The 144,179-nt window shown below is 41.5% G+C and overlaps 1 protein-coding gene across 1 annotated transcript; it reads left to right on the top strand.

Annotated features, from left to right (window-relative positions):
• Positions 1-42,684: 42,684 nt before the first annotated feature.
• On the top strand, positions 42,685-126,888 carry nkd1 (NKD inhibitor of WNT signaling pathway 1). The gene is made up of 10 exons (XM_060911244.1): positions 42,685-42,820; positions 43,026-43,058; positions 43,279-43,421; positions 104,140-104,197; positions 109,998-110,101; positions 113,765-113,860; positions 118,877-119,030; positions 120,198-120,279; positions 124,266-124,393; positions 124,597-126,888. The coding sequence occupies exons 1-10, from the start codon at positions 42,796-42,798 to the stop codon at positions 125,148-125,150; spliced, it is 1,377 nt and encodes a 458-aa protein (XP_060767227.1). The 5' UTR covers positions 42,685-42,795; the 3' UTR covers positions 125,151-126,888.
• The last annotated feature ends 17,291 nt before the right edge of the window (positions 126,889-144,179 follow it).

Genomic DNA, 144,179 nt, shown 5'->3' with positions numbered 1-144,179 from the left:
TTGTGGGATATAGTGAATTTTTTTATAGATATGATATACAAGCCATGTTCTGGCGAATTATTTTTTCTTGCTGACCCGAACACAGACCCTTCTGCAAGTTTGAGCAGAACTGTCCCATGAGCCTTGTTAGGATTCAGATAGTCTGGAAAGAGAATGCAGCTTCAACTAGAGGTTGTAACTCGGAATTTCCATCCTCCAACCAGCGACGAGAATGTGCTCTTTATTTGAAATTCCTACTCAGGAAATCGAGATGGTCTCTTCAAATCCAAGTTCAGCAAGTAACGACAAATCAACAATAAACAAAGTAGCACCTTTTATATTATACTGCAGACACGAGCTTTAGCTCAAACTGTTTGCTGGCTAGCTTGTTGCTAAAAATAAAGTCAAACAACAACAAAGCATCCATTTTGTTTTCACAGTAAGGGCAAAAATGATGACGCCTACCTCCGAGGTTAGTCAAACGCAGCATTAAAATAGCTCACTTGCTAACGTAGCTAGTTACAGAAATGTGTGGTGTTTGCAGGCTGGTAAAATGGGTGAGCAAAAAGGGGCGGGGTTACAACTCTTACTTACATAATGACGTATGAGATTTCATTGCATTCTTGCCAAATTTTAGGAGCAATTTTGAAATATGCTCCTGGATTGATTCATTTTTCTAGAGAATTCCACTGGTGACAGGAATAATTAACAGTTACTCCATTAAATCGTGAGCCATACATGTCAACCTATACGGAATGTCCGTATTTTATATGGATTTGATTCTATAAACGTAGTATACAGGCGTACAAATAAAGTTATACGGATTCTTTAAAAAAACTTCAATATTTATTTAGAGCTATAATCAATTCCCATGATGATAAAAGAGCGCATAACATTTACTGTACACCACAGACAGCCAGTAAAGAGTCTTATGAAATCGCGCGTTATCATGTGGTAGCGAGACTACGTTCCACTTTTGATCATGCGCACACCGCATTGCGAGAATCCCGCCAACCGGGAAGTAACATTTTGTTTGAAACGCGTATTTCCACCTGAGCGACTTTCACTAGCGACTGAAAAGATTCTGAATGGGCACTCCGGCAAGATCAACACAGACACTTGCTGTGACGTGCAGCCTCGTGAGGTATTGGTGCAGAGCGCTAAAAAAAGCTGTCATGGAGTACAGTTCAGAACATTAGAGTGACACTTTGTGTTTTTGTCGAACATTGGAGCTTTGTATTCATTCTGAAGGTTTATTGTTATTAATATTGAATAAAAAATAACTTGGATATATCATTGTTAATTATCATTCAAATTTTAGGTAAATTATTTTAATTTGCTTCTTATACGGATTTTATAAGGGAAATACGGATTTTGGAGGTTGGTTATACAGGTTTGATTGACCAAAGGTTGACATGTATGATGAGCTGATAGCCGACGAGACGCGTAGCACCGAGTTGGCTATATACGCCATGTACGACGAGATTGAGTGGAATAACTGTTTTACTCTACCCACATTCACTGGATTTTGAGAAAAGGAGCATTTTTATTTTTATTTTTTGCAAATTCGATAAATAAAAACTTTATACAAAACATCTGACAAAATTGTTTCCGCTCAGAATGTAAACAAACCGGCGAAATGACGGGAGCAATTAGTGAAAAGTGCGATAATAATAATTCCTGAAAAATAAAAAAAAGATACATTCTTATCATCAAATACTTTCATTCCATATTTTTTTGTATTTTGGGGGTTTTGTTTTCGAGTAGAGTTTTTATTTCATCCTCGGTTCGTTCAGCAACACGCTCTGCCATTTTGTTTTTCTCTACTCACAGTATATGAGCTGATATCCTAGTAGTAGTGTAGCCAATCAGAATGCGTGATTGCTCATATCCAGTGAATGTGAATAGAATAATATCCCACATTCGAGCAGAGCGTGCAGAACACAAATCCACTCGTAAGAGCAGATTAAGAGTGTTAGAGCCGAAGGCTGTAATTGCTTGTACTTAAAACTTCCTAAGGGCCTCAATTGGTGTGTTTTTTAATGTGTGTTTGTGTGTGTGGGCAGGGAGGGGTATTCGGAGACCTCCAGAGAGGTGTGTGGTTACAGTTTCTGTGTAACATCTGCAGAGTGTATGAGGTTTTCTGTTATTTCTCAGCATCTCAGAGATAAGCGTTTCCACCTTAAGAGACCGCGAGAGCCGTGGCCTGCTCGAGCGCTGGAGGAGAGAGCGAGAGAGAAGGAAAAGGGAAAAGAATGAGAGAGAAAGATAAAATAGAAGGAAAAAGCAATGAATCCAACGGACACAGAGATAATCAACAAAGCCAGGAGATGAAGCTGAGAGAGAGAGAGAGTGAGAGAAAGCGATAGAGAGAGCAGCACATAGTGAAAGAGAGAGAGAGAGAGGGCTGTCTATCAGACATTCCCAGCCGCCACGCATTTCCCCTTTAACCGCAGCCCACCAGAGCTGACATCACCGTGGAAACACGCAGAGGCCACGGGCCCCTCTGCATCTGCTCCCATTTACGTTCACACACGCGCACACTCACACTCACACACTGCATCACATGCCTTTCTATACATGATGTTCACATGGCTCTAGAAGGTCACACGTTGGATACGCTCGAGAATCGACAATTCCAATAATCTGTAGATTTCCATCCCTTTCATATAGAAAGTTTTCAGACTTTCCATATGAAACGGTGTGTTATTTATCCACACGTTTCATTCTATTTCCTCACATGCGAGTATGAGGAAAAAAAGCAACCACAATAGAGTCCACATTTTTAACTATGAGCTCCACATCTTATGAAAACAAATCAGTGTATCTCCAGTGTGTGTGTATTTTTATCAACTGATTCGTGAGCTAGGGGCGGCACAGTGGTGTAGTGGTTAGCGCTGTCGCCTCACAGCAAGAAGGTCTGGGTTCGAGAGCCTTTCTGTGCGGAGTCTGCATGTTCTCCCCGTGTCCGTGTGGGTTTCCTCCGGGTGCTCCGGTTTCCTCCACAGTCCAAAGACATGCAGGTTAGGTTAACTGGTGACTCTAAATTGAGCGTAGGTGTGAATGTGAGTGTGAATGGTTGTCTGTGTCTATGTGTCAGCCCTGTGATGACCTGGCGACTTGTCCAGGGTGTACCCCGCCTTTCACCCGTAGTCAGCTGGGATAGGCTCCAGCTTGCCTGTGACCCTGTAGAACAGGACAAAGCGGCTAGAGATAATGAGATGAGATGAGATGAGATGAGATTCGTGAGCTGTACATTGTGATCCAATTTGAATTGAATTAGATTTAAGATAGATATGCTACACAATGAGGCCTACTTATTTAAAGGTAGATGCCTTTCAGATTTTTCAAGTGTAGGTCATTAAAAGAATTTTCCCCGACACCTGATTATTTTTGTTTAGTGGACCAAATTCGAATCACAGACTTCCAATTTTATTTTATTTTTAAAAAATAAAACAATTAATGAATTTAGAGCCATATGGCCCTAAATTCTCAGCTATTTTTTCCTGCGGGCGGCACGGTGGTGTAGTGGTTAGCGCTGTCGCCTCACAGCAAGAAGGTCCTGGGTTCGAGTCCCGGGGCCGGCGAGGGCCTTTCTGTGTGGAGTTTGCATGTTCTCCCCGTGTCCGCGTGGGTTTCCTCCGGGTGCTCCGGTTTCCCCCACAGTCCAAAGACATGCAGGTTAGGTTAACTGGTGACTCTAAATTGACCGTAGGTGTGAATGTGAGTGTGAATGGTTGTCTGTGTCTATGTGTCAGCCCTGTGATGACCTGGTGACTTGTCCAGGGTGTACCCCGCCTTTCGCCCGTAGTCAGCTGGGATAGGCTCCAGCTTGCCTGCGACCCTGTAGAAGGATAAAGCGGCTAGAGATAATGAGATGAGATGAGATTTTTTCCTGCTTCATCATGACCTAATTCAAGATACTACGTCACGCATCACGTGGTGGGCTTTCATACGTCTGTCGGTCCGTCCATCCGTCCTTCTGTCGGTCCATCCGTCCGTCGGTCAAGTAAAGAAAGTAAGTGCTGTTAGTGGAAATAATAACCTTCAGGTTGGTGACAGTAACTCTGCTTCATCACATTACCTGATCTTTGATTATTTTCCTGTACCAGCAGACTCCAAAGGGTTTTATTATTGATAAATATAAAAAAAATATCTTACAGTTTCATTTTGGATAATCCCTACTAATGCATATTAATAATAGAGAACATGTGAAAAGGCTTAAAGTCAATATACACCTGCTTTGCTTTTTACCTGGAGTATCATTAGATACAGTAGTGCATTTGCTGCACATTTTATTGCATAGTAATAAAGCACAGATTCATGCACATGGACATTGCATCAGATGCCTTTTTATCATGATCTGGATAAAAATATGATTTTCAGGCAGCTACAATGCCTGACTGTAATTTTCTCTATACTGTCTGGGTCTACAGCTGAAATGAGACAACACAGAAAGCTTTCCGAGTACGTCATCTTTCACCAAATGGATTGTGTCACATCAGGACAACTTTCGAATTACAAAGCGCAGAAACAAAGATATGAACTCCAAATCAGACTCAAAGCGGTGAAAAATTCCTTTCAATCTTCTGTTTATGTTTTTCTTTTGAGTTTTAAGCATGCTTTACAGCCTTTTAAGCATTATTATTATTATTATTATTATTATTATTATTCCACTCGACTGGATGTCATCCATTTTCCTTTTGGACGCGGGCGCTATTTTAAAAAGCATTCCTAAGATTAAAGATAGGACAAATTCTGAACAGAAAGCATATCAGATCACTCATCTGGAATTAAAGAGCTGTTAATGTGAAAGGGGCTAAGTTTGGTCGTGTATAAAAGAGAGGGATTAAGCATGCTGATAAGAAGTGACAGAAGTGTTACATAAATCTTCATGAAGGTCAACTTCAATAGAAATTACAATTGTTTATTATTATAGTCATAAAAGGCTGCAAATTTCAAGGAGCAGGAAAAGAGTTCAGTTCAGCATGTGAGATTTAAAGGCAATATCTCACAAGTAAACAAATTGAGCTAAAAGTCCGTCTTTATGTCTGTCGTTTACAAAATAAAGCTGCATGTTGAATTTGTTCTTCATGATACACTATATTGCCAAAAGTATTTGCTCACCCATCCAAATTATCGGAATCAGGTGTTCCAATCACTTCCATGGCCACAGGTGTATAAAATCAAGCACCTAGGCATGCAGACTGTTTTTACAGTTTGGAGCTGGCCCCTTCCTCTTCCAACATGACTGTGCACCAGTGCACAAAGCAAGGTCCATAAAGACATGGATGACAGAGTCTGGTGTGGATGAACATGACTGGCCTGCACAGAGTCCTGACCTCAACCCGATAGAACACCTTTGGGATGAATTAGAGCGGAGACTGAGAGCCAGGCCTTCTCGTCCAACATCAGTGTATGACCTCACAAATGCGCTTCTGGAAGAATGGTCAAAAATTCCCATAAACACACTCCTAAACCTTGTGGACAGCCTTCCCAGAAGAGTTGAAGCTGTTCTAGCTGCAAAGGGTGGACCGACGTCATATTGAACCCTATGGATTAGGAATGGGATGTCACTTAAGCTCATATGTGAGTCAAGGCAGGTGAGCGAATACTTTTGGCAATATAGTGTATAACCACTACAGTGATGAAAATAGACGGGACTATATTTTGTCAGCGAGGCCGCCATAACTCCATCGTGCGTGATGTTATTTTCCGCGAGCACAGCGGAGGTGTACAAGTGCATGCTGTACTAGACTATAGTATAATATTATGGTCTAGCGTGACTTCTCGGTCGAGTTGTTTGCATTTCTCGACAACAATTATAGCAATGCAGGATTAGAAAAGGAATCAAAATAAAGTAGTGGCTATTTTTTTGCCTGTTTATTATATATGCTGTCAGTGTTTTGTGGTGAAACAAAGTCAGGATCGCCTCTGGCTTCAGTTGTCGTTTCTGCCTCGTGTCTCGCTTCTTCCCAGTGAGTTTTTCATCCAAGTCCTCCACAAATCCACAATCTTCTGTAAAATGTTCGCTGCACAATTTGCAGCTTTTTCCAGGAGTAAAGTTTTCTTGCTTTATTTGATGAAGCCACTCGGACAAACGTCTTGGATCCAGGACGGAATGAAGAAGACGTGCAGAATCCTACGTCACCCAGCACCACCCTCGTTTTCATCTCCTAATACATCCGTACACTGTATCTGGCTAATCCAGTACGGCCACGCCCGGGGAAATGGCCCAACGGACTGGTGTTACAACTTTGACATGTTTTTTAAGTGAAAGTCTGCTTACTTTTTTTCATCTCGAAAATCTTATATTAATGCATAATGATGACATTTCAAAACCTCGTAATTTCAAAATTTCCTGGTTAATCGTTAAGGTTTGGAGAAATTTAAAATCTTTAAGTTTAGCATTTGCATCCAGAACCTCAAAACTTTAAAACATCAACAACAAAAAAATAGCAATTTATGCACATTAGTGGGGCGGCTTGTATCCATGGGGTAATGGAGCTAAGCCCTACCCCACCCCTCTACCCCCCATCTGTCTTTCAAAGGTAAAAGAAAAATCAATATAAAGTTTCATATTTTAGGCATCCACATCATCTTATCTGATATTAACAAACATTGTAAAGAGGATTATTTGTGATTTTTTTAAACGAGTGTAACAGCCCCAGTAGCAGTCATACAAAAAAAAAAAAAAACAGAATGAGATGAAGCGAGGCTGTGGGCTAACCGTCTAACTGTAACGAGCCCAGTGCTGTCGGTTCATACAGCCAATCAGTGACAGTTGTGTCATGTGGTTACACAGTGTGACACGCCCACCTTTCCATAATACATCGCTAGTAGGCATATTCTGGTCTCAGTCACAGGTGTAATGAATGTGAATGAAGTGGATTATTTACTCTATCATTATTTTTTCACTAAAATATGTTTGGAGGACAAACTGAAAGTTGATCGACTGAGCACACACTGTCTAATCAAAGTACAAATCACACAAAAAGACAGATGACAAAACTATAAGTTTACTGTTTTTTTGATTGAAACAAAAGTTGTACAGCTTTCCTGTGTACCGTGTTCAGATGAAATGCAGTTCAGATTCAAATATACACTGATCAGCCATCACATTAAATCCACTGACAGGTGAAGTGAATATAAGCAATCATGCATTCTGATTGACTACTCTACTACTAGGATATCAGCTCATATACCGTGAGTAGAGCAAAACAAAATGTTGGACCGTGTTGCTGAACCAACCGAGGATGAAATATAAACTCTACTCGAAAACAAAACCCCAAAAATACCAAAGAAAAGCAACAAAATATGGAATGAAAGTATTTGATGGTAAGAACGCATCTTTTTTATTTTTCAAGAACTATTATTATTATTGTTGCATTTTTTGCAAATTGCTCCTGTCATTTCGCCGGATTGTTTACATTCTAAGCGGAAACGATTTTGCTGGATGTTTTGAATAAAGTTTTTATTTATCAGATTTGCAAAACATAAAAATAAAAATGCTCCGTTTCTCAAAATCCACTGAACGTGGATAGAATAAAACAGTTATTCCACTCAATCTCGTCATACATGGCTTATAGACAACTGGGTGCTACGCGCCTCGTTGGCTATCAGCTCATGTACGACTTGATTTCGTAGAATAACTGTTAAAAATCATTACAGTGGCACCTGTGAAGAGGTGGGATATATTAGTATTAGACAGCAAGAGAACAGTCAGTGCTCGAAGTTGATGTGATGGAAGTAGGAAAAATGGGCAAGTGTAAATAATCTCATTCATCTCATTACCTGTAGCCGCTTTATCCTTCTACAGGGTCGCAGGCAAGCTGGAGCCTATCCCAGCTGACTACGGGCAAGAGGCGGGGTACACCCTGGACAAGTCGCCAGGTCATCACAGGGCTGACACATAGACACAGACAACCATTCACACTCACATTCACACCTACGGTCAATTTAGAGTCACCAGTTAACCTAACCTGCATGTCTTTGGACTGTGGGGGAAACCGGAGCACCCGGAGGAAACCCACGCGGACACGGGGAGAACATGCAAACTCCACACAGAAAGGCCCTCGCCGGCCACGGGGCTTGAATCCAGAACCTTCTTGCTGTGAGGCGACAGCGCTAACCACTACACCACCGTGCCGCCCCGTTAACGCGAACTGTACAAAATAAATCAATCAATCAACCCACAGTGAATGTCTGAATGAAACGAAGATTCACCACAGATATTCACTCCACTGAGGTACCCGATCTCCATTTCTCCGATCCCGATGAAGTCCAACAATCCACAATTACAGTCAAGCCAGAAAGTCCGCACACCCCCTTCACCCCCTCCATGTTCCACCACGCCACAGACCCACTCCACAACAGATCGAGTCCACCTTTCCGTCACAAAATTCTACACGAAACGGTCCACAATGACAAAACGAAAGCAGGCCTCCAGAAAATATGCAATTTTACTTTACTGACAAAAATAGGTTATTTAGATAATAATAATAATAATAATAATAATAATAATAATAATAATAATAAGTTAAATTTATATAGTGCCTTTATCATACCCAAGGTCGCTTTACCATTATAGGGAAAAAAAAACCAAAAAGTCCACCAAAAGAATGTCAGGATGTCATTACAATGGTGTAGCAGCCACAGTCTCACCAAAAGGCGCATGAAAACAAGTCCCATACCGCCTGCACAGCTGCCACGACACCACCAGGAAACAACGCTCGGAACATCATGCCATGGATCCACAAAGTGAGCACAGAAGCACTGCCATGCAGAGCACTGGTACATCCCAAACCACCTGCACAGCCGCCATGATGCCACCAAGCAACATCGCTCAGAACACTGTGCCAAGCACAAAAGGAACATAAAATGTTCAGAGCGTTGCTGCCTGGTGGTGTCATGGCAGCTGTGCAGGTAGTATGAGACTTATTTTCATGCACCTTTTGGTGGGACTGTGGCTGCTACACCATTGTAATGACATCCTGACCTTGTCTAGCCCAGAGCGCTAGACAACCCCGATGTTAAAGGGGTACCAAATATAATATATACAGTTGCTGATGTGACAAAGTAACGTATTCTTAAGTATTCTATCAAATTTATATACTAGAAAACAACGAAATATCTTGGTAATTGTAAATATAATAGTCGATACGCTAAACGGCACAAGAGTCGCCATTTTTAAAAGACCGTGACGTCAGCCCTACCCACTGCACTAGGACAGAAGCGTGTAATCATGGCGTCGGGCGCATCAAGTGAAAGCGACAGCTCTGTCGAATCATACGAAGAGATCCCGCAAGACACACTGCAAGCAGGCTATGGCTTAGAAGGGTACCAGTTTGAACCTAGGAGAGGTACTCTCGACTCCGGTGATGACGAAAGAAGAGAAGAAAGCTCGAACTCGCTTGGTGTTTTTCAGCGGAAACGAGTGAAAAGACACGTCTGGAGGATCGTTATGCTTTCCATCGGTCCTGTTATTACACCCGAAAGCAACACACTGTGGCATTGTGTAGCCGATCACTTACAATTCATCCTACTTTCCGATTCACACGTGCTCTTCCCAACCTCAATGAGCCAACACAACTGGGCACATACATACGTCATGAGTGTTACGCAGAGAAAATGAATGTGCATTCTGACTGGATAAAATTAATATCATGGCGGGCTGTTCAAACTGCGGAAATAGTTTGCTCGAGCTACTTTCAAAACACTATAACTTTCCAACCTTAGAACAAAAAACTTTTGTAAGTCTTGAATAAGGTTCGTTAATGTGTGTTTTATTGTTATATTTACTCTATATATTGCCCTCTGTTCCCCTTTAAGAAGAGCAACAAGCTCACTGCAGTCCATAGCGAGGAGCACAGGCATCACCCATGGCGAACCAAGGCCTGGAGGGAACTGACGCCCAAAACTGAGTCCGGAGCTACACCACAACCGGTGGACAAAACACTCCAACAGAAACAAAAAACAGACTACACAAACACAAAAAAGAAAAACAAAAGGGAAAATAAAATAAAATAAAATAAAAAGCTCCGGTCGGGCGGCACGGTGGTGTAGTGGTTAGCGCTGTTGCCTCACAGCAAGAAGGTCCTGGGTTCGAGCCCCGGGGCCGGCGAGGGCCTTTCTGTGTGGAGTTTGCATGTTCTCCCCGTGTCCGCGTGGGTTTCCTCCGGGTGCTCCGGTTTCCCCCACAGTCCAAAGACATGCAGGTTAGGTTAACTGGTGACTCTAAATTGACCGTAGGTGTGAATGTGAGTGTGAATGGTTGTCTGTGTCTATGTGTCAGCCCTGCGATGACCTGGCGACTTGTCCAGGGTGTACCCCGCCTTTCGCCCGTAGTCAGCTGGGATAGGCTCCAGCTTGCCTGCGACCCTGTAGAAGGATAAAGCGGCTAGAGATAATGAGATGAGATGAGATGAAAAAGCTCCGGTGAGAAGCAGCAGCCAGAATGCTCACAGTGTACTCTCAACCGGAAACAAAGCAGACAATATTTATCAATGAAATGATAATGAGTGACTTTGACAAGAGCCAAACTGTGATGGCAAGATGACTGGGTCTGAGCATCTCCAAAATGGCACATCTTGTGGGGTGTTCCTGATGTGTAGTGGTTAGTACCTAGCAAAAGTGGTCCAAGGAAGGACAACCGGTGAACCAGTGAAAGGGTCATGGGTGTCGAAGGCTCATTGATACAAAGGCTAGCGCATATGGTCCAATCCCACAGAAGAGCTCCTGGAACACAAACTGCTGAAAAGGTTAATACTGGCTAAAACAGAAAGGTGTCAGCATGAACATTTTCAGCAGTTTGGTAACACGATCATACATGAGTGTAAGATTGCTGATTGGGCTACAGCCCTGGGAGATAGTCTGGTGTTGAGGAGAACGGTTCATGATGGCATTAAGACCTTTGAAACCAGCACATGGACAGCTGAGGAAGAAAGATGAAAGGCTGCCGAGGTCTCAAACTGGGGCAGCCTGCTGGGCAGATGCCTGAATAAACTTCATTTGAAGCACCATGGTTGAGTCACGTGGCAGTGAAGATTGTCAGAGCTGCTTTTCTAGAACAACTTCTGACCAATCAGAATTGAGCATTCAGCAGCAGTGTGGTATAAAGTGGTAAAAATTAACACCGATATAAATTTTCTGATAATTTATGTTCACTATGTTTGACCTACAGAAATTCAAGAGACATTTTTAAGAAGTATGAAGGATTTAAGAGTTGATTTTTTTCTCAGAATTATTGAAATTATGTTAAATATAATTTCAGTTGGATTTTTTTTTAGCACTGTACCAACACCTCTGAGAGAAATGTTGATCGTACAATTTTAACTGCTTATAGGCTACATTCTAGCTTGATAAATCCCAAGCCTTGGTTGTGACCTAATTTATGTTTAGTTTCTACGGGGTTATGAAATCTCATCATTATACATTAATACAAGATGTTCTAGATTAAAAAAAATTAAGCAGACTTTAGCTTAAAAAAACATGTTAAAGTTGTAACATCAGTCCGTTAGGACATTTCCCCGGATGTGGCCGTACTGGATTAGCCAGATACATGGATGTATTAGGAGATGAAAACAAGGGTGGCGCTGGGTGACGTAGGATTCTGTACGCCTTCTTCATTCCGTCCTGGATCCAAGACGTTTGTCCGAGTGGGTTCATCAGGTAAAGCGAGAAAAATTTACTCCTGGAAAAAGCTGCAAATTGTGCTGTGATCATTTTAGAATAGAATAGAATAGAAAGCCTTTATTGTCATCACACAGAGTATAATGAAATTCAGAGCTGCTCCATAAAGTGCACACACACATAGAATAAAAAGAAAAGGTATATTCAAAATACAAAAACTACTATTGAACTACTAGTTACTATATACAGTCACATTTGTATAGGTCCTGCATGGAGAATACACACAAGACAAAGCACAGTAGATAAGACCTTAAGGGCAAGTAAAGTGGCTGATAGTAGCAGCATCCAGTGGTGTGCAACCATGTGTAACATAATTACAGTTCAAGTATATTGGCATTGTAATAACAGTATATACATACACACACATGCATACATACATATATATACACACACACACACACACACACACACACACACACACACATACACACACACACACACACATATATATATATATATATATATATATATATATATATATATATATATATATATATATATATATATATATACACATATACACACACCCACACAGCTCAAGTATATTGGCATAATGTGCATAACTGGCATTATAATAACAGTGTATACCTACACATATACACATACATACATACACACACATACATACATTTTATATATATATATATATATATATATATATATATATATATATATATATATACACATATATATACATATATACATATATATATATATATATATATATATATATATACACATACATATACATATACACACATATATACATATACATACATACACACATATACATACACACATACATTGAGCTCAAGTATATTGGCATTGTTGGCATAATTGGCATATTGTGCATAATTGGCATTATAATAACAGTATATACATATATATATATATATATATACATACATACATACATACATATTTTACAGATTTTACAGAAGATCGTGGATTTGTGGAGGACTTGGATGAAAAACTCACTGGGAAGAAGCGAGACACGAGGCAGAAACGACAACTGAAGCCAGACGCGATCCTGACTTTGTTTCGCCACAAAACCCCGACAGCACACCGTATCACGCATCAAACGGATGGAAGATAAGCAGGTAAATATATATTTTTTCAATAAACAGGCAAAAACTAGCCACTACTTTATTTCGATTCCTTTTCTAATCCTGCTTTGCTATAATTTTTGTCGAGAAATGCAAACAAATTGACCAAGAAGTCACGCTAGACCATAATATTATACTATAGTCTAGTACAGCATGCATTTGTACACCTCCGCTGTGCTCGCGGAAAATAACATCACGCACAATGGAGTTAAGGCGGCCTCCCTGACAAAAAATAGTCCCGTCTATTTTCATCACTTTATTGGTTATATCATTAACCTCCTAGGGCTTAGCAGTCACATGCGTGGACAGCACTTTTTAGAAATTCGGAACAAGAATCCACATATGTGGACATACTTTTTCTCTAAAAGTACATCTTATCAAAGATGATGCTTAGTTTTTATTCTAATCAGGTTCTAATAAGCCCAAATAGCAAAGAGAAATAAAAAATGCATGTAAAAAAACAGCTTGGGCCTTAGGAGGTTAAGAACAAATTCAACATGCAGCTTTTCTAAAAAAAAAAAATGTATAAAGGACAGACATAAAGACCGACTTTTAGCTCAATTTGTTTATGCGTGAGATATTTCCTTTAAGGATTTAAACTTGGACAAAACCTGTGTGTGTGTGTGTGTGTGTGTGTGTGTGTGTGTGTGTGTGTGTGTGTGTGTGTGTGTTTTCCTGAGGTTTAATTCATGAGTTTTATTTCAAGCCAGTTTCTAAAGTAGTGAACATAAAGTGAGTTAGGAGATTAGGACGAGAGGACCGACAATAGGTCTTTGTTTCACGGTAATTAATTCTGTGTGTTGCTTTGAGTGGAAATGATACTGAATAAAGAAGAGGAAAAGAAACAGATAGATGGAAAAAAATTAAGAAATTACGGAATTTTAGAAAAAGAAACAAAAAGCAGAAAAGTATAATCTATAAAGGAGAGCCGAGACAGAGTGGGAGACGGGATTCAGTTTAAGCTGAGCCATACGTTTTCCAGATGTTCTCCACAAAGTTTTTTTTTTTTTTTGGGGGGGGGGGGGGGGAGGGGAGAAGAGGAGGAGAAGTCTACTAACCCGATGTTCTCTCCATGAAAACAGAGCTGGTTAGCATCACATTTGAGTCGAGCCAGACTGCACATTCTTCTTGTGCTTTTCATGTAGTTTAATACGTTATAGTCTAAATGTTATGTGGAAGACTTTCTTCGCTGGATTATATCATCAGTGTCCTGCAAACAAATGCATGACTTATCAGGACATAATAATAAACAAACATGATGCTACTGAAGAAGGAATATACAGCAGACTGGCGACAATGTGTGCTAGAGGCAGTGGGATGTGTGACGTAATTGTACTTCTGTTGTTCTTTCTCTAACAGGGTTTTTGAGACATGATTGTAATTAGCTCAGTGCCGTAGCGAGAACATATCGAAGAGTGACCCTTTTGTCAGTGCGTGGAATCGCAGCTTTGTGTCATTCACGTACATAGAACATTAATGATCTCCTGAAGTCCAGGATCCTCTACAAGTGCCTCCAGTCAATTATTAGACATTACAGGGCTCAGTGTTGTTGTTGCTCTTCTTCTTCCAAAAAAAATTCAGGCCACCTTCTGGTGTATTATCGAACTTGTACCGTACGTGGTGCAGGTTAATTATCAAAATGTATGTGCAGATTTAAAATCAGCAAATATATACAGATAAAAACATTTAAATTAATTTTACCAGTGTAGGATCATGCTCTACAGCTCATTCTTGCAGGTGTTAACTGAGGTTCAGGCAGTAGTAGATGATGGCAGGTTGTTCTACAGTCGGATTGTATCAGGAAAGAATGAATGCTGATGAATCTGGGTCCGTGTGAATGGTACAAGAAACCATTGATTGTGTCCTCGTGTTGTAGAAGCAGTTGGGATCAGATATATTGTTGGTATAGCTACTTAGTTGTTGACCATCCTATACATCATTATTAACTTGTTTACTGCTCGCTGTTCCTGTAGGATTTGCCACTGAATCTGATGTAGTAAACTAGTGATGCTGGAAGTCTGGTGGTAATCACCAGTCACAAACCTGGCTGTACGGCGTTCTTCTTTTGTAGAGGTGCCATTAATTTTGAAACTGATGCGCTTTGAATTAGTCCGTCCATCCATCATGCATAACCGCTTATCCTGTGCAGGGTCGTGGGCAAGCTGGAGCCTATCCCAACTGACTATGGGGGTACACCCTGGATATGTCGCCAGGTCATCACAGGGCTGAAACACAGAGACAACCATTCACACTCACATTCACACCTACGGTCAATTTAGAGTCACCAGTTAACCTAACCTGCATGTCTTTGGACTGTGGGGGAAACCGGAGCACCCGGAGGAAACCCACGCGGACACGGGGAGAACATGCAAACTCCACACAGAAAGGCCCTCACTGGCTGCTGGGCTCGAACCCGGAACCTTCTTGCTGTGAGGCGACAGTGCTAACCACTACACCACCGTGCCACCTGCTTTGAATTAGTGTATGCCTTAAATCTTGTTCACAAAGTATTAGTTAGGTATGGCTAGATGCAGACCTTATAGAAAACTGTTCTCATTAACCACTCATTTTAATAAAGGGTGCCAAAACTTCTGGAGTTAAGTATAGTACATTTTATATATATATATATATATATATATATATATATATATATATATATATATATAAATATGTGTGTGTTATGTTAGTTGTTAAGTAAATTACACTTCATGGCCTAAACATGAACCCTGTGTGCCTGTTTCGTGAGACACAGTCATGTGTTTATTTCCTGAAGGTCCTTGGAACATTGGAGAGACCCAGTACATGGCCCTGACACACACACCTACACACACACACACACACACACACACACACACACACACACACACACACACACAGAGGACTGTTTACATGATGTGGGTAGGGGAAGCCACACGCAACCTCAGGCTCACACACACACACACACACACACACACACACACACACACACACACACACACACACACACATCTGCAGAAAGTGTCAGGGACACAGAGGGGATTGTGGGTAGAGGTGGCAGATCCTGCCAAGTGTTTGATCTGTTCCTGAAGGAAACAGGAAACTTCCTCTGCTTGAGGTGGAGGACACACGCGTACACACACACACACACACACACACACACACACACACACACACACACACAGAGACACCTGCCTCTCTGAACTAAGGACTAAAATAACTGGAGGGCTCGACCGACATCACCGTAAGCTATTTATGCGATGAATGTAAAAAAAAAAAAAAGTTATTTATTTGGTGAGGAAATAAACTGTATAGTTTTTCATCCACTTTACACCCCTAAAGATTTGCTAATCTTCATCACCCGCTTTGGTTTGTGTATTTTCAAGGTTTCAGAGATGCAATGTTTCCTCTATGCATGCAAGTATCCTGTATAAGTCCAATAGGGGCTGAAGATAATATTATAATTACGTTTAGTGATAAAATAATTAACAGCTTTTTTTTACATTAAAGTATGATAATTGTATCATCTTGATACTGTATAAATACCTAAACAGTCATGAAGATCAAAGAGCTATCAATACAAGTCTGGGACAAAATTATGGAAAAGTAACAACCAGAGTTTGGTTAGAAAATATTTGCCGCACATTTGAACATCTTGTGTGGAAATTTGAAGTCCATTGTTATGCTATAAATGATAGAACACATCACAACTGTGATTCGACCTACAGGAAGCCAAAACAGTTGAAACGATGCTCCCACCACCATGCTTCACTGTTTATAAGGTGTTTTATGGGCCTCTCCAGGAACAACTGAATCATGTGATACTTTAAGAGCACATATTTAGACTCACGTTAGCTAATTATATGACTTCTGATGGCAACTGGTTGCACCAGAGCTAATTTAGGGGTTTCACAGCAACGGGGTGATTAATTACACAATCACAACTTTTTTACGCTTTTTATTTGTAAACAGTTTTATAAACTAAATTGACCCCTCCCTCACCCACGGACTTCAATATTATGGCCTATTTAGTGATATATAATCACAATTATGTGAATTTAACTTCTAGGTTTTAACATTAGAAATTGTGCTAATATTCAAGGGGGGTGAATACTTATGCAAGGTCTATATTTGCACAGATAGTTTTGTGGTATCGGAATAAATATTTTCACAAATTCGTTTATCTTTGGTATGATGCAGAATGGTCTAGGAGACAGAGTACATACTTTCTTTCTTTCTTTCTTTCTTTCTTTCTTTCTTTCTTTCTTTCTTTCTTTCTTTCTCATCTGTCCTTCCTTCCTTTTATTTGTCCTTGCATCTTTCTTTCTTTCTTTCTTTCTTTCTTTCTTTCTTTCTTTCTTTCTTTCTTTCTTTCTTTCTCATTTAGCTACTGTAGTAAATTCTTCTTTCTTTCTTTCTTTCTTTCTTTCTTTCTTTCTTTCTTTCTTTCTTTCTTTCTGTCTCATCTGTCCTTCCTTCCTTTTCTTTGTCCATGCATCTTTCTTTCTTTCTTTCTTTCTTTCTTTCTTTCTTTCTTTCTTTCTTTTCTCATTTAGCTATTGCAGTGAATCTTTCTCATTTAGCTACTGTAGTAAATTCTTTCTTTCTTTCTTTCTTTCTTTCTTTCTTTCTTTCTTTCTTTCTTTCTTTCTTTCTTTCTTTCTTTCATTTACCTATTGTAGTGAATCTTTCTTTTTTCTTTCTTTCTTTCTCATTTAGCTACTGTATTAGTATTTAGCTACTAATATTATATTAGTACTAATATTAGTGATTTCTTTCTTTCTCATTTAGCTACTGTAGTGAATTCTTTCTTTCTTTCTTTCTTTCTTTCTTTCTTTCTTTCTTTCTTTCTTTCTTTTTTCCTGTCTTGCATTGCTGTGGTGTTGTGTTAGTTAAGAATGTAATTGTGTTGTGTAACCTGACCACACCCAGCGTAAACATTCCTTATCGTCATATGTATCTATTGTCTCCTGCTCTGTCCATCTCATTTTTGGAGGATTAAGGGACACGGCGCTTTTGTTTTCACCCTAAATTCTATCTTCCCCCCTCACCACAAAGTAAAGTGCAGAATATTTTTCATTCTTCTTCATTTTGCCAGGACCATGCCGTTATTTCAGTGCTTTATGACGTTGAAAAAGACTTTTAGTAGCTGAACTTTTATGACCTTTGCCTCAGAAAAGCCTTTTCTTTTCTTTTCTTTTCTTTTCTTTTCTTTTCTTTTCTACACAGACAGTGTGTTCAGTGTGTTCAGGACGGACACACACCAACAGAACAACAACTTTTATTGTTGTGATGAAAATCATCGTAAGGCCATGTTTTACAACAGAGCCGGAGGCAAATCGCTGTTTGCCAACAACACGGCCAACAACATGGCTTCAGAAATTCGCATAAAACATTTAAACAAACACATAAAAGCGAAGCTTCACTATTTCTCTGATTAAAAAATGGGAACGTGTTCTGCATCTGTAGTGAACACTTTTTCTTTCTTTCTTTCTTTCTTTCTTTCTTTCTTTCTTTCTTTCTTTCTTTCTTTCTTTCTTTCTTTGTTAGCTATTGTAGTGAATCTTTCTTTCTTTCTTTCTTTCTTTCTTTCTTTCTTTCTTTCTTTCTTTCTTTCTTTCTCTCTCATTTAGCTACTGTAGTGAATTCTTTCTTTCTCATTTAGCTACTATAGTAAATTCTTTCTTTCTTTCTTTCTTTCTTTCTTTCTTTCTTTCTTTCTTTCTTTCTTTCTTTCTTTCTCATTTAGCTACTGTAGTGAATTCTTTCTTTCTCATTTAGCTACTGTAGTAAATTCTTTCTTTCTTTCTTTCTTTCTTTCTTTCTTTCTTTCTTTCTTTCTCATTTAGCTACTGTAGTGAATCTTTCTTTCTTTCTTTCTTTCTTTCTTTCTTTCTTTCTTTCTTTCTTTCTTACTTTCTTTGTGTGTCAGTATCATGATGTCTTAGCGCTCTGATCACTTCCTCTTTGACAACAGGAATGGTATTTATTTATTTATTGATTGATTGACCTAATTAATGATCAAACTTGTACCCTGATATGCAGCTGGCACTTCAAGATAACATTAGATAACATGAAATCGTGTGTGTGTGTGTGTGTGTGTGTGTGTGTGTGTGTGTGTGTGTGTGTGTAGCCAGGGTAAAGCTTTATAGTGCTGTCCCATGGGAGCCTCTTCATCACTTTGAAGCATCTGCCTATTTTGGTGGCTCCTCTTATCTCTAAAGGAAAAATCTCCAGCTTAAATCTCTCTCTCTCTCTCTCTCTCTCTCTCTCTCTCAAAAAAAAGTCTTCAAGACAGCTTTACCTCTGAGCGTTAGAAAGCTCTGACACTGGAGACTCCTTCTACATGCGTCTGCCATGCAAGTCTCTGTGTAAGTTATAGTTACTGTAGAAATTTTAGACCAAGTACCCTATGATTTCTGAACACATTCTGTGCAATCAGAATGGAGAATCCGACAGTGCTAACAGACATCATCCAGCACCGTTATGATTAACTTTGCATCACTGAACCTGCCATTCATTATTTATCCCTCCTTTTGTCCTTGTCTTTCTTCTTGTCCTGTTGGCTTGTTCCTTTTCAGAACTCACACGCCATACACCACCCTTCTGTCTTTCTTCTCTTTCCACCGTCTTCACACAGCATCTTCGTTTTTAACCCCGCCCCCTCCAAGTGTGTTTTGATATCCAAGTGGGTAATTAACAAACATCATAAGCAAGGCTTTGCTTTAGCATTAGCTTTGCATTACTGAACCTGCCAACGCTGTCATTTTGGACAAAAACATGCAGCTCCTCTCGTTTTTTTGATCCTCACTTCAAAGGGGACTCCCTACTGTTTGTGCCTCACTGCACTAATTGTGTCCCCCTTTCTGGATGGGGTGCAAACCCCCAACCGCTTCAAAAAGCAGCCTATCGGAGGCGAAGCTAACACGGAGAAACGTTCAGCCCACAAATTCAGCAGTGCTGTGAGACATCCCTCAGTCTTCCTTCAGCCCTTCTGTTTGCCTTTTAATAGCTGCATTAAGGATTCGATTTTCATGCTATCAAAGCTTATTTGGCTTTTAATGACAGAATGTAGTACAATATGCACTGTTTGTGGGAACATACAAACCAGACATCTGTTTCGTTCTTTTAACAATGTTTTGTATAATCAATGCAAATTTGGGGTGAAATGTCTCACCAAGCATCATATCCGCTAAAGTTGATCCCACATACAGTACGTTGTTTTTTAACTGTATATTACTCTCAGTGGAATAACATCAGGGTTCACCAGTTAATAAACTGTCACTCTGAACAATGAGCATGTTTTCGAACATAAGTAGCTAGTTGTCTTGTACTGTAGCTAGTTAACGTTTTTGTTATACATTTGTCATAATTTTTGGTCACTTGCCAATTTCAATGTTTTTCAAATTACATTTTCAAACCATTGTTCTGGTTGGACTTGAGGCTGCAGTACTCTACATACAGTGGTGCTTGAAAGTTTGTGAACCCTTTAGAATTTTCTATATTTCTACATAAATATGATCTAAAACATCATCAGATTTTCACACAAGTCCTAAAAGTAGATAAAGAGAACCCAGTTAAACAAATGAGACTAAAATATTATACTTGCTCATTTATTTATTGAGGAAAATGATCCAACATTACATGTCTGTGAGTGGCAAAAGTATGTGAACCTTTGCTTTCAGTATCTGGTGTGACCCCCTTGTGCAGCAATAACTGCAACTAAATGTTTCTGGTAACTGTTGATCAGTCCTGCACACCGGCTTAGAGGAATTTTAGCCCATTCCTCCATACAGAACAGCTTCAACTCTGGGATGTTGGTGGGTTTCCTCACATGAACTCTTTGCTTCAGGTCCTTCCACAACATTTCGATTGAATTAACCTCAGGACTTTGACTTGGCCATTCCAAAACATTAACTTTATTCTTCCTTAACCATTCTTTGGTAGAACAACTTGTGTGCTTAGGGTCGTTGTCTTGCTGCATGACCCACCTTCTCTTGAGATTCAGTTCATGGACAGATGTCCTGACATTTTCCTTTAGAATTCACTGGTATAATTCAGAATTCATTGTTCCATCAATGATGGCAAGCTGTCCTGGCCTAGATGCAGCAAAACAGGCCCAAACCATGATACTACCACCATCATGTTTCACAGATGGGATAAGGTTCTTATGCTGGAATGCAGGGTTTTCCTTTCTCCAAACATAACACTTCTCATTTAAACCAAAAAGTTCTATTTTGGCCTCATCTGTCCACAAAACATTTTTCCAGTAGCCTGGCTTGTCCATGTGATCTTTAGCAAACTGCAGATGAGCAGCAATGTTCTTTTTGGAGAGCAGTGGCTTTCTCCTTGCAACCCTGCCATGCACACCATTGTTGTTCAGTGTTCTCCTGATGGTGGACTCATGAACATTAACATTAGCCAATGTGAGAGAGGCCTTCAGTTGCTTAGAAGTTACCCTGGGGTCCTTTGTGACCTCACCGACTATTACACACCTTGCTCTTGGTGTGATCTTTGTTGGTTGACCACTCCTGGGGAGGGTAACAATGGTCTTGAATTTCCTCCATTTGTACACAATCTGTCTGACTGTGGATTGGTGGAGTCCAAACTCTTTAGAGATGGTTTTGTAACCTTTTCCACCCTGATGAGCATCAACAACGCTTTTTCTAAGGTCCTCAGAAATCTCCTTTGTTCGTGCCATGATACACTTCCACAAACATGTGTTGTGAAGATCAGACTTTGATAGATCCCTGTTCTTTAAATAAAACAGAGTGCCCACTCACACCTGATTGTCATCCCACTGATTGAAAACACCTGACTCTAATTTCACCTTCAAATTAACTGCTAATCCTAGAGGTTCACATACTTTTGCCACTCAGCGATATGTAATATTGGATCATTTTCCTCAATAAATAAATGACCAAGTATAATATTTTTGTCTCATTTGTTTAACTGGGTTCTCTTTATCTACTTTTAGGACTTGTATGAAAATCTGATGATGTTTTAGGTCATCTTTATGCAGAAATATAGAAAATTCTAAAGGGTTCACAAACTTTCAAGCACCACTGTACTTTGTGTAGTGATTGTGCAATTTTGTGACTGCTAGGTTCCATGGTACAACATTTATCCCCCTTTTCCACCAAAGCAGTTCCAGGGCCAGGATGGAGCCAATATCTAATCTTGAACTATTTAGACAGCCAAAGAACCGGCTCTCAGCCAAGAAAACAGGTTCGAGAGCAGCACCAAGACCTTGCTGGTTGAGAACCAAGAACTGCTTATGTCAGGGGCTGGGGGTCCATGTCCAACAAAACTATAATGGCATCTGTAGCAATGACAACAAGCAGGACAAGTGCTTTGGACCAGTTATGTTTGGATGCCAATGTAGGCTCACAAAACCAGGAGCAACACTTGTAAATGGATGCTACAGTATAGTCAGCCATTGTTGTTGTACATGGTGCTAGTGTTGCTGGGAAAGCAGAGACATATCCAGATGTAAAAGTTTCGCAAGTTGAACAAACTCTGAGTTTGCATGAGCACCATCCCAGAACTAACACCGAGTTCATGTTGGTGGAAAGGGGGTATTAGAGTGATGTGTCTGGTGATGGTATGGTACAGCCAAGGACTCTGTGGACAGCCAGACTGTGATCAGGTATACTCTTGAAATTAGATCACGTCAGCTTTTGAAGGATTCTTCGGACCAACCTGTTTGAGAGTATAGAGATTTTTTAATACTGTATTAATCCCCAAAGGGAAATTAGGATCTGGTTTAACCCATCTGAAGCAGTGAACATGCACACAAACAAGTGAACACTACCCAGAGCAGTAGGCAGCTACACGGTGGGCAGCACGGTGATGTAGTGGTTAGCACTGTCACCTCACAGTAAGAAGGTTCTGGGTTCGAGCCCAGCGGCCAATAGGGGCCTTTCTGTGTGTTTTCATGTTCTCCCCATGGGTTTCCTCTGGGTACTCCGGTTTCTCCCACAGTTCAAAGACATGTGGTTAGGTTAACATGGGGCAGCCATGGCCTGAGGTTGGCAAGGGCACCTAACCTGCAACTGCTCCCCGGGTGCTGTAGCATACCTGCCCACTGCTCTGGGTATGTGTGTTTGTGCTCATTACTCACTTCTGTGTGTGTGTGTGTGTGTGTGTGCGTTCACTGCTTCAGATGGGTTAAATTTCACTGTGTGCTTGAGTGTACGTGTGACAAATAAAGGCTTCTTGACTTCTTCTTCTCTCTACAGCCTCTAAGGAGCAGTTGGGGGTTAGATGCTTTGCTCAAGGGCACTTCAGCCATGGAGGTAGAAGGAGGGAAAAGCATGGTTCATTCAGTCCCCCAACTCACACATTTTTCCTGTTGGTCCAGGGACTCGAACTGGTGACCTTTTGGTCCCAAAGGTTTGGTCTCAAAGCTGCTTCTCTAACCTTTAGGTCCCATGTTTATATTTATTATTATTATTTCCAGAAGCTAGGCTGACCGCTCATATAACATGCTAGGTAGCCATACTACAGTAATTAGCCCTTTTAGATAAACTATTAGCAGCCTCCAGCCTTTCTCAGTCATGTGTGTTAGTGAGTGACAGCAGGGCATGATGACACTAGTGTCCCAAATACGATGCCAGCTAAAGTTCCTCTTCAGTTAAAATGCGGTCCAATGGCACACATGCAGTCACAGGAAAGTGCCTCCAGGACTGAACACAGCTTGGGTCTATGGCCCTTTGTACACAGATATTCCATAACATTGGCATAAAGAAGCGCATCAATATTCCAGCTTGAGTGATTTACTGTACAGTGAACCAAATAAAACCAGCAGGAAGCCCTGCCAGTGTGTGTATTTTATATTGGGAGTCCATGTTTCGTAACCAGAGGCGTGACGTGTCACAACCTAGGGTGCTGTATCTACACGTCAGAAATACGAATCCCCTGAGCATACCGGTGTTATTTTATAAACGACAGCAGGAGAACTGAGAGTTGAGGTGCTTTTGTTAGTTGTGCACATTTATAACACTCTTCAAACACAAGCAACGTTACTGAGCATCATACGCAACATGTAACAGCCTCGAACGTAGCTATGTGTCCTTCAGCTGGGTCAGCTTTTCATGAAATAAAAATCTCACAGAAAATTACGCTCATAAACAGAGAGAGAGACAGAGAGAACAGAAGAGAGGAGTAGAGTGGAGAGATTCATGCAAGCAACATGTTTATGTGATCAGAGAAAGTGTGTGCTGGAGGAGAAAGTGAAGAAAAGTAGGACGTGATTTGAGGCAGAATGGCTCGCAGATCTTAAACGCCGTAGACAAAGATGTTTGAATTCACACTAGTCGCGGAAAGAAGAATTTCAGGATCAAAAACATCACACCCCCGTCCCACCGTGCCGGCTGTCCCTTTTACACAGACGTCTATTCTGGCTCTGCTACTACCAATCATTCTGGCTCAGAGGTGGGACAACACACACACCCCGTTCAACATTCAGACATTTTATACAGAACGCAAGGCGGAATAAAGATGTAAGAATTCCACCTTGAACAGGCTGTGGATAAAGGGACTTATAGTACTTGACTCTTCCTCTAATGGACATTAGAACTGAGAGTTGTTCGAGAGTTGTACAAACTCAGTTTGTACTTGACTCTTCCTCTAATGGACATTTTTGGTTCCTAAGGCTGTTATACCGGGGGTGGACAGTGAGGATGAGCTCTTCCTTTTCTACAAAATGCTCTGACAGCCATAGTCCAACTCCTGGCGTTCATGTGTGCCATAGCTTCTAAGCTTGGTGGAACCGTTCCAGCCGACAGGAGAAGGGGCGAGGGCGGCTCACTGGTGCCTTAAAACCAATTGCTCTGGGCAGATGGGGCTCGTCAGCCTGGGAAGGCCGCCCATCTAGGGGAAGGAAAACCCTGATTCTAAACCTCCACTGCCTTGCGGTCATACCCATTCCTGGGTAAGGCTTCAGGAGTCAACCCTGAGGAAAAATCCGGAGTCGGAGTCCCTAAGGCAGTTTGATGCTGTATACGGCAATGTCCTGGCAACTCCTTCGACTGCATTGGAACCAATTGTATTGGCTCTTGCCTTTCCAATGGGCCTTTTCAGTGACGTGGAGAGGGGGGACCTGCTGCATGGGTAACAGCTTGCCCTCCATTTTACACTACTGTTCAAAAGTTTGGGGTCACTTTGAAATGTCCTTATTTTTGAAAGAAAAGCACTGTTCTTTTCAATGAAGATCACTTTAAACTAATCAGAAATACACTCTATACATTGCTAATATGGTAAATGACTATTCTAGCTGCAAATGTCTGGTTTTTCTCCATAGGTGTATAGAGGCCCATTTCCAGCAACTCTCACTCCAGTGTTCTAATGGTACAATGTGTTTGCTCATTGCCTCAGAAGGCTAATGGATGATTAGAAAACCCTTGTACAATCATGTTAGCACAGCTGAAAATAGTTGAGCTCTTTAGAGAAGCTATAAAACTGACCTTCCTTTGAGCAGATTGAGTTTCTGGAGCATCACATTTGTGGGGTCGATTAAATGCTCAAAATGGCCAGAAAAATGTCTTGACTATATTTTCTATTCATTTTACAACTTATGGTGGTAAATAAAAGTGTGACTTTTCATGGAAAACACAAAATTGTCTGGGTGACCCCAAACTTTTGAACGGTAGTGTACTTACCCAGGCTTTGCGCACTGGAGAGGACACTCCAGCCTCGCCTTGCAGCATCGATTAGAACAACCCAGAGCGCAACTCCATAGTCTCCCGAGACTGATAGATGCCAAGAGAAGAGAAGAGTAATGGACATTTTTATTTTGATATCTTTTGAAATCTTAAAAAAAAAATTGAAGCTCCTTTTTTTCTACTTCACTGAGCTTTGATAACCTAACAGCTTGCGTTTGTTCACTGAAATGCATGTGAATCCAAGTGGTCCAGACGAGATCAGAGTTCACATCTTTGACTTCAAAGAAATGATCAGACACATCAAATACTGCATGTGCAAAATGAAACAAAGATCAGATTTGACTTGAATCCTGTTGAAGTGTGTGTGTGTGTGTGTGTGTGGGCGCGCGCTTCATTCAATGAAGGAGTAAACACGTTTAACAGTCTCAGGGCCTGAATGCTGGTCGCTGTGTGTGTCTGGCTTCTTAGGACATGAAACAGAATTCTTAAATGAAAATTTTCCTCTCATTTTACAAGCCAATAAACACACGCTAAGCTCCCAGCTAGGAAGCAAGGACTCATCAGGAAAAAGTTTCAAATTCAGAAAACAAACCATGACCTACATTCTTATGACTTTTTAAAATGTTGTTTGTCAGTATTTTATGGAGCAAGATGAATTACTAAACTTTTGGTGTACAACAGAACGGAGTTCAATTAAACATTACACTGTTGATTAAATTTCTATAACAGAACCAATTACAAGTATTATGTTCATGTGCTCATTCCTGTATATCATCGTTTCTATAGTAACAACTCAGTCACAGCGACTAATATGGTGGACATGACATGTAAAAATGTTATTTAATAAAGAAAAACAAATGATTGTTTTTATTCTACCCACATTCACTGGATATACACTGCCATTCAAAAGTTTGGGGTCACCCAGACAATTTTGTGTTTTCCACGAAAAGTCACACTTTTATTTACCACCATAAGTTGTAAAATGAATAGAAAATATAGTCAAGACATTTTTCTGGCCATTTTGAGCATTTAATCGACCCCACAAATGTGATGCTCCAGAAACTCAATCTGCTCAAAGGAAGGTCAGTTTTATAGCTTCTCTAAAGAGCTCAACTGTTTTCAGCTGTGCTAACATGATTGTACAAGGGTTTTCTAATCATCCATTAGCCTTCTGAGGCAATGAGCAAACACATTGTACCATTAGAACACTGGAGTGATAGTTGCTGGAAATGGGCCTCTATACACCTATGGAGATATTGCACCAAAAACCAGACATTTGCAGCTAGAATAGTCATTTACCACATTAGCAATGTATAGAGTGGATTTCTGATTAGTTTAAAGTGATCTTCATTGAAAAGAACAGTGCTTTTCTTTCAAAAATAAGGACATTTCAAAGTGACCCCAAACTTTTGAATGGTAGCGTAGGCAATTGTGTGCTCTGATTGGCTACTCTACTACAAGGATATCAGCTCATATACTGTGAGTAGAGAAAAACAAAATGGCAGAGCGTCTTGCTGAACCAACCGAGAACGAAATAAAAACTTGACTTGAAAACAAAACCCCCCAAAATACAAAAAAAGCAAAAAATTTGGAATAAAAGTATTTAATGGTAAGAATGTAAATTTTTTAACTTTTCAAGAATTATTATTATCATCGCATTTTTCACAAATTGCTCCTGTCATTTCACCGGTTTGTTTACATTCTCAGCGGAAATTATTCTGTCGAACGTTTTGTACCAAATTTTATTTATCGAATTTTCAAAAAATAAAAATGTTCTGTTTCTCAAACTCCAATGAATGTGGATAGAATAAAATAGTTATCCCACTCAATCTCATCGTACATGGCTTATAGACAACTCGGTGCTATGCGCCTCATCGGTTATCAGTTCATGTACGACTTGATTTCGTAGAATGACTTAAAAAGTATAAATACAGACGTGATTATAGGAAATTTCATGCTGATTGGTTGAGAAATTCAGACAATTTCTCAAAAATCACCTTGAGCGACTCGACAAAACGGCGGCCAATTGCTTTGTCACCATAAGCGAGGAAGAATTGCAGATGATGAAAGAAAATGCTGTTCCTAAAAGCACTAAAGATGCTACGAAGGTTGGTCTAAAACTATTCAAAGCTAAGGTGGAATTGTGATTTATTTTATCGATTTCAAAACAAAGTGCTTTCTATGGTATGACTCAGCGTAGATAAGGGACGCAAGTCTTCGCTGCACCTTTTTTACATTTGCATGCTGCTTTTAAAGATTGAAATAAATTATTTTTTATTTATTACGATTTTTGAAATTTAAAGAAAAATAATTACCTGTTTATTTATTCTAAAACAATTATCCGTCTCAGTACTTGTACTTGGTAAGGTCATCTATAGTCTGCCTGCTCGTGCTCAGTTAGAAGGTTCCTCCATTGGATCCTGTTGGAGGCGACTCCCAGAGTGGAACCGATGTCCCAATGTTCACCCAGTAGATGCTTTATGTCGGAAGCAATAGATCGTAAAATGCTCTGACGAGGTCGTCCAACACTTCGGGCACCGTGTGAGGGAGTTCAGTTAAGAAGGTACTTTGGTAGTCGAGATGGTTCCATTCTTGCGACGTGGCCAAAGTATCGTAGCCTATTTAACTGAGCACAGGTACCAAGTTTGATGCAGGAAGATCTTGCGCGGACCTCTTTATTGGGGATGTAATCATCCCAATAAATGATGATCCGACTCAGGCTCAATGAATATTGGTGGATAATAACCTCAAATTTCATCTCATCTCATTATCTCTAGCCGCTTTATCCTGTTCTACAGGGTCGCAGGCAAGCTGGAGCCTATCCCAGCTGACTACGGGCGAAAGGCGGGGTACACCCTGGACAAGTCGCCAGGTCATCACAGGGCTGACACATAGACACAGACAACCATTCACACTCACATTCACACCTACGGTCAATTTAGAGTCACCAGTTAACCTAACCTGCATGTCTTTGGACTGTGGGGGAAACCGGAGCACCCGGAGGAAACCCACGCGGACACGGGGAGAACATGCAAACTCCACACAGAAAGGCCCTCGCCGGCCACAGGGCTCGAACCCGGACCTTCTTGCTGTGAGGCGACAGTGCTAACCGCTCCACCACCGTGCCGCCCAACCTCAAATTTGTCACGGTTATTATTCACTTCACCTTCAGCGAATGATTGTTAAATATTGTAATGTTCTTCTGTAAGAATATTTCTGGAAGGAGTCTCCAGTGTCAGCGCTTTGTAACATTAGTATTTTCTATCACAGGAAAGTCTTCAGGAGAGAGGAGTTTACATTTTCTTGGTAATATGAAGCTGTTTTTAAATTAAATTCAAGAGATGAGGGGAAAAAGAGGCTGTTAAGGGAGGCTTCAAGACATTTTCTCATCAATTATGTATTTCCTGTATCAGTACAGCCCTAAGTGTTTTATTTGTTACTTATTGCATGCTGGTCCATGCAGTAATTTCACCACCACCACTGTGGCTGGGTTTGTTACTGTACTGCAGTTGCCCCTGCCTACTCTCACGCACACACGGCCTGCTTTTGTCCTGCAGGAAGTAAGACAACAGTCACATGCCCAGCAAGCACTTCTGCAGCTGCTCTCTCTTTCTCTCTCTCTCTTTTCCATTGTTACAGGAAAAATAAACAGTCGTGTTCGAGGCAAAACTTGGGGTGTCTAATTTTATCTTTGAATGGCCAGTTTAGCTTCAGGTTTTCATTCTGACCAAACAGAAGCCCAACTGATTCTACTTGTAAAATGAATTAGTCTTGGCCCTCTAAATGATGAGTTGTATCAGGTGTGATTTTGCTTGGTTATAAATTAAAAAAACCTACAGCCACACTCACTCACTCACTCACTCACTGTGTGGATAAGATTGGACACCATGTGCAAAATTAGGAGCAAATTTACCAGAAGATAACTTGTTAGCTTAAAGCTAGACGGCCTTTTGATTTCATAAAATCGGTGAAATTTAGTTCCCTCTGAAATGTGGTCATTGTGATATATGTTTATTTCTGTAATATCTCACAAAATATCAGGCCATTCTGTGGCTGGGAAGTTATTTAATTAATTTAAGGGGATTAAAGCAAATAATGTGCATGAAATCGCTTGCTTTGCGCAGTCAAGCAGACAGAGGAAGTCCGTGTGTGTGCGCATGCGCAGGTTTCCCTTTGAGCGTGCACTGACAGTTCCATCATTCTGTCGCTAAACGAACAGCTGATCACACCGAGGTGCTTGCTGAGCGCCGATATTTATTAGTTTGGTCCTGCGTTTCCTTTCCTTCGTATACAACACAACGTCTTTTCTTCTCACTTTCCGTTACTGTAATCGGTTTTTCACGTTTCATTCGCACACTCACACACGTCCTCCATTTTTCTCTCCTGTTTCAAATTTGTATCCCACAATGCCTTGCGCGAACGGGGAAAGCCCACCACGTGATGCATGATGTAGTACCTTGAATTGGGTCTTGGTGAAGCAGGAAAAAATGGTGGAAAATTTAGGGCCACGTGGAGATCTATTGTTCTATTAAAAAAATAATAAAATTGGAAGTCTGTGATTTGAATTCAGTAGCTTTCGGTCCACTAAACAAAAATAATTGGGTGTCGGGGAAAATTCTTTTTGTGACCTACACTTGAAAAATCTGAAAGGCAGGCTACCTTTAAGAGCAGTATTATTGAGACCAGAGGTTCTAATTGAACAGCAGTTTGGCACAAGTGGGACCATTAGTATGACTGTAATGATTGGGATGGTATATTAGGAACAATGGAGCCATGGGAAGAGCATAGTGGTACTTGTAATACCATCGCCAAAGCATTGTGATACCGTTGAGCCAGGACATTAATACCATAGTTACCAGTGGAGCAGTGGGTTTGAACCATGGCTACACCTGGGGCAAAATATTGTCACCATTGTGGCATTATATTGGGACCATTGGGGCAATATATTGATTCCACTGGCGCAATAGTCCAGAACCATCTCATCTCTCATTATCTCTAGCCGCTTTATCCTGTTCTACAGGGTCACAGGCAAGCTGGAGCCTATCCCAGCTGACTACGGGCAAAAGGCGGGGTACACCCTGGACAAGTCGCCAGGTCATCACAGGGCTGACACATAGACACAGACAACCATTCACACTCACATTCACACCTACGGTCAATTTAGAGTCACCAGTTAACCTAACCTGCATGTCTTTGGACTGTGGGGGAAACCGGCGCACCCAGAGGAAACCCACGCGGACACGGGGAGAACATGCAAACTCCGCATAGAAAGGCCCTCACCGGCCACGGGGCTCGAACCCAGACCTTCTTGCTGTGAGGCAACAGTGCAAACCACTACACCACCATGCCACCCTTAGTCCAGGACCATTCTGAGCATAATATACTGTACTTTGTACCAGGTGGTGTATTATGACCCATGGGGAAGTATATTGGTATGAATGGGGCAGTATATTGGTATGGGTGGGGCAGTGTATTGGTGTGAGTGGGACAGTATATTGGTATGAATGGGGCAGTATATTGGTATGGGTGGGGCAGTGTATTGGTGTGAGTGGGACAGTATATTGGTGTGAGTGGGGCAGTATATTGGTATGGGCGGGGCAGTGTATTGGTGTGAGTGGGACAGTATATTGGTATGAATGGGGCAGTATATTGGTATGGGTGGGGCAGTGTATTGGTGTGAGTGGGGCAGTATATTGGTGTGAGTGGGACAGTATATTGGTGTGAGTGGGGCAGTATATTGGTATGAGTGGGACAGTATATTGGTGTGAGCGGGGCAGTATATTGGTATGGGTGGGGCAGTGTATTGGTGTGAGTGGGACAGTGTATTGGTGTGAGCGGGGCAGTATATTGGTATGGGTGGGGCAGTGTATTGGTGTGAGTGGGGCAGTATATTGGTATGAGTGGGACAGTATATTGGTGTGAGCGGGGCATTATATTGGTGTGAGCGGGGCAGTATATTGGTATGAAAGAGGGTGACAACGTGTGAAATCTGCATATGTTTACTCATTGTTCATCCATCAGATGTAATTAGAGCTAAATTATATCCTTCCTGATTTCTCTTTAACAGTTAAATACGCGTGCATTTCTCTCACCTTCTCATTATGCAGACATCAAAGTGGCTGATGGGAAAAGCCATCTCTCTGCTGCCCGCATCAAAGCACAGGAAGTGTGTCTGAGAGACAGGCTGGCTGTTCCTGGCCTTGGTGTGTATGTAGGGGTACAATAACAAATGTGTGTTAAAGCTGTGTTGTGTTGACATACTGTATGAGCAAGCCATTATGTGTTGACATATGAGTAAGAGGAGGCATAATAACACACTCATCTCGACATGTGTGTTTCTAAGGGGTGGAATGCGTATGTATATTTGTCGTTGTATGATAGAGAGGATGTATAATCACCTGGTTTATACTTCCGCTGCTGCTTACTGTATTTCCAAACACATCAGGAGGTTGTGCACTGATGTATAGGTGCCTTCATAATGTGAGCATGTACCAAATCAGTATTTAGTACAGAGAACCTGCTTCTGCTACTGGTACTGCTGCGAATACACAAGTCATGCTATCTAAACAGAGACAATGATACACCACAGATCACGACACAGGGAGACAGGTACGCTGTGGAATCTCTGCTCACATGTCACCCGCCTCCTTTTTATCAACTCAGGTCTACTGTTCGGAGTGACAGGAGGTCTTAGGTCTGTTGAAGCATGACAGTATGAGACACGCTTGGCTGACTCTTGGCTTCCTCCCAGTTTCTCAGGATGTGTGGGTATAAGTAAGTGTGTGTGTGTATGTATGCGCTGTCACTTATTTGTACTAATCTGCTCAGTTGAATGGAATAAAGCTGGGTTTGTTCTGTATATAATTTCCAGTCTAATTTGCAGTCGTAGACAAAAAAAAAAAACAAACATCATAAAAGAATTGTTTGGCTTTTTGAACTCATAATGCGACAGCCGATTAAGTCTAATTGCGAACCAAACACAGCTGATGACAATTTTTTGGTAGTCTGAGAATTTTTAAATAATAACGAGACCGTCAATGATGGCATAGCTCACTCTGGCCCCGTCTAATCCAGAAGGAATGATCTAAAGTGGGTCACCTTGCGTAATAAATGTTGCAAGCTACAACCCCGATTCCAAAAAAGTTGGGACAAAGTACAAATTGTAAATAAAAACGGAATGCAATAATTTACAAATCTCAAAAACTGATATTGTATTCACAATAGAACATAGACAACATATCAAATGTCAAAAGTGAGACATTTTGAAATTTCATGCCAAATATTGGCTCATTTGAAATTTCATGACAGCAACACATCTCAAAAAGTTGGGACAGGGGCAATAAGAGGCTTGAAAAGTTAAAGGTACAAAAAAGGAACAGCTGGAGGACCAAATTGCAACTCATTAGGTCAATTGGCAATAGGTCATTAACATGACTGGGTATAAAAAGAGCATCTTGGAGTGGCAGCGGCTCTCAGAAGTAAAGATGGGAAGAGGATCACCAATCCCCCTAATTCTGTGCCGACAAATAGTGGAGCAATATCAGAAAGGAGTTCGACAGTGTAAAATTGCAAAGAGTTTGAACATATCATCATCTACAGTGCACAATATCATCAAAAGATTCAGAGAATCTGGAAGAATCTCTGTGCATAAGGGTCAAGGCCGGAAAACCATACTGGGTGCCCGTGATCTTCGGGCCCTTAGACGGCACTGCATCACATACAGGCATGCTTCTGTGTTGGAAATCACAAAATGGGCTCAGGAATATTTCCAGAGAACATTATCTGTGAACACAATCCACCGTGCCATCCGCCGTTGCCAGCTAAAACTCTATAGTTCAAAGAAGAAGCCGTATCTAAACATGATCCAGAAGCGCAGACGTCTTCTCTGGGCCAAGGCTCATTTAAAATGGACTGTGGCAAAGTGGAAAACTGTTCTGTGGTCAGACGAATCAAAATTTGAAGTTTTTTATGGAAATCAGGGACGCTCTTTAGGGACTAAAGAGGAGAAGGACAACCTAAGTTGTTATCAGCACTCAGTTCAGAAGCCTGCATCTCTGATGGTATGGGGTTGCATTAATGCGTGTGGCATGGGCAGCTTACACATCTGGAAAGACACCATCAATGCTGAAAGGTATATCCAGGTTCTAGAGCAACATATGCTCCCATCCAGACGACGTCTCTTTCAGGGAAGACCTTGCATTTTCCAACATGACAATGCCAAACCACATACTGCATCAATTACAGCATCATGGCTGCGTAGAAGAAGGGTCCGGGTACTGAACTGGCCAGCCTGCAGTCCAGATCTTTCACCCATAGAAAACATTTGGCGCATCATAAAACGGAAGATACGACAAAAAAGACCTAAGACAGTTGAGCAACTAGAATCCTACATTAGACAAGAATGGGTTAACATTCCTATCCCTAAACTTGAGCAACTTGTCTCCTCAGTCCCCAGACGTTTACAGACTGTTGTAAAGAGAAAAGGGGATGTCTCACAGTGGTAAACATGGCCTTGTCCCAACTTTTTTGAGATGTGTTGTTGTCATGAAATTTAAAATCACCTAATTTTTCTCTTTAAATGATACATTTTCTCAGTTTAAACATTTGATATGTCATCTATGTTCTATTCTGAATAAAATATGGAATTTTGAAACTTCCACATCATTGCATTCCGTTTTTATTTACAATTTGTACTTTGTCCCAACTTTTTTGGAATCGGGGTTGTATATACACTATATACAAGCTATATATAGAAGCGATATCCACCCTAGGAATACCGACCTATTTGCCAGAAAGAATCCAAAACGGCGAGGAACTGACCGAGAAGAAGCAATTTTTGTTGAACTGCTCATTAAGGCTTAATTAGTCCACAACTTCATTAATAACTGTAATGAAGCAAATCTGGGTAGAAGTTATATGCACCCTAGGTACCCCTACCTTCATGTCAGAAAGAATCAAAATCAGTGAAGAATTGAGGGAGAAGAAGCGATTTGTGTGGAAACTGCTTGTTAGGGCTTAATTACTCCATATCTTCATCATTAAGTGAAATTATGTAAATTTGTGTAGAAGCTATATGCACCCCTGGGAGACCTACCTTCCTGCCAAAAAGAATAAAAATCAGTGAAGAATTAAGAAAGAAGAAGTGATTTTAGTGAAATGTAGATGAGGCTGGATGGACGACGAGTAACACATGATGGCATAAACTCATCACCTGTCAGCCGGATGAGCTAATGAGCTAATAATAATAATAGAAAAAAAATTCAGAGTGTGAGTGCTGCTACAACACGTGTCTAAACACACCAACTGAAGGATTGCATAAGATGATGTGAAACTCATAGGATTGCTACAAATACGTTAGTGGTGAATGGCGTAGCATGAATGAAATGAAACATGCCAATGGATCACTGTGTTTCTCTTCAGCCCTTGTGTCATCTCTACGTAAAGAGAACGATGCGGCAGAGCTTTAATCCTTCGGTCTGTCCAGCTCTCTCGCCTCATCATCTGTAAACTCTGCTCAAACAGATCGGCTTCGAAAACGTCAACTGTCATGCTAATCCTACTGTTAACACAATCACGTTTGTCAACACGTAGGTAGCTAGCTCGCCGGGCCGAGTCTCTGCTGTTACTGAACCGTATAGCTGCATTGCATTCTGGGACTTTGAGTCCAATGTTTGCACCACCATCTCCACGACTTCTAAGTTGGATTTCTTTTTTATTTATTTGTTTCTTTGTCAGCAAAACTTGACGGTTGTCGCTTATGTCTACGAACTTATAAATGTTTTCTTCTTGTGATAAAAACTCACCAGAGCAACATACAACCTCTAACATATCACAGGAAATAATGAAAATACAGCACCAAAATCACTAAACATCACATCACACATATTTTAATCCAAACATATTTTAAATGTTACAGGACAGAGTTTTTCTTTAACGCTTTCATATTTGTACTCTTTCCAACACTTTTTACTTTTAACTGATGAATGAACTGAGCCGCCTCCAACACAGCAAATCTCACACATTCTTTACTTTGTCTTCAAAAATGAGTATTAATTTGATATTTGCTTTGGACTGAGTATGGCACTGCTCTTTTTCAGATACAGAGACTCCAAAAGACTTCGTTCATGCACCGCCTAGGCCCAATAAAACACTTTGGGTAAGCGCCTCCTCTTCTCTCAGAACTGAGACCTGAATGTTGCCAAGTTGAAGATAAGCCCTAATTTCTTGATGTTTATGTTTGTGTGCTGAGCTGGTTCTGATTATCCAGTGCACTCAGTAGTCACTTTTGGTTCAACTTCCATATAGGTGCATTTTGTTGACTACAGCATATCTGTCAACCCCAGTTTACCCCATCCATCATTGGGAAAGAGATGTTTCCAGATGTTGAGTCAGTGCTGGAACGTTCTCAGCACAGTATTGATGTTGAGCTGACATACTAGTGGGTATAGTGCTGCAGTTATCATGGCTTCATGTGGCATGAATTTAGTTTTGTGCTCATCCCAGAATTCTTATCCTGCCTTGGCGTTGCCTTGTAAGTGATCATTTGCAAATTGTAATAACGCCATTTCCAACCTCAGAACATTCGACTTGCCTCTTCGAAAGTGTTTGCTCTGTTAGAGCGCGTAAAGCTCATAAAAATCTACTTCAAGCATGCTTTTACACTGACAGGCCTGAGATGTTATACTACTGGTTCTGCTATACTACAGTAAACTTGGAATATTCATGGACTGAAATTGCAGCACAGCAACAACAGCAGATAATAGCAAATAGCATTATTAATAGCAACAAGCTAGCAGTAGTAGTTGCGTATGTTTTTTTTTTCTCACACCTCCAAATTTACGTTTGTAATCCAATCAATGAAAGTTTGGCCAGCTTGGTGGATCATCCTGTGCCCTCCCACGTACTGCCATGACTGGGCAGCACAACACTCGGTGGTCCATATCTTGTGGGGAAATACCGCATGCTGGGCATGTGGGGGAGTTACGGTAGCTCCAATGGTGCAGGGCGGCTGCTGTTCTGCCATGCTGTGACCCTATCCTGTTGGCTTGTGTCTACTGCTTTCTGGTAAGATGGCTAAAACCGAGCAGTGGTTCAGTGGGGTCAGTGAATAAGTCACCACCTGTAGGGGGGGTGTTCCCTCCATTCTTCTTCTCAGGCCTCTTAACAAGCTAGCTAAGTAATAATAGTGATAACTCTAATGTTGATCTCCACTACCTTGGATCCAACACCCATAATTTCTCTATCTAGGAAGGAAATTAAATGAGTCGATGACTTCAGGTACCCGTGTTCTTTCATAACGGATTCCTTTAAGGATTTTAAGTTCTCTGAGGCACTAGCTTGGACAAAATATGGCGCTCTAACCTTGATAGGAACTTGAAGGAACTTGATAGGAACCTGTTCAGATCAGTCATCCAATCCATTCTTCTTTATGGAACTAAGACCTGGATGTTGACTGTCAAACAGCAATGAATAGATGGAACTTAGACCAACTGACTACATCACGTCCAAACCATCCATTGGTCTGCTCATGCCACCTGAGAAGAGATATATTGGGATCTACGTCTTGTTTCCTTAAGACTCAGGTAAAGAAGAGTGCTCTTCGCTGGGCACTGCTTTTGAAATAAGGTAGAAGCAATATCACATGTACTGCTTACTTGCTTACTGCTTAAGGCAGTCCGTTGTTGCTGACAATGACGTCACTCCTGTGTGTCCGCATGTGTCCTGCTGTGGCTGATTAGACCAATTCTTGATTTGCATGTCCGTCCGCAGACGCCGCATGTGTGTTCACCTATGCTGTTCGGGGGTTGATGTCGCCGTCTTCTTCTCTCCTCGCACTGCTGATTGTAGCCGGATGTGAATGTGGCAGTTCTTGCAGCGCATTCCTGACGCCACCTGCTTCTGTTCGCAGCAATTTCCTCTAGGCGCTGAGGCTGCATGCCACATTTTTTAAGGTTTGCCTTCAGGTTGTCCTTGAAGCATTTGTGCTGCCCCCCAACAGTTCGTCTGCCATTGGAGAGTTCCCCATACAGCATGTGTCTCGGCAGGCGGTTGCTGGGCATGCGGATGATGTGTAATATCACATGTACTACTGTGGAGCCCAAGTAACTGCCCTGTTAGATCAAGGAAGCTCACTTTCCTGGTGATTCTGTTAAAGGAATATGCCACCCCCAAGTGAAATTGAGTCAGTCCCTGCAGTCCCTAGAGTTTGATGAGTGAGCCAAAGCGTTTTGTAGCCGACCCAGCCATTGTCCTGATCTGGAAACGTCCCGGGTGGCTTTAGCTTAGCGTAGTCGCTGTAATCCGCCGTGTCCAGATAGCATTGTCGTTGCAAAAGTGAATCAAATAACTCAAGATTTTTTCTAATTATTTCTCATGACCTGTACATTCACATCGAGTACACATATCAATGCAAATTAACACGAAGGGATTTACTAGACCAATTTATATCTGGAACTATTTTCGGCCACAGCACAGGCAAAGCACCGCTGCAGGCACAAAGACACCACGCAGCACCTGAAAACCCTGGTTTCCCTGGTAACACTGGTGTATTGACGGAAGTTGTGGTGCTGCGTGGTGTCTTTGCGCCTGCAGCGGTGCTTTGCCTGTGCTGTGGCCGAAAATAGTTCCAGATATAAATTGGTCTAGTAAATCCCTTCGTGTTAATTTGCATTGATATGTGTACTCGATGTGAATGTACAGGTCATGAGAAATAATTAGAAAAAATCTTGAGTTATTTGATTCACTTTTGCAACGACAATGCTAGCTGGACACACCGGATTACAGCGACTACGCTAAGCTAAAGCTAACCGGGACGTTTCCAGATCAGGACAATGGCTGGGTCGGCTACAAAACGCTTTGGCTCACTCATCCAACTCTAGGGACTGCAGGGACTGACTCAGTTTCACTTGGGGGTGACGTACTCCTTTAAAGGACACTGGGATTCATGTGCCGGATCTGAATGGTGGACAGAGAGGTGCGGCGAGGGGTTGTTCAAAGAATCTCAGCCAAGGCTGAAGGATGATGATGAACATTAACGAATAGCTTCTCAAAACAGTGATTAGTATGGTTACGATTATAAATTTAACCAAGTACTGTGTCTGTATATTAACTGATCTAAAGCCTAAAGAGAGGAGAAGATGGACTTTACTCTGTTCACAGCGTGAGTGGCCATGTTGATTTGATGTCATTCCATGTCCAGGGAAGGGACTGGGAAATTGACAGGTGTTTTCTGCAGCTTTTACTGGTTGTCGGTGGGGAATTAGACCTTGAACGCAGCATTATTCCTAATACGCATGCTCATTTCAACATAATAGTTGAAGAGTTATGATTTATAATCACACTAGCTTCCCAAATTCAAAAATCATCTCAAATCTCTTCTCTCTCTGTGATCTCTCCTCCTGATATTTCCTCTCCTGATCACTGGCTGTTCTGTTGTTTTGGGGAAGCCATGGCCTAATGGTTAGAGAAGCAGCTTTAGGACCAAAAGGTTGCTGGTTTGATTCCCTGGACCTCAAGGAATGGCTTGAGCAGTGCACCTAACCCCCAATTGCTCTCCAGGCTGCTCTGGGTATATTGTACATTGCTCAGGATAAGAGCATCTGCAAAATGGTGGTAATGCTTTGAGCTAGCCTGTTATCATTATGTTTGTGCAAATTGCTATTTTGTTTTCTGCGTCTCCTACCTTTCATGCTTTCTTTTGGTTGATTTTATTTTCTTTCTATAGTCCCATTACTTTGTAAAGTGTTCTTGGGTTGGTGAAAGGCACAATATAAATTAAACATGCTGTTGTTGTTGTATCTAACCCCAAAGAGGATGGCTTCCCTTTTGAGTCTCAAGGTTTCTTCCTTGTGTAATGTGTAGGAGGTTTTACTCATTTCTCTTGCCTCTGACTTGTTCATTAAGGCTCTAAATCTGCATCTGGATTTCTATATCGCTGCTTTCTTGTTAAAAGTGCTGTACAAATAAAATGGAAATATAATTTCTTTGTTGTTTTCTCATGTACAAGGCTAAAACTGTTTTGCTGTCACTCACAGGTTTGGAGCCGTTTGTTTTCTCAAATGCTTGTTAGCTATTGCTTGCTTTTGTTTGCTGATGGAGTTTAGATGATGCTTTGCACATTGTACATGTTGCACCACACTTTGACCACCATCATGTGGTTCTAGCTAAAGCAACACTTCCATGGTTCGAAATAGTGGTACAGTATGTGTCAGGACAAGGATCCACAAACTGTAGGAGTAGTCACATTTTTTAATGTCTTGTTGGCGGGAGAGGGCCGTCACTGGTAGAAAGAAAGGTCACGTTGATGAACACGGGAGTGTAGTGGATGTGTTTACTACATTCATTCTTTCATCTCCACTCACCGCTTTCCCAGGAACATGGATGGGTCACCAGTCAATTCCATACACCTCAGGGCAATTTAGCACAACTAACCGGCTACCTGCATGTTTTATGGAGGGATAAGGAATCTGACAAACCTGAATGACATGATCTTTCTTTCTCCAGACATGAGCACAGGAGAAACATAATAAACACTAAAGAAAGCAACTTGAGATTGTGATCAAGCCAAACACATACCTTGGAGCTCTGAGGTAACAGCAGTACCACTCATTTCATTCATGAACTATAGGAATTTACATCATCAACCAGTAGTTTTATAAAGACACACAGTTAGCTAACAGTGAATCATGGACACCAGAGGCGTTTCTAGAGTCTGTTGTGGCCCCAAGCAAAAATTTCCAGGGGGCCCTTCTGACCAGTGTTCATCACCAGTATGTTATAAATAATCTGATGCCAATGAAAAATTTATGAAACCAAAGTTTTTTAAATTCCAAATGTGAAAATACAATGGTAAAGAACAATAAAAAACAAAATAAATAAGCCCTTGGGCCCCGACTCTCGGGGGCCCCTGGGCCAGGGGGCCCCAAGCAGTTGCCTGCCTTGCCTGTTCACAAGCTGCGCGTCTGATGGACACAACTTGTCAATGTCTTTAACTGACATTTCTGTCCATTCTGGGGCTTCCATCCATCCTCGGGATTTCGTCCATCCTGGGGCTTCCATTCTGGAACTCCAACATGGAAGCTGTATGCCAGAAGAGGATGAGCAGACTCTACTTCCTGAGGAAGCTGAGATCCTTCAACATGTGCAGCAAGATGTTGGAGATCTTTTATCAGTCTTTTGTGGCCAGTGTGCTTTTCTTTGTGGTGGTTTGTTGGGGAAGCAGCATCGGAGCCAGTGACATAATTGGCTGCAAACGAGACAGTTTTGAAGCTATGGTGGAGAGGAGGACTCTGAACAAACTGTTATCCATTATGGATAATCTTCACCACTTTCTCCACCACACACTGGACAGACAGCAGAACACCTTCTCCAACACACTGTTACAGCTTCGCTGTTGTAGGGATCGATACAGGAAATCTTTCCTGCCCTAAGCCATCATACTGTACTACAACTCACAACTGTCTGATTGAGAGAACTCTGACCTCTCTGCTGTATCGTCCTGTTCATAACCCTGGTCCTCCTGTAACTTTTGCACTGCCAGAGCTATTTGTTTACTGTCATTAGTCACTTTGCCCCATTGGCGTTTATTTGTTTCTATTTCTTTCTTTCTTTCTTTCTTTCTTTCTTTCTTTCTTTCTTTCTTTCTTTCTTTCTTTCTTTCTTTCTTTCTTTCTTTATCTTCCATTCAATATTGCCACTTTTGCACAGTTTTTACCTTCATCTATATAATAAGTGGCAAAGTTTGTTTGTTTGTCTTGAGTTAACGTCGCCATTTCTCAACGGATTTTCACCAAATTTGGCAAGTAGGTCAGGGGATGACCCGGAATTTTGCAGATATAAATAAAATTCATGTACAGGCCCCAGGGAGGTCATGGGGGGGGGGGGGGCACAACATCCACTCACCCCCTCCCTCAATGCCTTTTATGTTACATTTATCAACACAAACTCTCGACAGATCTTCACTAAACTTGGCACGTAGGTACAGTAGATAGCCACAATTTGGCAGAACTCAGAAATTCCATATTTGGGCCCCTGGGTGGTGGATGTTTGGATTTTTGTTTGTCTTGGGTTAACATCATCATTTCTCGATGGATCTTCAACAAATTTGACATGGAAGTCTGGGGGCAACCCAGAATTTTGCAAAACCTGGGCAACGCCGGGTAACCTGCTAGTTTATCATAATTCTTGTTTTTAGCACTATTAATGCACAGTCATGTGTACAAAGCACATATTTAACAGTTATTCCATGAAATCGAGTCATACATGAGCTGATAGCTGACGAGGCATGTAGCACCGAGTTGTCTATATGCCATGTACGACGAGAGTGATTATCCATCCATTGATTATCTGTAGCCCCTTATCCTGTTCTACAGGGTCACAGGCAAGCTGGAGCCTATCCCAGCTGACTATGGGCGAGAGGTGGGGTACACCCTGGACTGAGAGTGATTAGAATAGTTGTTTTATTCTATCCACATTCACTGGATTTTGAGAAACAGAGCATTTTTTATTTTTTATTTTTTGCAAATTCAATAATAAAAACCTTAAACAAACCACAAAATAACAGTAGCAATTTGTGAGAAATGTAATAATAATAATAATAATAATAATAATAATAATAATAATAATAATTCTTGAAAAAAATGTTTTTACCATCAAATACTTTTATTCCATATTTTGTTGCTTTTTTGGCATTTTTGGGGTTTTGTTTTCGAGTACAGTTTTTATTTCATCCTCAGTTGGTTCAGCAACACGTTCCACCATTTTTTTTCTCTATTCACAGTATATGAGTTGATATCCTAGTAGTAGAGTAGCCAATCAGAGCACGTGGTTGCTCATATCCAGGGAATATAGATAGAATTTGTGGATATATATATATTTTTAGCATTACATTTTTATCTGTATATTTTATAGTTGGCTTGTTCTTGGGATTTAAAAAAATATATTTTATATGTTGTACGGTGTGTCTTTTTCTTTTCGCATGTCTGATAACTTGCTGCTGCAAATTTCCCAGCTTGGGATCAATAACGTAAATCTATCTATCTATCTATCTATCTATCTATCTATCTATCTATCTATCTATCTATCTATCTATCTATCTATCTATCTGCTCAGTGTTGGAGTTCAGGGTGGCCCTCTGATCAGGCGGGTGAACAATGAAGTGAATCTGGCAACCGGGGGTGGGGGAAGTGTAGAGGGAGTAGGGGGCGGGGCTGGGAGGGCGAATGCGCGCGTGAGGGGGATCAAAGCTCCACTTGCGCTCTGGTTCTGCGTCGGATGTAACCGCGCGCGCGCTTCGCTCTCACCGGGGACCGAAATCCCGCTTTGGTTTTGTCGGATTACAGCAGATCTCATGTTTTATTCCTGCAGTCTGATGCGGAGAAATGGGTAAACTCCATTCCAAACATGGTAAGGGTTTCATTTTCATGCATTTTATTATTATTATTATTATTATTATTATTATTAATAATAATAATAATAATAATAATAATAATTTATTTTTCTTTCTTTTGATGAATCGTTTTTCTTAGTGTACTTCTATCCACTAACCCCGTTCCACCCCCCCGTTTTTCCCCGTTTCCCCCATTCTCTGGTACCTTTCTCCTGTCAAAAGCTGCGATCTGTAAACCGAGGGAAAGCCCGGAAGGTGAGTGACTTCCGTTTAGTTTCATGAATGTGAAAGAGATTTGATATTAATGCATTAACAGCCTGCAAATGAGCGGCTGGGGGTTTAATAAAGTGCCCACGAGCTTCCTTTGGCGCAAACCGAACCACAAGTTTGGAGACTTTATCCTGATGATGATGATGATGATGATGATGATTGTGCAGTCCTGTGTTAAGTGCAGTTTCCTTGCTGTTGGTGACAGGAGACAGTTTTGTAGTGAATGCCTGCTTGGCCAGAAAGGGACTGGACGACTGGCTGGTGAAACAGAAGTATTACTGCAGCGCGAGCGCGCGGCTGGAGCCGCAGGACGGTCCGCAGAAATCCAACTGCGGGACATCAGCGAGGGTAAGAAGGAAACCTGTCTGCCTGACTCGGGGCGTGCAACATACACCTCTAAAACCGTGCATGGGGTGTTTTTTTGTTTTTTTTTCCCCTACACTTTTTTCATTTTGTATTTGCGTGTTTTGTGCGTCGCTTGTCCGCTTCCCGTGCGTGTGCGTGTGCGCGCGTGCGTGGCCCCGCCGCACTTCACCTTGTGGCCCTGAACCCCAAGATGAGAAAAATGTCCCATGCTATGTCGTAATTTCAACTTAATAAGCCGTTTTCCCAACTTAACGACTCGTTATTTCAACTTAATAACTTGTAATTTCGACTTAATAACCCGTTTTCTTGACCTAATAACTTATTTCGATGTAATAACTTGTTAGACTTAATAACTCGTGATTTTGCCTGAACACATCATTATTTCGACTTAATAACTTGTTATTTCATCATAACGTCTTAGTCTTAATAACTCTATTTTGATTTAAATCATTATTTCGACTTAATATATCACGGCCATTGAATTAATAGCTCATTATTTTGACTTAACACATTTTCCCGACTTAATAACTTGTTATTTTGCCATAATGGCTTGTTAGACTTAATAACTCATCTTTTTAGTACAGGTAATCGTATGGGGCCGAGTAAAATTAGGGATTAATTTCATGAGTGATTTTGAAGTTTTGAAAACTTTGAAATCATGAGCGAAATCGATCCTTAATTTTACGAGGAACCATACAATTACTTGTTTATAATACACTACTGTTCAAAAGTTTGGGGTCACCCAGACAATTTTGTGTTTTCCATGAAAAGTCACACTTTTATTTACCACCATAAGTTGTAAAATGAATAGAAAATATAGTCAAGACATTTTTCTGGCCATTTTGAGCATTTAATCGACCCCACAAATGTGATGCTCCAGAAACTCAATCTGCTCAAAGGAAGGTCAGTTTTATAGCTTCTCTAAAGAGCTCAACTGTTTTCAGCTGTGCTAACATGATTGTACAAGGGTTTTCTAATCATCCATTAGCCTTCTGAGGCAATGAGCAAACACATTGTACCATTAGAACACTGGAGTGAGAGTTGCTGGAAATGGGCCTCTATACACCTATGGAGATATTGCACCAAAAACCAGACATTTGCAGCTAGAATAGTCATTTACCACATTAGCAATGTATAGAGTGGATTTCTGATTAGTTTAAAGTGATCTTCATTGAAAAGAACAGTGCTTTTCTTTCAAAAATAAGGACATTTCAAAGTGACCCCAAACTTTTGAACGGTAGTGTATATAGGGCCAAATTCATACTTCGGAAGCCATTCAAGTTCACAACATTTGTCATTCATATTTTCTGAACCAGTCAGGGTGCGAGACTATCTTGCACGTTTGAATCAGTTTCTAAAGCGTCTTTCATCATGACACGGCGACACGACACGAGGATTTTGAAAGCGGTTTGCAAAATTTTATTGGAACTTCTTTACAAAAGCTGATTTGTTAATTTTGCTAAAATTTGCTAATTTTTGTAACTGTAACCAAGCAACGAACTAGCCAATAGCATTTCAGAAATATGGCCCCATGTTAAGGAAAAAAGCTCTCCTTGATCGACCAATCAGAATTGAGTAATTTGGCCCTATGTATTATAAACTTAATAAAATTATTTTGACTTCATACATCAGGATTTTCTTGTGATATTCTTATGATCTTATAATTCTTAACTGGTTAAACTGGTCACAGGGACGCTAGTGAAGCTTTTCAGGATTGACTCTCTTCTTCACATCTTTTCCCTGTTTTGCTGAGCACTTTCTGATGGAGAGAGAATTCCTTAATCGTTTTTATTGGTGAAGAATTCGTTCACACCACGAAGGTTTACATGATGTGCATTATAAAGAGGAAAAGCTCTTTAGGAAACTAAAAATGGCTTCTCCAAGACATCTTTTATGCTGCTGTTATTTTTGACAGTGTAAGCAATCTGGTGTAAATATTCCTGTTGTAATTCTTAATTGTTTCCCAGCTTTGGCGTTTTCTGTGACTTGGCTGACTTAAAGACCACCCCGATCTTCTCCCCCTTAATGGGTTCCTGAGCTTGGAAAATGATCTTGGCATTGTGTGTTCGATAATTAAGAACAATACTGAGCGTGTATCACACAGCAAACTGGGAACACACAGAAAAAAAAGGCACTTTTTTTTTGTGGCCCAACCCTAACTACAAAAGGCAGAACCATTATGTTGAGCCATGATGGGAGAAGGTTTTTTTTTTTTTAAATCCACACACCCGCTAATGAATGGCTTTTAAAACGCCTGCCAATGGGCTCTCTACATTTGCAAATGCTCCCTTTGAAGCCTGAGGTGAAGCCGGGAACGTTTTTTTTTTTTTTTTAATAATGTTTATTCCTGGGAATGATGATGGGAGGGAAAAATGTCTGGATAAGATATTTTATAAAAGGACCAGAGTGTGTTTGCACCTGACAAGTAGGCTTTTTTTTTGGCTTAAACAGAAGAGATGAGGTGAAATGATCTGACACATTCCTTCCAACAAAAAGTGGTCTAACGCTGTCTAAGACATATGAAACACTGACTGTGGAATATTACAAAGGACCCGAGGATTCACACCTGACAGGAAATAATCATTTTAGGGGTCCAAGCATGAACAGAGCTGGAACCCTATTGTTTTTGTTACAATTTCTATTCTTATTTATTTCTTTTTGACTAAAAGGAGGAGTTGAGAGAAGGAAAAACTTCAGAGTGCGTGAACTTCAGTTTGTTTCTGGCTGCAACAAACGTACGTATTCATGAGAATGATGAGATGTGAGACACTTTGAGTTTTACAAAAGTCCAGAACCTGTTTATTTTGCGTGAAAGTAGTCGGACGTACCCGAGGTATTCTCTGTTTGGGGAAAATGTCTCGGTGTTTCAACGAAAGATGAAGTGAAGTTGTCGTGAAATGATTTTGTTGCTAAGAGGAAGAGATGATGGGAAGAAAAAAAAGAGCTTCACACCAAAGTTAGGGGTGTGTATTTCAAAAATGTTTCACTGCTGCCATGAAAGTAGTCTGACGTATGGTGGGAACGAATGATGGGAAGCATCGAGTTTGGAGTTTTACAAAGGACCAGAGTCTATTTGCACCTGACAGGAAATCTTTCTTTCTTTTTTGGCTAAAAGGAAGCGTCTGGGGGCTGGTGGGATGGGGGGGCTTCACACCAAAGGTTTTTTTATTTTTATTTTATTTATTTATTTTTTTATTGTTGCATGAAAAAAAAACCCAACAGTCAACTATATTCAAGAAAATGATGGGATGTTTAAGAGACTTACAAATGTCCAGTCTGCTTACCTGACAGTCAGTCATTTTTGTGTTATAAAGAAGAAAAAAAGTGCAGGAAAATACTCAGACATACCCAAGGTGTTAGTGTTGGGTAAAATGCCACCATGTTCAGATGAAAAGCGACGTTTACTTTTTTCCCCTGTCAAATGCACGAGGGTGAACCGGTTTATTTAAGCAGATGAACAGAGGAAAGAATGTGTCAAGGTTCAGAACAGACGTGGCGCTCTATGGAAAGCGATGGATCATGGTGGGCTTGAAAGCATGACGGGCTGGTGACAGGGCTGCATTGTGCAACCGAGTAAAGGAGGAGGGGAAGAAAAGGGAGGGCGCGCAAGCCTGTCTGTGATTTGGCATCCTGGTAAACACACAAGAACGTCGCTGTTTGAGAACAGCCGTAATGCTTTGGAAGCACTTCTGAGGAAGCGTAAGCCTCTTTTTGGGTCGCGGGTCCACCATGTCTCAAAAGAGTTTTTGAGAAAGCGAAGGGGGGTTGTGGGGTGGGGTGGGATGGAGTTTGTGGGTGGATTTGGGGGTACCACTCTTAAAAAGTCCACTTGAAAAAGGCAGGCCACTTTGCAGGCTTTTTAAAGACGCATGCAAATATTCTTCCACCTCTTCCTGACAGAAACCACCGAGTGTTTATGAAAGACCTGAACACAGAGTGGATACAGCACGCCACAGTGCTGATAACACACAGGATATTTGTATTATGACACTTTAAAATATCATTATTCTTCCTTATGACCATGTAGTTAGGATTTTTCAGGAACTGAAGGAGCATTTCTTCAAAGCGCCTTTATTTTGAGCAAATTTGAAGGCAGCTTCCTGCTTGGCCAAGACCTTTGTGTAAGTTTGTTCCTGTGAAGGTTTAAAAGACATGGTGGACATAAACGTTGCTCTGAATGTCTCGAAGGCTGTGATTATTCCTGCATGGATAGTAGGTGCACTCATACAACCTTTAAACTGATCTTAGTTTGGTTGTGTGAAGGAAACCCTTGAAAGTTCTGTGTAGTAGCGCTGGGTGATATTATGATTTAATATAAATGCACAGGGGGCGGGACGGTGGTGTAGTGGTTAGCGCTGTCGCCTCACAGCAAGAAGGTCCGGGTTCGAGCCCCGTGGCCGGCGAGGGCCTTTCTGTGCGGAGTTTGCATGTTCTCCCCGTGTCCGCGTGGGTTTCCTCCGGGTGCTCCGGTTTCCCCCACAGTCCAAAGACATGCAGGTTAGGTTAACTGGTGACTCTGAATTGAGCGTAGGTGTGAATGTGAGTGTGAATGGTTGTCTGTGTCTATGTGTCAGCCCTGTGATGACCTGGCGACTTGTCCAGGGTGTACCCCGCCTTTCGCCTGTAGTCAGCTGGGATAGGCTCCAGCTCGCCTGCGACCCTGTAGAACAGGATAAAGCGGCTACAGATAATGAGATGAGATAAATGCACAGGTAATTATAGGAAATCGCACGTGCTGATTGGTCGAAAAATTCAGACTATTTAACAGTTATTCCACGAAATCGACTCCTGTAACTGTTTTATTCTATCCACAATCACTGGATTTTGAGAGAGCATTTTTATTTTTTGCAAATTCAATAAATAAAAACTTTATACAAAACATCCGACAAAATCATTTCCGCTAAGAATGTAAACAAACCGGTGAAATGACAGGAGCAATTTGGGAAAAATGCGATAATAATAATTCTTGAAAAATAAAAAAAGATACATTTTTACCATCAAATACTTTCATTCCATATTTTGTTGCTTTTTTTCTAATTTTTGGGGTTTTGTTTTCGAGTAGAGTTTTTATTTCGTCCTCGGTTCATTCATCAACATGCTCCGCCATTTTGTTTTTCTCTACTCACGATATATGAGCTGATAGCCTAGTAGTAGAGTAGCCAATCAGAGCACACGATTGCTCATATCCATTGAATATGGATAGAATAATTATCGATAATCACCTCGAGCGATTCTGCAAAATGGCGGCCAATCGCTTCGTCACTGTAAGTGAGGAAGAATTAGAAATGATGGAAGAAAACGCTGTTCCTAAAAGCACTAAAGATGCTACGAAGTTTGGTCTAAAGCTATTCAAAGGCAAGGTGGGATTGTGATTTATTTTATCGATTTCAAAGCAAAATATTTTATGTGACTCGGTGTAGATCAGTGAGACAAGTCTGTGCCGTGCCGTTATTACATTAGCATGCTGCTTTTGAAGTTGGAAATAAATTATTTTTCTTAATATGATTTTTAAAAAAATAATCACCCGTGTATTTATACTCAAACAATTATCTGCCTCAGACTCAGTGAATATTGGTGAATAATAACCTCAACTTCGTCTCGATTATTGTTCACTGATATTCACTTCACCTTCAGTGAATAATTGTTGAATAATATTTACGTCATGATAAATTCCGTCACTTTTTCATATTATATTACATTACAGGCATTTAGCAGATACTCTTATCCAGAATGACGTACAACTTACTCAGAGCGACCTGGGGATCAGGTGCCTTGCTCAAGGGCACTTCAGCCATTCCTGCTGGTCCAGGGACTCAAACCAGCAACCTTTTGGTCCCAAAGCTGCTTCTCTAACCATTAGGCCATGGCTTATAGTGTGGTTAATCCAATCTCTTTTTATAAAGATGTTTTATCAATTGCAAAGCATTGGTAAATTGGAAGCAGCTGATGTAAGGTTTGGAATCAGGTCAGGAGACCTGCTGCTACTGGTATCCTGTAATCCAGTGCTACCTGCAGTAGGGTCGGGTAGTCAGCGACTAAACCATCTCCCCCACTGACTCCTTGGAGTATGGTGATGGGGTGGCTGGACACCCTGATGGAATTAAATACAAGATCCATCTAAAGGGCGTCGGCTCTGAAGAGTCAATGACCTCCATCCAACAACTCCTTCGAGTTGATTGTTTAGTGGCGCCCCTTCAACTATTTTAGCCTTTAGTTTTTCAGTGAAGCGCCTATGGCCCTTTAAGCCATGCTGAACCTGAACCTAAAAGGTTAAAGTTTTCTAGTTGTCATTGAAGTCATCAATCTTTACATGCACCGCTGTTTTAATGGCAGTTTGTTAGTAGACCTTCATATCGTGATACCTCTCATGTATCAAAGAAATGTCTTAAGGGGTTTCTTTCTTCTTCTTCTTCTTTTATTTACAAAAGGCAATGATGAGTTTGAACTCAGGGCGGCACAGTGGTGTAGTGGTTAGCGCTGTCGCCTCACAGCAAGAAGGTCCGGGTTCGAGCCCCGTGGCCGGCGAGGGCCTTTCTGTGCGGAGTTTGCATGTTCTCCCTGTGTCTGCATGGGTTTCCTCCAGGTGCTCCGGTTTCCCCCACAGTCCAAAGACATGCAGGTTAGGTTAACTGGTGACTCTAAATTGACCGTAGGTGTGAATGTGAGTGTGAATGGTTGTCTGTGTCTATGTGTCAGCCCTGTGATGATCTGGCGACTTGTCCAGGGTGTACCCCTGCCTTTCGCCCGTAGTCAGCTGGGATAGGCTCCAGCTTGCCTGCGACCCTGTAGAACAGGATAAAGCGGCTAGAGATAATGAGATGAGATGAGTTTGAACTCCTTTAAAAAGCTCCACTGAGAAGCCAGAAGATGGATGTATCCAATGAAAGATGAAATATTTGAAAGATTTGTTGGAATACAGGTCCAAATAAAGGGACTCTTAAACATTTTCCAAAGAAACCTACAATGTAAGAGTTTTCTTTCACAACATCATGTTCCAAGATGATAGAACATCTTTAGAAACCTGTGAAACATGAACCATCATAAGAACCCTTGAGGAACCCTTTTTTAAAGCAATGCATTACTCCCAAGAGAAACCACATTAATGAAAATGGAGATGAATATCCAGGGAAAGATTTGTCCTAATCCAGGTTATTGGTTTTATGTAGAAATCTACAGCTGAGGGTCTTCATTTCACAACAGGTCCCCTTTAGAACCCCTTTTGAAATCTCAAAACATTAACCATTAAAGGAACCCTTGAGGAACCCTACTTCTAACAGTGGGCTACCCCCAAGAGAAGTCCGATTAATGAAAATGGAGATTAATAGCCAGTGTAAGAAGTTTGTCAAAATACATGTTCTTGATTTGTCTTGAAAACCAACTATTAAAGGTTTCATGCCAAAATCTACAATAAAACATCTTCCTTTCACACCATGTTCTAAAGAATTCCTTTAGATAATCTCTAACCTTTATAAGAAACCTTGAGGAGCCTTCTTTCTAACAATGGACTACTCCCAAGAGAACCCCCCAGATTGATGAAAATGGAGGTGAATATCCAATGAAAGAGATTTGCCAAAATATTAGTTTTTGATTTCTCATGCTGGGGGAACTATTAAAGATTCCATATAGAAACCTGGAATGGACAGGTCTTCTTTTCAGACCATGTTCCAAGAGGATGGAACTCCTTTAAAAGGCTTGAACCATTAACCATAGGCCAGACATTTTGGACCAAACTGTTCTTGGGACTTATTGAGAAGAACTACCTGGTTCCAGGTTCGAACCTCACGGCTGATGGGAGCCTTTCTGTGTAGAGTTTGCGTGTTCTTCCTGTGTCTGCATGGGTTTCCCCCCACAGTTCAAAGACATACGTACAGATTAGGTAAAATACCCAGCCACTGGGGTTCCACAAGCCAGTGCGTAATTAGTTCCAGTCCCAAGCCTGGATAGATTGGGTAGGGTTGCGTCAGCAAGGGCATCTGGTGTTAAACCTATGCCAAATCAAATATGTGGAGAAAAGATCCACTTTGGTGACCCCTAAAATGAGCACCTGAAAGAAGAAAAAGAAGAAGATTGAGAAGAACTACTGTATCTACTGGGGAGCTTTTAGATTGAGAAGATAATTTTTCAATGCTAACTTTAAGAGCTGTTGTTTACACGGCTAATGTTTTACACGGTGATGCATTTACTCATGTTTGACCAATCAACATACACTTACATCTGGACCAATCACTGTACACTTACCTCACTCACTCATGGTTCCTCGTGTGCTGGGAGAGAACCTACCCTGAAGTAGGAGCTAAAAGGTCCCTCAAAATGGCATTCTAAAAACTGATTGTTCTCACTTCCTGCAGTGTGGACACAAAAAATGGAGAAGTTCCTCCAATAGTTCAAAGAACTATGAAAAAGTTCTTCCAGTCCGAAAGCATGCGGTCTATCATTATAGAACCCCTAAGGAACCCTTTTAGCAGTGAACTGCTCCCAAGAGGAAGCAGATGGATAAAAACAGAGATGAATATTAAGTGAAAGAGGAAAAGAAAGGCATCGCTGATGTTTCCCAAGTTTTACCATTTTGTTATGGATTTTACGTTGATTCAAGTGATGGCTTCATTGTCTGATTGATGGTCTACACTTGATTTGGCTTGTTTTGAAGATCTAATATTGTGATTTTCACAAGTTACAAAGTAACTATAATCTAAAAAACTAGATACATACTGTGACTAAAGTCACAGTGATTTGTGCTAGCTCTTACAAACCAGGATGTCTGGTCACCGTACCCTATAGATCTAGAACGGTTAAAGACTAGGGGTGTTCACATGGCAACTTTTACTCCGGTGTAGCACCGGGGCTGCCCCGGTAGAGCGTTCACACGGTACAAAGTTATACCGGTGTAGCCCCTGAAAGCTGCTTAAACCGGTGCAAATCTAACCCTGCTCGGGAGGTGGTTTAAGAAATTTACTCCGGAGTAAATGCTAGTTTGCGGGGCAGCACCGGTATAAAATGGGACGTCTGAACGCTACAGGGGTAGACTCGCTACGCGTGAGGAGAGTTGATTACATATGGGCATTGCATAATTTGCATCCTGGTATTTTGCGCTTCCAAAATGGCGAATATCAACAACAACAGAACTGCGTGTCTTCCAGTGTTGCCAGATTGGGCGGTTTTAAGTGCATTTTGGCGGATTTGAACATATTTTGGGCTGGAAAACGTCAGCAGTATCTGGCAACACTGGTGTCTTCATCCACGTTGTTTTCCCGGCGCTTGGTGATGCCATGACAACCGGGAAAAGGAAGTACATTTTCACGCATGCGCATATTTCATTTCCGCATTATTACTATCGTATAGCACGGTCGCAAAAACTGCCGTGTGATCGCAAATGGGGCTGCACCGGTGCTAACACGCTTCTCTCTAGTAAGCAGGTTTGTGACGTGTGAACGCTGCACAAAATTTACACCGGTGTAAGATATATCGCAACAAAATACATCGGTGCAGCATCGATGCAAATATGTGCCGTGTGAACACCCCTACAGAGAATGACGCTTAGTTAGGAAAAATACCTGTTTTCATGGATCATTCCAGTTTGGTGATCCAGATCAACACCAAAAGTCATAGCAATGTAATTCAGCCCAGAGGCGTGTGAAATTTTGAGATGACTGGCTGAAAACCGAGGGAGAAATAGCGTCCTAAAAAATGTTAGGATAATAATAATAATAATAATAATAAGAAGAAGAAAGTCAAAAGATCCTGAGTGAGAGTAACAATTTGCGCCAGCACTGCTAGCGTTGCTAGCGCAAATTAATGAGAAAGGTTAGCAAATCAAAATATAAATCAAAGCAGCGTTGCTATAGTACAGTTCTCCAGTAAAAAGTCATATGAGAGTTGACTGTATCCACCTGAAGCATTGTGACTGCTGGTATGGAAGGTCATTTGATGCCAGCAGAGCTTATTTGGAGTTTCCTCAGCTGGGATGGGAGGAAAAAACAGGCAACTGGACTTCTTGGATATCCAGGAAACAGGAAAGAAAAAAACTGTAGTGAATGTTGACATGATGGTGCAGCCATATCTAAAGCAGACAGATAAAAGTCCCTTGTTATCGTCGTCGCTTTTGGCAGTGTATTGATATAAATGCCGGGATGAAGCCAGCTGTTATAAAACAAAGGTGATAAGTTTTGGCAGCGGAAACTTTATCATATTCGGAGTGATTAGATAACCCTGAAACCTGCTCGTTTCACAGAAAGTCTCACGAACACTTGGATGTCAGGCTTTTATTCCAGCTGTGCTGTGATTTTGAAGGGCATTGTCATAAATTAAACAGACATGGAGAATCATTACTGTGATATGGTTAAAGATTATCCTGAGTTGTTTTCATGTACACTTATTTACCACTGAACACAAAAGTTTGCACACCCTTAGGATAAAATAAACAGAAAGAAACTCCCAAGGTTGCACAGATGTTCCTGTATATGTACGTAAGAACAATATATAGTGTAAGTTAAAGTGCGTATCACGGGTAAATTCAGGAGCGAGATCAATGTAATTCTCCTATTTTATATTAAACTTTGGTCAAATATCAGTCACATTTTGCGCAGTTTTTTTTACGTTGCGCAATACCAGAAAAATTCAGTTGAAATCAAGCCATTTGAGGCGAATTGGTCCGCCTCTGAAAAAACTTGGCATTTGGATTTCCCGGGAAACATTGATTTTCGTGACGTCGCGTGCGGGACGCCTCCCTCTGAATCCTACGTCAGCTCTGGTTTGTTTATGAGAAAACAACCTGGTGGTTTTCTGCAAATGTCTTCAACGTTATCGCGTAATTATTAAAATGGTTAACAGATGTATCTTAGGAGGGTGTAGCAACACCAATCTTGATGGGATTAGTACTCATTGTTTCCCACATTGCGCTCAGGTGACAATTCCATATTTCAATGCAAAATCGCTAGCTGCTAAACTTGGTCTACACAGGCTGTGCACTGAAACCGTGCAAGCTCTCGCAGCCTGCTGGCGCTTCCGCAGGTGACGTCACGAATCTGGCTCCAGACTCCCTTGGGATTTTTCCAGACGCGTTTTGTTATTTTATTTTATTCTGCTGTAGACAGATGGCCTTCTGCAAAATTACCCTTCTGGATGAGTGTGTAAAGGGACATTCTTTCATATAAAAAAAAAAAAAAAAACGAATTTGGTCCAGGATATGCACTTTAAGCTATTAATAGTAAAATGATATCAGATAAAACATTTGTATCTTCCTGTCTAAATGGGCTATAAAGATGTTATGGAGAATGACTTGCATATGTTTAAGGGTGTATTCAGACCAGGATAGTTCGATAGTTCACTTGCTTTGGTCCGAACCAAATGTTTTTTTTATTTTTTCATTTTGGTGCAGTTCGCTTTCACACTGTACATTTTAATAAGCGGACCAAAATCTGTCAACAAAGCCACGCGCCCTGAGGTCGTTCAGCTATAGGTCAGAGACGACACGCGCACAAAGCGTTAAGTTCAAAAGTAGTCATGGAGGCTTTCCGTGCTGTTATTCTTTTTAATGTCATCAAAGCTATATGTTTTTTCCAGTTTTTACTGTTTTCACAATTGTGCGATTACTATGCTGTTGTACAAGTAATTTATCAACGACGACGACAAAGGGCAAGGCGGCTACGGAGGATAGCGCTGATGAGCGTACATCATGTTGTGACAGTTCTGGCTCTTCACGCAATAGATGAATTTCTTTTTTGCATCGCTAGTACCGCCACTTTTTGAAAGAATGTCCCTGATTTTAATGTAGGTCTGACGGAGTTTCTTCACCTTTAGCCAACATTGTTCTGGGGAGCGCGTGAACCCCCTCTCCTTCATTTTCTCACTGAATACAGCAAACACGTCGGCATTTTTGTGTGTTCTCTCCAAAAGCTCAGATATGTGGACATCTGCCCATATATCCACAAGGGTGCGCGTTTCTTCCTCGGCCCACGTTTGCCCCCTACTCATTTTTTGTACTCTGTAGTCGAGCCTACCACTGGTCTGAATGACTGAACGACTGTTGTAAGGTTCCCTTGACAACCGAAACAGTGTTTGCACTTTGCGGTGGAGTGTCAAGACTCTGTTTCCCATAATGCTCGACAAACGACGGAAGCTCCTGAGGTACAAAAAAGCAAAACTGTCAGATTAGGTCCTGTCTGCTTTCACACCTCCAAAAGATCCGCACCAGGGTTCCTTTGGTCCGGACCGAGTCCGACCTTGCAGCTCGGTCTCGGTCCGCTTGTTTGGTCCGGACCAGAGTTCGGTGGTTTGTATTTAGACCAACCCAAAAGGTCCGGACCAAGGGAAATTTGGTTCGTTTGGTCGTTTGGTCCGGACCAAACAACGTAGGTGTGAATACGCCATTATATTCAGTTTTAACTACTTCCAGTTTTTAACCTGTTCTCTGAGGTGTTTCTGGAGCCAATCAGATAGAATCAGCTTACTGTGTTTTGAAAGAGAGACACAGAGGAGATACACACATGCAGAGACAGAGAGAGAGAGAGAGAGAGAGAGAGAGAGAGAGAGATACACACGCAGAAAGAGAGAGAGAGAGACATGGAAAGGGATACACACATGCAGAGAGAGAGATGGAGAGGGATACGTACATAAAGAGACGGAGAGAGAGATACATGCAGAGAGAGAGAGATGGAGAGTGATACACACCTGCAGCGAGAGAGAGAGAGAGAGAGATGGAGAGGGATACACATATGCAGAGACATAGAGAGAGAGATGGAGAGGGATACACACATGCAGAGAGAGAGAGATGGAGGGGAATACATACATGCAGAGAGAAAGAGAGAGACAGACAGGCAGACAGACAGACAGACATGGAGAGAGATACATACAGCGAGAGACATGTCCAGAGAGAGACACACAGAGAGAGACACAGAAGGATACAGAGACAAATAGAGAGAAATTCAGTACATGGGGAGGGAGAGACGCACATCAAGAGGCATGTACAGAGAGACACAAATGTAGAGAAACACACAGATATCAAGAGAGACACAAGCATGCAGACACACACACATAGAGAGAGAGAGAGACACACACACACACATGGAGAGAAACAGATAGAGAAACACACATACACACACACATATAGTGAGACACAGAAAGGGATACACAAAAAGAAAGAGACTTGCATAAAGACATTTTCACACATAGCAAAAGATGCAGAGAGACACATAGAGAGGCGAGTGGACAGAGACATGTATGGAGAGACCCACACATAGAGAGAGAAATATAAAGAATGATACACATTGGGAGAGACACACATGCAGAGAGAGACATATAAAAAGAGACACATGGAGAGTCACACTTAAAGACAGACATGTCATATGGCCTGGCCACATGTATCTGTTGTAACCAGATTTAAATCCAGTCTGGAGACGGGTCGGGGGTCACGGGATGCCCTTTGGTTCTTTTCTGTTGATTTTGTCGCATGTTTCGGATGTTACAGGATGGACCCACATATCCACACTGCATACTGAATTATTTGTGTGGTTCTTTTTCCTGCTAAAACATTTTCTTTTCATTTTTACCCTCAGCACACAATATGACAGTTATTTGTTACTTCTTAAGCTAGTGTTGTAGTGCTTGAGATCAGTCTTCCTCTCGTCTTGGAATCAGCCACAGTTTTACAAGGTCTTGACTCGGTCTTAGACATAGAGGACTCTGGATTTTTATTTCAAGACTGATCAAGACCACAACAACACTGGGGGGGATTTCACTACATTGCCTCTGATTTATTTGTTAACATCATTACTTTGATTGGATGTAGACTTTCCTGCTTCAAATGTGACCAGTAATGTGACTCACTGCTAATTTAAAAATTTTCTTCCTGTTAATGGTGGTCACCCCTCCCGCACCCTCTTCACACCCACTCATCTGGTTCTGGTCTTGACTCGGTCTCGCCCTGCCTTGGTCTTGGTCTTGACTTGATCTCAACCCCTCAAAATCTTGGTCATGTTTTGGTCTTGGTCTTGACTTGATCTCAACCCCTCAATGTCTTTGTCTTGTTTTGGTTTTGACTTGATCTCAACACCTCAAAGTCTTGGTCTTGGTTTTCGTCTTGACTTGATCTCAACCCCTCAAAGTCTTGGTCTTGACTTGAGCTCAACCCTTCAATGTTTTGGTCTTGGTTTTGACTTGATCTCAACACCTCAAAGTCTTGGTCTTGTCTTGGTCTTCGTCTTGACTTGATCTCAACCCCTCAAAGTCTTGGTCTAGACTTGATCTCAACCCCTCTTGGTCTTGACTTGATCTCAACCCCTCAAAGTCTTGGTCTTGACTTGAGCTCAACCCTTCAATGTCTTGGTTGGTCTTGACTTGATCTCAACCCCTCAATGTCTTTGTCTTGTCTTAGTCTTGGTTTTGACTTGATCTCAACACCTCAAAGTCTTGGTCTTGGTCTTGACTTGATCTCAACCCCTCAAAGTCTTGGTCTTGACTTGATCTCAACCCCTCTTGGTCTTGACTTGATTTCAACCCTTCGGTGTCTTGGTCTTGACTTGATCTCAACTCCTCAAAATCTTGTCTTGATTTGATCTCAACCCTTCAATGTCTTGGTCTTGTCTTGGTCTTGACTTGAGCTCAACCCTTCAATGTCTTGGTCTTGACTTGATCTCAACCCCTCAACGTCTTGGTCTTGTCTTGGTCTCGATACACTTTGGACTTGGTCATGACTTGGTCTCGGTTTAGGGCTACAGCATTGTCCCTGGTTATACTCCCTTGCATATGTGCTCAAGGACAACTGCGGACACCACGGACGTGTAGTTGTTCTTATTATACTAAAAAAAGAAGGTGGTGTGTGCAACCGCTCAATGATAACAGGACCAAAGACATGGAGTTGAGCATGTTGGTGCAGTAAATGCATGCAAAGGATGAGGAGAAGCACCATGAGGTTTTCCAGCACATGCACAGTTGGTGCCCTTGTAGCGAAGTGGTGTAAATTGGAGGGTAAATGGACGTCCAAAGTTTATGCTACTCTGAAGTCTGAGAGATTCTACAGGGAACTAAACTTATAAATGTATACATCCTTTACAGCACAGTGGAATAGGACACACCCAATTGTCCAAACCCTCGAGGTAGACTGAAGCGATCTCATTGCCTGGTTCTAATGAGGAGTCTAGAACATTAGGAGAACATTAGATAGGCCTTGAAGAACCCGTGTGAGTTTGCCAGATGGTTTGAAGTGATTTGGCAAAGCTGTGTATGGATCCCTGCTGAAAGACTTGGACTGTTTGAGCAATTTGGACTCAGCAGAGTTTTGTGTGTGTGTGTGTGTGTGTGTTCTCACATAAATTATTAAGTTCTCTGAGCTTAATGGTTTTCACAGTGTTGAGGGAGAAAGAACAAAACGGAGCAAGACGTGCATCTGACCATAAATATTTATTTGGAAGCATTCACTTTGTTTTGAGTTCAACAAAGCGTTTCTAAGACAGATTAATATTTAATTGCATGTTAAAGTTGGAGGCAGCGCTTGCTGACAGTGGCACATGCTTTTTTCCGCCTCCCTCTTTTTCAAGCTCCCTGTTTTCTGGGGCTACTTTGTTTGTTGGCGTTACTGTTTTGTGTTTCGAAACAAGTGCCAAACATATGCAAATGTGTGATTTTTCAGTTCGATATTTCTTGCTGGAAGATGAAGATTCTTGGAGTCAGGTGTTAATTCTTGATTGTGAACACATCCTTTTCTTTTTTTGTGGGGACGTTTGTTTTGCGAATCATATCGTGACTAGTTTTACTTACATACTAATATACTTTCTAAAGAAATATGGTTTTCACCATCTGTTTGCCTGGACTGACAATACCACCAGTTTGGTGTGGTGTGTGTGTGAGGATCTGAAAGGGGGTTGTTGTAAAATGTAGACTATATGGGAAGGACAGTGGGGAGTCAGGGTCAGGAATCTGTTTGATGTTGAGACTCGCTGTGGCTGAGTGCTGAAAGTGTCCTCTCATACTCTGACCCTGCTCATAAAGCACAGCCTTCACACTACAGCAGTGGGATACGACAAAATAATATTCATCTTTGTAAATTAAACCTGTTTAATAAGATTGTTAATTGTCACATTGTAGGAGATAAGCCCAACAAAATCTTGTCTGAATTCCATATTACCCCTTTTCCACCAACAGTTCTGGTTCACGCATAAAATTTTGAACCGTTTGAAGCATTTCGGTCTAAAACAAATTGGTTCGGAAGCTGAAAAGTTGGTTTCCAGCTACAACCAAAAAATAGCTGGTTTTTCCAGCACAAATCATGATGACATCAGTTGACATGCCATTAGTTTGGAGAGGAACCAGAGCAGAGCAATGGAGAACACAATGGGAAAGACCCCATTCCTTATTGGTTGGAAAGCGGATTCAGGGACGTGTTCTCCATGTGCGAACAATAGCTATGTCACCAAACAGTGTGCAGAAAATGGTGTTGCATAAACAACAATTTGGTGTTGCACAAACAAACATTCTTCAAAGCTAGCTTGAGGTAATAATGCATGTATCACTTTGTTAGCATGTTTTGTTTACATTTCCTCATTGATGGGGTCAGCTCCAGCAGTCTTCGTCTGAGGCTTGGGCTCCTATACCTGAGGCCGGCATCCAGATCCAGGTGTTTGCAGTGGTTTGGTGGTTTGTGGTGTGGTGTAGATCCACAACTGCAAGAATCACGGCCCACCAGGTGGAAGGCGCGATAAAGAGGGGCAGGCCCCGCAAGACCTGGAAAGAGCTAGTGATACAGGACTTAAGGGAGTGGGGCCTCACTGCTGAGGATGCCCTGGATTGAAAGTATTGGAGAAGGATGCTACAGTCAAGCCGTGCATCGTCTGACACACCTGTGGTGTAAGAAGACATTAAAACGGATAGCGAGTGTGAGTAATTGCTTCTACTGTATTTGCAGCTATTGCATAATCCATCCAAAAGCTACGGCTATCCTTCTGTTGGTAGCTTTTATATTGTAGAGAAGCATTTAAAATCAAAAATTTCATCACACACTGCCAGAACTTCAGTGGTTTCAATGGTCAATGGATATCTTCCATGGCAACAGCACTAAATCCACCATCACATTACTAAACCTGCCAACCAAGTCACAACCAAGACTCAAGAATTCTTTAATGATGTGAGATTTTTGTCTATAACCTCAAAATCAGTGTTCTTTTTTTCTTCTCCAAGAAAATGTAGATAGAATTAGTGAGCATGAGATAAAAATTTTGGCCTGCAGTAATAACTGTAAGCGAGCCAGATAAAGCCAAGGGCGCCAATAATTTTACACAGAGAAATGTGATCTCTGTGCCGTCAAGTACATTTATTTGAGATTACAGATTCAAATGGCATTCTTCCAGACAGCAGGAGCATTACGTTATACTCTATTGAGTGAGCACATGGAGTGAATAGATAGCTATTTGAGATTTAGTCAGAATTGATAAATTGAAGATGCAGATATTATTACGTGGGCCACAGACAGGACATTTAAAATGGAAATATAGCTGCAAGCAGCGATGAAGGGCCCGAGCACCTCCGGTATACCAAATCTGGCATGAATCCAACAAACTGTCTAGGAGGAGAGCACCAAAATGTAACACGTGTCAAAATGCACAAAACCAAAAATAACTCATTTCCTGTTGAGTATGGCTAATACAATGTATGTTACAATTTTGTTCGTCTTGCGGCACCCCATAGACTTACCAAATTTGACACGGATAGATGAAAGTATATACCGGAGAAATGTCTCAATGATGTGGAGGCGCTATGGAGTCCCCCGGACACACCCAGGGCCAAGCCTCTATCCCTGAGTAGCATTGGCCAGGGCTGATGTGTATACCAAATTTTATGAGATTTCGCCCTTGGGAATCACCTCAAAAATGGCCAAGTCTTGAAGAAAAAGAATAATAATAAGGTGAAGAATAATTATAAGAATCCTTATGAAAATAATAAGGCCTTGCACCTCGGTGCAGCGCCCTCTGGTGGACCTCAGAGGTTGTGCACCTCCAGTGCTCGGGCCTTAACAAAATATTAGATGCATCGAATAGAAATCTCATCTCATCATCTCTAGCCGCTTTATCCTTCTACAGGGTCGCAGGCAAGCCGGAGCCCATCCCAGCTGACTACGGGCAAAAGGCGGGGTACACCCTGGACAAGTCGCCAGGTCATCACAGGGCTGACACATAGACACAGACAACCATTCACACCCACATTCACACCTACGGTCAATTTAGAGTCACCAGTTAACCTAACCTGCATGTCTTTGGACTGTGGGGGAAACCGGAGCACCCGGAGGAAACCCACGGGGACACGGGGAGAACATGCAAACTCCGCACAGAAAGGCCCTCGCCGGCCCCGGGGCTCGAACCCAGGACCTTCTTGCTGTGAGGCGACAGCGCTAACCACTACACCACCGTGCCGCCTCGAATAGAAATATCGGACTAAATCCTTACTTTGAGTGTCAATAAAAAACAAATTTGAATCATTCGATTTAATGATAAGATTGAGATTTTGGAAAAAAAAAGACATATGGCAAAAAACAAGTTTTTTTTAGTGATAGAGTAATAAAGATCTTTGTGCTGTACTGTCTGGAAGAAAAGCCAGTAAGATTCTGCAACGATTGCGAAGATTTTTCCACCCATATGTTCCTGTGCAAAACTATTGGCACCTGGGATTACTGGTGATGACATTTGGGAAGTATAACTTTATCTAGTTTCCACTTATAGGACATGTGCCTGCACTGTATCAGTATAAATCATCACCTCGGCAGCTTATTTTATTATAAGTCTATAAAATGCAAAGCATTTTTTTAAAATCGTGCTTCATCTTTCCAGTCAACAAGGCCAGCGAGTGAGTGGAGTGTGCAGTCGTCTGCTTGCCGATTGGAACATGTGTGAGTGTGTGTATGTGATTGATTAGTGTGCGCTTGGCAGGCAGGTGGAAGATCAGTATTTTTAGTGGGTGTTGGTGTATAAGGTCTCCAGCTGCTCCCTCTGGTCTTCATGGCATGTTTGCATGTGTGTGTGTGTGTGCGTGCACGTGCGTGTATCACATCGGACCCTGAGGTCCCCCCTGAGGATACCCTCACTGCTTTCTCTCTCTCGTCTCTTTGATAAGACAGCAAACTCCCAGTTTTGGATAAACTGAAGATGTCTAATGTACAAATGTTACAGCGATGTATTCGCAAACAAAAAGCTAAATCCTTGGCAAAATCTCAGACTTCAGAGATTTCTCAGACTTGTCTTATGTCGGGCCAGTATTCTGGAGCTATTATAGAATTTTGGAGGAAGATTTATCAGACTTAAATAGTGCCATTATTATTATTGTTTCAGCAGCTTTGTTGTACTTTGTTTTCTCGCTGGCTCGATCGGCGGCTCAGAAATAGACAGTTCCCTTAAAGACACATTAGTTCTGTTTTTTTTTCCTCTTTCTTTTGTCTGTTACTTCTCGAGGTTGTCTTTTTATCACCAGCTTTTCCTCATTTTCCTCTTTTATTTCTTCGCCATTCCCATTCTCGAGGTGACAGAGTTTAGCGTTCGCTTTGCCCGTGTCACCTCTTTGTATGATTTGTGCTTAATTTTTTTCAGTTTTTAGAAAACTTCTTACATAATTATTTTCACACTCCTGACTCTGGACTACTTACTCACTCCCGGCTCATCAGCTTGGAGTGTGTGTGTGCGTGATTGTTCCCCAGTGCTCCCTAGGGACCTGACTGTTGTGTGAGAGAGAGAGATGGAGGGAGAGGGAGAGAGAAAGATGGAGAGAACACGGCTGTTGTTTTCCTTTTGTGAAAGAAGAGAAAGAGAACGCCCCCAGGGAGGAGACCGCAGCACCCGGCTGGAGTTGGGGGCCTCTGAAAAGTTTCTCATGAGAGGGCAGGAGAGGGGAGGAGAGGTGAGGGTTAGGAGGGTACGAGAGAGGGGAGAGGGGAAAATGAATGAGAGACAAGAGAAGAGATCCATGTAGTAGTGTGTGTGTGTGTGCCACTTTCAGACTCTCACCCACTCACCCATAGTGAGGGTCTTTTTAACCCTGTCGTCACCACTCACTTGTTTTTTTTTTAACTCTCTTTTATTCTTATACTCTAAGTACAAATATGAAATATTAAATCATATTACTTTGATTTCATTTTGTGTTTTGTATTTTTTTTTTTTTTTTTTTGCGTGTTAGGAAGACAAACTCAGTACATTTCCTGTTCAGGGTGTTTAAGTTGTGAGAACACTGTTGCTAGGCAACTGGGAATGACTGAAGCTAACATTCGACCTAGCACATAGCCGTCAAATCCCTTTATATTTTCTTTACAAGTAATGTAAAGGTGAAACAACAATAAAAACATGATAGAAATATCAGAAACGCCAACATTTACCTCAGAAATGTTTGTAAAATTTCAATCAAAAGCCCCCATGTGATTTAAATTACACATATTGACGGCTAACAGTTTTCCATACACTTGGAAACATTAACGTTGTACCAGAGCTAGCGAGCTTTGAGCTATCAGTAAATTTTGACTTCTGAGGTTGTAAATGGATGACTAAAAGACAAATAAATGAAATATTGTGTCCCTCTATGAACAGTATCTTCAACATTTGAATAGCTTTAAGCTTCTATAGCTTCCCAGCTCATGAGATGATGGTAAGCAAAATTAGTTCATGACCATTTCACCATTTCTATTACATACATATGAAGGGCTTTAGCAGATATTTTATGCTAACTAGCTGAACCAAAACCATATGAATGGTTTCAAACTCATGAGTGGTATCCTTTCAAACGAACCCCATTAGCAACAGCACACGCTACTTTCCAGTGAACTGTTCAGACTAGCATTATCTTGCGTGCTTGTTTTTGATATTATGTGTTTTCTTACATTAATAGTTGCTTATTTATGAAGAACAACACACTTTGAAGCCTTTCTCCAGCTTACTAAAAAAGACTTTGCAAGTATTCGTAAATATATCCAATGAACATCGTTTACGTTCATCTATCTAAATTATGAGCACAGTGAATGAACGGGAAACACAGAACACGGGAAATAAAATGTACAAGTGTTTGTGCAAGTATTCCATGAGGAAGAGCATTTTTGAATTTGTAATGAAGACAAGCACTTTGTCAAGCGCTCAGTAACATGACAAGCTATCTATTTTTATCTTGTTAGCTAGCTAGCATGGAATGGACGACAAAATTTTCTGATAGCTCATAGTTTGCTCATGCTAATTTGTTTCACAGCTGTTCCATAACATTAAATGTAACTATTAATAGTTAAAAAGCACAATGTGTTGTTCATTAATGCATTAAACATGATGAGTGATAAAGCGCTGATGTATCAGAGGAATAGAACACTTCAGGACGTAAAGATGAGTGATTTTTGTTGGATATTAAGTTTTAATGAGCTGACATTCATTCATTCGATTTGGCTCGAGTCAGATCGGAGTGTGTGTTGATTTGACTATGACTGTGTGTGTGTGTGTGTGTGTGTAAAAATAGTGATCCGGAATGTGTGGTATTGTGGAGTGTGTGTGTGTGTGTGTGGGGGGGGGGGGGGGGGGGGTGATGATGGTGGTGGTGCGGGTGGGGGGTAGGCATAAGAGAGGCCTGGGGAGAGCAGAGGAGTGTGTGTGTGTGTGTGTGTGTGAGTGAGAGACATGATCAACAGCTGAAACACACACACACACACAAATGAACATCCAAAGCTCCCAACCGTTTCTTGAACTGTTATTTCTCCTGATTTTCTCTGTGTTGTGTTCTTTTAGACAAACTCCAAAAAAACACCCTGGTACTTAAACATCATGTCTCATCTCGTCATCTCTTGTCCTTCTACTTGTCTTATTTTGCCTCCTTTCATCCTGCCTCCTCTCCTATTTTTCACGTCTTCTCTGTGTCTTTTTTTCTCGTCTCATTATCCTGTTCTCTCATGTTGTCTTGTTGCATCTCTTTTTTTAATAATTTACTTTTGGTGGCTCCTCCCCTCCTTCCCCTCCTCTTCTCTCCTTTCTCCCCTCTATTCTCTTTTCTTCCTCTCCTCTCTCCTCCTCTCCTCTCATGTCTCCCTCTCCCCTCTCTCTCCTCTCCTCTCCTCTCCTCTCCTCTCCTCTCCTCTCCTCTCCTCTCCCCATCTTCTCTCCTCTCCGCCTCTCCTCCTCTCCTTTCTCCCCTCTATTCTCTTTTCTCCCTCTCCTCTCCCCTCTCTCCTCTATTCTCTTTTCTTCCTCTCCTCTCCTCTCCTCTCCTCTCCTCTCCTTTCTCCCCTATATTCTCTTTTCTCCCTCTCCTCTCCCCTCTCTCCTCTCCCCTCTCTCTCCTCTCCTTTCCCCATCTTCTCTCCTCTCCGCCTCTCCTCCTCTCCTCTCCTTTCTCCCCTCTATTCTCTTTTCTCCCTCTCCTCTCCCCTCTCTCCTCTCCTCTCTCTCTCCTTTCCCCTCTCCTCCTCTCTCCTCTATTCTCTTTTCTTCCTCTCCCCTCCTCTCCCTTCTCCTTTCCTTCTCTCTCCTCTCCTCTCCTCTCCTCTCCTCTCCTCTCCTCTCCTTTCTCCCCTATATTATTTTTTCTCCGTTTCCTCCCCTTCTCCTCTCCTCTCCTCTCCTCTCCTCTCCTCTCCTCTCCTTTCTCCCCTCTATTCTCTTTTCTTCCTCTCCTCTCCTCTCCTCTCCTCTCCTCTCCTCTCCTCTCCTCTCTCCCCTATATTCTCTCTTTTCCTTTCCTCTCCTCTCCCCCTCTCTCCCTCCCCTCCTCTCCTTTCCCCATCTCCTCTCCTCCTTTCCTCTCTTCCTCTCCTCTCCCTCCATTTCCTCTGATCTCGTCTCTTCTCCGTTCCTCTGATGTCCTCCCAACCTTGTGTCCTTCTTCCTTTCCTTTTCACTCATCTCCTCATCTCCATCTCCTCTCCTCCTTTAAAAAGCTGATAGGTTGTCAGTTATACCAGCTGTATCTCAGCATTTAATAAGTGAATGTCTTGTTTTTCTGAATGACGGAGCACAAACACTGATCTTAACCCTAAATCTAAACACACGCTGAACGTCTGCAGCTCAGGAGGCTGAATGTGTGATGTGTTATTTAAGGGTAGGATTTGGCGAGTGTGTTTAGAGAGTGTTAGATGTTCCGTTATTTTGTTCCACCACTCTACAGATGTACAAAACCTCCCTGTGTTCCTCTAAAGGTCTGGGCCTGCCATGTCTATATGTGTGTGTGTGTGTGTGTGTATTTATTGTGCTTTATTGGATGATTAAACACAATGGACGTGTTGTTGGTCTGAAATATTTCTAGGAAGTGTAATTGGGTCTGAGATCGCCTGAGGATTTCTTTCAACCTCATGTCCTTTACCTCACACACACACATACACACACGATAAACAGCATTTGATATAGGTAACCATTTGTGGTTATATATTAAAGGGAGTAAAAGGATGCCTGTTGTGAAACAGGCAATAACGTCTCAGTGGGCCATAAAATCATTACACTGCTGGGATAAAAGTTCACAAGATTACGAACAAGGGCAGAGAGTTGGAGTGTGTGTGTGTTTGTGTGTGAGAGAGAGAGAGAGAGACTTTGGACACTTTGATGTGTATGAGGTAATGGTGAATGAAATGCTTGCAATGATGGTCTGATATAAGACACTCAGACTATCACTGGGAAAAGGGTTTGTGTGTGTGTGTGTGTGTATATGCGTGCGCACGCACGCACGCAGTGAGTTCAAACTCAAAAACTGGGTGCTAATTAGATAATTAATTAGTTCAGGACATGAACAGTATATTGTCTGATTGATTGTATTTTGATTCCATACGTTTATGGACATTAATGAAAACCACACCTTCCAGAAAGTTCCAGAAATTGAGAGGGGAACCGTCAGGGCTTTCTAGGTGTTCAGAGCAGGCCCAAACATCTTAGCATTTCAAATGTTACATTTAATTTCTTTCATTCTTTAATTTCTTTCATAATTTCATTATAATTATTCTTTTTTGATTGTAATTTGGCCTCATTTTCTATCAAATGTGTTTCAGAAATGAAAGGGTTACTGTCGTGAAAACATTAAAATCGAGTTATCCAGTGAGATTGTTTTGTTTGTTGTTTCTAGCCTGAGAAGAGTTTAGAGCTGCTCACCCATTGCTTAGGACTTCATTGCCGGGACAGAAGGCCATGGCAGTGTATGTTTATGTAGGAAGTGACAGATTAATCAATTAACCAATCAGATTCTGATTTATAGAGGGAGGGACCAAAAATTTATCACCTTCAACGCGAGCTTAACCACGAGTCGGCGCCGTCAGTGCAGCAGTGAAGTCACCTTCCAGCCGGTGTAGCGTTCATCAGTAGTGTTAGCGAATGCTAATTAATAAAGCGGTCAAGCCAGTGCTATCTATCGAGAGCAAGTAGCACAGACTAACGACCGAGAAACGAAGATTTCTGTTTCCAGACTCTTCTTCCACGCCGCACGCTCCCCGCAGTATTTTTCACTCAGACTTAAGTATTCATTTCCCTGTGTAATTTGCTGAGTTACTTTTAAAATCAACATCGACAGCTACACACAACAGAGTGACCCGGCAGCCTGATGCTAATCCCTTACAGAATCCTTTGCCCTGTTGCTTTTTTGGTGTCTGGCTAAGTTTTGGCTGAGCTCAAGTCCCAGCTCTAATAGCAACAGTTTGCTACTGCTTGTAAATATGCATGAAGAATCTCTAATGAAGTTTCCGGGTGTTCCAAGTGTTTTTCTCTTTCCCCGTGAACAAAGAAATGCTTCTGCGTCATGTTGTCTTGACAACCATGCAATATTGTAAATCATATTCAACGCTTATTCTCCACTGGGTAGAGTGATGTAATACACATAGGATAAGCAATATGCAAACAATATTGCATGCTATCAAAGCAAATGAATGAAACCCGCTAGAAGGGAATAGAACACGTTTTTATTCCATCGAAAAAGTGTCCTGTATGTATAATGATAGGAAATAACTTGTTTCGTGGATGTTGCATGACGTTATTAGACGTAACAATAAATGGATAAAAAGTATGATGTGTCATTCTTTAATAAATATCCATTTTAATCCTGTGTTATAAGAAGAATGAAACACTTTATTTTAAAAAATATTCAACTTTGGAGTTACGCTTCATCATGTCGCCGTACTGTTGATTAGTTTTCTATAATAACAGCACACATGCACCTGTTTTACTCCTGAATTCTTACACTGATGGACTAAATCCAAGTTATGGATCGAAGTAATTTGATCTCATTCTCATTTCTTTCCACACAAGCTGAAATCTGTGTCCAATTACACACAGGCTGAATTGTTCACGATTCGTTCTGGATTTAGGAACGTGTTGTTTGGTAATTGGTGGCGTGTACAGCGTGGTTATGGAAAGGCGCCAGGTTAGATATGAATATCCGGCTCCACTTTTAGCCATGTGCAGCTATGCGCTTTGAAGATGAGATCTGAGTTGTGTTCTGGACTCAGATCAATGTTGTCGTTCCCTGAATTCGTTGCCAGTGTGTCATTCAGGTTACTTCCTCTTTCACTCCAACATCTGAAACTTATTTTTTGACAATTCTTTTCATCAGAATTGTCACGTTTTTCCTCACTGTGGCTTTCTGTTGCTGTTATCAACATCTGTCCCTGTATCTGATTCTCTGTGACGTTTATACGGTATGTGCAGATCGGAAATCGGATACAGAGTGTAATTGATTCTTTCTGAATAAGACGACTACTGAATGAATGAATGAATGAATGAATGAATGGATGGACCAGGTCCTGATCCTGATCTTGAGCCTTTAGTGTTCTTTTTGTTACTGTGGATAATTAAATATACAAGTTTTCTTCTTTCCTTGGGTCTGATGCAGCTCCGTTTCTTATTAGCCATGGCGTGGTGTCCGTCGTCCATCCGTCATCCACAATGCGATTAAATCGTATCTTCTCCGTTAGTTCTGCGCAGAAATTTCCGTTCTGATTGTTTGTTTTGTTTGACAGAACTCATCACTCTGCACAAAACGTGGTTGTTGTTTTGTCAAATTTTTTAACAAGTTACTAATTAGGCCAAATTAACGAATTTTCCAGGCTTCTCTGTAGAATTGTATCTCCTCTCTGATTTCTTATCCGATTCCAGTTCTGATCGATGTTTTGGGTAGATCTTTCTTTCAGGAGCAAAACTTGGTCGTTTGTTTGTTGATTTTCCTGCTGTAAATAATTTGTTTACAACTTTGTTCATTTTCAGTTAAATCGTGCCTCAGTTCTCAATGGATTTCAGTTCTGATTGTTTTATTTGAAGGACCTAGACCTTCTGCACAAAACTTGGTCATTGTGTTGTCAATTGTTGCTAGCAAATTAATAATGAGGCCAATTTAACAAATTTTCTTCTGACTAGAATTGTATCTCCTCTCTCATTTATCATGCAAATTCAGTTCTGATCGATGTTTTGGGTTGATCTTGCCTCAGGGAACAAAATTTAGTCCTTTGTTGATTTTCCTGTTGCAAACAGTTTGTTATGGAGGTTGGTCCTCTCTCACATTGTCACATTTCAGTTCTGTTTGATGTTTTGCTAGTCATGGTTGTTTTGATGGCGGACCAGATGAGCTCCTACGTCCTTGACGTTCTGGTTTTGAACATTTTTTAATCATGATCTCACCTCCACATGGCTTCCAGTCCTCCTCATCTCATCTCATTATCTCTAGCCGCTTTATCCTGTTCTACAGGGTCGCAGGCAAGCTGGAGCCTATCCCAGCTGACTACGGGCGAAAGGCGGGTTACACCCTGGACAAGTCGCCAGGTCATCACAGGGCTGACACATAGACACAGACAACCATTCACACTCACATTCACACCTACGCTCAATTTAGAGTCACCAGTTAACCTAACCTGCATGTCTTTGGACTGTGGGGGAAACGTTTTACAGTGATACAGTGAGGCTGAAATGTTTTACAGTGATGCTGTTCTCCTATACAGACGTACGGGAGGTTCATCGGCGCAGCGGTGCGCTGTCAAAGCTACTTTGAGTCACGATTTTTATTTTCTTTGCCTTGATTGTCTTTCTGGAACTTTTAGGTTTTTGACATTTATTTTATTTACAGTTGTGATCAGAAGTTTGCATACAGTGACATGAATGTCATCTTGGATATGAATGTCACGGCAATATTTGGGCTTTCAATAATTTCTTTGAACTGTTCTTTTTCTGTGGCAGAATGATTGTACAGCGTACATCTTAAAAAAAACACTAGAATTTGTTGCACAAGTTTTAATTTTCTTTGGGTTTTCTGAAATCAACACAGGGTCAAAAATATACATACAGTACACCTAATATTTGGGTAAAATGTCTCTTCGCAAAATTCACCTTAACCAAACATTTTTGTTTACCATGAACAAGCTTCTGGTGGAATTCTGGTTGGATATTTCATGACTCTTCATGGTAGAATTTGTAGAGCGCAATTAAATTTTTTTTTTCTTGGCATGGAATCAACTTATAAAGCACGGTCCATATATTTTCAATAGGGTTGAAGTCAGGGCTTGTTTTAAGCTTAATGTTAGCCTGCTTTATCCTCCACAACCAGCTCTGATGCGTGTTTGGGTTCATTGTCCTGTTGTAAGTCCCAAGTCGTGTTCAAGTTTCTGATGGTGTATGCTGAAGAATTCTGAGGTAGTCCTCCTTCTTCATTATTCCATCCACTTTGTGCAATGCACCAGTTCCACTGGCAGCAAAACAGACCCAGAGCATGATGATCCTACCACCACCACCAGCTGGTACAGTGTTCCTCTGTATATGGTGGTCATTGTGGCCAAACAACTCAATCTTTGTCTTATCTGACCATACAGCTTTCCTCCAGAAGGCTTTTTCTTTGTCCATGTGGTCAGCTTCAAACTTTAGTTAAGCTTGAAGGTGTTAATTTTGGAGCAGGGGCTTATTTCTTGGATAGCAGCCTCTTAGTCCATGGTGATCTGAATTGTAGACAGTGAACCATCAGCTTCCAGTTCATGGCAGGGCTGTACCATGGTGGTTCCCAGGTTGTTTCTGACCATCCAAACCAATTTCCTTTCAGCTGAGGGTGACAGTTTGGGTTTTCTTGAAGCAAAGTGGCTTGTCAAAGTGACTACACCTCACAATTAGCCTGGGCCCGCCCATCCTAAGTGTGACGCAACACGGGGGCCTGTTGCGAACTTAGTCTGGCAAGGCAAGCTATCTCCAGCTCTTCCAAGCTCCCAAAAAATCAGGAGCCAATCAACTTTGAGCATCTCCAACGGCCCTGGGTAGAGGCGTGTTCAAGGCAGTGACATAGTAGAACTGCTACCGGAAGCCATAGATTGTTTACAGAATCTATGCCGGAAGCGCTTCATTCACTAGAAACATTACGAACATGGAGCAGCGACAAGCCTTTGACACAGCTGTGGGTGCAATCAGTTAATTATTGAAATTAAGTGATCAATCTCATTAAATCAGTCTCATTAAATTTGAAGGTTAATAATTAAAATGAATCAATCCCATTGAATCATTTAATTTGACTCATTTGAATTGAATCATACCATAGAATCAGTCTCATTTGAAGTGAATCATTCAGTGAATCATTTAGTGAATCGTTCAATGAATCATTTAGTGAATCATACCATTAATCCTGGTGCTTAATAATAAATTACCAAACAGCTAAATTATGGTATATTTCCAAATTATTACGATCACTTACCATATTACATAACTTATATGCACCTTTTTTTTGAATTCTTTGAGAGATTGGGGACTTCAGATATTGTTCACACCAACAAGATGAATATACACAGCTTTGATAATAAATGAATTTATTATACAAAGATAAAAATAATAATCAATATATTACAAGCAGTGAGGTGTGTATATATATATGTGTGTTTATGTGTGGTGTGTGTGTGTGTGTGTGTGTGTGTATATGGCCTAGCTTGTTGCTAGCTAAAACAAAGGAATGTTATCTAAATAGAACAAAGGATTAGCTCTGTTGCTAATGTGTGCTTGTGTGTGTGTGTGTGTGTGTGTGTGTGGGAAGGACTTGACCATGTGTTTAGCCTCGTGTAGCTAACTACACGTGGTGGAGGCCTAGATTAGCCTTGTGTTGCTAGTGTGTGTTGTGAAAAGGCCCTATGGCCTAGCTAAAGTGTGTTTGTTAGGCCTGGTGAGGCCTACTGAGCACGTGTTGCTAAAGACAAAGGGAAGCTGTAGCTAACCCACTAGCTCATAACCATACTGAATCCACTGAAATCTTGATGAGATCAAGATGTATAATAATGAAATTAAAGTGTTAGTAAGAATAAGAGAGAAAGAGAAGCATGCACAGCCTATTAAAACAAATGAGATTAAAACAAAAACAGAACAATTCAACACGCTGCGTGTTTAACAGTGTAACAATAAACCTGGGTTTAAATTCACACTATTTCAATCAAAGCAAATTCCTAAGACTATCTTAATTATGCCCAAATGCCAAAATCTTACTTAATCCTGCCTTTAGCAAGATATGAAGAAACATTCGCCGGTGTAGTTTCGGACCTCGCCGTTGGAGCACGTGAGCCGCTCGTGATGGAGGTGCAGAGAACTTTCTGGTCCAGCGGAGCACTTGGGTGGTTCCCGTGGAAAGCAGAGGATTCTTGGTCCGAACTTCAGCGTTCGTGAGGAAAAGTCTCTGATCAGAATAAGATGCACAGCGCTTTTGAGTTAAAAAGGATTCAATCGCTTCTTAACTTTTAACTGCCTGGGCTGCAGTTGTGACGTCACTTCTAATACGAATAAACCGGTTGTAACTCAGGTTGAGTTTAAAGATCGCGCGACTCTGGAGTTTACCTTGGCCAAGGGTAAGAAAGAAAATCGCGCTGAGTGATGGATCTTGCAAGAAAGAAAGAAAAAGACGTCTTTTTGGTGGAGAGCATCTCTTTTGTGCGTCTAGATTCCTTGAAATCCAGACACGAGAGACAAAGGGCTGAGGAATTCCAGGCGGTTTATGCCTTCCTGGAGGATGACGTAGATGATCCCGCCCTGGCGTGACGTAGGTCAACGCGGAAGTAGGCTGATGGGAAATGTAGTTTCTTAAAGAGACAAAATGGCGGCATGATACCTACACAGCGGTAGATGCTGTATTGAAAGCATTCAACGGGAAGTTCTCATTGAAAACGGAGCAAAGAGCAGCCCTGGAGGTATTTACATATCTTCTTCCTGTTACTCAAGCAGTTTCCGTCGCATCACATACGTTAGAGGAAAGAGTGATGTGGTTGGTTTAAGCTTCATCACAGCCTTTTCTGGCTTCGACCAGTAGCAAACTGAGGCATTTCAGGGAGGCGGGTCAACCACGCGCTTTGGGAAACGGTTGGGCTTAATATCTTTGCCAGACCAATGCTCGCAGAGCTTTGAAGTTGCGTTAGCCAGACTCATCTCATCTCATTATCTGTAGCCGCTTTATCCTTCTACAGGGTCGCAGGCAAGCTGGAGCCTATCCCAGCTGACTACGGGCGAAAGGCGGGGTACACCCTGGACAAGTCGCCAGGTCATCACAGGGCTGACACATAGACACAGACAACCATTCGCACTCACATTCACACCTACGGTCAATTTAGAGCCACCAGTTAACCTAACCTGCATGTCTTTGGACTGTGGGGGAAACCGGAGCACCCGGAGGAAACCCACGCGGACACGGGGAGAACATGCAAACTCCACACAGAAAGGCCCTCGCCGGACCCGGGGTTCGAACTCAGGACCTTCTTGCTGTGAGGCGACAGCGCTAACCACTACACCACCGTGCCGCCCCCGTTAGCCAGACTACCTCACAATAACTTGCATACCATTGTTTGAACTGATCTTGGAATTTGCAGCTGTTGTTTAGAAATGGCCCCAAGAGACATTCCGGAGTTGTGTATATCTTCAATCCCCTTTCTCAGATCTGCACTGAGCTCTTTGGACTTTCCCATTTTACTGTGTGTTGGTCAATCCAATAAGAGCTGTAAACAAACCCTTTTTATGAAGGCACAGAGAAGCTACTAGCTGTAGTCAATCATGATCACTAACAGGAAGTTGAGAGACATTTTGGGAGTTTCAGCACCTCTGAATTAATAATCTAAGTGAGCGTATGTATATTTTTGACCCTGTACGTACAATTTTGACCCTGTGCTGATTTCAGAAAACCCCAAGAAAATTAAAACTTGTGCACCAAATTCTAGTTGTTTTTTTTTAAAAGATGTACGCTGGACAATCATTCTGCCACAGAAAAAGAACAGTTCAAAGAAATGACTGAAAGCCCAAATATTGCCATGACATTCATATCCAAGATGACATTCATGTCACTGTACGTAAACTTCTGACCACAACTGTATATGTATGACTTTAGAATTAAATTTCGAGTTTGGATTAGAGTTTGGATCTTGAATCTATGAACAGATGTCTGTTTTTCTTGCACAATATGAGCACCACGAGTGAAGATCGGTATGAAGTATTTCTCTGAAAATGTATGTTTTACACTCCATAAACATGGAACATCATTTGTGGTAGGATCGCAAACCGAAATACACTGTGAGATTTGAATAAAATGTTTCTCACCCTGCCAGAACTTTGTCGTTGGCGGTGTTTAGTCAGAAAGACACTAAATTGATGACGCATGACCAAAGAATCGTTTTACGATGTGGGATTTGTGTCAGTGATGGAAACAAAATGTAAAGAATCATTCAGCGTGCAACTGATTTAAGTGGAGACACAGATGGTGAAAACTGTATCAAGATACAATTCATACTTGTACACTCACTGGCTTCTTTATTAAGAACACCCGTATAGCCACCTGCTGTTTGATGCAGTTCTCTAATCAGCCTGTCGGTCCTACGCGCTGTGACGCGTGCACCTGAATAACTCTCTGGCGCATTCCGGACTGCGCATGCATCGAGCGGACTCTTTTTTTTTTAACAACTTTATTGGGCTACTTACAAAAAATTACATCAATGAGAAATTCCCATCTCATCTCATTATCTCTAGCCGCTTTATCCTTCTACAGGGTCGCAGGCAAGCTGGAGCCCATCCCAGCTGACTATGGGTGAAAGGCGGGGTACACCCTGGACAAGTCGCCAGGTCATCACAGGGCTGACACATAGACACAGACAACCATTCACATTCACACCTACGGTCAATTTAGAGTCACCAGTTAACCTAACCTGCATGTCTTTGGACTGTGGGGGAAACCGGAGCACCCGGAGGAAACCCACACGGACACGGGGAGAACATGCAAACTCCGCACAGAAAGGCCCTCGCCGGCCACGGGGCTCGAACCCAGGACCTTCTTGCTGTGAGGCGACAGCGCTAACCACTACACCACCGTGCCGCCCTCAATGAGAAATTAACATTTACAAAAATATAAGCAATAATAAAGAAAAAAACAAAAACTAAAATTAAGGTTAGCCCAAAAGGGTGAGCACGAACAGGAACAAGTCCCATGCTAGGTGCATCCCTTAGCCTTACAAAAGCAGTAAAATTATATAAAAATTCAATTAAATATGTCTGAATCTGGTGGCATGGTGGTGTAGTGGTTAGCGCTGTCGCCTCACAGCAAGAAGGTCCTGGGTTCGAGCCCTGTGGCCGGCGAGGGCCTTTCTGTGCGGAGTTTGCATGTTCTCCCCGTGTCTGCGTGGGTTTCCTCCGGGTGCTCCAGTTTCCCCCACAGTCCAAAGACATGCAGGTTAGGTTAACTGGTGACTCTAAATTGAGCGTAGGTGTGAATGTGAGTGTGAATGGTTGTCTGTGTCTATGTGTCAGCCCTGTGATGACCTGGCGACTTGTCCAGGGTGTACCCCGCCTTTTGCCCGTAGTCAGCTGGGATAGGCTCCAGCTTGCCTGCGACCCTGTAGAACAGGATAAAGCAGCTAGAGATGATGAGATGAGATGTCTGAATCTAGTTACAACCTGTGGCAGGAACAAGTTGGCGCAAGCGTCCATGTACATGGCCAGTCCGGGTCAAAAAAAGTATCCAGGTGCTTAAACATTAATTTCTTGACACTTAAAGTGAAAGAGGCAGAGCTAGAAAAGGCAATGGAAGTATCCACTGCGCTGTAGACACGATTCCATAGTTTAACAATACGGTTAAAAAAAGATGCCTGGTAGGTACTTGTCTTACGTAGCGGCGGCTTTAGATTGAAGGAATTACTGGCTCGTGTCCTCCCGTGCGATACAAAGGTGACAAAGTTGCTTACGTCTAGATCAATCTCTTTGTACAAGCATTTAAAGAAAAATACAAGATCTTTTTTTTTTAACAACTTTATTGGGCTACTAACATGCTATGTTAGCTTGCTGTTAACAACGCGCAAATGAACTTAATTAAGGAGCTATATGTGCACCTATTTAAGGACTGTTCAGATGCCGTATCACTGAGAAGTATCACGCTACGTCAGTATGCATTACCGAGCCTTGTTTCCTGTTTCCTGTGCCTGTTCCTCGTTCTCGTTTTTTGCTCTGCCTTTGATGTCCTGTTTGCGCCTCGCCATACCCGTTGCTTGTAACACGTTCATGAGTTTGCCTGCCAATTTGGATTGTTTGCCTGTGTGTGTTTCTCACTCTTGTATATATCTTCATCACTGCAAACAAACATCACTTTTGCACTTACGTCCGCCTACCTCTTACCCGACACAGCCGATCGCTCGATATATAAAATCACTCAAATCAAGAGCATCAGTTAACGCTCACAGTGTTCAAACATCAGAACGGGAAAAATTGTGATCTCAAAGAAGTGTAACTTTCTTTCACTGTGGCATGGGTGTTGGCTTGAGCCAGATGAGTATTTTTCGTTTGAGTATTTCAGAAACTGTTGATTTCCTGGGGTTTTCACACACAACAGTCTCTAGAGTTTACACAGATAGAATGGTGCGGGGGGTGGCATGGTGGTGTAGTGGTTAGCGCTGTCGCCTCACAGCAAGAAGGTCCGGGTTCGAACCCCGTGGCTGGCGAGGGCCTTTCTGTGCGGAGTTTGCATGTTCTCCCCGTGTCCGCGTGGGTTTCCTCCGGGTGCTCCGGTTTCCCCCACAGTCCAAAGACATGCAGGTTAGGTTAACTGGTGACTCTAAATTGACCGTAGGTGTGAATGTGAGTGTGAATGGTTGTCTGTGTCTATGTGTCAGCCCTGTGATGACCTGGCGACTTGTCCAGGGTGTACCCCGCCTTTCGCCCGTAGTCAGCTGGGATAGGCTCCAGCTCGCCTGCGACCCTGTAGAAGGATAAAGCGGCTAGAGATGATGAGATGAGATGTCTGAATCTAGTTACAACCTGTGGCAGGAACAAGTTGGCGCAAGCGTCCATGTACATGGCCAGTCCGGGTCAAAAAAAGTATCCAGGTGCTTAAACATTAATTTCTTGACACTTAAAGTGAAAGAGGCAGAGCTAGAAAAGGCAATGGAAGTATCCACTGCGCTGCAGACACGATTCCATAGTTTAACAATACGGTTAAAAAAAGATGCCTGGTAGGTACTTGTCTTACGTAGCGGCGGCTTTAGATTGAAGGAATTACTGGCTCGTGTCCTCCCGTGCGATACAAAGGTGACAAAGTTGCTTACGTCTAGATCAATCTCTTTGTACAAGCATTTAAAGAAAAATACAAGATCTTTTTTTTTTAACAACTTTATTGGGCTACTAACATGCTATGTTAGCTTGCTGTTAACAACGCGCAAATGAACTTAATTAAGGAGCTATATGTGCACCTATTTAAGGACTGTTCAGATGCCGTATCACTGAGAAGTATCACGCTACGTCAGTACGCATTACCGAGCCTTGTTTCCTGTTTTCTGTGCCTGTTCCTCGTTCTCGTTTTTCGCTCTGCCTTTGATGTCCTGTTTGCGCCTCGCCATACCCATTGCTTGTAACACGTTCATGAGTTTGCCTGCCAATTTGGATTGTTTGCCTGTGTGTGTTTCTCACTCTTGTATATATCTTCATCACTGCAAACAAACATCACTTTTGCACTTACGTCCGCCTACCTCTTACCCGACACAGCCGATCGCTCGATATATAAAATCACTCAAATCAAGAGCATCAGTTAACGCTCACAGTGTTCAAACATCAGAATGGGAACAATTGTGATCTAAAAGAAGTGTAACTTTCTTTCACTGTGGCATGGGTGTTGGTTTGAGCCAGATGAGTATTTTTCGTTTGAGTATTTCAGAAACTGTTGATTTCCTGGGGTTTTCACACACAACAGTCTCTAGAGTTTACACAGATAGAATGGTGCGGGGGGTGGTGCAGTGGTTAGCGTTGTCGCCTCACAGCAAGAAGGTCCAGGTTCGAATCCGTGGCCGGCGAGGGCCTTTCTGTGCGGAGTTTGCATGTTCTCCCCGTGTCCGCGTGGGTTTCCTCCGGGTGCTCCGGTTTCCCCCACAGTCCAAAGACATGCAGGTTAGGTTAACTGGTGACTCTAAATTGACCGTAGGTGTGAATGTGAGTGTGAATGGTTGTCTGTGTCTATGTGTCAGCCCTGTGATGACCTGGCGACTTGTCCAGGGTGTACCCGGCCTTTCGCCCGTAGTCAGCTGGGATAGGCTCCAGCTTGCCTGCGACCCTGTAGAAGGATAAAGCGGCTAGAGATAATGAGATGAGAATGGTGCGGAAAACAAAAAACATTGAGTTGAGTGAGTGAGCGACAGTTCTGTGGGTGGAAACAAATGCCTTGTTGATAAGAGAGGTCAGAGGAAAATGGACAGATTGGTTCAAGCTTTTTTTTTGCCAGGAAGGATGCTCTTAACAAAAAGAAGTATACTTCAAGTTCATTTTATTGAGTATACTTAAGTAAAGTTAAAGTATATTTCCTTAAGTATACTCTGTGTACCAAGTATACTGATATCAATGTACTTACAGTATACTTGTAAGTAAACTAATCTAATACTGCTTGGGACTAAATTGGCCCACTTTTAGTTTATAAAAAGTATACTTTAAATCTAAGAGAAGTAAACTCTGAGTATACAACTAATATTTTTTATTTTGTACTGCAAGTATACCACAAGTAAACTTCTATAGTTTACTAGTTCTATACTTGTAGTCCACTCTTTAGTTTACAAAAGTATACTTCACAGTGTACTGGAAATATACTATGAGTTTACTTGTTTTATACTTCTAGAACACTTTTTAGTTTACTGCAGTATACTTTGTCGTATACTGGAAATATATTATTGGCTTACTCGTTACACACTTCTAGTCCACTTTTTCGTGTATAAAAGTATACTTTATCGCATATTGGAAATATACTATTAGTATTCCACCCGGGCAGCACGGTGGTGTAGTGGTTAGCGCTGTCGCCTCACAGCAAGAAGGTCCGGGTTCGAGCCCTGTGGCCGGTGAGGGCCTTTCTGTGCGGAGTTTGCATGTTCTCCCCGTGTCCGCGTGGGTTTCCTCCGGGTGCTCCGGTTTCCCCCACAGTCCAAAGACATGCAGGTTAGGTTAACTGGTGGCTCTAAATTGACCGTAGGTGTGAATGTGAGTGTGAATGGTTGTCTGTGTCTATGTGTCAGCCCTGTGATGACCTGGCGACTTGTCCAGGGTGTACCCCGCCTTTCGCCCGTAATCAGCTGGGATAGGCTCCAACTTGCCTGCGACCCTGTAGAAGGATAAAGCGGCTAGAGATAATGAGATGAGATGAGATGAGATCTGTTTAACTTATAATGGGAAAGTAAGGTTAGTAATATAACTTAGATTACACATTTTTTCAGTTTTACTCAAATTAGGGTGGTGCAAAAATGAGTACACCCCACAACAAAAACTACTACATCTAGTACTTTGTATGGCCTCCATGATTTTTAATGACAGCACCAAGTCTTCTAGGCATGGAATGAACAAGTTGGCGACATTTTGCAACATCAATCTTTTTCCATTCTTCAACAACGACCTCTTTTAGTGGCTGGATGCTGGATGGAGAGTGATGATCAACTTGTCTATTCAGAATTCCCCAGAGGTGTTCGATTGGGTTCAGATCAGGAGACGTACATGGCCACTGAATCACTTTCACCCTGTTCTTCTTCAGAAATCCAACAGTGGCCTTAGATGTGTGTTTAGGATAGTTGTCATGTTGGAAAAGTGCACGACGACCAAGGGCATGGAGTGATGGTAGCATCTTCTCTTTCAGTATAGAGCAATATGTCTGTGAATTCATGATGCCATCAATGAAATGCAGCTCCCCGACACCAGCAGCACTCGTGCAGCCCCACATAAGGACACTGCCACCACCATGTTTCACTGTAGGCACCATGCGTTTTTCTTTGTATTCCTCACCTTTGCGACGCCATACAGTTTTGAAGCCATCAGTTCCAAAAACATTTATCTTGGTCTCATCACTCCAGAGTATCGAGTCCCAGTAGTCTCCATCTTTGTCAGCATGGGCCCTGGCAAACTCTAGGTGGGCTTTTTTGTGCCTGGGCTTTAGGAGAGGCTTCTTTCGTGGACGGCATCCATGCATTCCATTCCTCTGCAGTGTACGCCGTATTGTCACGGGAAATAGTCACCTCAGTTTGGCTTTCTACTTCTTTAGATAACTGCAGTGAACTTGCATGCCGATTTTCTTCAACCCTTCTCATCAGAAGACGCTCCTGTCGAGGTGTTAACTTCCGTGGACGACCTGGACGTCTCTGTGAGATGGTTGCAGTTCCATCTTTCTTAAATTTTTGTACCACTTTTGCTACAGTATTCTGACTGATAAGTAAAGCTTTGCTGATCTTCTTGTAGCCTTCACCTTTGTGGTGTAAAGAAATTATTTTCTTTGGGGAATTCTGAAGAGACAAGTTGAGCATCACTCTCCATCCAGCATCCAGTCACTAAAAGAGGTCATTGTTGAAGAATGGAAAAAGATTGATGTTGCAAAATGTCGCCAACTTGTTCATTCCATGCCTAGAAGACTTGGTGCCGTCATTAAAAATCATGGAGGCCATACAAAGTACTAGATGTAGTAGTTTTTGTTGTGGGGTGTACTCATTTTTGCACCACCCTAATTTGAGTAAAACTGAAAAATGTGTACTCTAAGTTTATATTATTAACCTTACTTTCATGCTATAAGCTAAACAGATGTTATATTAAACTTTGTCTTGTCAACATTTTGGAAATTGTTTGTGTTCATTGAGATATTGTTTAAAATGTTACTTTTCACAGGGGGTGCACTCATTTATGCTGAGCACTGTATAGCTTGATCAAAAGTTTAAGTATAAGCTTAATATACTTTGACTTTTCTATATACTTTTCAGGATAAGTCAAGTATACTTCTGTATAACTTTATTAAGTATATCTCATCATCTCTAGCCGCTTTATCCTTCTACAGGGTTGCAGGCAAGCTGGAGCCTATCCCAGCTGACTACGGGCGAAAGGCGGGGTACACCCTGGACAAGTCGCCAGGTCATCACAGGGCTGACACATAGACACAGACAACCATTCACACTCACACCTACGGTCAATTTAGAGTCACCAGTTAACCTAACCTGCATGTCTTTGGACTGTGGGGGAAACCGGAGCACCCGGAGGAAACCCACGCGGACATGGGGAGAACATGCAAACTCCGCACAGAAAGGCCCTCACCAGCCCCGGGGCTCGAACCCGGACCTTCTTGCTGTGAGGCGACAGCGCTAACCACTACACCACCGTGCCGCCATTAAGTATATCTCTGATAAGTAAATAAAAAGTAAACTGAAAGCATACTCTCTTATTTTTACTTTAAAAGAAGTATACTAGAAGCACACTTGAAGCGCACTTCCTTTTTGTAAGGGTATAGTAACTCATAGCAACTCTTTAGATCCGCGGTGAGCAGAAAAGCATCTCAGCATGCAACAGAAAACAGAAGAATACACTGGGTTCCACTTCTACAGGAATCTTAGAATCAAGAACAAGTTCCTATTAAAGTGGCCGGTGAGTGGATATAAGATGGATGAAACGGAGTAAAGGTGTAAACTGAAAAGATAAGAATCGTGAATTTCTACTTTTTATCCGTAATCATTTGTACCTCATGATCATGGCAATGAAGTGAACTTGAAGGGTGGTGTGAGTGAGAAAGGCTGAGAGATGATACAGCAGTGTGTGTGTGAGAGAGATAGAGAGAGAGAGAGAGAGAGAGAGAGAAGTGGACTTGTGCTGTAGGCTGTAGTAAATCTGCAGCAGCTTCAGCAGCCTGACGCTTTGATGTGGATGAAGTAATGTGGAGTGAAATGTTTGCAACAGTAATCTCATATGAGCAACGGCTGTAAAACGCTCGCCACCATAAAGACGGACGAATTCGTCTGAAGTTCCTGCCTGTACACTGTATTTGGAACGAGGCCCTTCATCTCCCTAGTGGAAGTGTGATTACGGGGTAAGTAGGTTATTGAGTTTAAAGTATGCAAAGACTGATTTCCAAGACGAGATCTTCGGTCTCACCAGGACGTCTCAGATTCCTTCACTAGGGAATCGACGGAGTGTGCACTTCCTTCTAACACTACACGTGTTAGTAAGATAACTAACCCGGCAGCTTAAACATAGCACGTCAGTACAGTACCTGTCCTGCTTTTTCACATACTTAAAAAAAAAAAGATTGATATTAACGATCGATTATTTACGTGAATTAATAATTGATGCCAGCGAGAATGGCTGGATTGCACAAATATTGCATCATTTTTGTTTCTTGTACTTTTAATAATTGAATAGCAAACAAAACTACGCAGATCATCTTAACAGTTAGCGTTTTGTTAGTTTCACTGCATTGCATAATTCATAAATCTGTACAGCATGTCAGAGGGTTGTGTGTTCACCGCATCCAAAATGTCTCCAAATAAGCCATGATGTAAAAGCAGTCATGTTTTCATGCTGTCATACGATGCAACTGGGCTTTTCCTCAACACTAAACATTGTATTGTGATGAAGAAGGCGTACTCATGCCTGGAACGTTAAACTCAATGTGAGTGTAGAGTATGGAGAGGAAACAACTGTACTCGTGTACAACGAGGAACGAAGCTCCCGTTCCTAGTGTCGGGACGCCCTTAAAGCCAAACAAAACCTGAAAATAAACTCCTTTCTTTATACTGACAGATAATATCCATACAAGACATGTTCGAGTGGTCACTCGTTCATATTTGTACCTGTATACTGTGTACAGATTGTTTGTCTCGTCTCGTCTCGTCTTCTTCCGCTTATCCGGGGCCGGGTCGCGGAGGCAGCAGTCTGAGCATGGAAGCTCAAACTTCCCTTTCCCCAGACACCTCGGCCAGCTCCTCAGGAAGAACACCGAGGCATTCCCAGGCCAGCCAAGAGACATAGTCCCTCCAGCGTGTCCTGGGTCTTCCCCGGGGCCTCCTCCCAGGGGGACATGCCTGGAACACCTCCCCAAATTGTTTTTCTTTTTTAATAAAATGTCCCTGGGTGCTATTATCTCCCTTTCTGTCTCTCTCCAGGGTTCAGATATCGCTCTCTGAGTGCAAATTACAGGACAGAGTCTAAGATTGTGACGTCACTTACACGCTACATGACTTACTGAGGCTGAGATCTAGTGGATACATCTCTTCTAAATTGTTACATCCTGAAGATGCCGAGTGTCAAGCATTTGGATGTAAAAATAAGCTCGGACATTGCAAAGGGAAATTGTTTTTTGCCATCCCCAATCCTATAGAGGATATTACTTTAAAGGAGCAAGTGGTGAAATGGCTTCATTTCATCACTTCCGGTTTCGCTAGAATCACTTTCACTGTTTGTTTCTTCCTCCTCGGGCTAATATTCAGGTTCATACATATACAGGTGAATTGTTTTTTTGTTCAGGAACATTTTCCCTCTTTGAAAAGCAAAATTACAGGGGCATCGTGGCTCAGTCGACTAAGGCGCCATACCATAAAATCCGGGGACCTGGGTTCGGTTCTGACCTGGGGTCATTTTCCGATTCCTCCCTGTCTCTCTCTCCAGCTCGTTTCCTGTCTCTACACTGCCCTATCCAATAAAGGTGAAAAAAGCCTAAAAAAATCTTTAAAAAGAAAAGCAAAATTATAAAAAAAAAACTTGAAAATTTTTGATTTTGTGGCTCTGTGTTACTAAGGGAAACGGTGTACTAGTGTTCAAGCTACATCACAAGCGGATATCTGGCTTCAGTGCAAACAGCCGTGCCCAGGGAAGCCTATTTTTTAGCAAAATCACAACTTTTAAAATGGATAAATTGTTGTTATAAAGTTTTATTTTTAATGAAAATGTGCAGGGGGCACATCAGGACACTTGCTGTGATCGGCAAACGGAGTTTATTTTTGGGTTTTGTTTACAACTCTAAACTAAAAACTAAACTCTAAACATTTAAACCAAAATTAAACAGGTTTAACTTGGCAAATTACAATAATTAACTTGCTGCACGTATCAGAAATTATTCTATCCACATTGACTGGATATGAGCAACCGCGTGCTCTGATTGGCTACTCTACTACTAGGATATCAGCTCATATACTGTGAGTAGAGAAAAACAAAATGGCGGAGTGTGTTGCTAAACCAACTGAGGACGAAATAAAAACTCTACTCGAAAACAACACCACAAAAATACAAAAAAAAGCAACAAAATATGGAATAAAAGTATTTGATGGTAAGAACATATCTTTTTATTTTCAAGAATTATTCTTATTATCGCATTTTTCACAAATTGATCCTGTCATTTCACCAGTTTGTTTACATTCTAAGTGGAAATTATTTTGTCGGACGTTTTGTATAAAGTTTTATTTATCGAATTTGCAAAAAATAAAAATGCTCAGTTTCTCAAAATCCTGTGAATGTGGACAGAATAAACCAGTTATTCCACTCAATCTCGTTGTACATGGCTTATAGACAACTCGGTGCTACGCACCTCGTCAGCTATCAGCTCATGTACGACTCGATTTCGTGGAATAACTGTTAAATATCTAGCCTATTCCATGAAATGTAATGTGAAGGATGTAACTTTTTATTTTTTATTTCTGGATATTTTTGTTTTTTAATGCCCGTTCCTCCATGTGCTGCTGAAATGCACGTCGACTCTGCACACACTGACACGTAACACACTTTTACTTTTCTGATTGAAACTCTCAGGCTACGTTTACATTAGACCGTATCTGTCTCGTTTTCTTCACGGATGCACTGTCCGTTTACATTAAACCGCCTGGAAACGCCGGGAAACGGGAATCCGCCAGCGTCCACGTATTCAATCCAGATCGTGTCAGCTCCGGTGCTGTGTAAACATTCAGAATACGCGGATACGCTGTGCTGAGCTCTAGCTGGCGTCTCATTGGACAACGTCACTGTGACATCCACCTTCCTGATTCGCTGGCGTTGGTCATGTGACGCGACTGCTGAAAAACGGCGCGGACTTCCGCCTTGTATCACCTTTCATTAAAGAGTATAAAAGTATGAAAATACTGCAAATACTGATGCAAATACTGCCCATTGTGTAGTTATGATTGTCTTTAGGCTTGCCATCCTTCCACTTGCAAGTGCTAAGTGATATGCGCTGGGATCTCACACACAGCGGCTCAGTCCCGAATCACAGCTTGTGCGCTTCACTCGCGCGCTCTGTGAGCTGCGCAGGGCCGGAGTGCGCACCCTCCAGAGGGCACTCGCTGTTCAGGGCAGAGTGATTTGGAGCGCAGGATGCCTGCGGAGCCGAGCGGAGCCGTGTATTGGTGTTGCTGTGTGCACGCAAATCGTGTATTGGCGTTGCTGTGTGCACACTAATCGTTTTAAAAACGTTAATCTGATGATCCGCTGATACGGTCTAATGTAAACATGGGCTCAGTGTTTTTCAGTTCTGGTTCAAGGTTCACCCTCGTGCTTTTGACCTAAAACCTTTGTTCAGTCTTAGGTTCAGTCTGATTTCTTTTAATCTCAGTAACAAGCCTGTATGTTTCAGATCAAATCTGAATTTTGGTTTCTTTGAAACTGCTTGGGTTTGAAAACCGTTTTGCGCCGAGTGCAGTGTGTGTGGTGCAGTTTTATCAACCCGACTGCAAGCTTTCACTAATGTACTACATTTTACTCAGAAATAGAAGCCTGTGCGTCAAATATAAACATCAACATTGACTGTTAATCATTTTCATAATCCACGTTACCTTATTTATGCCGACAAATCTTTGCAGCTTTACACACTTTTAGTATCGAACAACAAACTCGTGACCCCATCGTGTTTCTGCTGCAGGGATTCATTTCGGAATGACTTCATGTGTTTTTTTTTTCTTTTTCTTTCTCTGATTTTCATTTCAAACCAGCCTCTGAATTCCTCTTTCTGTTTCATGTTGGTGTTACACTTGCTTTCTTTTTTCCTTTTGTCTTTTGTCCCCCTTTTGTTGCTCCCTTAATGATCCTTTTAGCTCAGTGGCCTGGAGAGAAAGGGAAGAATAAAGAATGTGAGAGGCTCTAAATGAGCTTTTGAGTGTGTTTGGCCTTACAGAGTGCATCGTGTGTGTGTGTGTGTGTGTGTATCCGTCTCCCTTATGTCGGCTCTGGAATTTTTTTTCCTTGAACTTTTTCCATGGTGCTAACATCTTAATGTTTCTCACACACACACACAAACACACACATACACACGTGTGCATACTTGGCACTGTCTTGTTTGGCTTGTGTTGCCAGGTCAGAGCTGGAAGGACCTCAGACGTTTCACACAGTGCCAAATCCTAGTCAAAGCAAAAGATGTACTCATCATCATCATCATCATCCTCTCTCTCTCTCTCTCTCTTTCTCTCTCTCTCAGCATCCCGGGTGTCCTATCCAGGGTGCATTCCCGACTCACGTTCCCAGTGTTCCTGGGATAGACTCTGGATTTTCCCTGAGCAGGATAAACCAGTTACTCAACAGTCTCTCTACATGCTCCTCGTTCTTGGATTTGCTCGTCTCGACTCGGCTGTATATTCTCGAGCAAAATTCTGTTCTCAGATCAGTTCTCCTGATCATTTCCTAGCAAAAAAAAACCAACAACAACAACCAATTATTCACACAATATTTAAAATAAACAGTCTGACATGTCCGGAATCCATATAAAATACCACATCCATACCGTAAACAGTAATTATACAGGTATGATTTTTTTTTCCCCAAATTTTTTTTAATATTGATGTTACGTGTCAGAATTGTAGGTCAGGTGGAATTTTTTCAACCTAGGTTAGAATTTTTAACCCAGTTCATAAATTGCTATTTGTATTAGGGAGACTTATTATATCTAGGGTTAGGATTTGGGAAGACCGAAATTGGGAAGCTATGTCCGAAATCACTCAGTCATTCACTACTCCCTACTCACTATCTAGGGAATTCTATATTGCTGGGTTTCATGTGACGTCACATCCGCATCATTAGTTATTCAAATCTTTAGCTGGTGGTCGACCAAAGCTCAGTTTACAAAGTGTTTGTACGGAGAAGGTGCATTACTCGTATGAAAAATGCCTTACGCTTGGCTTGTTTTAGGTTGTTCGAATCGATCAAACCGTGAAACTGATAAGTTTCTTCAGGGTTCCCCGTGAACTAATAAAAAAGGGTGAACAAACAGGATTTCACAAAAAGACTTGGAGAAAGGTGGCTTTTGAACCTCAGTGAAATCGAAGGGAGCCGAGTCGAAGCATGCTCGAGTTTGCAGTGATCACTGGGTGAAAGATTTGTATTTCCCTCTCAGCTCTGTCCTTAGTGTTTTCCAAGTACTTTTCTTGCTGTGTGTCGTTATTTTATGGTGCATTTTTTAGTCACAAAGCGCTAAAGTCCCCAGCTGTTTCTTTGTTTACTCCTCACAAAGTCCATATGCATGAAGGTCGCGACAAAATTCTTCCCCAGCCGTACAGTTACAATGCGCCGTGATCACTTCTCCGTCTTGTTTAACTAAGATCCAGGTCTTTAAAGGGGTTTCTGATGATCTTTGTGAATGATTTAGCTGAGAGATAAGAGCCAACACAAGTGAGAATCAAGTGAGCTGTTGTTTGTTTTCACTTCAACTTGCAGCGCTTCGTTGTAAAGACGCGAACGAAAAGCTTAAAAAAACATACTTACACGGGCAAAAACAATACAGGATTCACTGGGTAGCGACTTGATCCCGAGGTCCTTTACCCAGCCACATACAAAAAAGTTGTAAGCCTCGATACTCTTCCACGCTTTCATCTGTTTTGCGGTGTAGAAGGACGTCTGCAACGCCAGATAGTTCGAGATGTCGGGGAACTCGACTGAAGGGTAGTTTTCGAGATCGTATGACAAATCCTTCTTTCCCAGACTGTAGGGGTCGATTCCATTGCACAGAGCAATCTTCTGAATATATCTAAAGCCAGCAGTGGCTTCTAGATTACGAGCGTACTCTGATAAGTTATCGCGAGTTGTTTGTACAACGGCAGCCGTTTTGATTAGCTAGACCACCAGCAGTTTTACCAGAACTGAAATCGCTAAGAAAAGTCACGTGACTGAAACCCAAGAATAGAGGACTATATAGTGAGCTCATTGGTAAAATGAAAAAGCACTTTCGGACACTACTCCACCGCACCGTTATTTACGTCATTACTGTCGCACAATTAAAACATGCTGGATCAGTCGGCTAGTGGGTTTTCAAAATAAGAAATACACGCATGTATTTTTGTGATAAATCCATATTATACTGAGCGTATTTCCCACATTAATCAATACAAAGTACTTTGTGTCTGCTGCATCTTTCAGTTCGTTTAAATTAAGGCTGAATACTTTCTTTCTTCTTTGCACTGCAAAACCCGATAAGGTCACTGAGCTCAAAAATTTTATTGAAACCGATTACGTAAAAATTTTTGAGGTAAGTAACTTAAATTTTTTAAGGTAAGATTTCTTAAAAATTACAATTAAGTGTAACTATAGTGTAATTTTTAAGAAATCTTACCTTAAAAAATTTAAGTTACTTACCTCAAAAATTTTTACGTAATCGGTTTCAATAAAATTTTTGAGCTCAGTGACCTTATCGGGTTTTACAGTGTGCTGCTGCCTTTTATTAAATCAAATTTGAGGCTTTTGATTTGATTTCTTTCAGCACGACCGCAATGCATGATGGGATATATTGCTTGGTTAGTGATCATTGGTTGTACACTATTTTTCACGATGCATTGTGGGATACTACGAGTCCACTATCTATATAGGGCATAATAATTCTCACTTTACATTTGGACAGCGCTACAAAATGGTGAACTCACTATACAGTCCACTATATAGTGAGTAGGGAGTGAGTGATTTCAGACACAAGGTTTGTATTTTAAACTACTTGATGACATAATAAGGGGTATACTGGTTTTTTACCTCTATCCGTCCGAAACACCCTTTTTTTCAGCAACCACAAATCATAGCCACTTGCTACTTGGTACCAAACTTCAGGTTGGGGTTCTATACTGTGTATACTGTTTTCAGGTCTGTCACACATCAACTTCCTGTTTACCGACTGAATTTATTTACGAAACATATAGGGTGGATTTACAAAATTTTCATAACACTTTTCTCAGCAACTACAAATCACAACTGCTTGATATTTGGTACTGAGCTTCAGCTTGGGGTTCTATACCGTGTGTACCGTTTTCAGGTCTGTCGCATATCGACTTCCTGTTTACCGACTGAATGTGTTTACGAAACATATAGGGTGGATTTTGACGCTATTTCAAGAAGCAAAATGCTATTTCAAAATGACAGTTTACCAGGATGCGATTTGAAATCCCTGAGGAGAGACACGGCTCTTTACTTACTCATTTCAGGGTTCATTATTTGTTGACGTCAACATTTATAATAAGTGTCCTATTCCTTCGATTGCTTGCATTCTGATATAAGCGGGGGATACGTAAGTGAGCAGTAGCTCACAGTTGATCTTGTTATTTTTTGCATTTGCGTCTGAAAATGCTGTGTCAGCAACGATTTGTTATGAGGCAGACTTCTTAAAAACCTATCGATGGCTGCACGAATTGAATTTAGTGTTGTGTTTTTTTGTTTTTTAGAAAGTGCTATCTTGCTGTCGTGCCAAGATATAGAGTAGCTTTAGACATTTATTTAATTCTTCCTTGGACATTTCAGTTCTGTAATTTTCAAACTTCTTTGAGCTTCTGAACCAGTCTAAAGAAAATTCAACAAATTTTAATGCTTAAAGATGAAGAATGTAAACAAACCGGTGAAATGACAGGAGCAATTTGTGAAAAATGCGATGATAATAATAATAATTCTTGAAAAATATAAAAGATATGTTCTTACCATCAAATACTTTCATTCCATATTTTGTTGCTTTTTTTGTTGTATTTTTTGAGTTTTGTTTTCGAGTCGAGTTTTTATTTCGTCCTCAGTTGGTTCAGTAACACGCCCCGCCATTTTGTTTTTCTCTACGCACGGTATATGAGCTGATAGCCTAGTAGTAGAGTAGCCAATCAGAGTGCATGATTGCTCATATCCAGTGAATATGGGTAGAATAATTTACATTTTCTGTATACAGCATTATTCAGTAGATGTGCTCACTCACTACACAAGGTATAATATGGCCCTTTTCCACTACCCTTTTTCAGCTCACTTCAGCTCGCTTCAGCTCACTTCAGCCCGACACGGCTCGCGTTTCGACTACCAAAAAACAGCACGACTCAGCTCGCTTCAGCCCTGCTTAGCCCCTAAAACTCGCACCGTTTTGGAGTGGGGCTGAAGCGAGCCAAACCGTGCCGAGTGAGGCTGGGGGCGTGAGCAGACACTCCCCTGTGCACTGATTGGTGAGGAGGAGTGTCCTCACATGCCCACACACGCCCCGCGAGCACGCTGGGATCTGTAAACACTGTAAACCCGGAAGAAGGAGAATTACGAGAATTATGAAGCCTTATGCGCCTCGCCTCATCTATACGCTCTTGCCAGTATCTGTTGGCGTTGTCGGTGACAACAAGCCACAGCACCAAGACCAGCAACACTAACGACTCCATGTTTATTGTTTACTATCCGGGTTGTGAGACTACCGCTTAAAAGGTCACTGATGTCACTGTTTGCGCTGCTTAACGACATCACGTGACGTCCACCCACTTTCGCTAACTCCACCCAATGTGTCCACCCACTTCCAGCCAGCACGGTTCAGCGCGGTTGTAGTCGAAATGCAACTCCAACAGCCCCGCTCAGCTCGACTCAGCACGGCACGGCTCAGCCCGACTCAGCCGCGTTTGTAGTGGAAAAGCGGCAATAGTGTTCTTATCCCTGTATAATGCTCTATAGTCATGACAGAAAGCTACTCAGGACTCACATGCCTCCTTTTTGTTATATTTTAATGCAATGTGCAATATTTTCACCTAACATTCCGTCTACGTCCGCGAGAATTAAAAGTATTGGCACTCTCGGCAGTTGTCCGAGTTGCTCGCTGTCATTATTTGCTGGGTCAGGTACAGATCTATCTGTTGTGTCAGAGCAACACATTTGCACGTTTCAGAAAGACTTTGCCTAGTCGATGAGGTCAGGGTTCGGACAGCATGATCTCTGTTACGTAAATCTGATCAATTTAAATGATTTTTCGTGCTTGTATGAAAAGATACCGTAATATCGAGGATCATTTGACTTTTAAACAAAATGCAAAGTGGGTTATTTTAACCTGAATACAGTGTTGTATGAGTCAGGAAAGTGAGTAAGTCGTGAATCTGGTGAAATTAGCGATCATTTCACTTTGAGCCTGTGATTTTATTTATGTTGTTATTTTAACTCTGCTTTTAAGCATGTTAGCCTTTCCTTCGACTTTTCTCACAGCCAACTAAAGCAAGTCTGAAGGAAGCACAGTGTGTGTGTGTGTGTGTGTGTGTGTGTGTGTGTGTGTGTGTGTGTGTGTGTGTGTTTCAATGTCTCTGTAATGCAATCTTTAGCAGCTTTGATGCTTCCAGAAACTCAGTAACTCCTGTCTTCTCCTCTCCTCTCCTTTTTTCTGGCACCTGTCTAAAGAAAAACGTCTTGTTGTCCAGTTTTTCCCCCACGCTGTGTGAAACATCACTTCTGGAAAAGCAGTTTGGCCTTGTTGGTGTGAAGTCAAAGTGAAAAGCCTGCTTTATGTGTCAGAATCTTTGGCGGAGATTTGGCGCTCCGACACCTCTACAGCATCTGGTTTGTACATTCATAAACACTTCATAACTCAAACTATAAACAAACGGAAACAAAGAACATTCCTGTACTTTGGTTTGATGGGACTTGAAAGTCGGTTCTCCTGACACACATAGGGTGTTCCTCATCCAAGTCGTCCTCGTCTGGAATCTGGAATATTCATCACTGAATCAGACCGTGCGGTTCGGCTCGGTCCCTCATGGAGGTCGGCTCACTTTACTCTGAAACGAGCTGCGAAGACATAATTTTAAAGTCAGAACGGCTACAAATTGGGCTACAGGTCTGCAAAAATGGTTTATGAAAAACTATAATTTGTGCAGAAAATCACTTTTAGAGCACTGTTCGTTTATCAGCAAGTCATTTTTAAAGCTTTTAGGGTTTATTACAATCTCACAATCATCCAAGTCCTGGGTTATAAAGGCATATGACGTGCCTATAAGATAATTATTAGATAATGAAGGGGAGTGCAAACTTTTGCACTCCCCTTCATGCTTGGACCTTTTTTTCACTGCTAATACCTTAACATACACTATTTAAATGTTTGATTTTTAGACTGATAATGAGGAAACAGTGAAATGTAACATTCTACACGCCTGTAATTCAAATCTACGAAGAGTTTATCTTAAGGGTGTACAAACTTTTGCACTCAATAAGAACCTTTAAGTCCGTATTCAAGTTTTAAAGCTCTTGATTAAAGCTCTTGATCTTCCCCCCCCCCACTCCCCACCTTGTTTTTGCTCCTCCCCTGCCTCATGCCGCCTTTTTTGATGTGCCTTCATATCATGACCTTTGACCTGAAAGGGTTAAAGGTTGATCGACTGTCAGCGCCGATGAATACGCTGACGGCGGTCAATGAGTACACACTCGGCGCCCTTAAGGGTTTTGCTTGGTAGGATTGTGCTGCCGCAAAGCCCTCGAGTGCACTAGAAAGGGGCAGTTATTGTTGTGTCGCCCCCCCTAAGGGTACTTCAGTGTGAAACAAAAGCACATGGGAAGGATTTGGAGTCAGCGTTCACAAACTCTGGACTCGGTCATTGAATAGTGAGGCTTGGAGTTTTTGTGTATACAACCGTCTCGGAGCCTTTTTATTAGTCAGAGACGTACAGAAGAACAAAAAACATGACTGTACCTTTTCAGACGCATCGCAAAAAAAAATGTGGTGTACTAAAAATATACTGTCCCTTCTGAAACATACAGATCTGGACCACATGGAAACGTTTGGAGGTTATAAACAGTCAGCATTCTGTGTGTGTGTGTGAGAGAGACTGGGTTTAGTCTGTCTCTCTGAGTCTGGGTGGTCGATGCTAAACTTAGTTACACGCTACTAGGCAATAGGAAGCTAAGCCTGGAGCATGCATATATATATATATATATATATATATATATATATATATATATATATATATATATATATAAATTATTTTATTTTTATTATTAAAATTTATTATTTTATATTATAAAACAATTTTATTTTTACTAATAATTTATATTTTTATTTTTTATTTGATAAATTTTTTATCAAATATTATTTTATATTTTTTAATTTAATTTATTACCTTTCCTTCTTTTTTAAAATAATATTCTTAATTTTTTTATCTATTACTTTTTGGTAGCCTTTATCTAAAGGAAGTTTATTCCTGTTTCCAGGCTCCCATCAGCACCTGTTATTTGTATTATTTTTTTCTTTCTTCTATTATTTCTTGTAAAATTGTAATTTTTTTTATTCTGTGCTGTAAAATCGTTAAAGAGACTTGAGCTGGGCGGCACGGTAGTGTAGTGGTTAGCGCTGTCGCCTCACAGCAAGAAGGTCCTGGGTTCGAGCCCCGGGGCCGGCGAGGGCCTTTCTGTGTGGAGTTTGCATGTTCTCCCCGTGTCCGCGTGGGTTTCCTCCGGGTGCTCCGGTTTCCCCCACAGTCCAAAGACATGCAGGTTAGGTTAACTGGTGACTCTAAATTGAGCGTAGGTGTGAGTGTGAATGGTTGTCTGTGTCTATGTGTCAGCCCTGTGATGACCTGGCGACTTGTCCAGGGTGTACCCCGCCTTTCGCCCGTAGTCAGCTGGGATAGGCTCCAGCTTGCCTGCGACCCTGTAGAAGGATAAAGCGGCTAGAGATAATGAGATGAGACTTGAGCTTGAGCTTTTTTTTCCCCCTACACTGTGTGTGTGAGTGGTCCGTTTCTGACTGGTGCACCAGTAGACGTAACCTGTGAGCGACATTTATTAAACGTGAGGTGGAATCCAAATGCTCTCTAAATTGATGAATTTTGTTGAAGATGAAATTGTATGTCAAATCTATAGTGAGATTTAATGACATTTTTCTCTCCAGGTTAAATGAGTGAAGCTAATCTGTTAGTGTTAAGCTAGTTATTTTTAACAAAACTGGCTAGTATAGCTAATGTTGGTAAACTAAAAAAAAAAAATTCTGATTTTCTGTTCACCAGTAAGTGACAAGACAGGTCATTTATGTCATTCCAGTTTGAGGCTTTTGGGCGTGGCCTGTACACTCTGATGGAAAATTTATGCTTATATACTTTCTGACTCATGTACTTATTAACATAAATACATTCATACTTAGATCTATTCATATATTCACCAGTTAATATACTTTTGAAATTTTCCATATTTTCCATCTTTGTTTGTTTTTTTAAATTTCTGGTTAGTTTTAGTTCATTTTACAACTGCACAAGTAATTTTACTTTCATTTGTATTTTGAGGAATTGACTAGTTTCACTTTAATTTGATTTAGTTGTAGTGTTACCCTGTGTCTGAAATCACTCACTCGTTCACTACTCCCTACTCCCTATATAGGGAATTACTATATAGAGGACTATACAGTGGGCTCATTGGTAAAATGAAAAAACACTTTCGGACACTAGTCCGTCGCGCTGGTATTTACGTCATCACTGTCGCACAATTAAAACGTTCCAGATCAGTCGGCTGGTGGGTTTCAAAATAAACACGTGTGTGTATTTTTGTGATAAATCCATATTATACTGAGCGTACTTCCCACAAAGTACCCGCATCTTTCAGTTTTTTAAAATCAAGGCTGAATACTTTCTTCTTTGCCGCTGCCTTTTATTAAATCAAATTTGAGACTTTTAATTTGATTTCTTTCAGCGCGACTGCAATGCATGATGGGATATATTGCTTTGGTTAGTAACCATCGGTTGTACACTCCTTTTTGTGATGCATTGTGGGATACTTTGAGTGCACTATATAGGGTGTAAATAATCCTCACTAAGGTTTCGGACAGCACTACAAAATGGCGTCCCCACTATATAGTGCCCTATATAGTGAGTAGGGAGCGATTTCGGACACAGGGTTAGTGTTTTAGGTATTGCACACCGAACATCATCTTCTTCTGCTTTGGAGTTTTACAGCAGACGGGATTACATTACTGCCACTTTCTGGAACCTTCCAGTCCTTTACTGTCTCGAGGGGGAAAACGAAACGAAAATAAATTAAGCTGATTTTTACCTGTAATTCTATTTCATTTTAGTTCATGTTGCATTGTTCAGTGTAGTTTTTATTTAGTTTTCTTTTGTTTTGGAAACCGTTTTTATTTTTATTACAGTTAATAAAAAAAAATCACTTCTAGTTTTAGTTTGTTTTAGTTCACTGTATTAACCCTGTTCTTCATACATACACATATACACATACTTACATATATACTGACATACTGTACTTACATATTTACTTATATACAGTATATACTTATTTATTCTATCCACATTCACTGGATATGAGCAATTGTGAGCTTTGATTGGTTACTCTACTACTAGGCTATCCGCTTATATACCGTCAATAGAGAAAAACAAAATGGCGGGGTGAATCAAGTCAGATATATCACTTTGTTCTCAATTATTTGAAAGAAATAGCTAAAGGAATATAGTCCCCCCCCCAAAAAAAAAAAAAAAAACTCTTGTTCCACACTCCAGCCCAGTTGGTGGCGGTAATGCACCTTTAAGTTGGTTTGCCAACCGCCACAAAACCCTAAAGAAGAAGAACAACAACAGAATGATGGAGCGTGTTGCTGAACCAACCGAGGACGAAATAAAAACTCGACTTGAAAAGCTCCCCCCCCCAAAAAAAAAAGCAACAAAATATGGAATGAAATATTTGATGGTAAGAACATATCTTTTTTTTATTTTTCAAGAATTATTATTATTATTATTATCATCGCATTTTTCACAAATTGTTCCTGTCATTTCGCCGGTTTGTTTACATTCTAAGCGCAAATGATTTTGTCGGACGTTTTGTACAAGGTTTTTATTTATCGAATTTGCAAAAATAAAAATGCTCTGTTTCTCAAAATCCAGTGAATGTGGATAGAATAAAACAGTTATTCCGCTCAATCTCGTCATACATGGCTTATAGACAACTTGGTGCTACGCGCCTCGTCAGTTATAAGCTCATGTACGACTCGATTTTGTGGAATAACTGTTAAATAGATACCTACTTGCATATTTACTTAAGTAATAACTTCCTTACATACCGACATGCATACTTATGGTGGTGCAGTGGTTAGCACTGTCATCTCACAGCAAGAAGGTTCTGGGTTTGAGCCCAGTGGACGATGGGGGCCTTTCTGTGTTGAGTTTGCATGTTCTCCCTGTGCCTGTGTGGGTTTCCTCTGGGTGCTCTGGTTTCCTCTCACAGTCCAAAGATGTGCAGATTAGTTCAGTTGGGTATAGGTGTGTCTGTGTACCCGCCACCAGATGAGGGTTAGAGTCTGTCTGGTGTGTTATCATCGCCTAAGATTATACTGGATGGTTTCCTGGATTGCTGACCCTCAACTATGAGGATGGCAGCAAACAGACATACCGGTACATACTAGAATATGCTTACACTACCGTTCAAAAGTTTGGGGTCACCCAGACAATTTTGTGTTTTCCATGAAAAGTCACACTTTTATTTACCACCATAAGTTGTAAAATGAATAGAAAATATAGTCAAGACATTTTTCTGGCCATTTTGAGCATTTAATCGACCCCACAAATGTGATGCTCCAGAAACTCAATCTGCTCAAAGGAAGGTCAGTTTTATAGCTTCTCTAAAGAGCTCAACTGTTTTCAGCTGTGCTAACATGATTGTACAAGGGTTTTCTAATCATCCATTAGCCTTCTGAGGCAATGAGCAAACACATTGTACCATTAGAACACTGGAGTGAGAGTTGCTGGAAATGGGCCTCTATACACCTATGGAGATATTGCACCAAAAACCAGACATTTGCAGCTAGAATAGTCATTTACCACATTAGCAATGTATAGAGTGGATTTCTGATTAGTTTAAAGTGATCTTCATTGAAAAGAACAGTGCTTTTCTTTCAAAAATAAGGACATTTCAAAGTGACCCCAAACTTTTGAACGGTAGTGTACTTGTCATACATGTCAACCTTTGGTCAATCAAACCTGTATAACCAACCTCCAAAATCCGTATTTCCCTTATAAAATCCGTATAAGATGCAAATTAAAATAATTTACCTAAAATTTGAATGATAATTAACAATGATATATCCCAGTTACTTTTTATTCAATATTAATAACAATAAACTTTCAGAATGAATACAAAGCTCCAATGTTTGACAAAAACACAAAGTGTTATCAGCGTAGTTACGAAGGAAATACTTCGTTGTTTGGAGACAGGTTTCACCGAGCGGCTATTATGCGCGAGACTTCATATTAGCCACAAAGTCAGGAAAATCTGTTTGTAAAATTACATTATAATGACCAAATACAATGAAAAGTATTTTTCCAGTCTCACCTGTGAAAGGTAATCCCATGTGATCTCGTTTGGACGGTAAACCTGTTGGTACAGTTAAACGCAGCACATGAATGAGGCATCTTTATTCTCGGCTACTGTCTAGACGCTATACCAGAGACGGTTGAAGAATCTCCACTTTGCCATATAGCAATATGTCATATGGCGGCGAGGATGACGTATGATTCTACGCAGAATGCGGCGTCTATGTTTATATGTCTATGACTTCCCGGTTGGCGGGATTCTCGCAATGCGGTGTGCGCATGATCAAAAGTGGAACGAAGTCTCGCTACCACAAGATAACGTGCGATTTCATAAGACTCTTTACTGGCTGTCTGTGGTGTACAGTACATTTGTAAATGTTATGCGCTGTTTTATCATCGTGGGAATTGATTATAGCTCTAAATAAATATTGAAGTTTTTTAAAGAATCCGTATAACCTTATTTATACGCCCGTATACTACGTTTATTGAATCAAATCCGTATAAAATACGGACATTCCGTATAGGTTGACATGTATGCGTACTTACTTACTGACGAACATCTGTATACTTGCATAGAAAATGAACATTCTTGTTTGTTTTGTCTCTTGCTAGTGTGAACGCATGGTGGTTAAAGCCAGTATGTCATGCAAAGCAGAGCGCTCAAGTTTGATCAAATTTGTGCTTCACTTTAAAATCAAAAGCAGATTATTAGCGTGTGATTTGATTTAGCTCGGTTTAACGACTCATTTCCCTGCCAAGAGAGTGACATGTCCATCGGCGAGAAGTGGATGTTGGTAAAAATCCTGCGTATGAATGTTCCGAGAGTGTGAAGGCTATATCAGGCATGAAGAGAAGAAGGCAGAGAGAGAGAAACCTGTACTAATAATACACCTCCATCCATCATCCAGGACAACAAGCAATTAGCACATACCACCATGACCTACTCGCATGTTCCACTACAGCCTCCGTGCGTGTGTGTGTGTGTGTGTGTGTGTGTGTGTGTGTGTGTGTTTGGGGAAAAAAAGGAGTGTTTGTCTAAGGAGTAAAGTAAGGAAAGTGTGAATGGTCTGTTCTCGTCAGGTCATGTTATGTTCACTAAAAACAACTTGCTTTGAAAACATTTATTCGATGATCTGAGCAGAGGTTTGCCTCAGTCTCAGTGCAGCTGCCTTTCCAAGCGTATCCTTCCACCGACTGTCTACCCTTTTAGTTTAATAGATCCGTATCAGTCCGTCATAGATCACAGCAGCGCTGGAAGAAAATTACAACCAGCAGGATCTACTGTCGGATATCCGATATCATAAGAGCAGAGAAACGGAATACAAACACGAAAATACTTGCCACTTTAATCAGAACGTGTTCTTGATTCTAGGATCCCTGTTCTTGGCTACAGGAGTGGAACCCAATGTGTTCTTCTGTTTCCTGTTGCATGCTGAGATGCTTTTCTGCTCACCACAGTTGTAAAGAGTTGCTATGAGTTACTATATCCTTCCTGGCAAAAAAAACTCAAACCAATCTGGTCATTTTCCTTTGACCTCTTATCAACAAGGCGTTTGTTTTCACCCACAGAACTGTCTCTCACTCACTCACTCACTTGATGTTTTTTGTTTTTCGCACCATTCTGTGTAAACCCTAGAGACTGTTGTGTGTGAAAACCCCAGGAGATCAATACTCAAACCCCATACTCATCTGGCTCAAACCAACACCCATGCCACAGTGAAAGAAAGTCACACTTTGAGATCACAGTTTTTCCCATTCTGATGTTTGAACATTGTGAACATTAACTGAAGCTCTTGATTTATATCTGATGAGCTCTTGCCATCACGCGGCGTCGGTCTGTCTGTCCACAATTCAGAAAAATCGCTCCTCCTCCCGGAGTTTTCAATGGTTTTAGATTTTGATTGTTTTGCTTGGAAGATCGAATCAGTCTTCGCGATACTTACTCCCAGGATTTGTGGTTTCTCATTAAGTTGCTAATTAAGCCGATGAACGAACTTTCAGGAAAATCGCTCCTCCTCCCTGAGTTTTCAGTGGTTTTTGATTCTGATTGTTTTGTTTTGTTTTGTTTTGAAGATCGAATTGTTCTAATTGCTCTCATGAAGAGCAACTTGGTTAATTGTAAACAAGTCTGGTTTCTCATGGTACGACTGTGTGAGCTACTGCATCGCTGACACTCTGGTTCCCATTCTGATATTTGAAGTGAACATTAACTGAAGCTTTTGATTTGTAACTGCATGATTTTATGCATCAAGGGATCGGCTGATTAGAGAACTGTATCAAACAGCAGGTGAATGGATGGGTATTCCTAACAAAGTGGCCAGTGAGTGTATAATAACAGCTCATACACAGGGACTTACAGTATATCCCAGACCATCTCCGTAATCTAAGGCTAAAAAAAAAAACTAGATAGAACACGACGCCAACGGCGTCGATGGGGATGCCTCCGCCCGGTAGACTACACGCCTTATTAAGTTGTGATTTGGGGATGGACATTTGACCTCACAGTAATCTTGACCTGGTGAAATTACTTGTATCTGCCTTGGAGATATTGTGTTCACAAGGTTCTTGGGCAGACATTTGACCTCACAGTGACCTTGACCTTAGACCTTTTGATCTCAAAATCTAATCAGTTTATCTTTGTCCCCAAATGCACAAATGGTGAAAGTTTGGTGAAATTCCTTTCATTAGCCTTTAAGATATCGCGTTCACAAGGTTTCGGGACGGACGGACGCGGACAGACATTTGACCTCGCGGTGACCTTGACCTTAGACCTTTTGATCTCAAAATCTAATCAGTTTATCTTTGTCCCCAAGTGCACAAATGGTGAAAGTTTGGTGAAATTCCTTTCATCTGCCTTGGAGATATTGTGCTCACAAGGTTTGCGGACAGACATTTGACCTCACAGTGACCTTGACCTTAGACCTTTTGATCTCAAAATCTAATCAGTTCATGTTTGTCCCAAAGCGCACAAATGGTGAAAGTTTGGTGAAATTCCTTTCATTAGCCTTTGAGATATCACGTTCACAAGGTTTCGGGATGGACGCACGAACGGACGCACGCACGGACAACCCGAAAACATAATGCCTCCTGCACCTTATGGTGGCGGAGGCATAAAAACACAGGTTTTGACTGCGGAAGGTGCCACAGTGCTGCAGGTTATTAAAAGCCTTTCAGAAGTACATGAAATAGAACAGACGAAACAAAGTACCCCTCAAAAACAAGACTCCCCTAGTCAGGATTGAACGCCAATCTAAAAAAGTGGGTCTTCAACTTCGATTTAAAAAGGCCGAGATCAATAGTGGTGCGAATGTCGGGGGCAGATTGTTCCACAGTCTGGGAGCGGCAACAGCAAAAGAACGATCACCCCACTGTTTATATCTCGACCCTGGGACTTCTAACAGAAGCTTGTTTTGTTGTTTTGTTACATTGTTTGTTCCCAATGTAACTCAAAAATTAGCGAATGGACTTTGATGAAATTTTGAGGAAAGGTGAGTCATGAGCCAAGAAACAATTGATTAGATTTTGATGCAAATCCGGATCTGTACTGTATGTGGATCCAGGAATTTTTTGCTTGTTCCCAACGTAACTCAAAAACTAGTGAACGGATTTGGATGAAATTTGGTGGACAGCTTGAGATTTATTTTAGGTTCAAGTGATTTGATTGTGATGTTGATAATGGTATGGTAATGATAATGGCTTGTTGGAGTTAGGGTCCGGTCCCACAACACCAATAACTACAGTATAACTCTACCTATAACTCCAACTCTGACGGTCTCTCTGCCTGAATTTAGTTCCAGTCTGGAGCAGAAACACCACAACTATAATCCCCACTATAATATCGCTCGGTCCTGACACTCAGGGAAATAAATGCATGCAACTTAGGAATAGTCATGGAAGTTTTTTCCAAGTATCCATCCATCCATCCATCCATCCATCCATCCATCCATCCATCCATCCATCCATCCATCCATCCATTTTCTGCCGCTTATCCGGGTCCAGGTCATGGGGGTAGCAGCCTTAGCAGAGCAGCCCAGACTTCCCTCTCCCCGGCCACCTCCACCAGCTCTTCTGAGGAAATACCGAGGCGTTCCCAGGCCAGCCAAGAGATGTAATCTCTCCAGCATGTCCTGGGTCTGCCCCGGGGTCTCCTCCTGGTGGGGCATGCCCAGAGAACCTGCCCTGGGAGGCGTCCAGGGGGCATCCTAACAAAGTGCCCGAACCACCTCAACTGACTCCTTTCAATGTGGAGGAGCAGCAGTTCTACTCTGAGCCTCTCCCGAATGACCGACCTTCTCACCCTGTCTCTAAGGGAGAGCCCAGCCACCCTGCGGAGAAAACTCATTTCGACCGCTTGTATCTGCGATCTCATTCTTTCGGTCACTACCCACAGCTCGTCACCATAGGTGAGGGTGGGAACGCAGATGGACCAGAAAACTGAGAGCTTTGCCTTTTGGATCAGCTCTCTCTTCACCACAACAGACCGGTTTAGCGTCCGCATCACTGCTGACGCTGCCCCGATAGGAGTCACGAGTTTTTTCCTAGTAGTAGCACATTATTCCAGGTCATACTGTACAGCTTGGACTTCAAAACAACCCGTTCACACACTCCGGTGGTTGATTATAACACGGATAGGTCATGGATTACGGAAATATAATAAAAAAGGATACAAACTATGGAATGGTCACGGACGTTTCAGTATATTACAGATTGGTTACCGATTTAATACGGATGATGCATCATGGATAAAAAATGAACAAGTCTAAAACAATTAAATGTTCAGACTGCCAAAGCTCATAATTAAAATATCTTACCTGCATTTATATGCTTACTTTATTAATTTAATATTGATATTTCACAGAAAATAATCAGATATCCGTGAATAAAAGATCCGTATGATGTCACATGTAAACAGTGACCTGATTGGTCAGATGTTTTATGGGATGAGGTCCAGGCCTGGAAAAATGGCTCCAGAAGGAATCTCATCGATACGAATAAACCCAGGCCTGGGCTATAGGGATCGTTATCGGTTTGGTGTGAGCACCGATCACATAAACTGCAGGGGACAGATTTATTTATAGTTATGATTATAGTTGTAGATGAGCAATTCCAGCGTTATGGACGTGACACTTGAACTCAAAATGGCAACAAATGACCCAGTGCATGTTTTATTGTCTCCCAGTATTTAAACAGGTGTTGCATATTTTAAGGCTGTACCATACTGGAGAAGTGATAGAACAAGAACAATTCCCATAGTACATCTGGGGCATGCCAGAAAACGCCAATAAAAGATGCGTTATGGATGTGACAGAAAAAGTATCACTTTTCTTGGGTGACTGTACATTTTTATCAAACTCTGTGAAATTGTAAACCTAATGTCGAAATGGAGATATCCATTTGATAGAGGGGTCCAAGGTGAATATTAAAAAATCTTTGTTTAAAATATTTTGTACTTCATGCAGAGTTTCGGAAGGAAAAGTCAGCGTTATGGATGTGACGAAATTCCGTTATGGATGTGACGCGTCTGAAATAGACATGGCATATGTTTAGAAAATCAGCAATTTAACCACCATAGCCCTTTGAAAAACTCTCTAAATATCAGCTAAAACTATCAAAGTTCTTAAATAATATTTAGGATGGCTATTGTTTTGCTGTTTTGTGGATTTTAGCATACATTTCTGTGGCTTGTGGCAATAATATAGAATTGTACATGATCAAAGTTGATTTTAGCTTGGGGTTTACATTATAAGAAAGAAAGACTGACAGTGACATATTAGGTTGGTTACAAATTGGTTCAACTTATTCACATCTGTAAAATACAGGCCTAGGTGAGATCTCTGGGAGTGGTTTTGATGTATTACATGTTGCTTTATTTTTGCATGGTGAGGTTGACATTTACATGGAATTGCCCAGGTATAGTTATCGGTATTTTAGGACCGGGCCTTTATGCACTCGACCGAGTGCACTTCTAGTTTAAAAATGCATTTGAAGCTTTAAAAACAAGAGTTAAGTTGTAATGTTTGTCTTTGTTCTGTTTTGTAGGACCCTTTGAAGGAAGCTTGTGCTGAGGGCATTAGTGATGAACAATATCGCTTAGAAGGTAAATATCTCATATACTCATATCTCTCTCTCTCTCTCTCTCTCTCTCTCTCTCTCTCTCTCTCTCTCTCGGCTGAAAAAGAGCACCGGGGTCACCCAGGTCACACTCTGAACGGAGGTTGATCCCGCCATTAATCCCTCTGCAGGATTTCCCACGCGTGATTGCTTGGGCGGGGTTTGTTTATGCGGCTGGAAGGTCATGTAAGGGCGAGGGTGAGGGCGAGAGCGAGAGCCACAAAATCATCACTTGCAAGTCTTTGTGATTGACCAGAGATACCACACAACTACACATGCACCAGCGATGTGAGATGTGATAAGCAGAGGAGGAGGAGGAGGTGGTGTTCACTGCATCTGAGTGCTGATAAGAATCACTGTAGCTGGTTTCAAAGCTCATGTTGTTTTATTCGTCTGTAATCTTTCAGCACTCGTACAGTCTCATGAGGCAGATTTGTGACTTCAGAGATTTCAACTCTAAACATGGCAATAAGGCAGGACGAAGCCATATGACTGAGAAAAAATAAATAAATAAATAAAAAAAATGAGGACACCTCCATGAGAGCTAGCTACATATCTACCATTAATGATCATGAGCTCATGATGTATTTACTTTGTTGAAACAGCAAACTGTATGTGCAGTGTTAGAGACTTAACCAACTAATGTGTCGGTGTTGATGGAGCTAAAGTTAACCCTAATATAAACTCATTTAAAGTAGAGAGTTGATGTTTTATTTACTGTTAACCAGTGGCAAACTGTTACGATTAGAGCTGGGACTTGAGCTCAGCCAAAACTTAGCCAGACACCAAAAAAGCAACAGGGCAAAGGATTTTATAAGGGATTAGCATCAGGCTGTCAGGTCACTGCGTTGTGTGTAGCTGTCGATGTTGATTTTAAAAGTAACTCAGTAAATTACACAGGGAAATGAATACTTAAGTCTGAGTGAAAAATACTGTAGCGAGCGTGCGGCGTGGAAGAAGAATCTGGAGACAGAAATCTTAGTTTCTCAATCGTTAGCCTGTGCTACTTGCTCTCGATAGATAGCACTGGCTTGACCACTTTATTAATTAGCATTCGCTAAGACTACTCATGAATGTTACACCGGCTGGAAGGTGACTTCACTGCTGCGTTGACGGCGCCGACTCATGGTTAAGTTCGCATTGGCCTTCGAGAAAGCCTAGGGTGATCAATTTTTGGTCCCTTCCACTATAAATCAAAATCTGATTGGTTAATTCATCTGTCACTTCCTACATAAACATACACTGCCATGGCCTTCTGTCCCGGCAATGAAGTCCTAACCAGTGAGTGAGCAGCTCTAAACTCTTCTCAGCCTAGAGACAACAAACAAACAAAATCTCATTGGATAACTCGATTTTAATGTTTTCAGGACAGTAACCCTTTCATTTCTGAAGCACATTTGATAGAAAATGAGGCCGAATTAGAATCAGAAGAGAATAATGATAATGAAATTATGAAAGAATGGAAAAAAATTAAATGTAACTCAGGAAAAAACTCAGATACTTCCTAAGATCGAAAAGTCATAAATGTATGAGAAAAAAATAAATTTATTGGAAAAATGTCGCAAATGTAGCACAAAATAAACCAGAGGTTTACAGAAAAAGTCAGAAATTTCAGACAAAAAAAATCACAAATTTATGAGAACAAAAGTCACAAATTTAAAAAAAGAAATTCACAAATGCACAATAAAAAAGTCACAAATCTGTGAGAAAAAAAATCACAAATTTACGAGTAAAAATGTTGTGAATTTATGAGAAAAAAGTCACAAATTTACGAGGAAAAATGTCATGAAGTTATGAGAAAAAAGACAAATTTATGAGTAAAAATGTTGTGAGTGTATGAGAAAAGACAAATTTATGAGTAAAAATGTCACGAATTTATGAGAAATACATCACAAATTTACGAGTAAAAATGTTGTGAATTTATGAGAAAAAAGTCACAAATTTACGAGGAAAAATGTCATAAATTTATGAGAAAAAAGACACAAATTTATGAGTAAAAATGTCGTGAGTGTATGAGAAAAAAGACACAAATTTATGAGTAAAAATGTCACGAATTTATGAGAAATACATCACAAATTTACGAGTAAAAATGTTGTGAATTTATGAGAAAAAGGTCGCAAATTAACAAGAAAAAAAATTACATATAACATTTGAAATGCTGATATGTTTGGGCTTCTCTGAAGGCCTAGAAGGCCCTGATGGTCCCCATCTGCTGTTAACGGTACGAGCGGCCATGTTCACATGACGTCATATTGTACGGAATGTGCTGAACTTGGGGTTGATTTTCCGACAAGGAATTATAAGTTGAGAAGAGGTTTTTTTTTTTACTTTTAATAGTTGGAGGTCAGAAATTCCGAGTGAAATGCAGCATTTGTGTCACTTTGCATTAAGCAGTCAAGCTCTAGAACATTCTCAGTTTCATTTGATTTTTATTTCAAATTCACTTCGAAATTCATGGTGCTTCGTCTGATCTGGAACCAGTATGGAGATTAGACAATATTAAAACACATAAAAATGGAAATTGTTACAGAAGTGTGTGTATGTGTGTGTGTGTGTGTGTGTGTGTGTGTGTGTGTGTGTGTGTGTGTGTGTGTGTGAACTGAGAAATAGAGAAATAGAATTGTGTGTGTGCAGTGCAGGAAGAATTGCAAGAGAAGAAAGGGATAAAGAGACATCAAAAGAAAGGGAAAAAGGGACGAGTGATGGAAAAGGAAACAGAGAGGATGGCTGGGGTGTGATGGTGGGATTCTCAGAACATTCCGGGTTTTAAAGAGAGCAAAAGAGCAAAACCAGAGCTTTTGTAAAATTCACAGTAGGCAGGATGATGGCTGATTTTGTGTGTGTGTGTGTGTGTGTGTGTGTGTGTGTATTTCCCAACATCCTTACAGTGTCCTGTGTTGCATAAACACTGTAGGTGGTCTGATGTTTGCGCTGTTAGAGCCGAGTCTGCCAATAGGAACAAATCGTGAACTTGTCAAGAGTTCAAGACGTGTGTGTGTGTGTGTGTGTGTGTGTGTGTGTGTGTGTGTGTGTGCATTGCTACTGTAACCCCTTAGGGCCACTCATTACACTCATAAACCTCCAGATAGGAATCTATGAAACATGGTGGGCGTACAGGCAGATTTCTGCCCCGGCTCACAATGTTGCCTTTGAGTACGTTGCCGTGATCAAAAGCCCAGAGCCGCCGCTATTTCCCTCAAAACAAGTCTGTAAAAGCTCCCTGGGACAATTTCTTTCATTCTCCACCGCTATCCTCTGTCTCTCTCTCTCTTTTCTCTGATGAGGGACAGGACAGGTCCTCTTTGATCTGAGCTGATCAGCAGAAGAGAGAGAAGAAGAAAGAGAGAGAGATAGTGGGAGAGAGACACTATTGTATGTGTTGATCCCTTTGGCTGGCACAACAAACACAGTTTTAGATTTGACTTTGCTTAATTAATTAGATATTCTGTTTAGCAGACGGACTGATCCTCGGCCAAACGGTTTGAGAATGGAACTTCAAAGCGTGGGGATTGGGGGCAGGGGGGAGGATTTAGCCTGCAGGACGCAACGGCTGTCTCCATACACAGTTTTAGATCCACGTGTGTCGGAGCGCATAGTCAGTGTCAGTGTCCAAATATAGGAATTAGCACATTGTTTAATTATTTCATGTTCGTTTAAAGTGAACAGGAATAATGCCACAGTGCCAAAATCTTATTTTTACATTTAACAAAAAAACCCTGAATATAAAAACTGATTTTTTTTTTTACATCTTATTACTAAACTGCACTAAAGACAGGATCCTTTCCTTTAAAGCACAGCAAAGAAAAATAAATCACATCAAGACTATTGCATGGGTGCATAAACTTTCACCTCAGCATTCGAGTCACTTCGTTCCCAGCTGCATTTAGAAACTCAAATAAATAGGGGATGAATTTTTTATCCTTTTCGCCGTCTCTGCCTTTTCTCATGTGGGCGTTCGCAAACATTTTACAGTCAGTGACCCTTTTATCTCTAAAATAAATTTCATACACCCTCACAACAGATTCTGTCCTGATGTGTTGATGTGTTGGATGGTGATATTGTGTTATGATGTTGCAAGATTTATCTATGCTCGATTAAATATTTTGGTTTATCAGACAGCATGTTGATTTCTGTGACTCTGTGTTAGGGCCAATGTAGGTCTTACAGAGCTGGGGGAGGGGTGATATTCCGAGAAAAAACTCTGCAATTTCTGCAGTTAAAGTTGTAAATTTTGAAGAAAAAACTCATACTTCCTAAGATCAAAAAGTCATAAATGTATGAGAAAAAAAGTTAATAAATTTATTGGAAAAATGTCACAAATGTACCAGAAAATAAACCACAGATTTACAAGAAAAAAGTCTGAAATTTCGGACCAAAAAAAAGTCACAAATTTATGAGAACAAAAGTCACAAATTTACAAAAAAAAGTTACAAATTTGAGAGAAAAAAGTCACAAATGTAGAATAACAAAAGTCACAAATCCACGCGAAAAAAAATCACAAATTTACGAGTAAAAATGTAATGAATTTATGAGAAAAAAGTCACATTTATTAGAACAAAGTCACAAATTTAAAAGAAAAAGTCACAAATTTGTAAGAAATATGTCACAAATTTATGAGAAAAAATGGAATAAATTTATGAGAAAAATGTCACAAATTTGAGAACAAAAGCCACAAATTTACAAGAAAAATGTCACAAATTTATGAGAAAAAAAATGTCACAAATTTGTGAGAAAAAGTCACAAATTTACAAGAAAATTCACAAATTTATGAGAAAGGATTGTCATCAATTTATGAGAAAAATGTCACAAATTTGCAAGAAGAAGTCACAAACTTACAAGAAAATGTCACAAATTTATGAGAAAGGATTGCCATAAATTTATGAGAAAAATGTCACAAATTTGAGAAAAAAGTCACAAATTTAAAAGAAGAAACATTTTTCTTGTTACCAATTTACAAGAAAAAATGGCACACATTTAGGAGAAAAAGTCAGAAATTTATGAGAACAAAAGTCACAAATTTTACAAGAAAAATGTTAGAAATTTACAAGAAAAATGTCACAAATTTGTGAGAAAACAAGTCACAAATTTTATAAGAAAATAAAATCACAAATTTATGAGAAACCAAACTCTGAATTTTATGATTATTATTGTTTTTTTTTTGTCAAGGAAGCACATCAACTACAAAGACTAGAACTCTCAGCTCATTATTAGCTCACCTGTGTTGGAGGAGGTTATGTTTTTGCCTCCATTCATTTGTTTGCTTGTGTGCTCCCAACATAACTCAAAAAGTAGTGATCAGATTTTGATGATTTTGATGTTGATGCACATCTCAGATTAGTAAACATCTGGATATTCGTATATGTAGTGGCTTGGCGGAGATATTCACTCTCCTGGGTGCCCTTTTAGTTTTGCATGTTACAGCTTATTTCCATAAATAAATGGACTGTTTTCTTTGAACAAGTGTCTACAAAAGGAATATTGTATTCAAAGAAAAATATGTTATTAACAGTCATTAATAAGAAATTGTGCATGGAAACTTTTCTTGCGTACTGATAAGCTTTTTTTTTTAACCCCAAGTGTTTGGTGGTTCCTGTAAAAACCCATACAGTGGGCGATATACACAAAAGAAACCCACCAAACCTTCCAGAAAACCTCATAGCTATTTCCAGCCATGCTCGTGATTGCCCCGAGGCTCTCCGCTGCCTCTCTCCAGCATGGCTGTAGATTATTTATTGTTTCTGAAACAGCTGTGACAGCTTCCTGTTTGCTGTTTGTTGCCCCTGCAGTAGCCCTGCCCCCTGAGAAGATTGACAGCTGCAGCGCAGAAGAGAAGATGCAGGAGAAGGAAAGTTGTGCACCCACGGGTCCAAATAAACAACTACAGTTTGAGGTGATGCTCACACGCACACACACATGCACACACACACACACACACACACACACACACACACACACACACACACACAGTAAAGCGGTGCTGCTTTTTCTTGTGCCGAGGCCTAATATGGTGTGTAACGGTGTGTTGTTTAGATGATGGTAGACAGATGTGTTTAGTCAGTGAGGATATTTTGAATACCTGCTGCTCGTGGCAATTCAGATCTGAGTAACTGAAGAAACAAAGAGGACACATGTGAATGTTGGTTTGAGAAATGTTTTAGAGCAACTCCACCGCCTGGTAGTCCTGTTGTCACCCCTCACTCTCGCCGCTGGACAGTTTCACGCTCTCACGCATGGGTCAAACGGAGAAATAGCGCTTTTCCACCAGACATTATATTACACTACATTACATGGCATTTAGCAGATGCTGTTATCGTACAGAGCGACGTACAATGAGTGCAAAAGTCAGGTACACAAAGTGCTGAACTTTGAGACAAGAAAGTTCTAGTGCCAACTGAACAAGTGACAGAATAAAATTGAGTGTAATATTCTGCTGAAGTACCAACAATCAGCAAACAGCCAAGGAAACAAACCAACCATATAAAGTACAACTAAATAGAGAACTCAAACAGCTAACCTCAGGCGAGATGGTACACAGCCTGGGTTGGTCTAGACCAGGGGTGGGCAAACTTTTTGGCTCAGGGGCCACATTGACTTTTGAAATTTGCCAGGCGGGCCGGGCCAACACCAAATTCATACATATCGAACATAAACCGGAAAAGCTTTAGTGTTATTGTAAGGCCTTCACTGACAGAGACCCAAATGCAGATCAGATTGACATTTATTTTAGTTCTCAGTCAACAAAGGCAGAGCAGAAAAATGCTTGCAGTTCAATAGATTGGCACATAAAAAAATATATACACATAAAAACAAACACCAGCACTACAGCAGCCACCCACGACAACCAAAATTACTAAGAGTTATACTTTTTATATTATTATGTCTGTAAACATGTGACTACCATCTTATTACAGCTCCAACATAGTTTTAAAAAGAGAAAGTGTTAATACTCACATTCACTCAGCAACCGCTGAGCTGTATTCGTCCGTGCTTGCGCTGACTGGTTGTTAGCATAATTAGCATGCTTGGAGGAAAAGTGCCGTTTGATGTTATATTCCTTTAAAACTGCAACGGTTTCTTTGCAAATAAGGCATACAGCCTTTGATCGGACTTCAGCAAAAAAATATTTAGTTGTCCATTCTTTATTGAACACCCTGCACTCACTGTCCACTTTTCTTTTTTTAGGACCACTCATTGTAAAGTTTTATCCTGTGTTCTCGAGATCATCAGTGGCACGGGCGCCAGAATGACTTCCATGGCACGCGCTGCACCACTCTGCAAATGCAATCTTGCGTGAATACGACTGACTGGAAAGACGGATCTCTAGAATACCTGTCTACATGATAACACTGATGCTTATAGTTTATAGATCTGCTCAATCGTGCTTATATGATTGTCTTCCGCGGGCCGGATTAAAAACGCCAATGGGCCGGATGTGGCCCGCGGGCCGTAGTTTGCCCACCTCTGGTCTAGACCGAAATGCAGTTACACCATGGGCAGGGACAGGCTTGTATACTCGAGTCCGACTCGTGCCCTAATTTTAAGGACTTGTGACTCGACTTGGACTTGAGCACTGATGACTCAGACTTGGATTTTTTCTTTATTTTTTGTAACAAACCATAATAATTTGCCATAAGATATTTATATTTACATTAATTTTTATACTAATTTTGTGTATGAGTGTCACACCTGCGCGCCTTGGCGCATGCATCAGATAGACTTTCAGGTGCGCTCCGGACAGTGCGCACGCCAAGCGGACTCTCGCGCGTTTGCCGTAAACGACTCGCACCTGCACAGGATTAAGCGTGCCAATATAAAAACTGTGAAAGCACACTTACTTTGCGAAGTATTGAGTTACGTTGCTGATACATTACCGAGCCTTATTTCCTTATTCGGTTTCCTGATCCCTGATTTCCTGTTTCTCATCTTTTGATCCTGCCGAGTCTACGATAGCCTGTTTGTGCCTCGCTTGACCTATCGCCTGTTTCACTTTTTTACAATTTCGCCTGCCGTTCTGGATTGTTTACCGTCTTTACTTGTATTAATAAATACACCTTCTGCACTTACATCCGTCTCCCAACCATCTCTGACAGAATACTTTACACTCCCTGATAAAGAGAAGCACATTCACTTGTTCATACGTCATGTTCAGGAACAAACTAATGTTAATGGTGCTGAAACAAACAGCCACCGTCACATGGTGCGGTTGGAGTCTTGGACTCGACTTGGGTCAATAGTGGACTCAACTCGAATTTTTTTTTTTTAATGACTTGGACTTGACTCGGACTTGAACACTGGGGACTCGAGACTGGACTCAGACTTGAGGTTTAGTGACTCGACTACAGCACTGGGCAGGGAAGCAGGGGAGAGGTGCAGTGTGAAGAAGTGAGTTTCTCAATAGGAAGGTCATTCCACCAATGGGGAACCAGGACAGACAGTAGTCTTGAGCAGGCTGGGCAGGAGCAGAGAGGAGGAGGGGCCAGGTGACCAGTAGTAGCGGAGCGTAGGGATCTGGCTGGCATGTCGAGGTGGATCAGACTCTGGAGGTATGCTGGCCCTAACCCCTTGACCGCTTGGTAAGCTACTGTAGCACCAATGTCTTAAATTTGACACTGACACTCCTTGACTCGACTCGACTTGACTCGACTGGTATTTTTGTATTCTGGTATCTTGAATCTCAAACTGTTTATCATGTTTGCAGTTTTGCCCTCCATTTTTTTGGATTCATCCTCAGCTTGGTTGCCTTTTTTGTTGTTTTGATGTGGCCTGTCTTTTTTTTTTTCCATCGTTCTGTTGAATAAACTCTGCACACGGACCAGACACTCTTGTTGTACGATAGTGACATGTGACTAATGTGGACTGTCATCATACACCTGTTGTAGGAAATACGTTCTTTGATCATTTCTGAGTTTAGACAAAAGTAAAGCACACAGTTGAATCGTCCAAAACTGATGTCCTGTGTTCTTTCCTAACCACTTCCTGACCCTGATGAAAAACATCACGAGGTCAAGGACAGATGTAAAGGAGGATCCATTAGGAGGACCTAGGAAAAGACAACCAACTTGGGTCTTTAAATGTTGCTGTTGCAAGGGATTGTGGGACGGCATTATCTCTTTTCCTTTCATCAAGGATGGTCTGGTGGACCCCATGCTAAAGGAGATAAGAAAGGAAGCATTGAAGCACTTTTGGAGAATTCAAACAGCTCTTATCATGGCAGCCACTTAGATACTTCCAGGTCATTTCACTCAGTTCGAAACCTTCTGAAGCAAAAAAAAGACTGTTGGAATGCAGCCCATGTTTTTGCTTCATTTCTCAGTAATTTCACTGCTGTTACTCTTTTTTTAATCAAAGATGCTGATGAGGGACGAGGGTTTGATATTCGAGCTCAGGCCTCTGCGTAGATTTTAGTGTAAAGCTCCTTTAACATCTGCTTGGAACTGAAAATGGGAGTGTGTGTGTTAGATGAAGGGAAACACTCAGGTGTGTAGAGCGGAGGTACTCCAGGAGTTCTGGGGTTTGGGATATTGATTATTGTTGATGATCATTTCTTGATCAGGAGTTGGAGTGTGCAGTTTCAGTGGAGGAGGATAACAGGCAGGAGTGGACCTTCACCCTGTATGACTTTGACAACAATGGAAAAGTCACAAGAGAGGTACGATTGATGTACTATATACACACACACACACACACACACACACACACATATATATATATATGACAACGGTTGAAGGATCAAGTGTATATATAATATAATATCCATATTACAACTTTTCGAACTTTATATTACCCGGACACGAGTGTTTTACTGGGAAATACACCACTCGCATTTTTCATACAAGCTCCATCCGGGACACGGAGAACCAAAACTGTACCATAAATCTCGATATGTCAGTTGTGAGGAAATCGATGAGTGAGTTGTTTTGATAAATTTGGGGACTTTTTGTTTCTGAATGCGTCGATATAATAAACAGAAAATCACATGTAGGCTTGAAGATATGAAGTTTATCTTCTCGTGTTGAAAACCACATTTTTAGACGAAATACATTACAGATCTGAGTGACATATTTAAATAATATTGGCTGGCTTTGAGTGGTATATCAGATATTCAATCTACCATGAAAAAAAGCCAGCCAATATTACTATTATTATACATACACATTCCGGCGTCACGGTGGTGTAGTGGTTAGCGCTGTCACCTCACAGCAAGAAGGTCCTGGGTTCGAGCCCCGTGGCCGGCGAGGGCCTTTCTGTGCAGAGTTTGCATGTTCTCCCCGTGTCCGCGTGGGTTTCCTCCGGGTGCTCCGGTTTCCCCCACAGTCCAAAGACATGCAGGTTAGGTTAACTGGTGACTCTAAATTGACTGTAGGTGTGAATGGTTGTCTGTGTCTATGTATCAGTCCTGCGATGATCTGGCGACTTGTCCAGGGTGTACCCCGCCTTTCGCCCGTAGTCAGCTGGGATAGGCTCCAGCTCGCCTGTGACCCTGTAGAACAGGATAAAGCGGCTAGAGATAATGAGATGAGATACATTCCTTTCGGGTGTTCAACTCATCTTTCTCTTTCAAAATTCTCTCAAAATCTTCCTTATTTAACAAAGCAAACCTGGCGGCCATGTTTGTTTACAAATTGTCACAGTCGCTTAGCCTAGTAAACTAGACCCAACCGCCTAGTGGCCAAAAATATTTTTTGCCTAGCGAGTGGGTCTAGCCTCGCACCATATAAACAAAAACACCCCGGGCATCAAATCGTGCCCGCCAATCACAACGCAAGGTTTTTGTTTGGATCCTTTGGGCGGGCTTTTGCAGGAGTGACGACAAAGCTGCGCGACGCTGGAGAAAGCACAACGGGAAAGATGGCTACGGCTAGTGAACAGCGCGCGTTTGACTCCGCTTTGGAATCAGTTTTAGAAGAATTAGACTTGGAGTTTTCGTTGAAACACGAGCAGGAAGAGGCTCTCCGCTCATTCCTTTTCAATAAGGACGTTTTCGCTGTTTTGCCGACCGGCTATGGCAAAAGTCTGATCTACCAGCTGGCTCCGCTCATAGCCAAAAGGATGGGGCTAGTTTGTGCAGTACGAAGAATTAATAAACAGCTTTGAAACATTACTTTTTGATTGTTTCTTATTTTCCCGTTATTTTAAATTTAAGGGAAATTATTTCACCAAACACCACTAAATAAAAACTATCAAAAACAGTTTAAGCAAACACTCGAAAAACACTTGGAAAAAAATGAGTGTATGTGGTACAGACTCCAAACTTGTGGTCATTATCTCCAAACTTTTTAATATCTAGAACCTGTTTATTAATTAATACGCATTTTGAAAAATTATTTATTTCAAGGCCTCCCCCACTGCTTTCTGTCGCTCTGACTACGTCACAGTCACTGTTGCGCTGATTGGCCAGAGCGTTGGCCTATACGCACAGAGACAGTTTGAAAGACAGCGGTTTGTTCCTCCCACACCTGTCGGAAATGTCTACGGATCGAGGCCAGACTAAATATTCACATTTAGTCTGGCTTGCCAGGCTAACAGTCGCTCACTCGCTGGCATGGAAGTTTTACATTTCCAATATGTGACATCATGTTCTTGTGTTAAAAAATATGTCACTTGTTCACTTCACTCACTCGTGATATATCCATTCACCCCTTGAAGACAAATTTCATATCTTCGTGCAACCATGTTATATCCTCTATGTATGTTACTCCACACATTGCACACCTGTCTCTCTGCCAAGTTCTCTACATGGCTGTTGCTTTTCCACAAGGTGTCTGAAGTTGGTGATTATTGTTAGCTCATCCAACTGACAGGTGATGAGTTTAAGTCATCATGTGTTGTCCGTTGTCCATCCAGTGTCATCCACATTTCACTAAAATCGCTTCTTCTCTCTCAATTCTTCACCAATTTTTATTCTTTTTGGCAGGAAGGTAGGTCTGTCTGGGGTGCATATAGCTTCTACCCAAATTTGCATAATTGCAATTAATAATGAAGATATGGGGTAATTAATCAATCCCTAACAAGCAGTTTCCACACAAATCGCTTCTTCTCCCTCAATTCTTCACTGATTTTGATTCTTTCTGGCATGAAGGTAGGGGTACCTAGGGTGCATAGAACTTCTACCCAGATTTGCTTCATTACAGTTATTAATGAAGTTATGGACTAATTAAGCCTTAATGAGTAGTTCAACAAAAATCGCTTCTTCTGGGTTAATTCCTCGCCGTTTTGGATTCTTTCTGGCAAACAGGTCGGTATTCCTAGGGTGGATATCGCTTCTATATATAGCTTGTACAACCCCGATTCCAAAAAAGTTGGGAAAAAGTACAAATTGTAAATAAAAACGGAATGCAATTATGTGGAAGTTTCAAAATTCCATATTTTATTCAGAATAGAACATAGATGACATATCAAATGTTTAAACTGAGAAAATGTATCATTTAAAGAGAAAAATTAGGTGATTTTAAATTTCATGACAACAACACATCTCAAAAAAGTTGGGACAAGGCCATGTTTACCACTGTGAGACATCCCCTTTTCTCTTTACAACAGTCTGTAAACGTCTGGGGACTGAGGAGACAAGTTGCTCAAGTTTAGGGATAGGAATGTTAACCCATTCTTGTCTAATGTAGGATTCTAGTTGCTCAACTGTCTTAGGTCTTTTTTTGTCGTATCTTCCGTTTTATGATGCGCCAAATGTTTTCTATGGGTGAAAGATCTGGACTGCAGGCTGGCCAGTTCAGTACCCGGACCCTTCTTCTACGCAGCCATGATGCTGTAATTGATGCAGTATGTGGTTTGGCATTGTCATGTTGGAAAATGAAATGTCTTCCCTGAAAGAGACGTCGTCTGGATGGGAGCATATGTTGCTCTAGAACCTGGATATACCTTTCAGCATTGATGGTGTCTTTCCAGATGTGTAAGCTGCCCATGCCACACGCACTATTGCAACCCCATACCATCAGAGATGCAGGCTTCTGAACTGAGCGCTGATAACAACTTGGGTCGTCCTTCTCCTCTTTAGTCCGAATGACACGGCGTCCCTGATTTCCATAAAGAACTTCAAATTTTGATTCGTCTGACCACAGAACAGTTTTCCACTTTGCCACAGTCCATTTTAAATGAGCCTTGGCCCAGAGAAGACGTCTGCGCTTCTGGATCATGTTTAGATACGGCTTCTTCTTTGAACTATAGAGTTTTAGCTGGCAACGGCGGATGGCACGGTGAATTGTGTTCACAGATAATGTTCTCTGGAAATATTCCTGAGCCCATTTTGTGATTTTCCAACACAGAAGCATGCCTGTATGTGATGCAGTGCCGTCTAAGGGCCCGAAGATCACGGGCACCCAGTATGGTTTTCCGGCCTTGACCCTTACGCACAGAGATTCTTCCAGATTCTCTGAATCTTTTGATGATATTATGCACTGTAGATGATGATATGTTCAAACTCTTTGCAATTTTACACTGTCGAACTCCTTTCTGATATTGCTCCACTATTTGTCGGCGCAGAATTAGGGGGATTGGTGATCCTCTTCCCATCTTTACTTCTGAGAGCCGCTGCCACTCCAAGATGCTCTTTTTATACCCAGTCATGTTAATGACCTATTGCCAATTGACCTAATGAGTTGCAATTTGGTCCTCCAGCTGTTCCTTTTTTGTACCTTTAACTTTTCCAGCCTCTTATTGCCCCTGTCCCAGCTTTTTTGAGATGTGTTGCTGTCATGAAATTTCAAATGAGCCAATATTTGGCATGAAATTTCAAAATGTCTCACTTTCGACATTTGATATGTTGTCTATGTTCTATTGTGAATACAATATCAGTTTTTGAGACTTGTACATTATTGCATTCCGTTTTTATTTACAATTTGTACTTTGTCCCAACTTTTTTGGAATCGGGGTTGTATATAGTGTATATAGCTTGCAGCATTTATTGCGCAAGGTGGCCCACTTTAGATCGTTCCTTCTGGACTAGACGGGGTCGGAGTGAGCCACGCCGTCATTGATGGTCTCGTTGTCGTCGTTGTTGTTGTTGTTATTATTATTAGTGCCAAACCAATAATCCATGCGTTCAGTGGATTTGTCATAGTGACATCTTTATTGATTCAAACTGATCAGAAGATATTGATTGTTTTTCTAAAACAGCAGCAACAAATCACAGGTGTGTATTAATGCTCTCGTTCGAATCTGTTATCGTTTCCATGGTAACAACTTCCAAGGGGACTTGTATTTCAGATCAGCCACATCATCTAAATAAATATAAAATGTGCTGTTATTTATTTAACAAAGAAAAACTCACTGTATCGTTGTTTATAGGAAAACACTTTTTATTTAATATTTATGGAAGGAGTCTCAACGCTTTGTAATAATCCGAGGTCATTACATTTCCACCACAGGAAAGTGTTAGATTCAAGAGCGAGAGAGTGAACACTTCTCTTTAACACAACTTTAAGTGGATAAAAACACGACAAGTTGTTTAAGAGATAAAAAAGTTAAATGTGGTGTAAAATAAGAGCAATAACACACTTCATGATACGCTGTAATTGGAAACTAATCCACTTGACGGTGGTCACAGTAACTCCACCTTCACCCCGCCCCACACCCGGTGAAAGATTCCTTACTGTTGTTGTTGTGAATCTGTATGATCTTGATGAAAGTTGAAGCCCATGTCTTCCTTTTTAAGGACATCACGAGTTTGCTGCACACCATCTACGAGGTGGTGGATGCTTCGGTGAACCACTCGCCCAGCAGCAGCAAAACGCTTCGCGTGAAGCTCTCCGTCACACCCGACGCCAGCCAGAGGTGGAGGAACAACAGTAGCACTCACGCCAACACAGGTACCGAGACTCTACTGCTTTTTCTCTGTGTGTGTGTGAGAGAGAGAGAGAGAGACTGGATGATGGAAGTGAGAGGATTGAAAGACAGAGTGTGTGTTTATGAGCTATTTATATGCACTGTGCATTTGAGCAATGGTCTTTGATAACAGACTCTTCAAACTGCATCAGATGCCGCTATATTAATGAAGTGTGTGTGTGTGTGTGTGTGTGTGTGTGTGTGTGTGTGTGTGTGTGTGTGTGTGTGTGTGTGTTTGGCTCCCTCGGTTGAAAATAGAATAAATGAAGCATTGTTTTTTCCTCTTTTATAAATCTTCAAAGTCGAAGACAAGGAACAAAGGGTTGTTTCTTTCTTTGGCAGGTCTGACTGTGTGTGTGTGTGTGTGTGTGTGTGTGTGTGTGTGTGTGTGTGTGTGTGTGTGTGTGCGCGCATGCCAGCACGTGTGTGATGCTGAGAAGCTCAGCACTGTTTCCTTTGATAACGCCCCCCTCTCTCTTTTTCTGTCTCTCTCTCTCTGTCTCTCTCTGTTGCTCTGTCTCTCCCTCTCTCTGTCTCTCCCTCTCTCTGTCGCTCTTTTGCTCTCTCTCTTTCTGTCTCTCTCTCTCTGTCTCTCTCTGTTGCTCTGTCTCTCCCTCTCTCTCCCTCTCTCTGTCGCTCTTTTGCTCTCTCTCTTTCTGTCTCTCTCTCTGTCTCTCTGTCGCTCTTTTGCTCTCTCTGTCTCTCTGTCACTTTTTCTGTCTTTCTCTCCCTCTCCGTCTCTCTGTTGCTCTTTTGCTCTCTCTCTCTCTTTCTGTCTCTCTCTCTGTCTGTTGCTCTTTCTCTCTCTCTCTCTTTCTGTCTCTCTTTGTCGCTCTTTCTCCCTCTCTATCACTCTCTTTCTGTTTCTCTTTCGCTCTTGCTCTCTCTCCCTGTCACTCTTTCTCTCTTTCTCTGTCTCTCCTTCTTTCTGTTGCTCTTTTGCTCTCTTTCTCTCTGTCTCTGTTGCTCTTTCACTCTGTCTCTCTCTCTTTCTGTCTCTCTTTGTTGTTCTTTCTCTCTCTCTCTCTGTGACTCTCTTTCTGTTTCTCTTTCATGCTCTCTCCCTCTCTCTGTCACTCTTTCTCTGTCTCTCCCTCTCTGTTGCTCTTTCGCTCTCTCTCTCTCTCTCTCTCTCTCTCTCTCTCTCTCAGACATGCCACACCCCAGACTGAAGGCTGAAAAGTGCTTTGAGGAGCCAAAAAGCTCGGAGAAGAAGTCCAGAGCCCTTCTGAGGTACTGAACCTTCACTGTTCTCCTGGTTCTGTTGAACTACTCCCTGCCAGATGATGTCATCAGTGTGCGCCTCTTCCTGAGTCACTTGAGAACCTTTCCATCAGCTTCCAAACAACGAAACTGGTGTCTAGGGTTCGGGTTAAAGTTAGAGCATTATAAGCTGAATTATATTTTAAGGACAGGTGAAATAGTGGTGGGACGGTGGTGCCTGTGTGGGTTTCCTCAGGGTGCTCCAGTTTCCTAGCCTAGTAAACTAGACCCACCCGCCTAGCGGCCAAAAATATTTTTGCCTAGCGAGTGGGTCTAGCCTCGCACCATATAAACAAAAACACCCTGGGCATCAAATCATGCCCGCCAATCACAACGCAAGGTTTTTGTTTGGATTCTCTGGGCGGGCTTTTGCAGGAGTGACGACAAAGCTGCGCGACGCTGGAGAAAGCACAACGGGAAAGATGGCTACGGCTAGTGAACAGCGCGCGTTTGACTCCGCTTTGGAATCAGTTTTAGAAGAATTAGACTTGGAGTTTTCGTTGAAACATGAGCAGGAAGAGGCTCTCCGCTCATTCCTTTTCAAGAAGGACGTTTTCGCTGTTTTGCCGACCGGCTATGGCAAAAGTCTGATCTACCAGCTGGCTCCGCTCGTAGCCAAAAGGATGGGGCTAGTTTGTGCAGTATGAAGAATTAATAAACAGCTTTGAAACATTACTTTTTGATTGTTTCTTATTTTCCCGTTATTTTAAATTTAAGGGAAATTATTTCACCAAACACCACTAAATAAAAACTCTCAAAAACAGTTTAAGCAAACCCTTGAAAAACACTTGGAAAAAAATGTGTATGTGGTACAGACTCCAAACTTGTGGTCATTATCTCCAAACTTATTAATATCTAGAACATGTTTATTAATTAATACGCATTTTGAAAAATTATTTATTTCAAGGTCTCCCCCACTGCTTTCTGTCGCTCTGACTACGTCACAGTCACTGTTGCGCTGATTGGTCAGAGCGTTGGCCTATACGCACAGAGACAGTTTGAAAGACAGCGGGTTGTTCCTCCCACCCCCTTCGGAAATGTCTACAGATCGAGGCCAGACTAAATATTCACATTTAGTCTGGCTTGCCAGGCTACCAGTTTCCTCCAACAGTCCAAAGACTCTAAATTGCCCTGAAGTGTGAATGTGAGTGTGATGGTTGTTCATCTCTGTGTAGCCCTGTGATAGATTGGTGACCTGTCCAGGGTGAATCCCACCTCTCACCCATGAGATTGGCTCCAGCTTCCTCACAACCCAGTCGCTACACAATCCTCCTCAGGATTCTTTTCCTACAAGTTATGACACGGAAAAATCCCAAAGCTGGGTTTCCCATGTTAGAAGTCATGTATTTTGTAAACTGCTCACTCCATGGCCAGTCTACCAACCTTATTCTGATCATGAATCAATAAAGATTACTCGACCCAATATGTTATTCAATTCAAGTCGAGAATATGGATCCAAACGGTCGATTTTTTTCAACTAAGAAGAAAACTTCCACTTTTCTACTCTGCCAGCGCTGCCATTTTGGAAATCACATGATGCATTGCTGTGCGCTGATTGGTTGAAAGGTGAGTGATGTTGAATTCGTCTGCAAGAAACCATCCACCGCAGTTTTAAATATGAACTGTCAAAATGAGTAAGAACACCGCGACTAAAGGCCCACAACAACAGCACACCGTGTCATGGTGTGGAAGGGTTGGAAATTAAACAAGCAGATTGAGATTTGGCCAATCAGCGCGCAGGAATGCTATCGTGATTTTGAATCATGGTGACGCCGGCGGAGGAGACAAACTTTTTGGCTCGATTCAGAAATTCGGCAGCAGGGGACACTGATGTTGATTTGAGGTTGCTGAAATGTTGATTCAGGAAACCTTTATTGTTTAGTGATCAACCGGAGACGGGCAGATTGTATGAGGAGTGGACCGTTCATGAATTACAGCTTTGGGGATTTTTCCGTGTCATAACTTTTTGGAAAAGAAGACTGAGGAGGATGATTGTGTATTGTGACATAACGATTGTGCCACGACCCTGATGGATGAGCGGTGTATAAATAATGGACAGTGGGATGAAATACGAAACGTGCATGGTCCTGTGTGAAAGTCTTAGGCACATGGAAAGAAATGCTGTCGACCAAAAATGTCTTAAAAATAATGAAATGAAATGTTTCAGCATTAAAAAAATACTATAAACAGTAATCAGTAAGCCATAATAAATGAAACAAAGTCAGTATTTGGTGTGAGACGACCCTTTGCTTTAAAAAAAATAGTAGTCTCGGGTACAATGAGTGCAGATTTATGTGGAAATGATCTGTAGGTTTTCCTGAGCATCTTCCAGAACCAGCCCCAGTTCTTCTGGACACTTTGACTGTCACACTCGCTTCTTCATTTTGCACCAAAACCCAGCAGCCTTCATTATGTTTTCTTTTTTAATCTGAAAAGTGCTCTCTTATGGAATACGCTGCTCAGATCTCAGAGGCAAACTTTTTTTTTCCTGTAACGTTTAATTTTGTGCTGGAAAAAAAATGCATGTTTGGAACTCTAAAATGTTTTTGGAATGTTGTGACTTGATAATGTAGAAGTCATAAAATAGAAATCTGTAACAAAGTTTGCATGAAAAAAAAAACCAAATAAATAGGGTGCCAAAGACTTTTACACAGTACTGTATTTGTTCCAGCTCTGCTTTCATGATCACGCATGTTGTTGTTGATGATGATGATGTTGACGTTGATATTGGCGAAGTTGATCTCATCTCATCTCATTATCTCTAGCCGCTTTATCCTGTTCTACAGGGTCGCAGGCGAGCTGGAGCCTATCCCAGCTGACTACGGGCGAAAGGCGGGGTACACCCTGGACAAGTCGCCAGGTCATCACAGGGCTGACACATAGACACAGACAACCATTCACACTCACATTCACACCTACGGTCAATTTAGAGTCACCAGTTAACCTAACCTGCATGTCTTTGGACTGTGGGGGAAACCGGAGCACCCGGAGGAAACCCACGCGGACACGGGGAGAACATGCAAACTCCACACAGAAAGGCCCTCGCCGGCCACGGGGCTCGAACCCGGAACTTCTTGTTGTGAGGCGACAGCGCTAACCACTACACTACCGTGCCGCCCGGCGAAGTTGATGCTGTTAAAAAAAAAAAAAAAAAAGAAACCTTTATTCGTCACATGCACACTTCAAGCACAGTGAAATTCATCCTCTGCATTTAACCCATCTGAAGCAGTGAACACACGCGCACACAGAGCAGTGGGCAGCCCAGAGAGCAGTCAGGGGTTCGGTACCTCGCTCAAGGGCACCTCAGCCCAAGGCCGCCCCATATCAACCTAACCTGCATGTCTTTGGCCTGTGGGGGAAACCGGAGCACCCAGAGGAAACCCACGTGGACACGGGGAGAACATGCAAACTCCACACAGAAAGGCCCTCGCCGGCCACGGGGCTCGAACCTGGACCTTCTTGCTGTGAGGTGACAGCGCTAACCACTACACTACCGTGCTGCCCTGCAAAGTTGATGTTGTTAAAAAACAAAAAGAAACCTTTATTCGTCACATGCGCACTTCAAGCACAGTGAAATTCATCCTCTGCATTTAACCCATCTGAAGCAGTGAACACACACACACTCAGAGCAGTGGGCAGCCACACCAGAGTGCCCAGGGAGCAGTCAGGGGTTCGGTACCTCGCTCAAGGGCACCTCAGCCCAAGGCTGCCCCACGTCAACCTAACTGCATGTCTTTGGACTGTGGGGGAAACCGGAGCACCCGGAGGAAACCCACGCAGACACGGGGAGAACATGCAAACTCCGCACAGAAAGGCCCTCGCCAGCTGCTGGGTTCGAACCCGGAACCTTCTTGCTGTGAGGCGACAGTGCTAACCACTACACCACCGTGTTGATGTTGTTGATGTTGATGTTGTTGATGTTGATGTTGTTATTGACGTTGCTGTTGATGTTGTAGGCGTCATCACAGTGACCATCACACACAGCAGGGCTGCCAGAGACACTGCGTCGATGAAAACCTGGAGAGAAGGAATCATTATCTGGACCTGGCCGGCATTGAGAACTACTCCTCTCGCTTCGGGACAGGTCCGGTTCAAGTTCACTTTTATAAACAGCATCACTGTGGCATAAAATGATTATAATCATTCTGTTTTATCGATCATCACTAATCAAAATGAATTAATTAGTTGTGAACTCCGTAATAATGATTGTAATCTTCATTCTTTCAGAATCCATTCTAACTCTAATCCGGAGCATTCTATAAAACTAACTTTCCCTTTATCTTCCAGCCGCGCCCGCTGCCGAGCCGCCCAAACCCGAGCACACGTCTCGCCCGTCCAATCAGACTCGCTCACGCTCTCAAGAGCCCGACAACGCCCCGCACAGCCACCCGCCCCACCACCATCGGCGCTCTCACACCATTTCAACTGAGACCCCCGCCCTCCAGGACAGCCTCTGTCTCCGCCCCCGAGCCCAGGACTCCGCCCACCATGCTCATGCCATACGATCACCCAAAACCCAACTTTCCTGCGGCAGAGTGACGAAGCGAGGCCCCGTTCCTCCTTCTGCGTTACCTGCCAGCGCCACGCCCCATCAGAGCTCGGCACCTTACCGGCGACACAAGCAGCGGCCCAGGGAAGGGCCTCCGGCACGAGGAGCCGGGCCACCGGGACGTGGGGCCGGGCCAGTCGTGAGTTCAGGGCCGGTGGTGGAGAAGGAGCAGGTGAGGGAGCTCCCGAGCGTCGTGCTGTACGAAGGCGGCCTGGCGCAGGTGGTGCAGCGACACGAACACCACCACCATCACGAGCACCATTACCACTACCACCATTTCTATCAGTCGTAAGCGAAGCGCGCGAGACGAAGAGCAGGAGTGACCTTGATTGACAGCAGTGCGTCTTTGTATGTGTATATAAGAAGGCGAGAGGTTTGATGAGACTGATCTGCAGGCTAGGAAAGGGCTATATCTCTCTCTTTCTTTACTTTCTCTTCCTCTTGGATTTAAAAAAAAGTGACAACTTTTTCGAGACATGCCATGGGGTTAGAGGTCATGGAGTTTGTTTTTTTTTCCCTGAATCACGTGAGATCGATCGAGTTGAATAAAAATGATGTGAAGTCCCTTAAAAGGGTTACGACTGTTAAATGAAGCATTGTGAACTATGAAGGAAAGGGAGAGATAGATAATCTCCTTTGTTTGTGTGTGTATATGTGTATGAGTGTGTATGTATGTCCTACGTATGCATGTATGTACAGTATACTGTATGTGTGTGCCTAAATTGCCTACGGTGTCTTTCTGACGCTGATCCTGTGTTGTTGCGACTCCATAATAACCACTTGAAAAAGCACTTGTTGTGCGGCTCCATCGGTTCTGTAAAGGACAGACGGATCAGACCCAATACCCTTCATGCAATACAGGACTCGGCTCCAGAGACTGCGAGGAAAAACAAAATACGAAATGCGGAGAATGAAGAAATCCTAATCTGCTGCTACCTCTAGTATTATTATAATAATTGTTGAAAAAATGATCATTTAGATAGTATTTTTTATTTTTTTTTTTTTTTTACTATTACACCACCGATCTCCAGTTATGCCATTTTTAAAATCGCATACATATGCTACAGACTTTGTTGTATGTACCTGTTTAACGACAAAATATACCGTCGACATTGTAAGCTCTCTGAATAATGCGATCTTTTTATTCGTTCTGTAAAAATGTTTGTTCTTTCTCAGCCCTCGATCGAATTCGGCATCTCAAGTATTTTATTATTATTATTATTATTATTATTATTATTTGTAAAGACCACTAAGTATGAAAGATTTCTAGCACAGTGAAGTGTAGTATATGATGATATATGTATATATACTGTATGAAGATTTGCCTTTTCAAGCATTTTGATTCTGTTCAGGTGTGAGTGGGTGGGTGAGTGCAAAAGTTTGTACACTCTTGGAAAAACGTGTCTCACACACACAAACAAAGAAATGTGTTTTACTGACCTACCTACCTACCTGCAAGATATTTATGGTGTTCAGTTTCACACACGTTCCGTCATTATCCCAGAAAACATGGTAGGATAAGATAATAAACAAAGAAAAGGGTATCAGTTCAAAAGTTTGTACCCCTCTTTCTGAATGTGATATAAACACCACATTCTCCAAACATTGCCACAATTTATTCCTTTTAACATCCTTTTAGCATCTTTATTATTCTCTCTATCAACTCTTATAACATTCAGAATTTTTATAGATATATAAAAAAAAATGAAATTGTTCCATGAGTTTACAGTTTATTTTTAACCCAGAAACCATGGGTGGGGGGGTGCAAACTTTTGCACTAATGGAAAAAAACAACCCAGTGTGCTGGAAACGCAGTGTGTGAATGTGTGTTTGGGGGTTATTTAGTTCGTGTGTGTGTGTGTGTGTGTGTGTGCGCACATTATAGGAGTTCACTGAAGGATAAATTTTACTGTTTGAATTCCACAAAACATTTCTGATTATTTATGTTTTCAAAGTAAAAAAAAAAATCCACATCGGAATATTTAAGATCCCACGTCCTTTTTTTTTTTTTTTTGTGGCCTAAAAAAATTTGTGTTGCTTGATAAAGTAAAAGGGCTCTGAAAAAAAAGTCATTTTTCAAAGCGTATTTTATTTTCTAAGTCCTTAATTATGTCTCATTTTTAAAATTAAATTTACAAAGTGATATTAAATGTACTCTAAGTAGTTATTTCTCAATCCGCACTTATTGGTTACATTTTCTCTGGATTGTCTGTGTTGTGTTTGGCGAATATATAGGTTTTCAAACACTATTATCGATGTAGTGAGCGTAAATAGTGAACATGAAGCCATTTGGGATGCGTTCTCACTCGGATATTTTTGTGAAGACGGTTTTAAAATGGCAGATTGTTAAATAAATGCAAAGCTAGCTAAATAAATGTCAAATTTAGTAAAAATATCAACGTCAATACACCGTTACCGGAATAATCTAAAACGATAACGATTATAAAACAAACATTAAGAGTTTGTTTCCTTGTATTTTTGCTTTGATGTGACACAGAAAGGTAAATGTAGCGTTACTCATAATGTTGTCTTTCCAAGAAGGATTAAATTAAAGAGTTTAGAGCTGAACAAGGATTTGTTTATCTAGCTTTATTTTAATTTAAGTTTTGATGCATCACTTCATTTTAAAGCTAGACGGCCTTTCGATTTCATAAAATCGGTGAAATTTAGTTCGGTCTGAAATGTGGTGATTGTGATATATGTTTATTTCTGTAATATTTCACAAAATATCAGGCCATTCTGTGGCTGGGAAGTTATTTAATTAATTTGAGGGGATTAAAGCAAATAATGTGCATGAAATCGCTCGCTTCGCGCAGTCAAGCAGACAGAGGAAGTCCGTGTGTGTGCGCATGCGCAGGTTTACCTTTGAGCGTGCACTGACAGTTCCATCATTCTGTCGCTAAACGAACAGCTGATCACACCGAGGTGCTCGCTGAGCGCCCATATTTATTAGTTTGGTCCTGCGTTTCCTTTCCTTCATATATAACATAACGTCTTTTCTTCTCGCTTTCTTTCCGTTACTGTAGTCGGTCTTTCACGTTTCATTCGCACGCTCACATCCTCCATTTTTCTCTCCTGTTTCAAATTTGTGTCCCATAATGCCTTGCGTGAATGGGGAAAACCCACCATGTGATGCATGACGTAGTATCTTGAATTGGGTCATGGTGAAGCAGGAAAAAATAGCAGAGAATTTAGGGCCACGTGGAGATAAATTCATTAATTGTTCTGTTTAAAAAAATAATAAAATTGGAAGTCTGTGATTCGAATTCAGTAGCTTTTGGTCACTAAACAAAAATAATTGGGTGTCGGGAAAATTCTTTTTGTGACCTACACTTGGAAAATCTGAAAGGCAGTCTAGCTTTAAACACAAATCAGCAATTCAGTCCAGAATCTCGAATCCCAGTCCTGATAACTAAAATATTAAAATATTGAGCTGAAAACTATTCATACTGGCCTCCATGATGGATTCACCAAACCAGTTTAAATATCGAAATATTTACAGACACGATACATACTGTACAGTCCTGTGGCAAAGTCTTAGGCACATGGAAAGAAATGCTGTCGACCAAAAATGGTTTAAAAAATAAATGAAATGTTTCAACGTTAAAAAAATACTATAAACAGTAATCAGTAAGCCATAATAAATGAAACAAAGTCAGTATTTGGTGTGAGACGACCCTTTGCTTTAAAAAAAAGAAGCATCCGGTCCAATGAGTGCAGTTTTATGCGGAAATGAGCTGTAGGTTTTATTGAGCATCTTACAGAACCAGCCCCAGTTCTTCTGGACAGTTTGACTGTCACACTCACTTCTTCATTTTGCCCAATTATAAGGGGCCGAAGACTTTCGCACAGTACTGTATGTATTAAAAGATATAGGTTTCCTAACAAACTGCCAGCAAAACAGTAGTGAAGTATTTAAAACTAAACCTCTCAAATGTTTTGCTGACACTTTTATTCATTGCCTACAAAAAAGAAGGATTTTTAAAAAATATATATTAATATTAATGATAATTAAGAATATTAACTCTTCAAAACAGAGAAAAACTTCAGCTCAAATCAGATCCTTGTTATTTGACAAAGCATGAAGTTATAAAAAAGACATCGTGATATAATACTGACGATACATCAGGCAGTGTATTCTGATAAAATTTTATCACAGTATCGATATTCTATCATCATATCGCCCAGCTCTAACTGTAGCTCACCTCAGCTGCTGGATTAGAATTAATCCCCCAAAATAGTTTGCTGTAAAACTAAACCCAGTCTTAAACCAGGGCTTGAATTAAATCTCCAGTCATTTTTAAAAGCTTTTGAAGTTTGATACAAGTGGATTAAGATCAGTTTTGATTAAACCCAGGTCTAAATCCTTTAAGGTAGCGATTCTCAAAGCACTTCAACACAGACTGACGGATTTATTTTATGAACATAATCCAGATATTTAAATAGCAGCTTTATTATTTTTTTTTTAGCTTTTTTTGTTGATTTTTTAAATCTCTGAATTCATCGCTCTCAGAATGCAACACATTAATTACATCGTATTAATGTTATTATTAGATTTGAGTTGACTTTAATCATAAACCAAGTTCATTTGGAGTGCTTGAGGTTTGGATAAATTCCAGTGAAAAGATCAGGCAGGTTAATAACAACAAGAATTTGATAATAAATATAATAATTTTGATAAATGTGATTTTCTCTACTGTAACAAAATAAAATAAATGATAAACCTCCAGTGGCCCCTGGACCCCACTGTGAGACGCAACTAATTCAACTTTCATGCAGGTTTATAAAGAGGAATGTAAGGGGAAGTGGAACAGGGACAGTGAGGTGTGGGGCTCAGATAGATAGATAGATAGATAGATAGATAGATAGATAGATAGATAGATAGATAGATAGATAGATAGATAGATAGATAGATAGATAGATAAAAAGTTGTGCAGAGTATGATACTTTTGAAAATCACAAAGAAACAGAAGTTATGGCCGATTGGGTGTTTTTACAAGATTTGACCTTGGTGACCTTAACCTTTGACCTTGACCCACCAAAAACTAATGATGTCTTTGTGTGACCCTAGTGAGTTGTCCTGTGCATTTTGGTGAAGGTTGGTCAAGAAATGACGACGCTAGAGCACCAACAAACAAACAAAGGGACAGATCAACATACTTGCAAAAAATCTCAGATTTTTCTCAAGTAATAAATAGATAGACAGGCAGACAGATAGCTAGACAGACAAACATAGATAGATAGATAGATAGATAGATAGATAGATAGATAGATAGATAGATAGATAGATAGATAGATAGATGGACAGATAGATAGATAGATAGATAGATAGATAGATAGATAGATAGATAGATAGATAGATAGATAGATGCACAGATAGATAGATAGATAGATAGATAGATAGATAGATAGATAGATAGATAGATAGATAGATAGGCAGGCACAGACAGACAGATGGGCACACACACACAGAGACAGACAGACAGATAAAAATGGGTGTACGATTGAACACACACACGACTGATTTGTGCAGTGGTGCAGTTTATAACTGGGTTCATGTGTTTATTAGAAAGAGTGAAATGATCATTTCAAGCAGCATAATCACTGACTCACATTAACCTCATTTCACTTTCACAAGATTCATAGATTGGATAAATAATTTAAAGCAAACTTTTATTATCTGTATATTTTTCAGTAAATATGACCAATAATTTGTTTTGAAGGCAATGCAAGCATTTCACCAACTACATAAATACAAATAAAACATAAAATAAAAATTTTCATGTACGACCATTTTAGGATAAAAGTCATGTGTACAAATGTTTTATAAACGCCGTCTGAAACTGAGTCTCTCTCTCTCTCACACACACACACTTTTCTTCTCTTGAAAGGAGGAAAGTCTGAAACGAGCAACAACTTAAAACGCCTGTCGTCTTTAGTATGAGGTTTATGAGCTACGGGCAGAGAAAGATACACAGAGAGAGAGAGAGAGAGAGAGAGAGAGCGAGCTTCAGGGTGGTCTCATTAGGACTCACGTGTCATTGTTTTTTTTTCAGCTGTTCTGCCTCTTTCTCTCTGTCTGTCTCTGTGTAGTGCAGCCAGGTGTGTCGACCCTTTTCTCTCTTTACATGAGCAAGATTAATGACACCATGTGCTATTGCAGACTCTCTCTGCGTGTGTGTGTGTGTGTGTGTGTGTGTGTGTGTGTGTGTGATCAAATAAGTTTTTTAAGTGTTTTCTTGTCTCATGCTTAATGATACTGAAGGAAACACTCCAGACTTTTGGGAAGCAATATGACAATACATTCTTCTTCTTCTTGGCTGCTTCAGAAGACATTCTCATCACTCCTATACACTATATGGATATTCTCACCAATTTCACTATTTTCCAGATATTTTTCCTTTAATTTTAAAACAACTAACCATCACATAGCACTTTCTGTAAATAGCATTTCTTTGTGATGGCTTCATTTCCTTCTCTCACACTGAGTTCTCACACACCACTTAGTTTCTATCGAGCTGGATTTGATCCATCACTTTACTTATTCATTCATTCATTTATTTGAGAGCCAGTCTGTGCCAAGACAGCTACACTTTCATTAAAGGTTGAACTTCCATATCAGACAGTGTTTTCATTGTATTGTTTCAAAATAATCAATATTGGTATGGCTTGAATACAGAAGAGCTACTGTAGCACAAACTGCTGAAAATGTTCACGCTGGCTAAAACAGAAAGGTGTCAGGATGAACCTTTTCAGCAACTCTTCTGTGGGATTGGACCATATGGGCTAGCCTCTGTGCTCCATGTGACTCAATGAGCCTTCGACACCCATGACCCTGTCACCAGTTCACCGGTTGTCCTTTAGATCCTTGGACCGCTTTTGGTAGGTACTAACCACTGCACATCAGGAACACCAGACAAGATGTGCCATTTTGGAGATGCTCAGACCCAGTCACCTCACCATCACAATTTGGCCCTTGTCACAGTCACTCAGATCCTTACGCTTGCCCATTTTTCCTGCTTCCAACACATCAACTTCAAGAACTGACTGTTATCTTGCTGCCTAATACTAATATATCCCACCCCTTAGCAGGTGCCATTGTAATGAGATAATCAATGATATTCACTTCTTCACCTGCCAGTGGTTTTAATGTTATGGCTGATTGGTGTATTTAGCACCTCAGAGATTTTGAGCGAGAGAGAGAGAGAGAGAGAGAGTATAAGGGCCCGGTCCCACAACACAGATAACTATAACTCTACCTATAACTCCAACTCTGACGGTCCGTCTGCCTGAGTTTAGTTCCAGTCTGGAGCAGAAACACCACAACTATAATCCCCACTATAATATCACTCGGTCCTGACACTCAGGGAAATAAACACATGCAACTTAGGAATAGTCATGGAAGTTTTTTCCAAGTAGTAGCACATTATTCCGGGTCATACTGTACAGCTTGGGCTTCAAAACAACCCATATACACACTCCGGTGGTTGATATAATACGGATAGGTCACGGATTACGGAAATATAATAAAAAAGGATAGAAAACACAGAGTGGTTACCAGGGACGTGCACAGGATTATAGAGGGGCAGGGGCTCAAAGTCAGAAAAAGGGCAGCAAGTGCATGGATTTGTTTTTTCCCGGTCCTTTCCAAAATATGGAAATGTAGAATTAAAATTAACGTACTAATAGGAAGGTAAGTACTTAGCTATGTGTCCTGTGTTGGTGAAAGTGATATGCAATTGCCATTTCTTTTGTGTCAGCAAAATTGTCACTCACATTATCATAGGGGCGGCACGGTGGTGTAGTGGTTAGCGCTGTCGCCTCACAGCAAGAAGGTCCTGGGTTCGAGCCCCGTGGCCGGCGAGGGCCTTTCTGTGTGGAGTTTGCATGTTCTCCCCGTGTCCGCATGGGTTTCCCCCACAGTCCAAAGACATGCAGGTTAGGTTAACTGGTGACTCTAAATTGAGCGTAGGTGTGAATGTGAGTGTGAATGGTTGTCTGTGTCTATGTGTCAGCCCTGTGATGACCTGGCGACTTGTCCAGGGTGTACCCCGCCTTTCACCCGTAGTCAGCTGGGATAGGCTCCAGCTTGCCTGCGACCCTGTAGAAGGATAAAGCGGCTAGAGATAATGAGATGAGATGAGACATTATCATAGGCTTGGAAGACATGCAAAGCAATAAAACACTGGTGCATAGGCTTTTTTATAGTTAAAGATTTAACATTGAACAGTGAAACCTGAACTTTGAACAAATAAGTAAATAGCCTAATGGACAAAATGATAAAAATCAGTCCTTCCTCTCATAAGGTAGAAGCCTAACATTCCAGGGGCCTTAAAGCAGTAACCTTCTGGGGGCCATGTCCCTGTAGATATTAATGACGTCATTGTGATTTATGGGTGTGTCTTTTTCAATCGAGAGGAGAAGGAGATCAGAGAGCCTCTCTTCTTTGCATAGGCTTCTGAGTACATTTTTCACAAGCTTTTGTTTTTGTTTTTTTCTGAAACATAACTCACATTTGATTTGAGCACGTTGTGGAAGAGGTCGACGACTAGTTATATATACAAGAGGAGAATGTAAGCTTCCCGATGATATATGATACTTGCATGTCGACCGAAGCACGGCCGAGGCAATCGATTGTGAACAGGAACAGGTCAGGTCACGTCAGTTAACAAGCAGATTATTAAACTACAGAGACTAAGGCCAAGTTTACATTAGACCGTATCTGTCTCGTTTTCTTCGCGGATGCACTGTCCGTTTACATTAAAACGCCTGGAAACGCCGGGAAACGGGAATCCGCCAGGGTCCACGTATTCAATCCAGATCGTGTCTGGTCCGGTGCTGTGTAAACATTGAGAATACGCGGATACGCTGTGCTGAGCTCTAGCTGGCGTCGTCATTGGACAACGTCACTGTGACATCCACCTTCCTGATTCGCTGGCGTTGGTCATGTGACGCGACTGCTGAAAAACGGCGCGGACTTCCGCCTTGTATCACCTTTCGTTAAAGAGTATAAAAGTATGAAAATACTGCAAATACTGATGCAAATACTGCCCATTGTGTAGTTATGATTGTCTTTAGGCTTGCCATCCTTCCACTTGCAAGTGGTAAGTGACGCGCATGCCCGAAATGCACTGAGATCACACACACAGCGGCTCAGTCCCGAATCACTGCTTGTGCGCTCCACTCGCGCGCTCTGTGAGCTGCGCAGGGCCGGAGTGCGCACCCTCCAGAGGGCACTCGCTGTTCAGGGCGGAGTGATTTGGAGCGCAGGATGCCTGCGGAGCCGAGCGTATCCGTGTATTGGCGTTGCTGTGTGCACGCAAATCGTGTATTGGCGTTGCTGTGTGCACACTAATCGTTTTAAAAACGTTAATTTGATGATCCGCTGATACGGTCTAATGTAAACCCCACCTTACATTACTCGCACAAATGTCAGTAGCCCTACAAACGGCCAAATGTCATGTACATACAGTTTGAAAGGGCTAACTGTTAGACCATAACTCACATGTTCAAGCTGCCTCACTGTCGCGTCTCCTCTGTTATCACTGTGGCAGCGCAGCGGCTTCTTCCCTCTCACTCAGTCCGCGCGCCCCCTCTCTCTGGCTGCACTCGAGTGGAGCAGCAATGCACAGAGAAGCGGCAGCTCAACGCACACAACCACCCCGGATTACAAGAACACTGGTAGATTGCCGTGGAGTTTTTGTACCGCCGTTGTTTTAAACTCCTAACAGGACTGTATTATTTATTATTAGGATTATTATTATTATTTTAAAAGGGGGCAGCATGGTGGTGTAGTGGTTAGCGCTGTCGCCTCACAGCAAGAAGGTCCGGGTTCGAGCCCCGCGGCCGGTGAGGGCCTTTCTGTGCGGAGTTTGCATGTTCTCCCCGTGTCCGCGTGGGTTTCCTCCGGGTGCTCCGGTTTCCCCCACAGTCCAAAGACATGCAGGTTAGGTTAACTGGTGACTCTAAATTGACCGTAGGTGTGAATGTGAGTGTGAATGGTTGTCTGTGTCTATGTGTCAGCCCTGTGATGACCTGGCGACTTGTCCAGGGTGTACCCCGCCTTTCGCCCGTAGTCAGCTGGGATAGGCTCCAGCTTGCCTGCGACCCTGTAGAACAGGATAAAGCGGCTAGAGATAATGAGATGAGATGAGATGAGATTTTAAAAGGGCAACATTTAATTCGAGGCAAAAAGGGCAGGGGCTCAAGCACCCCTAAAGCCCTATGTGTGCACGTGCCTGGTGGTTATCTACAAATTTTAATACGGATGCATCACGGATGGTAATAATTTACGGCTCGGTCACGGACGTTTCAGTATATTACAGATTGGTTCCCAATTTCATACGGATGATGCATCATGGATAAAAAATTAAGAAGTCTAAAACAATTAAATGTTTGGACTCCCAAAGTTCATAATTAAAATATCTTACCTGCATTTATATTTACTTTATTAATTTACTATTCATATTTCACGGAAAATCAGATATCCGTGAACAAAAGATCCGTACTTTGTAGTATATTTTTTTTCCATGAATCCATATTCCGTGACTTCATGATGCAACAAGGATGTACAAAGATGCCCGGGCTCAGACAAATAGCACGTGCTCAGACGACGTCACATGTAAACAATGACCTGATTAGTCAGATGTTTTATCTGATCAGGTCCAGGCCTCGGTGGTGTAGTGGTTAGCACTGTCGCCTCACAGCAAGAAGGTCCAGGTTCGAGCCCCGTGGCCGACGAGGGCCTTTCTGTGCGGAGTTTGCATGTTCTCCCCGTGTCCGCGTGGGTTTCCTCCGGGTGCTTCAGTTTCCCCCACAGTCCAAAGACATGCAGGTTAGGTTAACTGGTGACTCTAAATTGACCGTAGGTGTGAATGTGAGTGTGAATGGTTGTCTGTGTCTATGTGTCAGCCCTGTGATGACCTGGCGACTTGTCCAGGGTGTACCCCGCCTTTCGCCTGTAGTCAGCTGGGATAGGCTCCAGCTTGCCTGCGACCCTGTAGAACAGGATAAAGCAGCTAGAGATAATGAGATGAGATGAGGTCCAGGCCTGGAAAAGTGGCTCCATAAGCAATCTCAGCAGTACGGATAAACCCAGGCCTGGGATATAGGGATTGCTATCGGTCTGGTGTGAGCACCGACCACATAAACTGCAGGGGACTGATTTATTTATAGTTATATTTATCGGTATTGTAGGACCGGACCTTATAGCCATTACGGTTTGATCAGCCATATTGGGTCAGTAATTTCCTGTTCTTTCAGTGGTGAGAAGTTTTTGTGCACTTCATCATCAGCATTTCAACCTGAGACACTCAAATTACACAACCTCCTGCAGTGAAAAAAAGAACCTCAAGATATAATAAAAAAAAACAAACACCAAACTGATGATAATGTACATTTGTTTCACTGTATTTAGGAGCTTTGAACCTTTTCTAGTCCGGATAAGTGTTTTTTTTTCCTCTCTTACGGTATCTGGAAACTTCAAAGCAGTGTTGCTGGATAATGGAAATCAGTGGAATATGCTTTCAGGCTCCAAAGCATGAAAGGTAAAAACAGAGATAAAGATAAGAAGTGCAGCTAATTGGTGATGCGTCCTTTTATGTACAAGAGAAAGGTTGGGAAAAAAATGTATAGTTGTCAAGTTCGGTGAATTAGAACGGAAAACCGCTGACACAATTTCTCTAATTCGAATACTGCTGATATTTAAAAAAAACAAAAAACAAAAGATGAGGCTGACATATGTCTCAATTAAATGTTCTGTGTTACATTATCTATGAGAGAGAGAGAGAGAGAGAGAGAGAGAGAGATCTGTTTCCCATTGACGACACTAACGACACGGAGGATGTTCATGTCACCTGCATCCTATCAAGAATCTTTTCATCCACCAATTATTGCAAGCACCAAGACATAAATAATTGCTGTTCAAAGGCTTTTCAACCTTCAGAGACGCTGAATTCACTGCCATGTTCGAGAAACAGCCTCAGCAGCTGCTCTTACACAAGTTCTCAAAGGAACGGAGAGCAAATGCAATCTGTTTTCGAAGATTTCTTCCAGTGCCTTTTTCCATCGCTGTATTTCACACGTTAAGCAAGAAGTCAGCGCTACTTGTACTTTTCAAATTCCTTTATAATGTGCAAAACTTTCACGGATAAAACGATGATTCCTGTTTTCACAGATCTACAGTACTTTTCACCCTGAAATAACCTTAAATTTTTCAGTGCACCATCTATAAACACAAAAAAGGGATATTCTTGTAAATCTGTTTCTCCTCCAGCATACCAGTCCAGTAGCAATGGAAGCATCTGATGCCTAATGAACGATAGCAGGTGACTGAGAGAGAGAGAGAGAGAGAGAGAGAGGAGAATCAGTGCTGCGGGGCACAAAATAAAACAGCCTCCTCTTTAATTGTGGCTTTAAAAAGGGAAATTACAAACCATTAGTGAGGAAAAAAAATCTGCAACTGGTTTTACTGCTCCCATAAAAAGTGCAGGACAGAGACATTACAAGAATGAAAGAGTGATAAAGTTTAAAAAAAAAAAAGTTCACTGGATGTAACGCACCCAGGTGTGAGTACACATCCTTGTAAGGCCGAGGGTGCTGGGAGGCGTGGCTCGCCAAGACAGACACACCCGAAATTACTCCAAAATAGTTCCACAATTATCAGGCCAATATACACCATCTTGGTCTCTATGGCTATGCAAGACCTCAGAAACTATATTTCCAGCATCAGTAACATTGTGACTCTTACTATCCCTGAGTAAACTCATAAACCAAAGGAGAAATTAACTTTTTTTTTAATCCTCACCTAAAGTTGCTTCTAAATTATTCTATCTACATTCACTGGATATGAGCAATCATGCGCTCTGATTGGCTACTCTACTACTAGGATATCAGCTCATATACCATGAGTAGAGAAAAACAAAATGGCGGAGCGTGTTGCTGAACCAACCGAGGACGAAATAAAAACTCGACTCGAAAACCAAACCCCAAAAAATACAAAAAAAAAGCAACAAAATATGGAATGAAAGTATTTGACGGTAAGAACATCTCATCTCATTATCTGTAGCCGCTTTATCCTTCTACAGGGTCGCAGGCAAGCTGGAGCCTATCCCAGCTGACTACGGGCGAAAGGCGGGGTACACCCTGGACAAGTCGCCAGGTCATCACAGGGCTGACACATAGACACAGACAACCATTCACACTCACATTCACACCTACGCTCAATTTAGAGTCACCAGTTAACCTAACCTGCATGTCTTTGGACTGTGGGGGAAACCGGAGCACCCGAAGGGAGGAAACCCACGCGGACACGGGGAGAACATGCAAACTCCACACAGAAAGGCCCTCACCGGCCCCGGGGCTCGAACCCAGGACCTTCTTGCTGTGAGGCGACAGCGCTAACCACTACACCACCGTGCCGCCCGGTAAGAACATATCTTTTTTTATTTTTCAAGAATTGTTATCGTATTTTTCACAAATTGCGTTAAATTTGTCGAATTTTTCTAGACTGGTTCAAAAGCTCAAAGAAGTTTGAAAACTACATAACTGAAAGTCCAAGGAAGAATTAAACAAAATATCTAAAGCTACTGTATACCTCGGCACGACAGCAAGACGACGCTTTCTACAACAAAAAAAACCAACAACACTAAAGTCAATTCGTGGAGCTATCGATAGATTTTTAAGAAGTCCACAGAAGCAGAAATGATTTTGTCGGACATGCTGTATACAGTTTTTATTTATCAAATTTAAACAATTATTCCACTCAATCTCATCGTATGTGGCTTATAGCCAACTCAGTGCTACACTCCTCGTCAGCTATCAGCTCATGTACGACTCGATTTCGTGGAATAATTGTTAAATAGACAGTGGATAAGACCATGATAGCAACAATCCCATAGACAAAGATGCTACTTTTTTCATTCAGAAGCTCCTTGACTACAACTGGACCAAAATACATCGACATACTACAAAGTACACAGAGTCTACAAAAGTTTTAGGAAGTACAGAACTTACCAAAACAGCATTTTTATTTATTTATTTATTTATTTACTTACTTATTTATTTATTTTTAATTACTGGAAGTCAATTATCGTAGCGTTCTACTGGACCTGGTACCAGGTTTGTAGGGTTTAAGAAATAATATTAATGGATTAAAAGCAGGTCAGGGTTTTCAGTACCAAAATCATGTCATGACACGGTGTGTAAACCTAAAATGCTCCAGCAAATCAGGAAACAAAAACACTCCAAGAACACAGCAAAAAAGACCAAAAACACAACATTAAAAAACAAAATGTAACACCACAAAAAAATACAGTGAGCAAAACTAAATTAATAATAACAGCAGAAAATAAAAACACAAGAGAAAATAAAAACACAGCTGCAGTGAATCATAAAATCATAAATCATACAACAGCAATAAATAAATGTAAAAATTCAAGCAAAACAAAACAAAAAAGAACAGAAAACTCCCCCAGAAAAATATAATAATTCCAAAAACACAGCAGCGAGTAAAACCAAAATGATACAACAGCAATAGATAGATAGATAGATAGATAGATAGATAGATAGATAGATAGATAGATAGATAGATAGATAGATAGATAGAAGTAATAACCCAAACAAAACAAACAAATAAACAGAAAAAAACATAAATGTTTTTCGATTAAAACCAAAATCACAGAACAGCAATAAATAAGTTAATAAACAAACAAATAAATACAAATTTAAAACCTGAGCAAAACAAACAGAAAAAAAAAACAGAAAAACACAATAATGCCAAAAACACAACAGTGAGTAAAACCAAAAATGCAATGAGCAAAACAACAAAAAAGAAAAGAAACCCAAACAAACCAACCAACCAACCAACCAACCAACAACAGCAGCAAAAAATGGGAGCAAAACACATTAGAGAACAACAAAAACATGCAACAAAACCAAAACCAGTAAATGATGAAAAAACCCAACTTTCCAACAAAACCAAAATCACAACAGCAAAGCAACAACAAAGAAAACACCACAACGCATTATCCAAAACATTTATAGCAGAGCAGTAATATAAACTGTTAGCTCTGCTCGATAATTAAATTAAAAGAGGACTGTGCCCTTGCAGTCTGTGCTCCGACACTGAGAAAAGATTTTCCTTTGGACATCAGACTGTTGGAATCAGAAGACATTTTTAAAAGTCAACTTAAAACCCAAGTCTTTCATGATAAATGATGTGGCGCAGTGGTTAGCACTGTCACCTCACAGCAAGAATGTTCTGAGTTTGAACCTCATGGCTGACTGCAGTGGAGTTTGCATGTTCTCTTCATACCTGTGTGAGTTTCCTCTGGTTTCCTCCTACACAGCAAAATCCCCAGTGTTGATTTAACACCCTACTGTGTTTATATAGGTCCAATTGGACACAAATTAACTCTAAAAGTGTTAATTCAACACTGAGGAATTTGCTGTGTACAGTCCAAAGACGTGAATTTGGTCAACTGGCTACTCAAAATTGCCCATAGGTGTGATTGTGAGCATGATGGTTGTTCATCGTAGCCCTGTGATAGATTGGTAACCTGCCCAGGGAGAACCCTGTCTCTCACCCAATGCCAGCTGGGATTGGCTCCAGCTTCCCCATGACTCTGACAGATGAGCGGTATTTGGTTTTGTTCTTTGTAGAGACCAACCTTTATACAAAAACCAAGTGCATTGGATGCTATCTTGCTTGACTTTGGTTTGTTCTTTTTTATTCACTCATAAATCTATTTTCTTTTGTTTTATTCATTATTTTTTGATGAAAACTTGTTTTGGGGGTGGCACGGTGGTGTAGTGGTTAGCACTGTCGCCTCACAGCGAGAAGGTTCTGGGTTTGAGCCCAGAGGCCGACAGGGGCCTTTCTGTGTGAAGTTTGTGTGTTCTCATTGTGCTTGTGTGGGTTTCCTCAGGGTGCGCCGGTTTCCCCCACAGTCCAAAGATATGCAGTTAGGTTAACACAAGGTGGCCTTGGGCTGAAGTGCTAATCTAACCCCCAGCTGCTCTCTGGGTTCTGTAGCATAGCTGCCAACTGCTCTGGGTGTGTGTGTGTGCTCATTGCTCACTTGTGTGTGTGCATGTGTGTGTTCACTGCTTCAGATGGGTTAAACACAGAGGACGAATTTAACTGTGCATACAAATAAAGGCTTCTTCTTCTTTTGCTTTGATTTTTCTGTATCCGTCACCATGTCAAGCACGTTATTTGTACAGCACTTTTCTAAAGCAAGGTTACAAAATTTTACCATGGCCTAATGGTTAGAGAAGCAGCTTTGAGACCAAAAGGTTGCTGGTTCGATTCCCTGGACCAGCAGGAATAGCTGAGGCGCCTAACCCCCAGCTGCTTCCCAGGCTGCTCTGGGTATGTTGTACGTCACTCTGGATAAGAGCGTCTGCTAAACACCTGTAAGGGTCACATACTATGACATACTCTCACTGAGCATCATGTAATTATCCATTTATGCTCTTATCTAATTAGCCAATCACATGGCAGCAGCACAATGCATAAAATCATCCAATAGTCCAAGAGCTTCAGTAAATTTCACATCAAGCATCAGAATGGAGGAAGACCGTCATCTCTAATCTGGGAATTTAACCAAGACATGGCTGTTGATGTCCGAAGGGTTGGTTTGAGTATTTCAGAAACTGCTGATCTCCTGGAATTTTCACACACAACAAAACTTACAAAATGGTGAACACATCTCATCTCATCTCATTATCTCTAGCCACTTTATCCTTCTACAGGGTCGCAGGCAAGCTGGAGCCTATCCCAGCTGACTATGGGCGAAAGGCAGGGTACACCCTGGACAAGTCGCCAGGTCATCACAGGGCTGACACATAGACACAGACAACCATTCACACTCACATTCACACCTATGCTCAATTTTAGAGTCACCAGTTAACCTAACCTGCATGTCTTTGGACTGTGGGGGAAACCGGAGCACCCGGAGGAAACCCACACAGTCACGGGGAGAACATGCAAACTCCACACAGAAAGGCCCTCGCCGGCCCCGGGGCTCGAACCCAGGACCTTCTTGCTGTGAGGCGACAGCGCTAACCACTACACCACCGTGCCGCCCGGTGAACACATTAAAAAAAAAAAAATAATAATAATAATAATAAAAACATCCAGTGAGTGGTACCAAGGAAACACCTTGTTGATGAGAGAGGTCTGAGGAGAATGGCCAGATTGGTTTGAGCTGGCAGGAAGGCAACAGTAACTCAAATAAGCACTCTTTACAACCGTGGTGAGCAGAAAAGCATCTCAGAATGCACAGCATGCTGGATATTAAAGACAATCAACTAGATGAGCAGAAGACTACATTGGGTTTCATACTGAGAATGAGGATCTGAGGCTACATTGGGCACAGGATCCCTCAAACTGGGCAGGCAAGTGAAGATTGGAAAAAGACCATTACATTACATTACAGGCATTTAGCAGATGCTGTTATCCAGATCAATGTACAACATAACCAGAGCAGCCTGGGGAGCAGTTAGGGGTTAGGTGCCTTGCTCAAGGGCACTTCAGCCATTCCTGCTGGTCCAGGGGATCGAACTGGCGACCGTTTGGTCCCAAAGCTGCTTCTCTAACCATTAGATTATGGCTTCCCCGACATGATGTATTTGCATGACTTTATGAACTGCTGGCTAATTGGATAAGTGAAAATTACGACTTGATCTACCGATTGGTGGGATGTTGTAGGTATAGTAGGTGTAATGAAGTAGCGAAAATGATCACAAATGGGGGTTGATGGAGAACACGAGAAAGAACGAGAGAGAGGGAGAGAGAGGGAGAGAGACTCTGAAAAAGTTCCATTGGTTTTTTTTCATGGATCATTGGGGCCTCTTTCTTTTTCACAACATCAAAGCGAGCGTGGCTGCTTTGATGTGGCAGCATGCTGTTTAAGGTACAGCGTGAATGGGAGGATGTCAAGCTGCAAGGTGCCTCTGTATTTTGCGTGGCGAGCTGTGCCGAGCTGGAGATGAAAGGAGCAAACCGGGTTTGATAATGAATGTCCAACAAGTAGGAGCCATCTTGAGTGGCGGCGCTCCCAGCAGGAGTCAGAGCTTATGGTGAACCCTGCCCCCTAGACCTACTCCTCTTTCTCTCTATCTCTCATTCACTCATTCCTTATCTAGCTTTAGCTCAACCCTGAAAAACTGAAAAGAAAAACCATCTCAGGAGTCAGCTTTAATCTGCTCATCAATTAAAACTCGATACACACATACATGCGTCCAGATGCTCATCTGTACAGGACTTCTTTTGACTGCACCCTTTCCTCGTCAAGATACATTCAATCCACTCTTCCTTTTTAAACTCTCGTGTCCCTCGGCTAATTGGGTACCAATTTTGTGGCAACTCCAGTCAATTAGGACGCCGCTTATCAGTTTCCCTGCTTGATCCGTTTGAAGCCATTGTGCCACTCTGGCCATTATTGGTGCCGAGATCAGACGGCGAGACTGTCAACTCTTCGGCATCTTTGATCTTCTGTTGAACGTCTCAAAGGAGCATCTTACGGATAGGAAACTCGCAATGTCCTGCAATGATGGAGAACTGCTGATATGCTTTTAATTGGCTGTGACTGAAGGCTGATGAAACAACACCAGAACAAGGCACTTGTTCCTGTTTGATCCCACTGAAATGGAATTGTTGTGATCTGAGATTGATTAGGTTTTTTGTCTCGGAGACTGTTCAGAGGATGCAAATTAAATATTGTACAAGAAGAGAAAGGATTTTTAATAGATGGGGTACCAAAGTCTTACATTTGGCTTAATTCATATTTTATATGACTGACCCAGTGGTACTGATGCATCACAGCTCCAGGGTGAGAGTTCCTGGGTTTGATCCATTGGAGAAGCCTAATGGTTAGAGAAGCAGCTTTGGAACCAAAAGGTCACTGGTTCAATTCCCTGGACCAGCAGGAATGGCTGAAGTGCCCTTGAGCAAGGCACCTAACCCCCACCTGTTCCCCAGGCTGCTCTGGGTACGTTGTACATCACTCTGGAGAAGAGCGTCTAGATACCTGTAATGTCATGTCATGTTTGAGTTACTGTCTGCATGAGGCTTCTCTTCATGTTCCTCCAAGATCTCTGGATTCCTCCCATCTCCCAAGATCTGCCAGTAGATGAACTGGTTAAGATAAATTAGTGTGTGGGGTGCACTGCAATGGACTTGTATCCCATCCAGGGTTTATTCTCACCTCACACCCAGTGTTGCTTGGAGATGCTCTGGATCCATCGTGAACCTGATCACTGATTGTGAGTAATGGCTCTTTTCCACTGCATGGTACTGGCTCAACTCGACTCACTT

This window comes from Neoarius graeffei, chromosome 27 (genome assembly GCF_027579695.1).
Source record: "Neoarius graeffei isolate fNeoGra1 chromosome 27, fNeoGra1.pri, whole genome shotgun sequence".
Taxonomy (NCBI): domain Eukaryota; kingdom Metazoa; phylum Chordata; class Actinopteri; order Siluriformes; family Ariidae; genus Neoarius; species Neoarius graeffei.
This window is presented reverse-complemented; position numbering and strand designations above follow the sequence as displayed.

Coding starts and splice junctions, on each gene's coding strand:
- nkd1 (XM_060911244.1), top strand. CDS start 42,796: ATGGGTAAACTCCATTCCAAACATG. Junction 43,059..43,278: donor ACCGAGGGAAAGCCCGGAAG/GTGAGTGACTTC, acceptor TGTTGGTGACAG/GAGACAGTTTTGTAGTGAAT. Junction 113,861..118,876: donor ATGGAAAAGTCACAAGAGAG/GTACGATTGATG, acceptor TTCCTTTTTAAG/GACATCACGAGTTTGCTGCA.